Here is a 144,179-nt window from a genome sequence, read left to right on the forward strand (position 1 = left end):
ACGCGGTTCACCCCGAATCTGGTCAATTCCAGGGAGTGGTGGGGTGATTAATGAGACCGCCAAAGACCTCCACCTCAGTTGGCTTCAGTGGGAAGCAGGGATTGAGGAAGGCATAAAGGCAGAAGATGGCTGGGCAGAGCGAGCCTGCTTCCACCACCACCACTGTCTTCGTCTGTACAGTTGTTCAAGCTGCCAGAGGCTTCCGGTTGCCATGGTAACTGTTGGGCTCTGCTGCAAACTCAAAACAGAGCCTCTGAAGTTAGGTACCAAACACTGGAGCTCCACAAACGCTAAGCCAACTGGGGAGGGAGCAGAGAGCAAGGACTACCCATATAATAGGTCTCCAACTCCTATGGCTAAGAGGACCTTTTTAAGATAGAATTTTTGCTTATGTTTTTGTAAAATGAGATTGTTCTTGCCGGGGATTATTCATGAGCATCATTTCTGGTGCCCTGGGAGAGGCGACTGCCAATCCTCTCACTCATAAGGGCAGCGGAAGGGGGGGGGGGGTTGGAAACGTGATTACCAGGAATGCACCAAGCCCGCTCATTCATTCATTCAATTATATATTCAGTATCTCCCGAGAGCTCATCTGTGCCGGGCATTGTGCCAGCTGCTGGGTCTGCAAAGAGAAACGAGACACCGGCCGACACTCCAAATTACCAACGATGATTAACAAAAAATAGCAGAACCTTCGTGAGCCTGGGGAAACGGATTAGGTACTGCCTTCCCTTGGAAGGCAGATTCAGAATCCAAACGCGGGAGAGAAAAAGGCAGCAGCCCCCGAAATAGAGTCAGGCAGGAGGGAAGGTCAGGGGGAAGAGGGAGACTTCTTTTCCCAGGGAGGGAATCTGTCAAGGCCACTCAAACGTTTCTCCAAGACTGCGTGAGAGAAGAGGTTTGTTTTTCTTTTGGAAAGACGGAGCCCTTTTCCCTACTGGGCTCTGATTTCTAGTAGGAGAAGCCCCGCCTCTCAGGGCCGGAGATTGGCCCAACTCGTTCTCAGATAATTTATGCCAGCATCCTCTCGGTCTTATTGGCTCCCCTGCTCCATTCCGCTGGGAGTCGCATCCTACCTGGTTGGGAGGTGTACTGCCTTCCCACACTCTCCCTTCTCGTACTCACTCACCCGGCTGCTGCTGAGGTGGGAGAAAAAGTCCTGGCTGGGAGAGCTGAGAGGAAAAAGCAATCCTGATGGGTTCTTGGAAAGCTGCTCTCTTCTCCCCTTTTCTTTTGTGGAGCCAAAGTAGAGTGGTGAGGCTGATGTTCTTGTTACTGACCCTGCATTTGGGAAACTGGTGAGTACATTCAAGGACTTGAAACTATTCTGTGGTATCCACCCCCTCCCCCCTCATTTCTCTTTCTTAAAAAAAAAAAAAAAAATCATTCTAAGTTAAGTAATTTGCATTCCCCTGGGCACAAGTGCGATATTTTACCGTCATTTTATTTTCCGATTAGATCTACTTGTTTTCAGATAGAATGAAAGGAACCTATGTGTGAAAGCGCAGAGGGGAGTTGAGTTTGGGTTTGTTTTGTTTTGTTTTGTGTGACTTGACACAGTGGAAACTAGTAAAGGTTCAGTTACTGGGAGCAGGGAGGGGGAGTAGAAATGATTTTGCTACTAAATTTAGTGAATGGGTGTCACTGATGAACTTTCTGGATAATTCTGCATTTTAAAGAGAAAGTTATTTTAGAAACTTGTTACACAACATGGTATGTATGATGCTTTTCTATAAAGTAACGTTGATTTTTCCCTTTTTTTTTTTTTTTTTTTTTTGGTATTCTGGAAAAACCAAAGTTTTATATCAAGAGAGATTATAAATATGGCTTAAAAATCTTTTGGGTTTGAGGGTGTGCTATATTTAATTTGGAGATAACCATGTATATTTTATTGAGGTATGTAAATAATTTTTATTTTAATTGGTTGTCTACAAGTAAGAAAAAAATGTATGGATGTGAATGTGTGGGGTGTGTGTGTGTGTGTGTGTGTGTGTGTGTGTGTGTGTGACAGAGAAGAGAGACAGAGAGGCAAAGAGAGAGACAGTAGCATCCCCAAGCCTCCAATTTAACAGGAACAAGACTTGAGCTTCTTGGATTGTAATATCTTCCGATAAAACTTTGAAATAATTCTGGTAGAAAAATAAAATGGTCAGGTATAGAGGAGTAGTGGCTGAATGGAATTAAAATATATTAACAGACACTATTTAGGTCTTGGATATACTATACATAACATGTAAATGTATTTTGTATAAATGCATATTTAAAATTATATTATTATATTATGTTATCCTGTTTAGAACTCCAGAATAAAATCACTATGCAGATGGAAACATGCCTCTATAACTACTTGTATCATTACTGAAATAAATTATTATGACGATTAATTGTAGTATATAGCTAGAGTGAATATTGTTGTCATTACCAGCAGATAGAACAACTGTATTTTCTCTCCAAAAACAGGAAATGGATTAAGCTATACTAAGCAATATTAGGCTTGTCAGAAAATGTTTGACATGCAATGTTTTTTTTAAGTATTACAGTTTTAGTTTATTTACCTTTTTCCCTTAGAAACTTAAATGTTCTGCATGGGCACAAACATACTACCGACTAATTATTTGTGGTATATAAGTTGTACCATGATGGCTTATTTCTTTGAATATATTATAAAATTATAGAATATATTTTGATAGATCATGTATCAGTGCTTTCATGAAGCTTCATAATACTACAAATGAATCTGTGTTCTCATAAGTAAAAACAGATTTACCCAGTGGCTTTCTGAAATAACAACCTGTATCCTCCTTTACCTTTGTAAGTAGGAGTTTCCCTTGCAACCTAATAGGCTGATCCTTAAAGGACATACCGTCTATCTACAAAGATGTTTTATTTAAGTAATATCTTTTGTTTTTGAGGATATTTACATTGCAGTCCTCATAATTGGCTCCAGAAGTCTCTTCAAGCTGCTCAGAATTAAAGAGTTGTGCAGTGTAGTTGACAGGGATGGGTTCTAGAAGTCTGGAGACATGATCACCTGTGTCAAGAGTCCCTAACCTCCTTGAACAGGTTCTTCATCTAGGAAATGAAGGGTGGTTGGAGATCATTAATGATTTCTACACATTTTCGTAGTCATTTTGTTTACTATTTGAACTGAAACATAAAATACCTCAGTGGTTGCTCTACTGGGTTTTCTTTGCAGTTTTCAAGAGTGAAATTCTAATTGAAATTCCATGTACTTTGTTTTACCTTATGTATGAGTCAGAGAGGAGGCTTATGCAGTTAAAATTATATATAGATAAATAATTATATATAGATATATATAGATAGATAGATATAGATATATAGAGATAAATAATATGTGTATATAAATAATTCGTTTTATCACAAGACTACAGATAATTTGGATTATTCTGGCCAATAAATAAAAGAATATTAAAAAATAAAGCTATATATTGCTGTTATAATTAGCTCTCAGGGCCTCCATCATGAGAGTTTGTGTCTTCACTTTAAAGTAGCTACAGTTGTGGTGAAGTTTTCATCCTTTTAATATTTAGTTGGAGATAATTGGTTTCAGCATGTATAAACCATTTACATTCATATTTCCTTCTCCCTTTCTCCTTCTTTTGAGGGGCCTTTCTAAAACTAATCACAGTTCTGTTTTTAAGAATTTTGATATGCTGGTTTCTAAAATAAATCTTTAGAGTCATCTATTTGGGGATTTACTAAATTGGGGGTTATTATTTCTTATATCTAATCAGAGACAATAGCTTCCTTCCTCATTAGTTTCCATCAAGTGCACAGAGAGGAGACACTATATTGATTTTTATATTGCTGAACTCTGAAAGCCTATCCTCTTATTGTAACTAAAAGCTGTAGTCATGGTACCTGTGTTTCATTCTCTGTGAGGCTCTATGGCATCTTGATAAGTTGGTTAAAATCTCTTAAGCCTGATTTGACTTATTTGTAATGTTGAGAAAAGCTAATTATAATCAGATTTTTAACAAGAGTTGAAAAAGTAGTCGGAGGTTTTAGTTGTTTTAAAAAGTAATTTATGATAAGCTTTGACTAAGAATTTATATTCCGAAAGAGCCCAGGGAAAATAACTTGTTTTGTTTGTTTTTTTTTTTTCAAACAATTTCATGAGTCAGTAATCATACAGTTTAGCGTTCGGTTGCCCAAATTAAAATATTCAAATACATTTGCTTTATAAAATATATTATTTTCAAGTAATTTCAGTAATATATTTTATGGAGGTACTAGAGAATGATTTTTCTTTAGGCATTTAGATTTTTGACTTAATTTTCTAATACAATACAATGCAAACTTGAAGACAAAATTACTGAGTAATGATATTCCAGGATCATAAAATATTCAAAGAAAGACTAAGAGACAAATGCGTTTGAAGCTAAAATGCAAATATCATTATTGATAAATCTCTTGCGTTTAGACTCTTTTAGTTATGCCCTTCTTCCATTTTATTCCATAATATATTATGAGACACGCTTTTGCCTAAGCAACAAAAGGACATGTTTGACTTTTTATTCAATCATTAAATAGGCTAACCTAATATTTTATAGTTATATAAAGGTGATTAAAATTTGTCTAAGAAAATATTAATGAAGGCAGGGTCCCAAAGGAGAGGAGACAAGGTAGGGTGGAAAACCAAAAAAAAAAAAAAAAAAAAAAGGGCTCTTGAGATTTATTTATTTAATTATTTATATCAAAATATAATAAGTGACTGCCATGAGAGAAAGAGGAAAGGTGGGCATAAATTAAATGTATGGACCTCAAGAGAATAATTCACAGGTACACATGGTACCAGTTGAGAATCCTGGACTTGGCCATTAGAATGTAAATTCTAGTTTTAGCTCCACCATTTCCCACTAGGGTGATTTCAGGAAAATCTTTGAGACAGAGTCCTCATTTGTGAAAATAGAAATGACACTCTCCTTTCCAGCTTGTATCAAGACCAAGAGAGAAAATTTGTGCAAAGTACATAGCATTTAAAATTTTAACTGAAAAGATATAACGATGGATATTCTGGGAATTACAGTGATTCTAGTATAATTTATACTGGTTAAAGTTGTCTCAAGTACGGTAAAGTCCTTCAACCCTTATGCATTATTAGGTATCTTTGGGATTCCAGTGAGATCATTCATAATTTCATTCAACAAATACTTCTTGAATGCCTGTTACATGCCATACAAAGTGCAACGTTCTGCGTTTGCAGTGGCAAATAGACTAGATATGCGTACAACCTATATGCAGCTTTTACTCATGGTAACGCCTGGATTTATGGTATTAATCAAAGCAAAACATCTTATAGTCACACTAAGGAAATACATATTCAGAACGCCAGTGATAAACAGAAGAGTCTGCTGTTGGAACAGATCTCAATCAAGGAAAGAGAATTAAAGAGCCAACAGATTTCTCACCAGCAATACCCGAAGGGGGAAATGTCTCCAGAATTCTAAAGCCACATGTTCAGCATAGAACATTATACTTAGCCAAATTACCAATCAAGTATGAAGGGAGAATAATATTTGCTTCTATTATTCTCCCCGTTTTACAGATGGGAAAACTGGGGCACAGCAATTTTTAAACTCGCTAAACATCTTGCTGATAAGTGCTGAATCCAACACTCAAAGCCATGTATTCTATGCCCAGAGCCTGCATTCTTAACCACCACACTTCTCAGATTACAAATGCAATTTAAATCAAAGCAATTAGCATGACTGTAGATGGAGGGGGGAAAAAAGGAAGAGAGGGATGAAAAGAATGATGAAAAGAAAGGACAGACCATGCAGTTGATGGAAGCATAGTAAGTATAAAAATTTGCGTCGCTATCACATAATCTGGAATACTATGTATAGTGCCAGATTAATTATTTTTAGAAAACCTTTAACAAAGTGGAACACTTGATCTAGAAAAAAACACCATAGGATAAAGAGTTAATAGCAAGAATTTGGAATCCAGAAAAGGTTTTTTGAGGACTCGGAATGGCAACTTATTTTTAAGGATGCTAAATAAAATCATGGTTGAATTTATTACACATAGGTATAATAGACATACCATCACTGACTAGTGGAAGCTACGTGAAGTCACATTTTCTTTCAACACAAAAGGCCTCTAACAAAATTATGGATGCCTTATCACCAGACTTCTTCAAGCAGAAGCTTGTTAGAGTTCTTGTGCTCTGTGGGAGGCAGATGAAATTTATGTCTCTTTCTATTTTTAAATATCTCAGAATCTAATTCTATCTACACTAAAATAGTGTAACCAATTGAAGCCTCATGTTTCAGGAAATAGTCTTAGCTATTAATTCACTCAGTAAACATCTATGGAGCATTAGCACTCATTCAACAAATATTTACTCAGGGCCCATGGTGTGTTAAGCAGAGTTCTGACAGCTGGAGATGCACTGGTAAGTAAGACAGAATCCTTGCCCTAATAACATTTGTGTCCTGTGTATGGGGCATATATGGAACAGAATATATGCTCAATGTACAGAACAAAGAAGGCAGAGTCCCTGTCCTCAGTGAACCTGCATTCTGGTAGTTTATGTTGATGATAAAATGCTATGTAATTGGTATTCCGAATTCTAGATGAACTAACTATAGTGTGGGCATCATAGAGGCTGGCATCAACTGCAACTCTGCGAATGGACTCAATGTCATGGGCATAAGTTTGGGTCAGTATTAGTGAAGAAGAAAGACAGAGTGGGAGAGACAGAGAGAGAGAGAGAACATTTCCTTAGTAACAGTTCTTTTTGAAAAACCTTCAAATTGTCAGAACCGGAATGACTAGAAAGATACTTTTCTTGTTTCAGTTCTACCCATTTGTATTCTCTTCTTTTTTAAGTGAATGGTCTGAGAGGATCCTTATGTCAATGAATATATTTTAATCTCTCATTTTGTGATTCTAAGAGTTAGGGAAAAAAGGTATATTTTTCTGCATTCAGAGGAACTCATTGCCATATCTTTACTCCACTCGATTTTAAGATCTTTTAATATGTTTTATAATTTAATAAGCCTCAATATTATGCCTCCACTTTGTAAAATTTTTAGCAGAATTATAGATTTTATCTGATGCATAAGAACATCAAAGGCGTAGAGAATGTGAGTGTCATGAAGAATTTTACTGTTTCTATTGTATGTTCTCTCAGGGTCTATGTATATAAATTCGAACAATAGAGAATTTGGTGTTAATTTTAATATACTTTTAGCCCAATGGTCACTTTTTTAATAGATTATAATGAAAATTATGGTTTATTTTCCTTCCTGTAAGAATATGTTTTGTTTTTATTCTGGCAGGGCAAACTTCATCTAATAATTCTTTTTTTGATAATTTCCTATAAACTGCCATACTGATTCTTCTATTTAGTTATGAGGATTTTAACCTCATACATGTGAACTATGGGATTCTGATTAAAACTTCATTAAATTTACAAGCTAATTTGGGGGTTATATATTAACGGTAGTGTCTTGTAGCCAAAATATATACGTTGCCTTTATGTTTTGTTTCTGTTCCGATAGTCTTCTGTTTTTTTTTCACATAAGACTTGTACCTTCCTTGTTACATTTCCTCTTACTAATTTTATAAGTCAATTTTATAAGTCTGACAGTAGTACTAGTATCAGAAAGTTACTTTGTTCTTTGAAATTAATTTGATATTAGGTTAGCTACATTAGTAAGTTCTCCTATTGAGGCCAATGATTTTTGTTTTATTTGTTTGTTTTCTTGATTCACTTTAATTTTACTTGCAAACAGCAAGATGGGCTCGATTATTCTTTCCATTCATTCAGTGGATTTTTTTATGGGACACCTACTGGGTGTCAGGCACTGGTCTGGGTGCCAATGATATAACATTGAAAACCTTAACCGCTGCCTTCAAGGAGTTTGGAGAAGTCCATAAATAAATGAGGTAGTTAAGAGGCCCCTGGGTGGCCCAGTCGATTGAGCGTCTGATTTGGGCTCATGTCACGGTGTTGTGGTTCATGAGTTCCAGCCCCGCGTCAGGCTCTGTGCTGACAGCTCAGAGCCTGGAGCCTGCTTCGGATTCTGTGTCTCCCTGTCTCTCTGCCCCTTCCCTGCTCGCACTCTGTCTCTCTCTCTCTCTCCAAAATAAACATAAATAAATAAATAAATAAATAAATAAATAAATAAATAAAGCAGTTAATTAAGATGCAGTGTGGTCAATTTTATGGGAGAATTAGATACTGGACACTTTGGAAACAAAGTGCAACACACTTAACGTTCCAGGTTAGGGTCCCTTCTCCTTCCTCAAATTTCCTAAGCATTCTTCTTTGTGTGTGTTAAGTGATGAGTCTTACATTCTCTCGTGCTAAAAGAAAAATCATAGAATTGAGTGGGCTATCATTTCACCTCTCTAAACCTCCGAAAGTTCAGATCTGTAACCCTGTTATTTACCAGGCTTTTACTTCTGCTTCCCTAGTAACTTGTACAAACAATAAAAATGATTCAGAGCTGCAATTGTAGAAGGGAGCTTTGTATAAAAAAAATTAGCGGCTAGAATATAGAGGAAAAAAGAAAGCAAGAAAATTCGCTTTTTTATTTTACTTTCATTTTCTTTGAATTTCAGATCTAAAATCAATATCTAGTCTCTAAAAACTAGCTCCTGTAGGCTTTGGCATTAGGATATCTCCTACTCAGAAACATGAGAACAGGTATGTTTCTTTCCTGGAACTTATCACTTGTCTTATGCTTATAAAAACATATTTGAAATTTATAAACAAAGGCTAATCTGTCATGAACAACAGATCACAGATGAGGCTTGGCTTTGAAGTATCATCTTGACCCTCTAAACAGATTAATGGAAGAGTTTTCCCCAGGTGTCAGAACCAGGGCATTTGAAGTCACCTTTATATGCACTATATACAGGGTGACTATATAATTTATCATCCAAATTAGGTCATTTTGTGAGTAAAAGAGGGTGCAATTATTATTCTAGGACAACAGATAGAAACCACGGCCATCCTGGGCAAACTCTGATGAATGTTTAGCCTATGTGTGAAAGACAGTTTATATTACTTGATTGACTTGCTATAGACCTATATTATTTTTCTCTGGCTATAAAGACGGTATAGCATATATAACGTTACAATATTCTGTTTGTAATTCTCCTTATAATTATAGGGTATAGCATACTTTGGTTTACTTAGTCTGTTTTAATTATTATTAGTTCAAAGTTTTTGCTTGTTTTATTAAGAATAGTAATAACTCATTAGAGTAGTTTTTCACAAACAGTAAGTATATAAACTGATCGATTTGTATAATGTATTAAAATAGCTTAGTAAAACAAAAGCAAAAACAAGAAAACCCAACACTGATGTATGTGACTCAAAATTTTTCTTTAGTAAATAGTTAGCAGTGTCAGTTAAAAAATATGTGGGAGGCAGAAGCTTTGGAGAAGCAGATACCAAGCTGAGATTAGACACGTAAGAGAGTTTTCAATTTTTTTTTCTTACATTTATTTATTTTTGCGAGACAGAGAGAGATAGAGCATGAGCAGGGGAGGGGCAGAGAGAGAGAGGGAGATACAGAATCAGAAGCAGGGCTCCAGGCTCTGAGCTGTCATCACAGAGCGGACGCCAGGCTCAAACTCATGAACCACGAGACCATGACCTGCGCTGAAATCAGATGCTCATCCGACTGAGCCCAGGGGCCCCAAGAGATTTTTGAGAGAAATGCCTATGTAAGGTAAGCAGGAGGAAGTGGACATAAGGAAAGAGAGGCTTCAGATAATAATGGCAGTCTGACACCTGTGAGCACGGGGGAGAAAGAAAGTTTGTGTCAAAAGAGTCTCAGGCTTCTAATCAAGTTTTGCGCAGGCTAGTGAGAGTTGTCTAACATAAGCTGCCCTTTAGAGGAGTCCCTGGTCCTGTAGGAATGGAGCTGTACGACTAGGATTTCTACTACGTTCAGTTATTGCTGCGAGCAGCCCAAGGGAACCTTGGGTCTCCTGTAGATGCAGGTCTGGTCCAGAGGGCCGGCAGCTGGGCCATCAGTCAACCACGTTACCATGGAGGGAAAACTGAGGAGCGAATTTTCAGGGCTGCCCCTGCTGTTTTCTTGGCAGAGTATAAAGCCCCGCTTCTCTCTATAAAATGCTCTGTTGAATTACTTAGGTTTATGATTAGAAATTTATTTCCGAACACTATCTGATGTATAGGAAAAGGCAGTTCATTTTTTAGGTAGGCATTAATGACAAATTAACTCCTTTTCATGTATTTGTATTATATAATTCCTCAGAAAGGTCATAGCATACTATTAATATACAAACAAAATTTAATTTTCTATAGCTCCACAAGTGTAGAATACTTAGTATACTCATTATGCAGCTTTCCCACCAAATCTTCAGCCATTTTATACATAGGCTTTGATAAAAGCAAATTGTTGTATGTTATATGTAACATTAAATCATGAAAATAATGTTCTATTTTTTACAGACTGTTCAATCTGTATGGTACATCAGTCAAATGGGTACAATCAATCAAATCAATCAAGTGGGTACATTCATTACATCATAGGGCTCTATAATTATTTACTTAAATGTCCTCTTAGTATTTAAAATTTGTGCTATTATAAATAATACTGTAATAAATATCTTTATATGTTATGGCTTTCTGTGTCATTTGTTTAAATAGGTTTCTCCTTTATTAAAAAATAAGATAATCTAGATCAGTAAAGCAACTTTGTCTTATTTTCAGGACTTAGCACATTTGTAGTACATGATATTTACTCTATAAATGAGTTAAAGCATTGGATTCGAAGTTGAGCACACATGTTAGAAAGTCTTTGTCATCAGAGCATGTGTTTGTGATTCCTTGAAATTATTATTCTAACCCTTTGGAATTCAAGGATGGAGATTAAGCATCCTATTCATGCACAATCCAAATATACTAATTACTTACCGTAAGAGTTGCTGTGTTCTTATGAATTAGAAAACTCACAGTCCAACCACCCTGAAATTTTTAATGAAGATAAAATGTGATGATATTATGGAAACTTCCAAAAAAAAAAAAAAAACAAAAAAGAAAAAAAGTGAGAGAGACAAAACAAGTCTTCAAATTAATATTCCTGGTTCTATTTTTTAAAAGGGTGTATCCTGGAAATTCTAGAAATTTATTTTTTCTTATCTGAAAAATAGAAACATTAATGTTTATTTCATGGGATTACTCTGGATTAAATGACATAAAATGTGGAAAGAACCTAGCACACAATTACTAAAACATGGTAAGAACTTAATGATGCACTATAGGTATTCAGTAGTTGATAGTAACAATAAAAATGTCAATCATTAAGATAGCAATTATTAAAATTTTATACTCAGTGGTCTAAATGTATTTCCACTAATTATAAAATTATACTTAGTTAAATTATTTAAAAGAAGTGCTTGAGCATGAGTCAAGAAATTCTCAGTGTTACCTAAGAAAATCATACGTCTTTCCCCTATGTGAATAGTCACTCAACATATGTAAACATTACAAATATCCCCCAGCCTGTGAAAGATATCGAGACATCAGATCAACTATGTGAATTATTTTTAAAATTATGACAAGTACTTATTAATCACCAAAATAATACCAATAAGGTCTTCACATACTTAATGAATATTCCGAAGGTAATTTAGAAAGCTTGGAGGGAAGATACAGAAAAATTAACCAGAATGAAATTTCCTTTCTATTATTGCCAAAAATGAGGACAGTTAGCTTTGTGATAGCACTGAGAGTCTCATATTACCTTCAAGCCAGCTGGGAAAAGAGGACTATAAATCACTATGAACTTGTACTTTGGGATTATCAGGACATTGCTACTGTTAAAAAATAGAAAAGGCTTTTATTTTTTTTTCATGGAAACTTCCATTTGACTACAATCATATTTCAAAGAAAGATCGACTGCTTCTATGTTCAGTGGCCTGCTTCAAACCACCAGATGTTTCACTCCATAAACTGGGAGTTTAAGCTAAATGGATGCTCTAGAATTTGGGTTGTTGCCAATATCTTAACAATTCTAATTGGATAAGATAATGTTCCTGGAGGACACACCAGCAGGGACTCTTAATACTTCACTATTTTTAGTGATTTCGTTTATGAATGAATGTAGGTGTGTGTATATTTCATTGAGAGAAAATAAATTATTTTAAAGATGATCATATAGCTAGATTTCAGTAGTGTGTACTTTTTGAAGTTAAATACAGCAATACAAATAATATAAATGGGTGCTTCCTTGAAAACCTGTTAACTAAATGTACCATTGGAGTTTACGTAGGAATTTAAGTTGTATACAGTGGTAATAAAGTACCCCCAAATCTCAGTGGCTTACAACACTCAATGTTTCTCACTGAGGATGCGTGTCCCTTGTAGATCAGCTGTGGCTCTGTCCGTGTTGCCTTCGCTCTGGGAGTGAAATAATGGAGTAGCTTCTACATGTTTCTGGTCTTTTGGCAGAAAGACAAGAGAGATATGATGAACTGTGCTCTGACATCAAATCTGCTCGGTAGTGATGCAGGCCACATATATTCCATTAGCTAAAGCAGACCACAGGGCCACCCCTGAATTCAGTAGAACAGGGAAGTACAATCCTCCAGCAAGGAAGGAGCATTTCAAGTCACATGACCAAATTAGAAGTCAGTGGAGTGAGAAGTATAATTTTCTGACAGGAAGGAGAGAAGAAATACTGAGAATAATAGTCCTCTCCATTATCTGTTGATAATAACCATCAATAGAATTACAATCGAGAAGAAATGACTAGTCGATACTTTAAAGATGAAGTTTTCATTTATAATGTTAATTTGTACTCATTAAGAATAAAAAGGGTGGATGTTAATTAAGCTTATTGTGGTAATTATCTTTAAATATACATATAATTATGTTGTACACCTTAAATTTGTACTATAATATACATTGGCTATATCTCAATAAAACTGGAAAAAGTTTTTAAAAGATAAAGAGGGGGAAGGCTGCATTAGCGAAGATGTTTTAGGTCCAAAGCAAAAGAAATCTAAATGGATAGTGTGGAAAAATAAACTAAAGATACTGAGATAAATTTGCATGTTTACTGCTAGAAGGAAGCCTATCTCTGAAATATTTGGAAATAACTGATATATTTTGGATTTACCTAATTTCACCAATGTAGGTGTTTATCCTTTTGACCCTTTTTCACTGGAGTGCTGAGATTTGCTGGAGTAGGTGTTAAGTCTAGGATGATCATACTCATTTGAGGATGGCATTCTTTATGAATAATGAAGAGTAGTTTGTTACTTCTGATGAATTGTGGATGAATATCTATATTGCTGCATTTTCTACCACAACGCAGGATTAAGCTGCATCCTTATGCTTGTTAAACACAGGGGTGTAGTAGGAAGCATTAACTGAAGAGTTAGTTAGGACTTGTTTTTCAGTTTTCCTAATAGAAGTGAGTTTGTGCATTGGCTAGTTCCCTACTGTCTTCAGTTTTCTCATTTACAAAATGGAAGCAATGGTGTTATTTGGTTTCTAAAGTTTCATTTCTGTTCATAAAACTTGATAGTCGTGTCCCCCTTCATATATGTCAGGTGAGTCACCCATTCAAGCTTTGATGACAAGACAATCTCTGAAAAAGTTCTTAGAATGTGATATCTAGGTTCTTCTGAATTGAAAGAAGAGGCATAGATGTATTGAATACTTTTTCCTTTATTCTTCTTTTCTACACATGCATTTTTAAATATCTCACTACAGCAATTATTACAACTTTTCCTGTAATTATTTACCTTTTAATTTTTGGGGGGGATGTGTTGTGGTTGAGTCACCATAAACAGTTGTGCAGATTCTATACTGCGCAAATCTAAGACCATCATTCACATTTCCAGTGCATAATCTCTATGACCTTAAATGACAACTGTGGATGTGGTCAAGATTTAACTTATTATTTAAAAATTATATGCTACACTTCTTGTACTGAATTCTTAATTTTTGAGTATTATTATATCAGCATGATTCATATGAAGAAAGTATCAGTCTTACTGAATGTAAAATATTTTTAATGCTTTTTTCTCCTCTTACTACTTCCTAACAAAGAAATAAGAATTATGATTATCTTAAACTGTGTTTTTAAGTACACAATTTGTTGAAATTTCTATCATTTTTGAATTATTTAGTGTTGATAAAGTGGATGACGAAGATGATGAGGATTTAACAGTGAACAAAACTTGGGTCTTGGCACCAAAGATTCATGAAGGAGATATAACACAAATTCTCAACTCATTGCTTCAAGGCTATGACAATAAACTTCGCCCAGATATAGGAGGTAAGTTTGAATTATCTGTTTGGGATTTTGGTGACTATGAAAATCTTATTTACTGATGTCATTTTAATCATATAACTCATATTCCTTGAGTGTCTGATGTATGTCAGAGACTGTTAAGTTTGATAATTTATTAGTTAAATTGGCAGTGTTAAGAATTCACAATCTGATGTGGGAAGAAAGACATAAATATTTTTGATGTAATTATTTTACAACTGCTACAATAAAGAGTACAACAGCAAAGTTTTGATAAAACTGCCTGAAAAGCTGAGAGATATTTCCTAAAAGAGATTATTTGAAAGGTAGGTAGGGATCTAGTTTTGTGCCCGTGCAGCACTGTTTTAATTAATGAATTCTAAGCCAGTAATAGTGCAGGTAATCTTACTTTGTTCTTCTCAGTCATTTGTATTCAAGTGTAAGTTTTATAATAATTAAATTCTAAGTGCCCCCCGTGACTTTTTTTAAAACAAACAAAAAATATAGATCAGCTAACATTTTCATTGGGATTGCATTAAATCTATGGTCAATATAGAGAAATTGAAATCTTTACCATATTGAATTTTTACCATACCAAGTTCATAAGCATCATCCCTCTCTCTTTCTATATATATATACGTATATATACATATATATACGTATATATACACATATGCGTATGTATATATGTATATATATATATACATACGCATATGTGTATATATGTATATATATGTATATATGTATATATATGTATATAGAGTTTCCTGTGAAGAAATGTTGAATATATTTTACTAGATTTAATTCTATATATTTGGATTTTGTGTTGTAAGTGTAAATACATTTTTAAAAATTTATTTTCTAATTTTACATTAGCAATATATATAAAAATGGCTAAATTGCATATTTTTTGTCTTCAGAAGCCTTGTGAAATTTCTGTATCAATTTTAATCATTTATTGTTATATTCTTCTAGATTTTCTATAAAGATAGTTGACCATTACAAATAATTACTGCATTGCAAATAGTGTCTACTTTGCAAACAAAGAATATTTTACTTTATTTCCAAAATTATGCTTTTTTTCATGCCATGTTGAATTGGGTAGGACTAGAGTACATTTTGAATAGTCTTGGATTGTTCCTGGTATCAGGGAGAGCAATTCATACTTCACTATTAGGTATGATTGCTGTAGGATTCTTTTTTAAGATGCTTGTTAGTTTCTCTTATTTGCTAGAATTCTTTTTTTCCTCAATGTTTTGAATAATTTCTGTGCAACCACTGAAACAATCATATTGATTGTGTTTTGCCCTTTTTTCTACTTACTGTTTGTTCTATAAGTAGCTTTGTCTGATTTTTAAAACTTTGCAGTTCTGTAACAAATACCAGTTGGTTGTGATATGGTAACTACAAAATATCACTAGATTCAATTTGATAATATTTTGTGTTGGAATTTTGTATCTATGTTCATGAAAGACATGAGCCATTTATTTTACTTTCTTTAATGTCTCTTTTAGTTGCAGAACTGAGATCATGATAGCATCTACAAATGAGTTATGGTTTACCTCCCTTTTCATCTCTGAGTTTATCTAAAATGGATGATATTTTTTCCTTAAATATTCAGGAAAATTATTTGAGGAAGTCATGCTGGTCTAGAGTTTGATTTGGGAAAAAAATTTTAACAGTTCAATTGCTGTATTTTATTTTTTTAATGTTTATTTATCATTTTGTTTTGAGAGAGAGAGTGCGTGCAAGCACAAGCGGGGGTGGGGCAGAGAGAGAGGGAGAAAGAGAGAGAGAATCCAAAGCAATCTCCACGCTATCAGCCCATAGCCCAACTCAGAGCTTGATCCCACAGATCATGAACTGAGCCCATATCAAGAGTCAGACACGAAACCAGCTCAACGGAGTGTGAGCCATCCAGGTGTGCCGGTTCAATGAATTTATTTTTTATTTTTTTTAAATTTTTTTTTCAACGTTTTATTTATTTTTGGGACAGAGAGAGACAGAGCATGAACGGGAGAGGGGCAGAGAGAGAGGGAGACACAGAATCGGAAACAGGCTCCAGGCTCTGAGCCATCAGCCCAGAGCCTGACGCGGGGCTCGAACTCACGGACCGCGAGATCGTGACCTGGCTGAAGTCGGACGCTTAACCGACTGCGCCACCCAGGCGCCCCAGCCGGTTCAATGAATTTAATAATCAGGTTTAGTAGGCTGAACCTCTTAAGGAATATAAATTTTCAAATTTACTAGTGTTAAGTTGTTTCATAATAACATTTGCGATATTTTTTGTATTTAAGATCTGAGGTTTTTTTCCCTTTTTTGTCATTTCTTTTTTTAAAACTTTTAAAAGTGTTTATTTATTTTGAGAGAGAGAGAGAGAACGAGAACGCACAAGTGAGAGCCAGTGTGTGAACAGGGGAGGGGCAGAGAAAGAGGGAGAGACAGAATCTCAAGCAGGCTCCATGCTGTCAGTGAAAAACCAATGCAGGGCTGTATCTCATGAACCACGAGATCATGACCTGAGCCGAAATAAAGAGTCAGACATTTAACTGACTGAGTCACCCAAGTGCCCCAAATACCCATGTATTTTTATTTTATATTTTGAAATACCAAAATTCACTCTTATTATCAAAGTGTTTAAAAGCAATTAGTTTTTACCATGAAATTATCCCATTTGTTATTCTCTACTTTCTTCAGTACTGTGTCCCCATTTAGAAAAAATATTCCTTACAGTGTTTCTTTTGGTGTAAATTTCAGGGCAAAAAATTATTTCTGTTTTTACATGAAAAATATTTTTATGTTGCCTTCATTTGAATGATATTTTCAGTTAACATTTAAACCCAGGATAGTTGCTGTTTCCTTTCCAAATTTTATAAACCTCACTCCATTTTATTCTATATTATTTCTGTTGAAAATCACTTTTCAACAACAATATTGCTGTTCTAGAAATAAACTATCTTTTATCTCTGCAGGGTTTTTTTTTTTTTGTCTTTGGGTTTCTGCAGTTTTATGTAAGGTCCCCAGACTTTTTGTTTTGTTTTTGGTATTTGGGAGAGTTCATAGGGCTTCTTGAATCTATTTGTTGGAATCTTTGATTGCTTTTGGAAAATTCTTGGTGAATATTTCTTCAAATATTTTTTCTATGTCAATTTCTTTGTGACTCCATTGCACATATGTTTGACATTTTCCCTAAGTCTTTTTTTTTAAATTAATGTTTATTTTATTTTTGAGAGAGAGTGGGGGAGAGACTGTGAATGGTGGAGGAGCAGAGAGAGAGGGAGAGAGAGAATCCCAAGAAGGCTCTGTGCTGTGGTGCAGAGCTCACTGTGGTGCTCGACTCCATGAACCATGAGATCATGACCTGAACCAAAAATCAAGAGTCAGATGCTTAAGTGACTGAGCCACCTAGGTGCCCCTCATTCTCTTTTATTATTGGCCTCTTTTCTGGATCAATAATTCTTACTTGCAGTATTTGCAAATGATTTTTAAAGTATTTCAAGTATTTATCAAATTTGCCATCTTTTTATCTATTTTCTTATACATATTAGCTGTAATTATTTTAGTCTTTGATAATCACAGTATCTTGATCACTTGTGTAACTTTTTAAAAAAATTTCTTTTTCATTTTATGTCTTGGTTTAAGTTGATTTGCTTGTTTCATTTATGGTATGTTAATTTTTTATTGAATGCCAGTAGAGTATATTAAAAATAATGGAGACTTAGATGATGTTATTTCCTTCCAGAGAGGATTCTAATTTTGTTTTAGTAGTCAAGTTAAGGAAATCGCCTTTATTTGGCCCAAACTGGTGTGTTTCTTTTTGTAAAACTTTGCTTTTCCTCAGGGCATAACCATTTGAAGTGTTTCCACTGACAGCCTGAGGTTTGTACTAGGAACCTCTCTCCTTGATGGCCCCACATATGCCAGAAATAGCTGAAATCTCTACATATTAATTTAGATTCTGATTTATATTTGGTTTCTTAGCATCACACTGTGCATATGCACAATTTAGGAATTAGTAAATACCTTGAGGAGAAATTGCAGGTAGAATGTTTGATTAAATTCTTCTCTGTTGGTTCCTTTTTTTTTAATATGAAATTTATTGTCAAATTGGTTTCCATACAATACCCAGTGCTCATCCCAACAGATGCCCTTCTCAATGCCCATCACCCACTTTCCCCTCCCTCCCACCCACATCAACCCTCAGTTTATTCTCAGTTTTTAGGAGTCTCTTATGGTTTGCCTCCCTCCCTCTCTAACTTTTTTTTCCCCTTCCCCTCCTCCATGGTCTTCTGTTAAGTTTCTCAGGATCCACATAAGAGTGAAAACATATGGTATCTGTCTTTCTCTGTATGACTTATTTCACTTAGCATAACACTCTCCAGTTCCATCCATGTTGCTACAAAAGGCCATATGTCATTCTTTCTCATTGCCAAGTAGCATTCCATTGTGTATATAAACCACATTTTCTTTATCCATTCATCAGTTGATGGACATTTAGGCTCTTTCCATAATTTGGCTATTGTTGAAAGTGCTGCTATAAACATTGGGGTACTAGCGCCCCTATGCATCAGCACTCCTGTATCCCTTGGGTTAATTCTTAGCAGTGCTATTGCTGGGTCATAGGGTAGATCTATTTTTAATTTTTTGAGGAACCTCCACACTGTTTTCCAGAGTGGCTGGACCAGTTGGCATTCCCACCAACAGTCCAAGAGTGTTCCCGTTTCTCCACATCCTCTCCAGCATCTATAGTCTCCTGATTTGTTCATTGTAGCCACTCTGACTGGCAGAGAAGTCATAGCTGTTTGGACAGACGTTAACTTCAATTTTTGTTTCTCCAGCCCAATGCGGCAGATGCAAATTCTAAGCCATTTCTGCGCAGTAAAACAGCAAATGCACCAATGGGGAAAAGTGGCCAGCATAATGTAGAGCTTACATCACTGCATTTCCAATCCTTCAAGGAAATTGTTGCATCAAATCCTGATTTTGTTAGCTGCTGTGTGATTCTTTCAATAATTTTAAAATTTTTAAATAAATTTTATAGTTATGTTCTTTGGGAAGATTAATTTGATACCAAATATTTATCACAAGAAGCAGAAAACTGTAGTTCCATTTTACTTATCATACTTCACTACTATTAGTTGATAGTCTGTTTTCTTCCAATAAATAAATTCCCTGAAAGTAGAAATCACTATATCCCTAGTTGTTAAAGCAATGCCTGAAGCATAAGGTTCACTTAATATTTGCTGAATGTATATTTTCTGAATAGAAGCCAGTACATATAGTCTTTTTTATTCCATATATAGGTATTTTGATAGCTCTATTTCATCAATTTACATTTTAAGTATATTATTTCAGATCAAGTTATGGGATTTCAAATTCTGTACATCTGTGACATCATCACTTTGCTTAATAGTGTAGATTAAACATGTCCCAAGAACCTTGGTAATCGTACCATGCATAGTAGCACTTTATCTGTGTACCTCAGAGTATACATAATGAATAGCTGACTTGTTTAGATGACCTTTGCAGGCATTCCTCTCTGTCCAGAGTTTCATTGCAATCTTTACTCTTCATTGATGCTATGAAAATTTATACAGTCAACTTATTGAGGACTTCTAAGCTTAATGGCAAATTAACATTAAAAGGTTGTCTAATTCTAGTGAATTTTCAACTACTCTATGTTGAATCTTCTTTTTTTTTAATTTCTTAACAACTATTAGGGTAGGGTCTATGGCTTTCCAAGGAGTTTTAGTGATTCAAATAGTTTGAGCTAATCTAAAAATTAATATCTGAACAGAATCAATGCCATCACTCTCCTAGGTCATGGGGTAGGCAAGTGCTACTAGAGAGGGACTTGATGGGGTGAGGTGGTGAGGAGGTGTGATCTGCTCTTTTATTCCATCTGCTTAAGTCTTTGAGGTTCCTAGTGATGGGAACATGCAGGAACTACCAAGGGGGATGGTCTTCTTGTTCATTTCATTGGATGCAGTTGAAACCTTTGTCTTGTTAGTTTCCACTTCATTTCAGGCAAATCCTAATTAACCCTTGATATCCTTTGAGAGGCATTTGTATAAATAACAACGTTTATGAGTAGGAGGGTAGGATTGTTTTCTGTTGTTTGTTCATAGGCGTTTTATACTGTTTACTTCCTTGACCTGGGAAACCTAGATGGTTCTACCTTCCATCAGCATTAGCCCTTCCATCAGTAGGTATGAGATGTGTGCTGCTGGTGCACAACTTTCTTGGGTCAAAAACCTAGTGAGAGCCTTATAGCCCAGTCAACTTCTTTTGATGTGAATTATGCCCACAAGAAATTAAAATATCCTAGACACACAAAAGAGTGGGTGTGAAGATACTCCACTGCTTTTCTCTCTAGAACCCATGGCTCCTCTGTTTCTTTTACCCTGATCAGGTGTAGGAGCAGGAGCAGGTTGCTAAGTCTGCTGCCTACAGAGATGTTTAACTACAGAACAAGAGGCCCATCTTATATTTTCCTAAGAAGACAATTTCAGTAAATAAATAAATAAATAAATAAATATGCTTAATTAAATATATATAAATTAGGTTATATTAAAAAAAATAATGTTTATTTATTTTTGGGAGAGAGACAGAGCATGGGGGGAGGGCAGAGAGAGACAGAGACACAGAATCTGAAGCAGGCTCCAGGCTCTGAGCTGTCAGCACGGAACTCGACATGGGACTCGAACCTGCCAATTGCGAGATCATGACCTGAGCTGAAGTCAGATGCTTAACCAACTGAGCCACCTTAATTTATAGGTGCCCCCATAAATTAAGTTATATTAAAATAGATAGTTAAATATATATTAAAATTGTCATACATGTGCATTGGATACTTAAATTGGTTATTGGCTATTGAGTATTGAAATGTTGTTTGGGTAAGAGAATACAGTTTTACTTTAATTTGATTAATTTCTATTTAAGTAAGCGTATGTACCATGCATAGTAGCCTTTTACCTGTATCCATAATAAATGACTTGACTGTTGAAGTGCTCTTTGTAGGCATTTTTTTCTATCCAAAATTTGTGTTAGTATCTTTTCTGGATTTTTGTGTTAGTATTGTGGCTACAGTATTAGACTCACTTAAGTACTTATTTACCCATGTGTACCTTTTCATCCACACATAGCCAAATACCTATGTGCCCATATGTAACCTGCAGAGGGAAATGGTGAGTGTTAGTTGACATTCCCCTGTTAGCAAGTCTTGGAAAGAACTATCTGGACCCAAACCCAAAAAAGTATCTGGGTTGAGGACCCCTGCTGTCTTTTCTATGGCAAGAAAAACATTAATTATGGTTCTTTCAGAGTCAGTGTGTTATAATGGTATCATATGAATCAATGGGTTTCTTTCTTTTTTTAATGGAAAAGACTGTTAAAACTTATGTTCTAGGATTAGAGTTTTTAATTGACCAGACTTAATTTTTAATTAACCTTAATTAATTAATTGGAATTAATATAAAAAAGTGACCCAGAAGCTACATGATCTGCTAAAGATATCTTTATTTGAATATGTCATCCAAGAAAGCATGGTTAAAAATGATTATGAAGAGAATATTTTTTAAATCCATTTTATTTTATGTCTGGAAAAGAGGTATCTGGTTTTAGCTATCTGGAAGCTGAACATGGAAATTTCATTGACCTCACTGCTTTCTTTTTTTTTTTTTTAATTCTTTTTCCTTCTTCATACTATTCTCTGCACTTCCTTTAAGGTGCCCAAAATGTCCATTCTTTCCATATATTCACTCCCACCAAGAGTTTATATTCTGGCGAGATACTTAAAGCAAAGTACTTAGAATCACAATGCGGAGAGGGGCTTTGCAAAAATAATCCAGTGTCGTCTACCTGCCTTCCATCTATGAAAAATGTAATTTGCTATGGAAGTACATGTTTTTTCAGCATTGTTATGTTGTCACAAAAAAGGAGATCTCTCATTTCCATGTGTGTTGAAGAATTAAACATAGTCTATGGCCACTTTCTAACGATCACTTATTGAGCCTGGAATGACAACGTCCTTTTAGTTTTCTTTTTTAAATACCACCCCTGCCATTAAACAACTTTGGACTGAGAAAATCATGGTGCTAAGAAAAAATATTTACTCTTCCAAGAAGCCTATATTTTCAGTGATTTCACCCACAAGTATTGTTTATAGTATGAAGCAATAAAAGTGGTAATGAGTCACTATTAAGGAACAATGCAGATTTCTGCTGTTTTCCTCATTACTGTATATTTTGAAGGATATCATCTCTAGCTGTAGTTTCAAAATTAATCTGAAATATTTTAGTCCACCTTCAGGCTTATTCTTCCTCATGTTTTGGGCCTGAAGTTTAAAGAATGAAATACAAAGAGCCCAAAGATATAAAATAGAAGACACAATAACTTTAAAAATACTCCTGGTATGCAAATATATATTTGTTAAGTTATTTATTGAATATCTTCATCAATAGCAATGTTCCGGGGCGCCTGGGTGGCTCAGTCGGTTAAGCGGCTGACTTCGGCTCAGGTCATGATCTCGCGGTCCGTGAGTTCGAGCCCCGTGTCGGGCTTTGTGGTGACAGCTTGGAGCCTGGAGCCTGTTTCAAATTCTGTCTCCCTCTCTCTCTGACCCTCGCCCGTTCATGCTCTGTCTCTCTTTGTCTCCAAAATAAATAAACGTTAAAAAAAATTAAAAAAAAAATAGCAATGTTCTACATGGGACTCACTAAATGTGATTCTTCATTCGTCCCATCCCAGATGGACTTGTTCTATGTTGCTCATGAAATATTTGTGTGTGGCTATGCCCTAATGCAAGAGTTAATACTTTTATAGTATACATATATTTGTCTTATAATTGGTTAAGGAAATATTGATATCAGGAAACCAGGATAGATCACTCAAATCTAAAATGTTCTACACTGTAAATGTGAAAAGTACATCCTCTATATAGAAATGTCTTCAGGAATCTTATTTCTTGGCCCTTATTACTATCATACACTAAAGAGATGTTTAGTGTTTGTTGATTTATCAGATGAGCTGAAAAATAATCTAATTAAATAAGTTTGAACGTTGCCCTTAATTGCTTTAACTGGCAATATATATACTTACATATGGAACAAATCAACCTATTTTTTATTAATTGGGTTTCATAAAATCCATTAGTATAAATCTGACCAAAATTATCTTAATTTTGTATGATATTTATTGGCTTCATTTCATAGTCAAAAATAAATGGCAAATCATCTCAGAAGTCATCAGGCTTTATAAAGCCTTCTATAAATCATGTGACCTTACGTTTATACAAAATATAATTATTGGCTAGCAGATTGAATAACACAGTTATGTATTGTACAGGTCTACAGACCTATAGTTTTGCATACTAAATCTACTTTTAGCAAATCTCATTTATCTTTCTAGTAAGGAAATATATATGCCACCTACTAAAATCTTTATTTGAGGAAAAACAAACTATGTAAATGTTATTATGTTTTTCTAAGTGTAGTTTAGTTTTAATTACAAATGGTAAAATTTAACATTGTTTCAAAATTCTCTAGGCACTGTTTTTGCCAAATGCCTCAAGTATTCCATTGAATCTTGCTGGCGTGGGAGACCCTCTAGCTTGGAAGTTTCCAATACAGGGGCCTTGGAGCTGGATAGAGACTCTGACAGGTGGACTCAGCTATGTGTTAGAGGTGGATGTGTGTCCTGAGAGGTTGAACATAGTGTCAGAATTGTAAGAATGATAAATATTAGGCCAGAAATGGGAAATCAGATAAAATTTAGCAAGGGGAGCCGAGTAAATATTACTAAACATGCCACTTTGGTATAGAAACTTTCAATCTACAAGGTGTTTTTTTTTTTTTTTTTTCTGTTTTCTTTTGTTTGCATCATCTCTCTATAAATCTCTGTGAGGTATCTAATAGGTTTTCTTCTTGAAATGGTTTTCTTCTTATCTACTTTGTGAACCCTTTACATTCACTCCTCAACAAGTATTGGCTAAATCAATAAATGAACCTTTTATATTTTATTTAGTAGGATAAGGAGAATAAAAGAAACTATGTGACAGTGTTTTTCACGGCAAACAAAAAAGCACAATTAAATATGGTGGCATTGCAGGTGTTTATTTAATCATGTCATTTGACAACATTTAAAAGGCTGACGACCTGCACTACACTACACAATGATACACAGTATATACCATTTAAGACCAACTGGAAAGACAGAAATGGTTATGTATGAAACACAATAGATGAACTCTATAGTGACATCTCTACAATATACTCTGTGAAAGTTAGATAAAAATACACCTAACTCTGGGGCACCTGGGTGGCTCAGTCGGTTGAGCGTCCCACTTCGGCTCAGGTCATGATCTCACAGTCTGTGAGTGCGAGCCCCGCATCGGGCTCTGTGCTGATGGCTCAGAGCCTGGAGCCTGCTTCCGATTCTGTGTCTCCCTCTCTCTCTGTCCCTTCCCTGCTCATGCTCTGTCTCTCTCTGTCTCAAAAATAAATAAAAACATAAAAAAAAATACACCTAACTCTGGAGCCAACTTAAACAACCTAAAGAAATGTTGTTAACACGGGAGAAAGAAGTAACAGCAAATATTTATGAAGCTCCCCATAAGAATCAGACCTGAACGTAGATGCTTGACAGACATTATCTCTTTAATCCTCAGAACCATGCTTCAAGTCCATTGTGTGCTAGAACATGCTTATATTCGCTCACAATAGCTACTTGATATTGTCCCAAGTCTGCTTTCAGCAACTTCCCATTGGTATCCTTAAAAGAGTCTCTGTGGGAATAGTCACCCATGGATATCTGTAAGAATGATAAATCAAGGCTTCCTCCCCACCCACTACTCGAGCAAGGCTGTTGTTAAACATTTACCAGCACGCCATTGATATGCATTAAGTAGGATTATTTTATATTTAGCTTCTAATACCCATTCCAATTCTAAAATCCTATAATATTGCAGAAAGCAAATTATCTAGCAATTTTTATTGAATTAACTTTGTTAATTTTAATGAATGATTTAAATATTTATAACACTTTTAGGTTGTACATTAAAATATTTTAGTTAAAAGTGTTAATTTTTACATACATAATTGATTAGTAAACTGAAAAAGTGTTTGTGTTTTTGTAATGGGCTATGTTTCCTCATTTTCTAATGAGGGATATTTTATTATTTAAATGGTAAATGTTATTATTTATGAAGACTTATTAAAGCTAAGATTTCTTTACCACAACTTCTGATCTTACCTTTGACCACTCCTTGTGTTGGTATTTTTCAGTGAGGCCCACAGTAATTGAAACTGATGTTTACGTAAACAGCATTGGACCAGTTGACCCCATAAATATGGTGAGTAATGAATATTAAATAATTGTCTGCCATAGAGTTCTTGAGTATATACCTTCACAATAAAATGGTTATGTGACTAATTCTGATAGCTAATTCTGAATGAGCTCAGGGCAACTTGTGAAATTACTGTGTGCCAGGTTCAGGGACTAGAGCTAGAATATTCCATATCTATGACTGTGTAGTCTGTTATTCAGAAGTGCTGTGTTTGGTAGGAGCGATGCCAAGGCATAAAAAATTATCTGTAGAAATCTGGAAAGAGAACCAGAAGGACTGAAGGGAAAACAGAGAAGAAAAGGACTTACTGGGAGAGTGGAGAGCACACACAGAGCCATGGAGAAATGAAACAACCTAACAGGATCAGGGGAACTTCCAGCAGTTTGATAACACTGGAACATAAGGTGATATGTGAGGAAGTGAGGCTGAAAGATGCTTAAGGTCTTTATTAAAGATAGTCTTCCAAGCCATAACAGAAGGCTGTGTGTTGCATGAATTATATCCACTTGGATCAGAGAAATGACTGGAAGCTTTTCATCAGGAGGGTATCATAGGTGGATGTATATTTTAATAGATCACCATTATAACAGTGTAGAAGATGGGTAAGACCAGTTAAGAGAGTTAGAGAGACCACTTGAGAGGTTGCTTTAATCTGGGCAACAGATCTTCTATTCTGGGGCAATCTAAAATTCATATTCTGAGGGAGTAGGGCTTAGGGCTTTAACATATAAATTTTAGGGTGACACAATCAGCCCATAACACCACCTAAAGATAATTCTTAAGACTGCTGATTTACTCTTACTTCATTTATCCATTAGTACAACAGTCAAATCATGTCTTTATTATAGATCTTAACCACTTTTTTATCTGAATAACCGTCATGCCTAACAATTGCCTGTGTCTGCTGATTCCTACAGTATTACTGTGAGCCCCAGGTTTTCTCTCACTTAATATGATGTTCACGCAATTGTCATTAGCTTTCACAGCTGCCTGCCTTGACTACTGTACTGACAGTATTTTGGCCACACCATAACTGACATCCTTGTCTCCTTGTTGCAAATGAATATGAATTGGCTGTGGAAAGAAGTTGAATGTGAGAATCCGAAATGAGGAGCTAACTCTCAGGAAAAAGAGCTAGAACAAGTATTTGTCAGAAATTAGCTAAACCTCTGAGAGATGGGAAAAACAATCTTAAAGAGAAGGAAAGAAGGAATAAATATCAGACCATAAGGAACACATACATTGAAAGACCTGAAAAATGAAGTTGAGGTAGTAAATGAAACATCAAAGCTGGCAACAAAAAGAAGATAAAACAGTGGCAAAGAAACCAAGGAGAAAGGAAGCTCTAATAAGTTTTTGAGTATTAGCTCTGCCCAAATCGAATTCCTAAACAAATAGTTGATTTTTGTAAAGATGAAGCATTCTATATACTTGTGTGTATCAACATTATGTAAATTTGATTACCAAAATGCTCATTTTCTCCTTAGAAGAATCTTACACAATGTTTAATTCTAATTAACCAATGCTTAAAGAAAACAACCCTACTGCAGTTTATGGAAGGCTACGTTTTCTGAACTGTGTGTGTTTTGTCTTGGGGTTTTGTTTTCAATTTGTTGAATTCATTTTAAAAATGTGGTCATTGGGGCGCCTGGGTGGCTCAGTCGGTTAAGCGTCTGACTTCGGTTCAGGTCATGATCTCACGGTCCGTGGGTTCGAGCCCCGCGTCGGGCTCTGTGCTGACAGCTCAGAGCCTGGAGCCTGCTTCAGATTCTGTGTCTCCCTCTCTCTCTGACCCTCCCCCATTCATGCTCTGTCTCTCTCTGTCTCAAAAATAAATAAACATTAAAAAAAATTAAAAAAATAACTATTTAAAAATGTGGTCATTAAAATAAAGAGAAATAGGATTTAAGGCTTTGTTAGTATTCCAGAGGTGTTTTGACAAGAATGGCTACTGAGAGGCTTCTATAGTGTTTTTGTGTATAAAAGTTTCATAGGATTAAAGATTTAGTTTTCCCAGTAGGGCAAACTACACACTTGTAACCCTGGCCAGTGATAGTTTTTTAAAAAGCTAATTAAATGAAGTTGCTATTTAAACTGGTGATACTAAAAGCCCATACGAGGGGAAAAAAAAACACATGGAATAATTGATAATGTTTATTAAAAGGGAAACATTGTCATACTGGGGATTAATAAGAAGCAGTTTACCTGGAAGTCTGTTTTAACTAAACAATGCAGGAAAATTAGAATTCAGCTTTCATAAAATGAACAACATTGCTTTGAATGTGAGTGTCATTGAGCAAGTAGGAGGAGAGGGTGTTCTTTTTTTTCCCCCTGTTAACTACTCACAAATTTAAGTTACTGGTAAGGAACAAAATTAATGTAATAGTTTAATGGTTTTATTTGTTTTAATTAGCCAAAATTTGGTTTCATGTACAACGGTTATTTCTTTTTCAGCTTGGCTATATAAAATGGTATCTCTGTAAATTACTGAGAAGACCTAAAACATTATTCTACAGTAAGATAGATTTTTCCTTTTTTTTTTTCATGGTTAGATTAATGGTTTCAATTTTGGTTTCACTATCAAAACTTAGGATATTCAGTAATTGACCACTGAAGAAATTAGTCAATAAATAGATTATTTCTCTAGTTTACATTTAAATTCAAAATGAGTAACAGAGGCATTAATGAAGACTGAACAAAAATAAAGTAACTTGGATAAAGGCTGTTCAACTACTTGTGCTCTAATTAAAACTCTGAGTAATTTATGAGCACAACAGTGTATAAAATTGTTGAATCACTATATTATACACTTGAAACTAATATAACACCATATATTAACTATACTGGACTTAAAATTAAAAAAAAAAACCTGAAAAATAATAAACAATCTTAAAAAGAAAGAGAACAAAAATATACAATTGGAATTAAAGGAAAAATAATGTTAAAAGAGGTTATTAGCCTGGAATTAAAATGTGTTTTAACCTCTTCATTTTGGGGGCTTTGGGAAAATTATGAGTTGTTACTCTTCTGAATAAATATCTCAGGATAATGTAACAATACCAGCTTACCCTCTGATAGCTAAGACAGCATTCAACGCGTGCAGCAATTCTCTGACTCAAATGGAAATCACTAAGAGTCCTAGGCAATCCAGGATGACGTTATGGGTATCTAACAGGAGGGTAAGCACAAGGGGAATAAGTACAGAAACAGTCATAGGTGAAAATTCCAGGTATAGTTTGGAGGGAAAGACCAAGCAGGCACTGCACCAGGCGGTGGAGATGGGCTGGGGAATTGCGCAGGCAGGCACCATGATCTCCCTGGAAAACAAGCTCACCTTTTTCACTGAGGACCACTCCCACATCTTCACCTTTGGCGGATACAACCTCCAACCCCTGTGGTGACTCTATCGTTGGTCTGGCCCCCATGGCGAGCGACACGGACCAGAAGCCCTCCGCTGCCATCCTGTGTGGCAATGGGCCTGGCTACAAGGTGGTAGGGCGTGAGTAAGAGAATGTTTCCATAGTGGATTATACTCACAACAAATACCAGGCTCAATCTGCCGTGCCCCTGTGCCCTTAGACCCATGGCAGGGAAGATGTAGCGGTGTTCGCCAAGGGTCCCACCTGCTGCATGGCAATCATAAGCAGAACTTCTTTCCCCACACAATGGTTTATGTGGCCTGTGTCGGTAACAACCACGACCACTGTGCTTTGGCCAGCTGGAGAAGCAGATCCTCTCCAAGCCTCCTGCTCCTTCTGCTGGCCCTGCTCCCCTGGGCATTTTATTTTGAGGGCCCAGGGCCTGGGCCCCCACCAGCCTGTGACAGATGGCCGGTCTTCCTCTCTCAGTGCTGCCCACTGCCTGGGAGACCACACCTCAAGAACCGGGTAGGCGGGAGGCTTCACAGCCTCTACAGCTGTCTGGAAGAGGACCCAGGAAACCAAAGACTCCTGCCTGCCTCACTCTCCTCTGGAATTTTTCACTGGGGCCAGACCAGTTCCTGGCCTCCAGCCTTTGCTCCCCTCCCTCCCTGCTGCCCCTTTGACCAACAGAGTAGGTTTCTCTTGGGTAGTCAGAGAATACAGACTGCAGAAATTCTCAAAGCATCTTATATTCCTAGCAAACATATTTCTCCAGATGTGGAGGCCCTGGGGATTCCATGGAACATTTCGCATCTGACCTTTCCACTCCCCTCACCTCTAGAAACCCCAGGTCTCACCATGCTCATGTCCCAACCTGCAGGGGAGAGAAAATCCTTCTCTGCAGGATGGGCAGTTTGCTCCCTCACTTTCCAAGGCCCAGGAATGAGTGAACTCCTGGGACTGGCCATCCAACCCCAGAGTGGCAGGGCTGGGGAGAGCAGCCTGGAGAAGCAGGCACTGCCCAGCTCTTAACATCCATGCCCACTCCTCTCTGAAGTGACACTCGTGTTTGGAATGGCAGTAATTTATTTTCTCTTTTTGGTGTTGGTTAAAAGGGAACACAAACCATTTAAATAAAACTTTCCAAATATTTCTGAGGCAAAAAAAAAAAAAAAAAAAAAAAAAGGAAAGAAAATTACAGGTATAATTTGGATGTGACTTTACTTATAGAAACTGGTGCATCCTTATATAGTTCAATATTAAGAGATAACCGAGGTTAGTATTTTGATACCCTGGGCCAGAGAAACAGACTCAACATGGATGGACCTAGAGGGTAGGGCCTTAAGGCTAAGAAAAATAAGTCAGTCAGAGAAAGAGAAATATCACATGATTTCACTTGCATGTGGAATTCGAGAACAAAACAAATGAGCAAAGGAAAAAAAGAAGAGGAGGACAAAGCAAGAAACAGACTCTTAACTACAGAGAACAAACTGAACAGAATTTAAATAAAAACCTAAAAAAATATATAGGTAAAGAATGAGGTCCTAGTTTATGTGTGAAAAACTTACTTTATGTCATTCTAACTGCCAGAGTAGTACACCACACAGTCTTAGGATATAGAGCTGAAGCTGAATAGATTCTTCCTGCATTAAATGGCGATTGGTCTTGGTAATGGAGACAGAGCGGAGGAGTAAGGGCACCTGTCCTGAGGAGTGCGAGTTAGAAAGTAGCTAGAGCGCCAGCCAGACCGGATTGCAAAATAACTACCTGCTGGAGATGACTACAAGGGGGTGAGCAGTACACAAACAGAGTTGAGTGAACTTAGCAAGAATCAGGATGCTTTCTTTCTGATCAGTATAGACATATTTAAAAATAATGCTCCCTTACAGACTCCTTTTACCAGAAAAGGAAAATCCAAATGTTCCCCATAAAAGAAAAAAAAATACTCTTAAACAAAAGTATATGTGGAACCACAAAAGTAATAAACATGATTCATTATGGACCAGAAATAAGGGATTTTCCCAGCAATCAAATTTTGTTCTACTCATTTAAGTGGAACAGCCAAGTATCAAATGTGTGTATCGAGGGGGGACAGGAGGTTGAGGAGTTAGGGATTATAGTTAATAATCTATTTGAAAATGGTGAGAGCTAACTTTTAAGTCTTTCATTACTTTATCTTATCAGACTCATTTTTGATAATAAACTCCCCATGCATTTAACTTGTGTCTAAACATTCTAAATATATTGAGAAAGCTGGTGCTCAGATAGGGATTTTTCTTGAAGAATTTCTTCCACTGCAAGGAATATATTTCTTCAGTATGTTTCATGCAATTGGTGCTAATATTCAACTGATTTCTCTCCTTCTCTCTCTCTCATTCCCTCTCTTTTTGTCCCTGTTGCTTCTAGATTCCAGGAGATAATGCTTTAGGCATATCTTCAACATATCAAAGAAACCCTGTTTATTCCTTTTGCTATATTAACAGGAATTAGTCACTCCTTGCCAAGTACATTAAGTTGAGGAATTATGAAACTGAAACAACAAAAGCATAGAAACAAGATATATATATTTGTATTTGGATAATTGACCTGGATATGCTATTGGAGAGGAAGATAAAGGGTTTTTGTTTTTTTGGCCATGACAAACTAACGTACTTGAAGAAATGTATTTATATTTAACAATTTTAAGTTTATTTGTTTGGTTTGTACGATATTTTAAGGCTTGTGTCCATGGTTTTAATTTTTTAACTTCTGCATATTATGTTAATTTTTTGGCATTTGTTAGTCTAAAATCTATTTATTTTCATAAGCTTTGTCTTAAAAACAATACAAAATTTAGGAACTTTTTTATTGAACACTAGTAAATATAAAATTATAAACGAACAAATGTTATTCTCATTTTTATGCTTCTTTGATCCAGTGTGCTCATTTGCCCCATAAGTAAGAAGTTAAAGCTCTAAGATTAAGAAATTAAATTAATAGCTGAATATCTAAAAGTTATTAAAATAATATTATTATTATTTGATGTAAACAAATACATTTTCATTTTTATTTTGTGGTTTTGTTTATCATGCATTTATTTCCTGCCTGTATTATGACAGTTGGTTCATTGGCTACTAAGTTATAAAAGATAAGACCGTCTTCCTTCAGAGAAGCATAAATCCTAATGGAGAAGATGGTTAAAAAATGCAAATCAGATCAATACAGAAGGGGGAGTACCCAAAAGAATGCTGTGTATGAACCCATATGTATTTAAGTTACAAATGGTGACCTTATACTATTTATGTATGTATGTGTGTATGTATTTGTTTATTGTTATTTATTTATTTTTGAGAGAGAGAGAGAGAGAGGGCAGGGGAGGAGCACAGAGCAAGGGGGCTTTATGTACATAGTATTACCAAATGCTACAATATTATATATATTGTTTTATAGCTTTGCATATTTGCACTTATTACATCATGACTGTTATTCCATTAATTATTTTCTTTAAATACCATTAAATGTCGCATAATATTTGGGAATGTATTTGTGCCATAATATATTAATAATCCATTATTTAACATTTGGAATGTTCCCACTTTATTGTGATTAAGGAGGTGCATATTTTGAATTCTTTTCTAATGATATGCCTCATGGTAGAGACTCTGGGCTAGTTACAATTTGAGTCCTTTATGAATTAATAAATATAGAATGTTGTAGAATGTGCCTGTACTTCTTGGTAGTTCTGGCCTCAAGCTAGGCTTTAAGAGGGAAAGTTCTGGCAGAATGAGGGTCTAGATAGTATGTTTCAACTTGTGACTTTCACACATGTGATTAAAAGCTGGTTTTGGCCTTGCTTTCTTCTTCCCAGCTGCTCTAAGGCACTTTTTCATTTGTTACGGTAGATTCAAACATACCTCTGGATTCCTCCTTTTTTCACCCCTTTGTTTAAAACTGAATTATTTGGGTTATTTGGTACCTACCAAGGGCTTTCAATACCGAACCCAAAGTTAACAGGCAACCACTTGAAAAAAATTGTTTTGTATCTCAATATAAAATGTATTTATAGGAGAATAGTGATGTGTGTTAATGCTTTGCTAATAATATAAAAACATAACCAAACAATAAACGTCTAGGAAAAGGCAGTTTTGTACATGTAGTGGTACTTTAGCATGGCCTACGTTAACTTCAAGGGGTTACTATTTCTTCATTTTAGAAGATTACTTTCTAAAATTGTGTAGAGGTACATATTTTAGTTGAATGTTAAAAACCATACTTCTCTTAAATACACACACACACAAGTTCTGCTATGCTGTTTAATAAAGGGAGCTTGTATTTAGAAAGATGGCAGTCTACATGGTTCAGTTTGAGAGAAAACTACACAAATCTTCCCATTTGTAGATATCAACTCCAAAGTGTGTCCAAATGTCCTCAGCTTCTGCAATTAAAGATCTATTATTCTGTATAGCAAGGGTGTCTCTCTTTCTTTCATTTTCTTATTTTCTTCTACTTTTTTCTTCCCTATGCAAAAGCCTAGTCAATATAGTATAGAAATGCATTGAGGAAGGGCTAGAATCTTGTCAATATTTTCCAACCCTGTATTACCGAAACTGTATATAAATACATTTTTTAAAGAAAAATCCAAATTCTCAGCCATTGTTCCAAGAGACTTTGGTTAAGTAATTCATGACAGGGATCTGGAATCAGAAATTTGAAGTGTCCTTCAAAGACTTCTAGTCAATCAGGTTTGGCAGCCACAGCCTGAAGCCATATCCAACAATCAGAAATTAAATGGGATTAAATGAAAGTAACAAAAACACCTACAGAAGTATTTTTATGGGAGGAAGGGTCATTGAAAGACGACATGTCCATTTCAGTCTTTATCCTAGCTTATGTTTAAAAATTTTAAAGTTAATTTCTAACATTTTATAACATTCTCATGATCAACAATGTTCTCATGATCACTGGACTTTAGAGCTCAGAAAGATCATAATAATGATCTTGCCTTGTGCCCTCATTTTTCCAGTGAGACAGAATAAGTGACTTGGTCAGCATTATATTCTAGAAAGTCACAGCTTTGGGACTATAGTATGTTTCCTGATTCCATCCAACCAGTGTTCTTTACAGCGACTTCTCACTGCAATATACCCTTTCAGTATCAGTATCCATTCTGTTATCTAACATGTATTTAAAATTGTGCATATAATTAAAAGAAATGCCTTATCTCTTATTCAATGTGTTATTTGTTCATTTTTTAGTAGAAAGGATTTTAATAAAATACTAAAGCTTTAGGTCTTAAATTGGCAGTGAATATGAACTAACATCAATTGCTCTACAATTTAATTAAAATGTGAAAGGAGAAAAACTTGTATAAATGTCTTGACATTTGATGTTTTGCTAAAATGGAAATTATGGCAAATTTCTATAATGGGAATTCTGCAAATTATGTTTTAAGCCTTGGATTTTCTAATAACACTCAGCTTTGTGATATGCACAATTATACCGAAACTATTGAGGTAAACACTGGAAGTCAGTGCTTCTAAAACAGTACACACAATGCCATTCTAGCAGCATATGACAGTGTCAGAAAATTCATTTTCTGCATTAAGAATACGGACAATGGAGGGGCGCCTGGGTGGCGCAGTCGGTTAAGCGTCCGACTTCAGCCAGGTCACGATCTCGCGGTCCGTGAGTTCGAGCCCCGCGTCGGGCTCTGGGCTGATGGCTCAGAGCCTGGAGCCTGTTTCCGATTCTGTGTCTCCCTCTCTTTCTGCCCCTCCCCCGTTCATGCTCTGTCTCTCTCTGTCCCAAAAATAAATAAACGTTGAAAAAAAAATTAAAAAAAAAATACGGACAATGGAAATAATCTATAAAGTGGTAATTAATATAAATAATTTAAGACATTAGACATGTAGATTCTTTCTAAATACAGTATTCCATCTTGCTTAGATAGGAAGAATAATTCTTACAGCAAGAAATGCTTTTTTCAGCTTTATTGAGGTGTAATTGACAAAAATGTATATATTTAAGGTGCACCACTTGGTGTTTTGATATATATATACCTTGTGAAGTGATCAGCATAATCTAGCTAATTGACATATCCATCCCCTCAGAGTTACTTTTTTTCTTTTTCTTTTTTTCCTTTTCCTTTTCTTTTTTTTCTTTTTCTTTTCCTTTTCCTTTTCCTTTTCCTTTTCCTTTTTCTTCTCCTTCTCCTTCTTCTTTTTCTTTTTCTTTTTCCTTTACTCTTTCCTTTTCTCTATGTGTGTGTGTGTATGTGTGTGTGCACGTGTTGAGAGCATTTAAGATCTATCCTTTTGGGGCACCAGGGTGGCTCAGTCCATTAAGTGTCTAATTCTTGGTTTCAACTCAGGTCATGATCTCACAGTTTCATGAGTTCAACCCCTATGTGGGGCTCCTACACTGGCAGCAGAGGGCCTGCTTGCAATCCTGAGTCTCTCTCTCTGCCACTGCCCCACTTGCACTGTCTCTGTCTCTCTCAAAATAAATAAATAAACTAAAAAAAAGAGAGAGATCTATCCTCTTGGGTTGTCTGGGTGGCTCAGTCAGTTAAGTGCTCATCTCTTGATTTGGGCTTAGGTCATGATCTCAGAGTTCCTGAGATTGAGCCCCACGTCAGGCTCTGCATTGATCGCCTGTAGCCTGCTTGGGATTCTCTCTCCCCTTCTATCTCTGCCCCTTCCCATCTTATACTCACTCTCTCACTCTCTCAAAATAAATGAATAAACTCAAAACAAAATCTATCTTCTTAACAAATTTCAAGTATACTATTGTTAACGAATATATTTTTAATACAGTGTAGTTACAGATGCAGGAATACTTGTCACACTCAGACCACAGACAAAAAATCTAGCCATCTAGCACTGAACCAATCAATGGCATTTTGCACATGTAGATGGAAAACAGATGGTGCATTGGTGATAGGGCTTCTCTAGGAAGCAGAGCCCTCATTTGAATACCAATCCTCTGTTGCAGGGAATTCCTTACCATGCTTTTAAATGTTTATTTTTGAGAGAGAAAGAGAGAGAGGGAGAGAGAAAGTGTGTGTGTGTGTGGGGGGGGGGGGGGTGAGGGGCAGAGAGAGAGTGAGACACAAGATTCAAAGCAGGCCAAGCACTGACAGCAAAGAACAGAGAGCCTGATGCAGGGCTCAAACTCATGAGCTGTGAGATCATGACTTGAGCCAAAATTGGACACTTAACCTACTGAGCCATCCAGGTGCCCCTACCATGCTTTTAAGAGTACCCATGATGATTATTTCTTTCCAGATGTCATGATATGTATTTATAGGTTTCCCATTTAGAATGTAACCTTCTCTCACATGTTGACCTATATTTGTATGACTTTAGTTGAGATCATAGACCTGTAACTATGAACTTAGCCATGAATTTATGAGATTTTGGCCTAATTCTTGAAGATTAATTCAAATGCATTGTAGACACCAGGGAGGATATATATATATATTTCATTTATTCCATAAACAACTATTTATTGTCTTTTATATGCCAGATGCTATTTTTCAGCTTTGAGTTTACAGGTCTGATTCTGCTTTTTATTGTTTGTTGATTCATTTGTTTTGTTTTTTAGAGTCCACATCTAAATGAAATCATATGGTATTTGTATTTTGTCTTTCTCTGTCTGGCTTATTTCACTTAGTATACCTTTTAGTCCCACCCATATTGTCACAAATAGCAAGATTTCATCCTTTATATATGGCTAGGTAGCATTCCATAGTGTGTGTGTGTGTGTGTGTGTGTGTGTGTGTGTGTTTGTATGTGTGTGTATACATATATATACATATGACATCTTTATTCATTCATCATTCAATGACACAAGCTGCTTGTATATCTTGGCTATTGTAAATAATGCTGCAATAAGCATAGAGGTGCATATGTCTTTTCAAATTAGTGTTTTCATTTTCTTTGGGTAAATACCTAGGGGTGGAATTATGAGATCATATGGTATATCTATTTTTAATTTTTTGAAGAAGCTCCATATTATTTCTACAGTGGCTATACCAATTTAGATTCTTGCCAACAATGCACAAGGGTGGGAGGTATATAGAGGTTGGACAAAATGAGTAAAGCGGAGTGGGAGATATAGTCTTCCAGTTTTGGAATGAATATGACATGGGAATAAAAGGTACTACATAGGGAATATAGTCAATGGTATTGTAATAGCGTTGCATGGTGACAGAAGGTAGCTACACTTGTGTTGAGCATAGCAAATCATATACAGGCGTTAAATCACTATGTGGTATGCTTGCAATTAGTGTACTATTGTGTGTCAATTGTACTTCAATTAAAAAATAAAAAAAATAAAAGACGAATGCATGCTAAACAAGAGTTTAGGTTATAGTATTGGATAATCAAACACCCTTTGTCCTCATGGAGCTTATATTCTAGTTGGGGCAACACTATAAAATAAGTAAATATATAACATATTAAGTGATAATTAATAAAATATAGAGAAGTGAAGCAAAGCACTTGGTAGAGAGGGTCAGGATGGTGGGAAGGTTTTAGTGTATGCAGTATACAAGGGAAACATCACTCATTAGGTGACATTTGAATAGAAATCAACAGTGTTCAAGGAGAAAGTCATGAAGATATCTGGAGAGTGCTTTGTCAGAGGCAATAGCAGGAGTAAAGGCTCTGAGATGTGCATGGAACAGCAAGGAGAACAGTAGTGTTTGTAGTAAAATTAAGAAGGGTTAAAAGAGGTAGGAGAAGTTGTTGTAAATTAGGGTTCAGATCATCTGGAATTCTAAATACATTTAAAGGTTGTAGCGTATTTTTTTTTGTCTGAATGAGTGTGAGAATGTGATAGAAAAGTGTTGATCCACAGGAGTGATAATGATATGACTTAATGTTTTCAGTGAGACCACTATCCTTCTGAATGAAGAACTAAGTATAAGAGAACAATTGTGGAAGCAGGGAAACTAGTTACAAGTAATTGCAATAATTAAGGAAAAAGTTGATGATGGTGAAGCAAATCAGAAGTTACCAGATCCTGGAAGTAATTTGAAAATGGTGATTCCAGGGTATTTTGATAGACCAGATGTGGAGTTTTAGAGAAAAAGAGGAGTCAAGTATAACTCCAAGATTTTTTTACTTTAACTCAGAAGGATAAAGTTGTCACTTGATGAGATGGAGAAAAGATACAAGATTTTTTGTTTTGTTTTGTAGGATAATGGAGATCAAGAGTTCTGTTTTGAAACTTTAAACATGAGGTGTCTGTTAACCAATCCAGATGAAAATGTTAAGGAGGCAGTTACACATACACGTTGGGATTTCAGGGGAAGCAGCTGTATATGGAATGTAGCTTTTGCAATTTTCAGGCGATATACATGATACTTATAGTCACGAGATTGGATGAGATTACCTTGGGAGTAAAGAGAAGGGAACAGAGTGGTGCTAAACTAGGGCACGGCATTGCTCAGGCAGATTAAATATGTAGAGGGACTAGCAAAGGAGACTGAGAAAGAGTGGCCACTGAAATAGGAAAAAAAACAATTCAACTGGTGCCCCAAGTTTTGAGTGGGCCAGATGTTTCATGAAACAGAAACTGATAAACTGATTCAAATTCTGCAGATGAGCTAATAATATGAATATTTAGAATAAATTAGCTTTCCAGAAGCTAGAGACTTTTTCCGACTTGGAATATTGGTATTAGAACTGGCAGTCTCTATACATGAAGAAATTTCTTCAAAAATAAAACTATGTCTATAAAATGTTCACATCTTCCAGAGGAGGCATTGCATGGCTGTGTCTTATAATCCCTGTAAATTGGAATGTTTGCAAAAGCCCTGTTGCCCCCTTTTAAAAATGCTGAGAAGAGGGTGCCTGGGTGGCTCAGTTGGTTAAGCATCCAAATCTCAGTTTCCGCTCAGGTCATGAGCTCACAGTTCTGTGAGTTCGAGCCCTGCATCAGGCTCTGCACTGATGGTGTGGAGCCTACTTGGGATTCTCTCTCTCCCTCTCTGTGCCTCTTTCTCTCTCAAAATAAATAAATAAATAAACCTTTAAAAAATAAAAATGCTACGAAGTCTTTCCTTTATTATTATGACCATAATATTATAGTATGCTTACCGTGTGTGAAATCATTGTTTTAAGTAATTTACATTAAATATTAGCAAGAACCTTATGTACTAACCTCTGTATTATCCCGATTCAAAAGGAGGAAAGAGAGCCATAAAGAGCTGAGAAATTTGGAGTACCTGGATGGCTCAGTCAATTAAATTCATCTAACTCCTGATTTTGGCTGGAGTCATGATCTCATGAATGTGAGAGTGAGCCCTGCGTTAGGCTGGGCCCTGGGTGTGGAGGTTGATTGAGATTCTCTCTCTCTCCTTCTGCCCCCCGCCCCAGCTCACACGCGTGCACACACACACACACACACACACACACACACACCTCCTCTCTCTCAAACAAACAAGCAAAAAAGAAAAAAGAAAGAAAAGAAAAAAGAAAAGAAAAAGCTGAGAAATTTACTAAAGGTCAACTAAAAATTATTGTATTCAGAATTCAAGCCCTAGAAGTCTTCCTCAAAGTGCCATTCACCCCACAATCACTACACCAAATTGCCCCTTTTTAAATGCAGTCTCACCTCATGGGTTCAGAATAGTCCACTTATGCATACTGAAAATAATTTGGGTTTCTTTGGACTATATATCAGATTCCTCGCTTGACTGCTTTGTCTCCAGCCATTTATGTTTCTGTTTTGGTGCTCGATGCAGTGCTATAGTGAATCTGGAGAGTCTTTCTTTTGCCTTCCAGATTGTCTTTGTATCTCACTTCAGCTCCCTGTGTGGCAGACATGTCTGTTCCTCTTTTATATCCATCTCAGAAAAACATGGTGATGTTAAACATCATTTTGATGCCTATGCATTGGGGAAGTTCGTAGAATTTTCTCAAGAAATTGTCCTTCCATGTGATATTTGGTATCAGTTGCTCATAATTTTGATAAAATTTCACAAGACATGCATAACTATGGAAGGTTGAATTCACAAATTTATAAATGTTTAGGGGACCTTATTGTTTAAAGATCTGAAGTAATGGATTGCTCATGGTGTTCTGATAGAAGGAGATATTGACATGTCCAGAACTTTTCTTGTCCTACCAGTAGATGCCCTGGAAGAGGACAGTCCATACTTCTTATCCTCCTATGAATGTTGCAGGGAATAGGCAATATTGTATGTTTGATCCCATGCAGTAACCTTAATGTAGGTAACATTTTGGAATTACTCTGCAAATAATCATGTATCTTATTTTGGGAGACTTCCAGTTGAACACTAGAATTTCAAATTTCATTATCTTTATGCAATACCAAAATTGAATCTGAAAACTTAACAAATGAATATCTGTATGGAAAAAAATGGTAATCTGTATTTTCTGGAGCATATTTTGTGTTTGAAAGGACCAATAAATAATTCTCCCATTTTTATCCCTCTGCATGGATTCTGAATCTAGTGACAAATATTCATAGAAGACAGGCAGATGGAGGTAAAATAAACAAAAAAAAACCCAAATTTCTCCTACTAGTAATTAAAATGGGGCTGTAGAATAGGGTTGGGAAGGTGAGACTCAAATCGCTTTGATGGCACTCCTGTGCACCTACCTGACTCCCACCTTCCGGTAAGATTTTGAGACATTTCATTCAGATCAAGTTCAGGGTGCAGCACATGAAAAAGAGACTAGAACTTATTAATAAATGATTTTTAATGTACCCGATTTAGTCAGTTAAGAAATATGGAACAAACTTCTCTGAGAGGTAGAGTGAGTACGAGATGGGACAAAAAGGAGAGTGTAGATTTATATAGAAAACATGAGTTGAGGAAATGTGATTCTTCCTACCACAAAAACTAGTTATTGTAATTTATCTAGCAAATAAACACATGCATAATTTTTGTTAAGGCCTCCTGAATCCATGAACATCCCACTCCTACTCCTACTGCTATAACTGTATAACAATGGTCTATTTTATGTGTCACGTTGGCTATTGTATAGTACCCAGATATTTGTCTAGATGTTGCTGTGAAGGTACCTTTTAGATGTGACTGACACTGAGATTAGTAGACTTTGGGTAAATCAGCTCATGCTTTGTAATGTGGATGGGCTTCATTCAATCAGATAAGGCTTTAGGAGAAAGGACTGAGGTCCCTCAAGGAAGAAGAGATTCTGCCACCAGGCTGACTCTGATTCAAGACTGAAACATCAACTCTTCTCTGTTTCTTCAGCCTGCTGGCCTGCTTTGCCAGTTTTTGCCTTGAAAGACCCCAGAATTTCATCAGTTACTACCTTTAAGTAAATCTATCGATCCTTTCTGGCTATCTCTCTGTCTGTCCAACCATCCATTGACCCATCCATCCATCTTAAGGGGTCTGTTTCTCTGGAGAACCCTGACTGAAACAGGTTCATAAGGGTTGTAAGGATCTTTCCCATGCCAGATTATTGGTTATTTATTATATACATCTAGAATCTAACTCTTTCTTTACTAGTATATATTATACATTTTTTAAGGAGTGGGGATTTTGTTTTATTTGTATCCTTTGTAGGGTTTAGCTGTCTGTGATCATATTAAGATTGATGTCTTACTCTTTGAAATTGTACATCGAATATTATAGAATAAATATTTAGCAGGAAATGTATGATTAAGCATGATGCATAAAATTAACACACGGAGTATTAGGGCTTTCAGTTCATAACACTCAGTTGAGTAGTACATGGGGATGGAGTGGTGTCTAGGTTCCAAGTCAATTACTGGTAATTGTTGTCAAAAACTCTTACAGATGTAGAATTTTTTGTGTGTCTGAGGTATGCACATGTCCTGATGGACACAAAATACACTACTTTTTTCATTGTATATGACTTAAATTTTTTTTTCCCCATTATGCCCTACACTTTACTACTTCTTTACTTCCTCCCCACTTCTATTATTTGACCCCAGCATGTATCTGAATGTTCATATATCCTTCAGTGTTTGGGTAAAATACTACTTCTGTCATGAAGTCTTCCTCAAATTTCCCTAGCTGAAAATCACCTCTACTGTCTCCATTTCTCTTTATCTGTACGTTTCCTAAGTTTTATTAATTTCTAGTTTTTTATTTTTTGTATATAGTATATTCATAACAGGAAGGCTCTATTTTCATCTTTGTAAACCCAGAACAATATAGAAGTAACTTAATCACTGAAAAATATTTTTAAAAAGTTAATCGGTGAATGCACATGATGTTATGTTCTTTTGAAAATCTACATTTAGAGTCATAAAAATAAGAGCCCAAAGGGTTGGTAACAGAACCCAGGATTCATGTCTACTTTTTGATTCTCTCTCAGTATATTTCTGGATGATTTCAATGATTTATCATGACATATCCTCTTTGTTCCTTATCTCTTTTTCTAGTTGAAAAATAGAATAGCACCAAGCTTTATACTTAACCATATTGTGATAGTATTAAGAATTGGTGTTTTTATAATAACTGAGCAAAGTGGAGCAGCTACCTATGAACTTTTACCACTAAAGCTATTTGTACTGTGGATTAGCTATGCCTGTACCTTTTGTCTACATGTCTGTAGCCTTCACATCTAATATATTGATAACCATTATTTGGCCCAGTATACTACTATTTTGACCACGGGAATAGATGGTTTAGGGAGAGATTAATGCCAAGGTGTGAAGACCAGATCAGGATCAAACAAACTTCATGATGAAATTATACACCTACATTAGTTATGTAGGTCTGCATTTTGTGTGAAGTTTCTTCCATTACTAGGACAATAGTATTGAAAACTAGTACTTTTAATTGTGAGACACAGTGCATAACTGCAAGTCTGACCATGTGGTAAGAAGACTACAAGACATATACTTTCATCAATTATGCTTTGATTTGATTGAGTTAAAAATAAAATGACTCACTTCTTCGCCTTTATTCTTGAATGCTGTTTTCTCAGCTAACTTGCAAGGAAAAAAGTAAGTCTCATAATGTACATTGGATCTCAAATGTTAAATGTACTGTGCCTTATTTCAAATTGTTTATCCTAGAAGCTATTGTACTTGTCCTGAGTGAATGGACATTCCTTTTCATGTTTTTTTTTTAACTTATTTATTATCCAGTTAATTATAGCTTCTAAATAAGAACATGAAGAACAATAACACAGTTTGATCACTTTCTGGAAGTTATACTAATACAAATGAGTAAACGAAATTGGATTTTTCGATTACATATAAAGTAGCAGAAACTTTAATGACCTTCTTATCTCAGTGAGGCACTTATTAAGGATTAGCAGTTTAAAAGAGCTTGAAAGTATTAGCATCTGCAACGGGTTTAGGAAGGTTGGATTATCAAGACATATGCTCTGTATCTTTCTCTTCTTGGTCCTCGCTTGAGGGAATAATTATGAGTAGAAAAATTTTCCCATTTCCCCCAAGACTCTCTGCTGGGAGAGTTTACTCTTTAGAAATCATAACTCTTTCAATGGCAATTAGCAGTTTTATCAACAGGTATTCTAAAGAAGATCCTGTCAGCTGCTAAGCAGGATTTTCAGCTGCTTGCTAAATCCCACCCCTAGACATGTTAGTTCTCAAGTGCAGCCTTTAATGCCCTGTTAGTTAGGAATACTGCAGCCAAGTATATATCAGGTAGCACGATGTCCCCTTTACCAACCAATGTTGGAGCTTTGCGAAGCCATAGTCCTGGCAGGAATGTAAGCCTTATCCGTTATCTTAAGCAGTTTATACTGTTTGATTCCATCCAAAAATACAAAATAATTCTGGCACATAATGTTATTAAATACTCTTTTTCGGATCCACCAGAGAAGAGACATGAGCATTCTTCTATTTGCATTTGCTATTAAAACCAGAAACCGTGTCATTAACACAAGTTACACTGTTAGACTCTGAGTGGTTAATTATTTGTGTCAGTCGAAGAGGCTGCTTCGATAAATCATAATTTATTCTAAAGAAAAGACATCTGGCCTGAGAAGCAGGAGGTCAGAATAGGGGTTAAAGATAACTGTAGTAAAGCTGGCCAAGGATTTTCCACAAGATTTAGGGAGAAAGTACCACTGATATTGTCTGGAAGGACCCATTTTCGCCGCCTACCCTCAATAATGCATGCCTAATCCATTCATATTCCTTAGTGAGATGATTAAGCATCTACAGAGTAAATATACTTCAGTATTATGTATTATGAGATATGTCTTGCATTACAACTCAGCTTGAGTTGTGAACATCAGCAAGTTTGTGGCTATGGAAGGTACTTGGTTGCAAAAGAAACTTCAGCCTATATTCCACAGTATAATTTGATCCCATGCCATTCCATACTCAGTTGGAAAAAACTAAATCTCAGTCATCCCTCCCTCTCTAAATTTCTCTGGCAACCTCATGGCAATCAAAACTATCTGAAGGGGAGATCATGATGTGAGTGTTTTTGTGCCTAAGGACTTCAAATCTTCACATCCATGCAAAACAATTGACTGGCTAGATGCTAGATGATACTAGACGCTAAATATATGGGTAGAGTATTGAATGATCACATATTACATCATTATATGGACAAATTATCCTGAGTAATTTATCTATATTTCTTAACCCCTTTATAAAGGACATTTCAACTGTGTAATGTTTAGGCCTCTGTTGGCCTAAATTTTAAATACAATAAGACCTTGCATTGCAAGTAACTTGTTCTGTGAGTGTTCTGCAAGACAAGAAAACATTTCTAACAAAGTTTAACTTGACAAACGAGCGATGTCCTGCAATACGAGTGGTACGTGATGTCAAACATCACAGGATCACAACTGATCCAATGGCTCTTGAAATTTGCTTTGATATACAGGTGCTTTGGATTATCAGCATGCTTCCAGAATGAATATGCTCACAAACCAAGGTTTTATTTTAACTATTAATATGTACGTGCCTTCCCCAAAATGCAACACTGTTCATCTAAAATAGATAAGATGATGGTGGTTAAGGTGGTTAAGGGTACAAACTTGTAGTAAGTAGTAAATAAGCCGTAGACGTCAAATGTACAATATAATTAATATAGACAATAATATACCATAATTATGTAATATGATAAATATTGCTACATTGGCAATCTTTGACAGTACAGAAATATATCAAAGTAACTTTAAGTATGCTGTATGCTGTATGCCTTCAAATCATACAATGATGGGGGCACCTGGGTGGCTCAGTCAGTTGAGCGTCTGACTTTGGCTTGGTTCATGATCTCGCAGTTTGTGAGCTTGAGCCTCGGGTAGGCCTCTGTGCTGGCAGCTCAGAGCCTGGAGCCTGCTTGGGATTCTGTGTCTCCCTCCTTCTCTCTCTGCCCCTCCCCCGCTCATGCTCTGTCTCTCTCTCTCTCTCTCTCTCTCTCTCTCTCTCTCTCTGTCAAAAATAAATAAACATTAAAAAAATTTTAAATTATACAATGTTACATGTCAAATTTATTCAATAAATAAAAATAAAATGCCAAAATACTTAAAATAAGGTTTTCCTTTCTATTCTATATTCCTTATCTATTCTATTTCCTCTATATTCTAGTCAAGTAAATTATACTTATAAATATTCTGCTGGGAATTAGGATTTGATACAACTTTCCTAATAACAAGTTAACTCCTAGTCTGTGTACTTATTATTCTCTCTACCTTTTTAAAAAATCTTCATCCAATTGGTCAAACTCCTAATTACACTTCTCTTTCTTACACTAAACATGTCCGTCCATGTAAATTGGCCAATTGCTAGCCTTACATCTAGAGTGAGCAACCAATCTCTCCCACAACAAGTAATTCATATACTATTTCATATTTTTCAATTTACTCTTTTCTGTCCCTCTTAATATCAAAGTTGTACACATACATAATCACTTTCCTCCACAGCATCGATAATTACCGCATTCTTATTCATTAATTTTATCAAATCAATTTTCGTGCTTATAATATGGCAGACATTTTGTCAGGATACAAAGGTAGGTAATACCTAATCACTTCCTCCAGGGTTCTCTCATAACCCTGTAATTTCTTATCTACAGTCGCTGATAATGGGCACAGCCTGTGCTCTAATATCAGCACCCATCAGGCTCCACTATGACCGCCATTATGTATGGTTGTCGTGGATGTGGATTTTGGATTCAGCCTGTGGTGATTCAGTCTCCCTATCATTTACTTATTACCTCTGTGATGTGGGGAGAATTATTTTACTTCTATATTGCTCAGTAAATGCGACTTAAAAATAAAGGTTATAGCAGTACCTATTTCACAGGGTTGCAGTAAGGATTTAATGACATGATACATACAAAACTCAACATACAGTGCTTGGCATGTTAAAAGCGCTTAATAAGGGTGTGTGTGTGTGCTTTGAAAATTTTGAGAACAGCAGATCTAAATAATTGTAATTAATTTTTTGGACAAAAGAAAATGTAAGGGATTTTAGGTAATTTGGTATTTGCATCTTGATTTTGTATTTATTTGTGATTTTTTTAACCGATGCTCCATGTGAATGTCACAAAAATTGATACAATTGTTGACATTAAGGTAATTTGCTTTTATATTAAATGACTATATACTACATATTATAAAATCTTGAATAAAATTTACAAAACAATTATGAAGCCGCACTAGGAAGCAGTTATTACTAGAAATCTTGGACTTTATCTTATATGACTCAGGCAAATAATTAAAAATGAAAATTAAGGTAATGGCATATTTTTTATTTGAAAACACTGAGTTTCAGTGCTATTCACTTACAGAAATTTTATAATGTAAAAATGAAAACATCTAAAAAAAAGTCTAAGTAGTGACTTTACTATATTATAAGTTGTTACCTTTCTTTTTATCTTTCAGGAATACACAATAGATATAATTTTTGCCCAAACCTGGTTTGATAGTCGTTTAAAATTCAATAGTACCATGAAAGTGCTTATGCTTAACAGTAATATGGTAGGAAAAATTTGGATTCCTGACACTTTCTTCAGAAACTCAAGAAAATCTGATGCACATTGGATAACGACTCCTAATCGTCTGCTTCGAATTTGGAATGATGGACGAGTTTTATATACTTTAAGGTAATACTGTTTTAAAAAATATAGCTGCTTTAATTTATTTTCCATACTAATATTTGGTCAAGTCATAAATTTTCCTTTTTCAGTATTACAAAGAAAGAAATATGGAGTTCCTTTCATACACTAAAATCTAAAATAGCGGTATACTTCGGAAACTTTTTTTAAAGCTCAGAGTAACTAGCATATGAAAGGAATGAAAAGCAAACAAGAAAAATCTCTTGATACCTCCCTCCTTCCCTCCCCAACTCTGCAACACAAGAGGGTGTGGTGTGAGCATTATGTGTTTTAACCTATGGTGCAAATAGTTGAGATTTTCTCTAGGAGCCCAATCTACTATAAAATTTTCAATAATGTAATAAAACATCCTTAAGAAAGGATTAAATGAAGGTTGATGTGTATAAGATTCTAGTTTATTTAATTCGTTGTCTTGAACATATCTTAACATATCTTATCAAGGATCACCCTAATCTTAAGAATCATCCTTAGTGAAAAGATGTTCATGAAAACTTAAGAGAAAACAATCACCTTACATAACCATGTATACTCAGTTAATTGTGTGTGTGAGTGTGTGTGTGTGTGTGTGTGTGCAATGTGTTTTTGTGATCCTGAAGTATAAAGTTTTAACTGTAAGCAGATTTACTGAAATGTATATAGTGGTAGCTTAATTGGCTGGAAAGGAAAATGTTAGAATTTTCATACTCACTTATGAATGTTACAATATTAACATTTAAAACTTTGAAGTATTATAATTATTATTATTTTCTAATATATCACAGACTGCTATTACAGGCCAAAATCATTCTTGAATATTAGACAAAGGATTTTTAATGCTGGAAATTATTATTTAATATTTATTTTTTCATTTAAATAGATTGACAATTAATGCAGAATGTTATCTTCAGCTTCATAACTTTCCTATGGATGAACATTCCTGTCCGCTGGAATTTTCAAGCTGTAAGTGACAAAATGCATGATAAGTTCATAGAATTTTAGCCTCAGACCTGTTTATTTAAAAATGTAAAATAAAGTGAGATAAATGCAATTTATATAATTTTCTGAGGTGGGGATTATATTCTTCTCTCAGATAAAATAATTACAAATGACATATTTGTTTCTGGCTTTTAAATTAAAAAGTGACAATGAATGCATAGTAAATGTATATTTTATTATTTCATTCCTTACAAATTTTGGTTTTATCCCAGTGCCTTTTCCTATTTTGATTAAATAAAGTAGTCCTGAAGATAGTGTTCAAATGTTTTAATACTCCCATGAATAAAATGTTGATTCAAATTTTATTCGTCTCCCTGAGGCAAGATTTAACTTTATTACATTGGATTTTAAAATATGTTTCAAAGATTGGTTTGGTGAATAATATTTACTACATGAATACTAAATCTTTGAGACTTTGAGTTGGAAAAGCCAAGGTAGAAATAAGTTTATTTTATTTGAAAGAAATATTGAAATACAGAGAAATGATTAGAACCAAGTAATTTTGATATAAAATATTTTATTTCAAGAAAATAATTGTTACCTTTCTATATGAATATCAATTCTATTTCATAATTACTGACATATTTACATATATATCTTATAAAAGGTTTTTCTAGACAATATATAAATGAGTAAGTCTTAAAAACATGTAAAATGATTTTAAGAAATATAATTGCCTATATCCACAAATTGTCTAGTGCTATTTTCCTTCTATTGAAATTTGACTTCTTTGTATATTACATACTAAAATCTATTCACACTACATTTTATGTATTCACAAGTATTATCCTGCTTCTTCACTCACAAAAATCCCCAAATATCTCTTGTTGCTTTTATTGAATTTTCTTGACTTTTCTTAATGATTTGTGTCATATTAAAATATCCTTTTAAAGTTATAATCTATCTCACTGTTTTGATTTTCTAACATTAACTTCTTAATGAATAAAATGGCCAAATCAATACCATAGACTTGATGAATACAACATTCAAAGAATAGTTGATATGAAAATATTTGAAAATGTAGCAATTATTGTACTTGCCTCTGGATACCATGACTACATCTTTGGTGTGATATCTCTTTGACTATGATTTGGAAATTAATTGTTGGAAATTAATACTCTATCCTTGTGAATTCAATTGGTTGTCACCTACATAAACATAATGATCACAGCTAACTTTTTTCAGGTATTCCATATCGATCCAGTAGAGAATTAAGTTTTCTATTCCTAATGTTTTACAACAAATATATTCAAAATATTTCAATATATCCCCATTTCAATAGTCAATATCATGAAATTTAGAGTAATTAAGTAATGAGCTCACTGTTTTTATTTCTACCCACACTCCTATATACTATATTGGATCAACAATGATAATTAAAAAAATAGAGATTATGGAAAAGCAAGATGGTTAGAGCCTATCGAACAAGACAGAACGTGAAAAAAGAAAAGAGAAAACAGATTTTTAAAACAAGTTAGTAGAGAGATGACAGCTATTTTATCATGGCTGATGAAGAGATCCTGGTACAAAATGATATAATGTTCTGGAAATTTTTAAGGTTGATAGTGGATTCTGTTCTTATAATATGGTAGACCAACTCTTCTGTTGAAAACAATTTAAAACTTACATTATTAAAAACATTTTCAAAAACATGTGAGTAATCACCAGGAAAGAATTGAAGCAATAAAAATGAAACCAAAAAGTTGAGCTTTGAATTTGACAGATTTGTGGATTAGAGATCTATTAGAACATAATTTGTACATACAGCTGGGTTACAAAGGCTGGGAGCTTAGGGTAACATGAATAACCTCCCCTTCCCCCACATACACTCTCTCTCTCTCTCTCTTTCTCTCTCTCTCTCTCTCTCTCTCACACACACACACACACACACACAACCACTAAAGGCTAAAAGAACAGTTGCCTCTGCAATCAGCATACTAGGGGTGAAATAACTCCTTGAGAGGATGTAATTGCAGACCCACCCTCACATGAATTTTCAGCCTGAATTTCCTTCACTCGATTACTTTAAAAAGCCCTTGTGGATTTTCCTGACCTGTGTCAGACACAAAAATTTTTTGAAAGAATGCACATCCATGTTAGGCAACTACATTTCAACACAAGTAACTAACAAAAATCTAGTGTTCAGAGTATGTAGATAACAGACTAAAAAAAGGGGGGGGGGAGAAAATCCAATAAAAGAACAGGTAATAGAACAAGCAGTTCTCCAAAGTAGAAACCCAAGAATCTAATATGAAAAAATTACTAAGTTTCATTCATAATAAGGAAAATGTGAAATAAAATATACTTAGAGACCAGTAAAAATAGGCTGTCCACATCAAGTTAAATGAGACTGTGGATCCACGTGTATTTTCACACACTGGCTGGTGAGAGAATATATGGTATGCTCTCTATGAATAGAAGATTGTCACTGTTTCATAAAGTGGAAATTCTATGCCATCCATGACCTAGCTCTTCCATACATAGATATATGTCCCAGAGAAATTTTGTGTATATGTATTTTGTGAGGCATGCATGGTAATGGTACAAACAACACTGTTAGTAATAGTCAACAAGAAACATTATAAGCATCTACAAGAGCAAAATGGATAAGTAAATTTCAGTACATCTTTACAATGGAAGAAATTTACTAAAGCTACGTACATTGGCCTGGATGACTATTATAAATATCATATCAAAACAAGTAAAATATAAAGTAATGCATCTAGTATGGCACCAATCAAGTAGAGTTGAAAAAGAACCTAAAATAAGCTATATGTTTCAGAAATGCATATCAGAACATCTATTTTCTGATTTCAGAAATTAGGTTAGTGGTTACATTTAGTTGGGTGAGGGACTACTACATTGGGATGGGGACATGAATTTCCCTAAGAAACTAGCATGATTCTGTTTTTTGATTTAAGTGGAGTGGCATGGATTATCATTATTGGATCATTATATGGTTATTTTTAAACTATACACATATATTTTATGCTGTATTTTCTATATTTGACATATCCTATCATACAAAAATGAGTTTCAAAGAACTTGTCTTTGAATAATGGTATTGCAACAGTAACAGATTTGGATCTTGCTAAACTCTATATGTTTATTTTAATTTTTTTATCTAGATGGGTACCCTAAAAATGAAATTGAGTATAAGTGGAAAAAACCTTCTGTAGAGGTGGCTGATCCTAAATACTGGAGATTATATCAGTTTGCATTTGTAGGGTTACGGAACTCAACTGAAATTTCTCACACCATCTCTGGTAAGGAAACACCAATCAGTGAATGATGCTAGCATCAAACGGCTTTGTATTTAAATCTATTAGTTCAAACCTATGCTTTTATGTATTTTAATAGCAAAAATAAAACTTTTTTTTTCTTCTAGGGGATTATATTATTATGACAATTTTTTTTGACCTGAGCAGACGAATGGGATATTTCACTATTCAGACCTACATTCCGTGTATTCTGACAGTTGTTCTTTCTTGGGTATCTTTTTGGATCAATAAAGATGCAGTACCTGCAAGAACATCACTTGGTATGATATGTAATATTATGCTATCGTATCATAGGACTGTTGAAATATTTCAATGTGAAAAAGTTTGTAGTTGAATATATTCGAATATCCCTCTACATTACAATCAAGCAAAAATTTAAAAAATACTCCAGTGCAATACAATGTTGAAAGGAATATATGAAAAACAAGTAGTAAATTGGATCACAAAGAATTTAATTTCAGAAAATTTTATATTTTTCCTGCTCATGGAGTTCAAGGGAAGCATAAATACTCAGCAAGAATTAATAAGCGAAAACCACGCATAATTCCTGAATCTTCATTTGGTCAATATTTTCAATCACTTTTCATCAAGATTTTTATTCTTTTGCTGAATCATTGATAGCCAGCATTTATTGACTGATGTGTGTTTAGAAGGCTTCGGAATCTCCTGCTCTTACAATGGTGCTAATCAACAGCCAACTTTTCTAAAGGGCAAGTCGCTGAAAGGGACAAAAACTCCCAGGCTTCTGTAATCTATAAAATGTGTAATTAGTCTATGAATATTTTGAGAGTTGCCTGTACAATAACACTGATTAAAAGGGCAATTTGTGATTCATACTTGATAAAATAGACCTTTGGTTTCTTTCTTTAGCAGTCAATTGCAATAATCAAAATCATATAAGAAAATATGCCTAATTACTATACATTTGTTTAAAAGAAAATAACATCCATTTATGTATTGATATACAAAGATATCTTATTGATCAATTTCATTCCCAAGATCAGTGCAAAACATGATCATACTACTGAAAATTGTGTCTTAAAAAATATAAAGTTGGGATAGTCTATTTTCAACAAAGGAGGTTTTCATGTGGTTTCTATGATAGCTGGTGAATAACTACATTTAATAAATACAGTAAAATGCAAATCACACAAAACTGGCAAGATAAAGCCCGAGGCACCCAGCTCTGTATTTGAAAATTCAGTGCCTTTGAGAGTCTAAAGAGAGGTGTAGATATAGCCAGTGAATAAAATTTACTCATACCTGAGTTTCGTTTCCCTATTTAAACTAGTATTATAATTTCAAATTATTTTATGTCCTAAAGTAAGTAAAGTATTTCAGATTCTTTGTATGCTACCATGAGTTGTTTTAAGAAAATTGGAATGGGTTGTTTCTATTCTACTATTATATTTGTATAAAGCCAAAAAACATGCCATAGTTTCAGAAAGGGTATAGCCAATTGTGGAATTGTGTTGTTATGTGAATTCATAGTTTTAAGTTTTAACGTATCAACTATGAAGCCATAGCCAGATCTATCTTGAAGAATATCTCTTATAATTGTGGGCCCTATGTGTTTGGAGGACCAAGATTTTTCTTAAAACGAGTGTAGGTACATACATACATACATACGCACATAATTGAAGGACAATTTCCTGAGTTTATTTATGTCACATTTATCAAATGTTTTTTTTTTTTTTTTTTTTTTTTTTTTATGAAACAGGCAGTGTTTGGGGGGCTTTAGTGTTAACAGTGAACAGTAGTTATAAAATCCTCATGTTTATGGCATTTATGTTTTAGTGGGGTATGCAGGTAATGTACAAATATAAAAAGCATATAAGATCAGTGAGTAATAAAGGTTATGAAGAGAAAGCAAAATAAATATAAGAGTATGTCAGGGGATGTGCATAAATATGCCGTTTGCTATTTTGTGTTATGGAGTCAGGCCAGACTTGTTTGAGGAGGGAGCAGAGACCCAGTCAAGTGTGGGAGCTAACCTGGTGGATATCTGGTAGAACGATAATCCAGGCAGGGAGAACCACCAGGTCCTAAAGTGGGATCTTCTTTGCCATGCCATGCTTGAAGGCCCGAAAAAAAAAAAAAAAAAAAAGCAACAATGGCTACACTGACGGAGAGGTGGTAGAAAATGAGATTGGAGACATGCCAGTAGTTAGATCATATTTTTAACAGGTCATTTTACAGACTTTGGATTTTATTCGCAATGTGATGTGGAAGACTTGTAGGATTTTGAGCAAGGGAAACCAAGGAGGCAATATCAACGAATCTGCTTAATAACCCAAATATTTTTTTATTATTATGGATTCAAAGATATTTTATAGGAAATCCACTATCTTATTTTTATGTGAAAGACTGTGGTATTAATTACTAAATTAAAGACATACATATCTGAAAGCTAAGTCCTGTAGCTTTCATTGATTTATGAATACAAATGTAATAGTACTTTAGTCAAGTGAAATTTAATGCAGTCACTGATATTGAAATCAAAGTACACATTGTCTTTAAATTTTTTTTGAGTCAATTGGGACAAAAGTATGGAAGCCAGGAATACATTTGGAAATCTATCGTTTTCTGAGTGTGGCAATGTTGTGATTTGATAAGTTACCAGAAAAAAAGGTGTAAGGTGAGGAAGAGGAAAGACTTGTTTATTCGTGGTAATTGTTGAGCACTTCCTGTATGCCTAGCCTTAATAAATAGTTTTGGTTTAAAAATCATTGCAGCAAAATTGTCAGGAATAATAGGGTAAAAAAGAAATCTGTTATCATATTTGGATATTTTAACATTCTTTCTCACTCATGGTAGAACAATTACGTGGGAGAAAGATCAATGAAGATGTAAAAAATCTGAATGAAATTATCAACTACTTGACCTGATTAATATTCATAGAAGACTATCCCTAACTACAAAACATACCATACTTTCAAGTGCATATGGAAGTAAATTAAGAATTAATATACATAATATAGATAATAGTGGCCTTATCTATTTGGAAATTTTAAAATGACCTTTTAGATAACCCTTGGGTCAAAATGGAAATTAGAAAATATTTCAAACTAAATTTTAATAAGAATTTAACACATAAATATCTGTAGATGCAACTAAAGCATTGCTCAGAAAGGAAGTTATAGTTTTACAATGCTTATGTTAGAAAGGAAGATATAAAATCAATATTCTAAGTATTTACTTTAAGAACTAATAAATAAAATAAATACCTCATGTGTAAATTCATTATAAGTAGTAAGATATTACTGTGCCAGTTTTTTAGATGAAAGGCATAGAGACGTTAAGAAACTTCCTTAAGGTCACAGAACTAAAGGAAGAGTCAGAATTTGGGGCCATGTCTGGTGGACATAGAATGAGAATTGTAGCGGTTTAGGTAAGAAGAGATATGGTATGTGCAGCTGTGAGTTAAGGGTGCCAAGATAAGCTGTGGTAAGAACCACAAGAAAGCCATAACTAAAAACAAACAGATACTCCCAGAGATACATACACAGGGCTGGGGCCCAGGGTGACATCCCAATTTTATATGCTGAATTCTTCAAAATATGAAGATTTTCTCTGTGCTTTTTAGGTATTCCATTGACATAATCTTGCTCCTATTCTTTACTTAAACTTGAGATTAAAAAATAACTTTAATTCAAGTTATTGTATAAGAAAACACTGTACTAGTTTGGATTAATTTTAATTGTTTGTGACAGAAAACCGCAAATCTCTATAGCTTAAATTAGGTGTAAGAGGATTTGTTTCTCATGTGAGAAGCCCAGAGGTAGGTAGTGGAAGGGCGATTGCAGTGTGAGGGGCTCAGGCTCCTTCTAGTTTTTTGCTGTGTTGTGGATGATTTTAATTCTCATGATTATCTAATATTCTAAGATGGCTGCTGGTGCTCTAGCCATTGTATTCCTGCAGAAAGCTCTGAGGAAGAGGGAAAGATGGGCATTTCCTATCTCTTTAATGCCATCTTTTATTTTTATTGAAATACAATTGACAGTATATTCGTTCTAGAAGTCCAACATAATGATTCAATATTTGTGTATATTGCAGATCGATTACCACTGTAGGTCTGGTTAACATCCATCATTACACAGTTACAAAATGTATTTTCTTGTGATGAAAAATTTTTTTAAGTTTATTTATTTTGAGAGAGAGAGAGAGAGAGAGAGAGCAGAGGAGGAGCAGAGAGGAGGGAAAGAATCCTCTAAGTAGGCTCCAAGGTGTCAGCATGGCCAGACCTCACAAATCGTGAGCTGAAATCGAACGTGAGTTGCTTAACTGACTGAGCCATCCAGGTGCCCCTGTGATGAGAACTTTTAAGATCTACTCTCAGCAACTTTTAGATATACAACACAGTATTATTAACTATAATCACCATGCTTTATATTACATCTCCATGACTTACTTTATACCTGGAAATTTGACATTTTTGACTCCCTTTTTGCATTTTTAATGCCATCCATTGGCCATTGTTTACACCCTTGACTTCTCCTCAGCTGTGTCCACACATAACTGAGAGAAGGGGGCAAAGAAGTTCTTCCAGGCAGCCACATGCCAGCTAAAACTTGGAGAATTTATTGCTGTGGAGGAATGGAAGAATGAGTACAGGGAGTCAGATATCTGCAGTCCACAAATTTAGATGAGGAAAACTCATACAGACACATGGGTCTCCTGGGTGGCTCAGTCAGCTAAGCATCTGACTCTTGATTTCTGCTCATCGTAAAATCATGGTTCCTGAGATCGAGTCCCACGTGGCGTTCTGCACTGACAGCACAAAGCCCACTTGGGATTCTCTCTCTTTTTCTCTCTCTCTGTCCCTCTCTCACTCACTGTCTCACTACAAAATAAATAAATAAGCTTAAAAAGAAAAATAAAATTCATACAGACACAAAGAGCACATTGAACATAATGTAGCTATGGTTACCAGTAATTTTTTGTGTAAATCAGGAGTAATCATATCCTTTTATTTCCATTGTTTGTGACTGCTTACAGCATTGCCAAATCAGATGGAAGAACTAAAATAGTCTGTTACTTTTTATCTCCTATTTTCCCCTCCCTCTGCAGGTATCACCACAGTCCTGACTATGACAACTCTGAGCACAATCGCCAGGAAGTCATTACCTAAGGTTTCTTATGTGACTGCGATGGACCTCTTTGTTTCTGTTTGTTTCATTTTTGTTTTTGCAGCCTTAATGGAATATGGCACTTTGCATTATTTTACCAGCAACAAAAAAGGAAAGACTACTAGAGACAGAAAGCAAAAAAATAAGAGCTCGGTATGTTATGAATATCTGTATTTTATAAACATCAACTTATTATAGTAGAGATGGTGTTCTGAATACTCATGTTATACTTGCTTAGACAAATATGGATTCTTGAAGTACCCAACAAAAGATAAATAACATTAAGATGACACCGGAGTACCTAACATGGACTACCAGGAAAGGTATATTAATAGTGCCCCTTAGAAAAGACTCTAAATCCCCTTGTAAAGGGTGGTTTCTTACATTGTGGATTTTCCCCATCTGGTAGATTTTTTGTACCTCCAAAATTATTTAAGATCTCTCTTTGATGTTATTTTGTGTTAGGATTTTCACTTCTAACAAAAGGTGGCCCACAAAATTACTTGATTTTTAGAGATAAAGAACCCTCTTTAATATTAGTATTCAGCTGTGTTTAAAAGTCAGGCTATGAAGTGTTTTTGATTCGCCTATATTTGTGCTCTCTTACTCCCCCTTCCCTATCATGTATCTACCCCAACATACATCACATCAAATTGATGTATTAGAAGTGGCTCTATTAATTTCAATATACTTAAGTATTGGATGACCAACTATAATCTATTATAATGGCAATTGTAACAACCTTCAAGTAATATCCAGCACTTACTGAGTATGCCAGGTATTTTATGTGCATGATTTCATTTATGTTCCTATGAGGACAAGTTCAGTGATTTGCAGAAGGACAGACAGACAGCCTTAGGAACTGAAGAATCCAAGACTCAAACCTAGGTCTTTTTTGGTGCCAGAGCTGAAGCTTGTAATCACTCCTTGGTGTTTCCTGTTCTTATAGGACTCAGAAAAGTCAACATCTGTTCCTCCAGTATTGACCAAAAAAAAAAAAAAAAAAAAGGCCACTTTTTTGCTGATTCCAGGAAATGTTTTTTTTTTTTTTTTTCAAAGCAGATTTGTTCCCAAATACCTAAATTAATGAGAACAGCTATCCTGAGTGGCAAGCTTGTAAGCCTACCATAGAGCATATATAATAAGTCAGGGAGTTTTCTGTATTATCTCCTAACTTAGCAAGTTCTAGGATTCAATGCTTTTCTCCCCTCCTCCCATTTTTCATTAATTTCTTTATCAAACTTTGACATCATTTTCAATTGTATTTTACTTTTCATATTACACTCCAAGGACCAAACCCTATGTGTATTTGCTTTCAGTTTCCCGCAATATTCCAAGAAAGTGGAGCACATTGATGGCAGTACACATTTGATAACCTACATTGCAGAATTAGTCTGTGACTTTCTCAATTTGACTTATTTTAGCTTACCCATAGGACATAATATAACCCCTGAATGGATAAACCATCAGGGAGCCATAATGTCAATGTTAATATCCATTTGCTAAATTTTTAGGTAAAGAAAAATGCAGGTTTTCTACCATTTTCCTTTAATCAAAGCCAGGCATCCTCTCTGGATTTTCCATTTCATCATTTACTCATCCATAGCTATGTTCAATGACCATTTTGAAAATTTTGCTTCTGGAAACTGAATAAAAGACAGGAAATCTATCTCACATAGATTCTCTAATTTCATTATAAAAATATACAATGTAGCGACTATTATTATATTATCAAAGACACTCAACCAAAAAGTGGCTACTCTACGACTATAGCAAATCAGTTTGGCTATCACATTCACTCAGTAAACTTAACCATTGGAGTGCAAATTTTAAAGTTATGATTTTTTAAAATAATTCATTCACCAAATATTTGTTAGGGATACCCATATCCTAGGCAATGTTCTAGAATTTAAGGGAAAAAAAATCTATACATTGGGTATTTAAAATTTAGCGTCAGGCCCAGGAGGCAAAATAATAAACATGAAAAAATAAGGAATAAAAATTAAATAAGAGATTTGAAGCACTAAATTTCAAACATTAAAAGTTAAATTGATATATATTGTTGACTACCTAGGTACAAAAAATATTTTTATTAGAGCTATCCAGAATAAAGTTCTGTAGTCTCTCCTTTCTGTTCAGTTATGTGATTTATGAGCTCTTTTAATAGTAAATGACATTTTGATTGAAAAACCAGGATCAGTAATCAAATCTGACTCCCTGCTTGGTTTTGTGTTCAACCATATGGTCTTGCTAATTGAGTAAATCAGATTGCACTTTCATGAAGAATAAACAGCTTTGCTTGTTGTCTTGAGTGCTCTACTTAATGGTTTTGTGGAGTCTGTTCTTTCTTCTGCCAGCCAGGACAAAAAATTGCATAACCTAGACCCAGAAGTCTTGAAGCATCTTGGCTTTACACCTTTTCAAATGTTTCTGTTGTTGTTGTTGTTGTTGTTGTTGTTATTGTTCTCATCTTCCTGTTTTTCTTTTCCTTCCTCTTGTTCTTCCTCCTCCTCTTCTTCCTCCCCCTCCCTCCTCCTCCTTCTCCCACTTCTCCTCCTTCTCCTTCCCCTTCTCTCTCTCTCTCTTCCTTCCATACCCCACTTTCTTTCATAAACTCAAAATTCTGAGTAGTTTAAAACATAGCATTTTCCCCTTTTGTTCTCTGAATGACTTACAGGAACAGTCAAGTCAGAACCAAAGACCTCGACTAGAGTCACTGAAAGGTCAACATGTCTATTATTAAGCGAAACCAAAATCCCCTTCTTGAGGTCTCTTTGCTTAACTGAGAATCTCAGATTATTTCAATTTATTTTAAAAAGCGATAATATTTGAATACAATAGATTTTTAGCTCCAATGACTCTCTTAAAAAAACAAATTAATAAAAATACTTTTTACCTTACTCTCCATGTGATATATTAGGCCTTTTCTCTATTTCCCTTCCTTTTTCTGTTCTCTCTCTCTCCCCCTCTCTCTCTCACTCTCTGTGTCTCCCCCTTTACCTCCCATCTTCCTTCCTTTCTTCTGCCCCCTGCTTCCGTCTTTCCATATCTATTTCTTTCCTCTTTATTTTTTTGTATTGTGAATATCATTGACATTTTAATTTGACCCATATTTCCATCCCATATAATACATATTATTGTGTTTTTACTCATACTCATTAAGAACATGCTTCAGGTGTGTTTATGTCAACATCTGTTTTTTTTTTAATCTAAGTTAAGAGTGTTGTAGCATGGAATCCAGACTCTACGAAACAGGTAAAGGTCATAGAAATACAATTGTAGTAAGTCATTCATTATTAACTAAAGAGTAGTTCGTGTTGAAACTAGAATATTCATCCCATAGATGATTAGAAATCTCAGAAAACCATGTTATACTTATATCAGGGGCCTGGTATACCCATCTGAGGAGAGACTTACTTATTTGTAATCTCTTAATTTGGTTAAAGTATGCAATCATGGAAATGTATTTCACCGATCATGGACAAGGCACTTTGGAGAGAAAAAACAATAGAATGTGTTCTTTGCTTTCATAGATCTTAAATGTAGTTATGGAAAAATATAATATACATGTAAACATAAGATAAAGTATAATACAAATTAAAAAAAATACGAAGATAATAAGAGAATTAGCTCAGAAGACGGGGTTCAAATACTTTTTCAGAAGCAGTGTTTTCTATAGTAAATATATATTAGCATATTTTAAAGGAAATGTTCATATTGAAATAGAGACAAGTACCATGAAGCCTGACCTATGTGGTTTATCCCTCGCATTGAGGAAATCCAGAAACACCAGGTGATGTGGTCTGTGAAACACTGACTTCAGCACACAGTGCTGAGAGGAGGTTATGTTAATGTGAGTCACGATGGAGTGGGTGGTTTCCTTTCATTTCAGGTGTAAATAACTCACTCAGAAAGTTGTAAAGTAATGCTTTCAAAGGGGATTTGACAGAGAAAAATTCATAGGAAGTGTGATGTCATCGAATTCGTTCTTTCAAGAGTAAGTTACAAAGTTCAGGAGAACAAATTAGGAAGAATATTTAAGATAGAGAAAGAACCACGTGAGCCAAGCTGAGTCTTACGTGAGAATAAGATATAGATAGACTTATGAGACTTGTGAGAATAAGATATATATAGACTTATGAGACTTATGAGAATAAGATATAGATAGACTGATATATGTTCCAAGCTGTATTGTCCAGTGCAGTAGCCATTGGCCATATATCGCTAGGTTGATTTAAATTGATTAAAATTAACCCAAATAAAATTCAGTATCTTAGTATCATTAGTCATATTTCAAGTGCTCAATAGCTGCATCTGACTAGTGAGTACCATGTTGAACAATGCAGACACAGGACATATTTGTCATCATAGAAAATTGTACTGGACAGTGCTGGTCTAGAAAATAGGAATCTTAGGAAAGAAAATAACCTAGGTTGAGGATAGAAAAGCAGTATATGGCCAAGTTGTGGGAAGTCTCCAGAACCAAGCTAAAGAATTTATGTTTTGTACTGTCAGGACTGTTAAGCCATGAATGTTTTTAGGCAAGATGACATATTTGTATCTATGTTTCTGAAAGACGATTAGAGGTAGCCTGGAATATACACTTGAATGACAAACAAGGCAGGGAGATAAATTTGGAAACTATTGCAATAGTTCAAGAAGTAATATATGACAGAGAGCAGGACCCAGGATATTAGAGTGAAGATAATGTGTGGGAAAGTTTTTGTTTGTTTTGCCCATAATCCCCACCCCTCAGCTCCTTTTTTTCAAATAAATGATCTTATTTTCAGTTAGTACATACCTATATAAATAAACATTCATCTACCTTTAAGAATACTGAAATAAAAGCTATATAAATACGCAGTTTCACAAATTATAAATCTTTCCCCTGATGGCATTTGGCAAAGCCTCTAGGAGAGATCATTTGATATTGATGAGATGTGAAATACAAGGTTATTTAAAATAACTGTAAGGTGTCAGTAGGTGTGGGATGTTGTCAACAGACGGCATAGCCATTTAATATCAGCTGTGACAATGGTCATATAAAGATCCTCGGGAGGTATATAAATACCAACAACAGTAGCTCTTTGTTTTTTTAACCTTGATTTCCAAATAACACTCATATTTCTCTACCTACTTAAACCATCATAGATTATTATAGCTGAAAGGGACCAGATTAGTCACAAGTAAAAAACAATCTCATTGAAAAAATTAATTTTAGGAGTGCCTGGGTGGCTCAGTCAATTAAACATGGAACTCTTGACTTCGGCTCAGGTCATGATCTCACTGTCCATGGGATGGAGCGCCATGCTGTCAGCACAGAGCCTGCTTGGGATTTTCTCTCTCCCTTTCTCTCTGCCCCTTACCCACTCGTGCGTGCACATGCTCTTTCTCTCTCTCTTTCAAAAAATAAGCTTAAAAAATTAAGTTTAATAATAAGTGCACAGTTGAATAAATCAAAACGTATAAAATGTACAAGTGAAGAATAAAATTCTGTACCGTGAACACTTGCTCCTAGTCTTTAGAATTAACCACATTTTATCACTTTACTCTTACTTTCCTCTGATGATTATTTCCATTATATATCTGATTCTTAAGGTACCACACTTATTAAAGTTGTGACTCTTTGGTATAAAAGAAAAATATAGCTTTCCCACCATCTCCATCTTATGCTTTCCTTTAATATTTTATCTTCCCTTTAATAACTATTGTTGACTACTTCTCAAATTTCAAATAATACACTTAAATATCTACCCTTTAATTCATTATCACTAATTATAATGCCAATCTGATTATTATTTTTGATAGTAAATCTTTCTCTTTCTGACCTGAAAATTTTCATCTCATCTCTTTTTCCATGGTGTTAAAATTTCCAAGGGCCAGTACACTCTCTGTTTTTTTTACCTCATTTATTTCATTACTTAATATTCCTATCTTCTATTTCTGAGAATTTCCTTGATTCTTTATTTCAATTATTTTCTGTTTTCTCCTAAATTCCTCATAGAATTCTTATTAGATACATGTAGGCCTCCTAGGTTAATTATCCATGTGTTACAGATACTCTTTTTTTTATCCTATTTTTTACTATCCTATTTGTTATTGATACATTCTTTGTATATTGTGGGCAACTTCCTTCCTTAAGATTTTATTTCACAATGTTTTAGATTTTTTTTCCCTGAATTTACAATGTTTTCCTTAATTTCTGAGAGCTTTTATTTTCTAACTGTTCTCTATCCTGTTTTCCTTAAATGGATACAACTTATCTCTTTAAGTATTTCTGAGTGAACTAATTCAAAAGGTTAATATTCTCTTATGTTTCCTGAATTATTAGAATCAGTAATTCTAGCTGTTCATCTCCATGTTTTTCTTTTGTAGCGTTAGTACCTTGAAAGTTCACCTTGGAAGTTCTTGGAGATTTTTCACCAATAGGCCCTGCAAGCTTGGCATGTCACTCTTGAATTTCCAAGCGTCAGATTTCACTTCCGTGGTGGGGGTGGGGATGGGGACAACGACATCTTAGTGCTTCCAAACATGCACACATACACTCTAAATGATGATGAGGGTTTTACTAGGACATTCTAATACCAACTTCAGGAGCCCTAATCCTCCCTGGAGTGGCATGAGATGATCTGATGGTTGAAGTTTCAAGGTTCTAAACGTGAGCAGACATCAACCTGTCAGCATCTCTACTTTCTACATGCGTGGATGAGTGATGATTCAGGCCGCGGTTGCTATTCCGGAGATGGACATTTCACAAAGGTCATGTTTTCCATCCTGTTTTATCATTCCCATTCTTCCTGCTTTAGAGTCTCTGAAGCTTTGATGGGAAGAACAGCTCTTCCCTCATGCTTCCATTTCCTGAACCTCTTCCAAAATGTGACTTCCTTTGGTCCACTTCGCTTGTTGGCTTGTTTTCACCTGTTCTTTGTCTTTCAGGAACAGCACAAACTCTGACATGCTGATTGGCCACTCAGCATCACTAAGATCCATCTCACGTCTGTTGTTAACACTGATGTGGATTTTTGTAGGTTTTGAAATGGATTTTATAAAAGTACAGTGTCTTGAGAAAACCTGTGCTCAAGCTGGCATTCTAGCATGTAAAGTTTTAAATGGGAGATTAAGGACAGTAATATTAGTCAGTGTTTCATAATATTGATTACATGACCTAATAATATTTCATATTCACATTATTGACATTTAATAACATTAATGATGTTAGTGTATGATACAAATAATAATATATAAACATACATAAATATAATTTGTACATAAATGTTTTATTTGCTACTTAATAATATTTATTTGACATTAATGTGTCTTGGTGCTTGAAATATATTTTGTATACCTATCTCCTTTATTAATATCTACATAGTGTAGTCCTTAATATATAACCAGACATACATATCTTTAATAATGAGACCGTGATCAATTTATTGTAATGTTAAGTTCAGCTATATTCTTAGTGACGTTTTCAAATAACAATATAATGGTATATTCTCAAAACTATATTATTTAAAGTAAAAAATAACTTTGATTATGTAATTTATTTTTCTATCACTTACCTGATTTTTTTTTTTTTTTTATTTTTTCAATGCTTGCTATTTTGGGGGGGAACAGGACCTTTACTTGAGAAATTATAAGATGGGTAATAGAGTTGCACTTCAGATAAATGAGGTTTGGAATGTGCATATTCTACTGATTAATTTTTTAGTGGTTTCCAGGTCACAATCTGTGTGTCAAAATATTTTATTTTATTGCTACTGTGTCAGCTCTTGGGATATTTTTCTCAGCACATATAAAATATATTTCTGTTCACATACATCATTCATTAAAGTGTAGCTTCTTTCAGTTTATGGACTTGTGGTGTTTTGAGGGACAGCAGGAAACTGGAAAATTGTCCATTTAAAGTGTCACTGCAATAGAAGCTCTCCATGATTTTGAACACTACAGATCAGTCCATTTTTAAAATTAACCTCTTGGAGGGGCGCCTGGGTGGCGCAGTCGGTTAAGCGTCCCACTTCAGCCAGGTCACGATCTCGCGGTCCGTGAGTTCGAGCCCCGCGTCGGGCTCTGGGCTGATGGCTCAGAGCCTGGAGCCTGTTTCCAATTCTGTGTCTCCCTCTCTCTCTGCCCCTCCCCTGTTCATACTCTGTCTCTCTCTGTCCCAAAAATAAATAAACGTTGGAAAAAAAAAATTAAAAAAAAAAACCGCTTGGAGTTTTTCTCCACCTTTGTGCACGTTAATGTTTAATCATCCCCTCATACACAACTGATATCTTCTAACAAACACACCGTCTTCCTATTTATGGCAGTGCTGAGGGATATTTGGAATGTATTTTGCGCCATATAACCTTGAAATTTCCTATTAACAAAGTTGCATTTAATTTTTTTGACGTATTTATTTATTTTGAGAGACAGAGCGTGGGCAGGGGAAGGGCAGAGAGAGAGGGAGACACAGAAACCAAAGCAGGCTCCAGACTCCAGGCTGTCAGAACAGAGCCTGACGCAGGGCTCGAACTCCCGAACTGCCCCGGTGCCCCAAACAAACTTGTATTTTAATCAGTTTCCACTCTGGTTAGCACTTGAACATATGTTATTTAAGTACTAAGTGACAAAGAAATGAATACCACCTTGCCTCATTTTGTACATAATTTTAGTGCTCCATTAAAGTTTCAGAGTCTTAGTCAAGTATCCCCAAGTGTCAACCTGAAAAGATATGTCATTAACATTTAATAATATACTGCTTCTGCTTTTTATGATACATCCAGGCAAGTGGAGTCATGAATTGATTTGTGTTTAGGGCATTGCTCCTTATCTTTAGGCTGCACATTTTGTTTCTAATATTATGACTTGTGTGATGCATTTATCTTTTTAAAATATCATTCTATGTAATTATTTGCTACTTTTTACATCTACCGAATTTTAACATTTAGTAGTTTGGTTTCTATGTTTCTGTTGAAGTAAAATGGATTTTAGTGTAGGTCCAAATTTTTTTAAATTCTCTTTTGTTTAAGTTTTAAAATCTTTTCCATACAATATTTAATATTCAAGGCTTTGAGATTTGTCTCTTTCAAAATGCGGGATGAAAAAATGTAAACATTTTCATTAGGAAGAATTTAGGATCAGGTTAAAATAATTTTTGTGATCTCAGCATTATATTTAGTGTTTAGGTAATAAAATCAATGATTCTTACAAGTTGTAGGATTCACATTTTAAGATAGTCCCTAAATATGGAGAAGTTCTGAAGGAAGAGTAATGAAAACTGGAATCTTCATTAATATTTTAATTGCTGTTTTATTCAAGGGTTCATTAATTTTTTTTCCAGTAACATTAAAAAATTTTTTTTGACATTTATTTATTATTGAGAGACAGAGAGAGAAAGAGCATGAGCAGGGGAGGGGCAGAGGGAGGGGGAGACGCAGAATCCAAAGCAGGGTCTAGGCTCTGAGCTGTCAGCACAGAGCCTTTTGGGGGCTTAAACTCACAAACCAGGAGATCATGACCTGAGCCGAAGTCAGAAGCTCAACTGACTGAGCCATCCAGGTGTCCCTCCAGTAACATTTTTTATAAGGTCCATGTTGTTGTTGTTACTGTTATTGTTGCTTAGCACGTCTTTTATACCAAATTGTGATATGTCTCCCACAGACATCAACCCTAGCAATGGCAATAAGATTACCTATTGGCAGCTGAATACTTGTATGTTTCATATTTTGCTTTGTGCTTTATGCACATCATCTCATTTAATCACCAAATGGATCTGTGTATTACTGTGACTTTTGTACAGCAGAAGACACGGAGACAGAAGGAAGAGCACTAACAATTCCTGTTCGAGGTGACATAACTCTGCTGGGCAGAAATGGAATTGTTGACCAAACCTGTCTGACTCCAACGTGATTGCTTTAATGTCTCACAGTATCCTGGACTTGCTTGATTTTTTTTTTTAAATTTTTTTTTCAACGTTTTATTTATTTTTTTTGGGACAGAGAGAGACAGAGCATGAACAAGGGAGGGGCAGAGAGAGAGGGAGACACAGAATCGGAAACAGGCTCCAGGCTCTGAGCCATCAGCCCAGAGCCCAACGCGGGGCTCGAACTCACGGACCGCGAGATCGTGACCTGGCTGAAGTCGGACGCTTAACCGACTGCGCCACCCAGGCGCCCAGGACTTGCTTGATTTTAAAATATTAAAATTTTTTTAATTATATAAGTATTATTCAGAACCTGGTATCATAAAAAATTAATTTGATATGGGTCCCACATGATCCTGATAAAAGTAGCTGCTATAAGTGGGCACGATGGAGCACTTATCATTTAAATAAGTCATGTAATATACTCATCACAGCCATCACAAAAATCAGGTGCTGATATAATTCCAACTATGAGGCTAGCTATATTGGTAGGATGTACCAAATTTTGGACACAGTTGTTCTCAAACAAAAACCTGAGTTTTTAACTCCTGCATGTTGTCTCTTCCAAATATGATGCCTTGCACTTATCCTCTACTACAAACCCTGTCCATGTCTTTTTTTATTCATTCACAGTTCTTCAAAGCTTTCCTGCATTATCAAAATTCCATCTTTGCGATTTGCTCTCATTATCACCAAAATAAATAAATTATGTAATATAATAGTAGCAAACAGACACTTAGAGAATTATAAATGTTTTAGTGTAAAATATATATTTTTGTTTTAGAATTAGAGTCATGGTTAACAACATTTCGGTGGGCCAGTTTTCTAAAGGTATACAATATATTGCACATTTGAGCGTTTTTTTCCCTGAAAGCTCTTTGGAATGTATAATAATATTAAGTTATGTGTTACAGAGTAAATTATAATCTAAAAACGCATCAGGATTGAACACCTCTCCGATTTCTAAAAACTAAAATTATTTTTATTACAGAGTTTGCCTTGAGGAGCCAAACTGATCTTTCTTTATGAAATTTTTTTTTTTCTGAAAAACTCATTTATTATTTTACTCAGATGTCCCCTGGACTCCATCCTGGATCCACTCTGATTCCAATGAATAGCATTTCTCTGCCACATGGAGAAGAGGATTATGGGTACCAGTGTTTGGAGGGCAAAGATTGTGCCAGTTTCTTCTGCTGCTTTGAAGACTGCAGAACAGGAGCATGGAGGGAAGGAAGGATACACATACGCATTGCCAAAATTGACTCCTATTCTCGAATATTTTTCCCAACAGCTTTTGCCCTATTCAATTTGGTTTATTGGGTTGGCTACCTTTATTTATAAATTCTGTTCACTAGGCAAAAATCATAAGAAGTTTAACTAAATCCGATAAAATCTACTGCACTTCAGTAACAGGAAGTTTTAAATTTAAAATGCAGAAAACCAATGTAAAATTAAAGCTATTAAAATGTAAAACTATTGAACCATTCTATGGCTTCAAAGGTAAATAAAGTAGCAGCTTTCATATTAATTTACTTAAATGTATGTAAAATAGATTAGTTGCAAAATTCAGTATATAAAATACTATTATGTATTTTTACTTTAATCTTATTTATTTTACTTATATCCCATTAGGATTTTGAATTTGTTAAGTTCTGTGATTCATATTTTAAAGAGGGATTACTTTATTTTAATAATATTATATTTAAATATAATCTGTCCCTTTTTGTAATGGGAGCATAATCTCATGCCTAATGTTTATATAGTAATTTTTTGCTTGGAAAATATTGTTATTTTGATTTTTCTCTTACTTTTTATTTGTATGCCCTGTTTGCAATAGAGCTAGTGAAAACCATGATTTCCTGGCATTTCTATCCAGATGTTTTACTCTCAAGAACAAATTAAATTAGAAGAAAAGGCCAGTTTTTACCTTATTATAAGACCAGTTTTTAATCTGTATTTTAGTCAAGTCCATTTCCTGACACAATATTAAATAGAACTCTAGTTACATTTAGTTTTGGTGATTTACCAACTAGGATGGAAACCACCAAGGTCATTTCTTTTAAATACAAGGGGAAAATAGAATGTTACACTTATCATTCTATTCTCTGCCTCACAGCATTTATGAAGTATGAAGAAGTTAACACTGAAATGTTTGGATCTACCAAGACTGAAATTAAATACAGAAAGAATTGATTTTTTTCTTTATGCTCTACAAAAGCATTGCATTCTCTAAATTAACAAAACGTTGAAGAATAGTGCTTGTATATACTTATTGTGGAGAAAGAATTATTATGTAACAACGTGAGTAACAGTCATATTGAGGATATGGGCTTAAATATGTATCATTAATAATTGCCGGACTAAAAACATTCTAGTAATATAGTTTTAGGTGCGTGTTATATATTGTCTTTTCCAGCTCCTACGTTTGGCTCCTGTCAGTTTTACATCTTTGTTATAAATTGTTATGATGTTCTCTTTTTTAAAAAATGAAAGCAGGCTCAAAAATCATGTTAAAAGTAAAATTCTATTATAGGCATCTCTAAGGAACATGAGTGCGGGAGCCCTCTAACTTCTTAGAGATAAAAGCAGAGAAGGCCTCACTGTAGTGTAAAGCCAGTTTCCCAAATGCCTCTTTCATGAAGAGGAGAGTTAAATTTAGGCTTTAATCATTACATTCTTGTAAATATTTTGGCATATTGGTTGTTTATTAAGAACCCCATACTCATTCATCTAATTTTGGGGGAATTCACAAAAGTGATCTTGGTACTAACCTTTAAAAATAGCTTCCATTGCCAGGAGCAAGTATGAGGATAAAGAGTGCTGTGATCAAAGCCTAGCCTACGGAATGTGGAGGAAGCTCACACCTGTGCATTTGACACTAGTTTTTAGTACAGAAATTCCCCCAACTGGTTAGTGAATACATGAGTGAGGCTTTGACATGGTTATATTTATCTTTTTAGAATATATAGTTTTTTTTAAATCTAAATACATTTCATTGTGTGTTCCTTAGCTAAATCAGATTTTTTTTTTTACTTTGATTATAAACCTCTGAAAAAAAAGTAAGCGTGAATTGACTGATAATGCCCAAAATATCCACCGACACTACCTTTTTTGAATGGAGAGCCAAATTAAACTTTGGCCATGTATATATTCATGTACAAATTATTCACGCGTTCATTTTTATAACGTTGAGTATTGATGGATATTCTTAATGTGAACATTCATTTATGGATAAATGAAAAATGAAGTATCCATGGAGAATAAAACACTTCACTAAAATGTACTATGGCTATTTCTGTGTATTAAGCTATAACCTGTTCATTTTCATGAAGGCAATTTTAATTCTGGGATTCCTCAACTCTATCTGAGCATGACTGTATTTTTAAATACTTTAAAATGCTTACTATAAATAGCTTGGATGTTCTCATTGGTGTTCCATGAACTTGGCTTCAAATGTTGGCAATATTAAGAAGCGGAAATAAAATTGATGAAAATATGAAAGATGCTTTACTATATACATTCATTGTATATATCATGGAAACAAGCACTTTGCTTTCAAAGCAAGTGGTATTTTGAGCAGTTTGATTTAAACATGTAGATCAGAAAGAGAGGTGTACAAATCTTGGTATTTCTAAAAATGAGAATAAAAAGGGGAAGATTCAGCTAGTCTCTTTTTACAAGAATTCGGCACGAACTTATTTTCAAAGGGAATGCAGTCTAATTCCTGACGGTCTCTTCCTCCAGGAAGTTTGACCATCTTGAAAAACAATTTTCGGGGGCTCCTGGGTGGCTCAGTCAGTTAAGCGTCAGACTTCAGCTCAGGTCATGATCTCACAATTCCTGACTTTTGAGACCCGCATTGGGCTCTGATCTGACAGTCTAGAGCCTGCTTCGGATTTTGTGTCTTCCTCTCTCTCTGCCCCTTCCTGCTTGCACTCTGCCTCTCTCTCAAAAATAAATAAACATTAAAAAAGAAGAAGAAGAAGAAGAAGAAGAAGAAGAAGAAGAAGAAGAATGATTGATAGTACTCTCACATCAAGGGGCCCATAATTGTAAAATGTGAAATTGTATTCCAAGTCAATATTGTTGACTGTTATGGAGCCCTTGACAAGCCACTGTAAAGTCACAGAAACCATTACCAAATCACCGTCAAAAGCATTCCACATGGAGTTTTCAGACACAATTGACATGGTTCTAGTAAATACAAGGTCAGTTGTGCCTCTTTTGTGTTTGCATTTTAGAAGTGACGTAACCTAATTCAAAATGTTTATGCAGCACTTTCTATTGACAAGGTCCTGATTTAGATACAATGGGGAAGGTATAAAGATGAACTACCAAGAAACATATATGAGAGGATTAGTTATATAATTTAAGGGAGGGAGGGTAACTGGGAAACTTTCTAGAGATGGGAGCTTGCGAATTCACTATGTCAGTAGGTATGGGTAACTAGAGATCACACTCTTCAGTTGAGTAACCAACTCAATTAAAACTTCCATTTTCATTGAAAGTTAAGATGCATACGTAGACAATTAAAGATGAGGCTACAAAGCTAGGTCGGGCCCTATGGTAAAGGGGCAAGAATACAAATCTCAGGAGGCTGCATGACATTCTAAATTCATGGAGAGTTCACAAAGATACCTAAGTACAAGAGACAGTATTAATACTGCAGAAGTTTCATCTTACCAGGGTCTGATGTTTGGAGGAGGAAAAGCCAAAGCCAGTTCTAAAGCAACTATAAAACATGAGGTGAGGGAAGATGAAGGTTAGTACTGCAGGGATAGACATTCAGGGGAGGAGGGGGAAGATAGCCCCTAAGTAAGAAAGGACAAATGGAGACATGAAGCTGTAATTAACAGGCAACATTAACAGAGTGACACTGTGTGTGTGTGAGGGGAGCAGGGGTCCTGTATTGAAGAGTACGGAATTGTATGTAAATAGATACTAAATCACTACAAGGATGCATTACAATCTTGTTTGCTGTTACTTTAAACATTTTAATCAAATGTCATTTTTTTTCTATTGATCTATGTTTTTACCATATTAGGGATGAAGAACAAGAATAATCTCCTGAAGTACATATCACAAAGAAGGTCTACTAAGATTTATTATTATTGTTATTATTTAAATCTGTTTCTCATTAAAAGGGATTTCTCTTCAGATAATTTTCTCTTCTTTCTGAGGAAAAAAAAAATGTATTCGGGCAAAGAATGGAGGAAAACGGGGAATAGAACTAGGCTCCTGTGGGACCAGACAAATCCAGGAAGTTGATTTGTATTCTCAATTTCTGAAATATTTGTCTCAAAATGAATAAATACATTTTTATTGTTGGACAATGACATGTACCTGGACCATGAATAGTTTGAATGTGAATGGTTAAGATAAGCCTGTGATAATTATAATGCAATTAAGCAGAAAGGACTAATGAACAGATTTACAGACATGGCTGACCTAAATGGAAATAGTTTGGATTTCAGTAAGTTCCTGTAATAACAGTTATTTGAATCCATTAAGTGTATGCAGTCACTCCATATAATAAAAGTTTTATGGCTTGTGGTTGTAATGGCTCCTGTTGTCTGTCTCTGCTTTATCATTTTGGGGAGCATTTTGTGAGTGTAAGGCAAAGTTATCTCAACTTTTCAAAGTATTGTGTGCTTTCATGATCCTAAGCGCAAAAAAAAAAGTCAGTAACTTGTAATAAAAAAAAGTTACTTTCTCTTAAAATGTGTTTTATAAAAATAGTTTTCATATAGATACATCCCTTTATTGTTTTATAGTATATAATCATGACTTTAGCAATGAAATTAATTTCTGATCAATGTTTCATATTTTTCCAATTAAGAAATTAAATGTAAGGGTTTCCCTTTGATAGACAGTTCTGAAAATGAACTGAACTTTAAAAAAGTAGATAAGGAGAGCTCGTATTTATGCATGCTTTTCACTGCAAAGGTTATGAATTTCTGGATTCTTCTAAACAACTTGTGACTTCACCCTAATATGAACTGCCTGATATGCTTCCCCAGGTGAGTCAGTGAGAGCAATATATATTGCATGGATTGATACCCAGGCCTTTCCAAATACCCCATGTTATGAAAATGTCTTATGTTATTTGAGGAAATAGTGCAGGAAAATTAAAAGCCAGAAAATCAGCAAAGCAGGTATTTCCTGCTGCATCTTGCAGTCCTCTGTTCTCTGCCACCATGGTCCAGTACTTTTTTTTTTTTTTTTTGAAGGGTTTTTTTATGCGTCTTCCTTCAGGGCCAATGTTGTTTCCATAAAATGCTGAAGAAGATGGAGGAGGATTTTTTTTAAAGCTTCTTTTCTGTTATTTAAATTTTATTTTATTTTATTTTATTTTTTATTTTATTTTATTTTAAATATTAAATTTATTGTCAAATTGGTTTCCATACAACACCCAGTGCTCATCCCAACAGGTGCCCAAAGATGGAGGACGATTTAATGTTACCTGAGCACCTGCCATTGTCTGGAACTTCAAGCATTATATATTAATAATATAGTATTCACAGCGAAGAGCTCTATTTCATAGATGGGAAAAACAAGCTAAGAATATTAGATTCATACTGTAACCTGAAGTTAAATGCAGGGACCTTTATCTTTCAATTAAATGGAACTACTCTGATGACAAAATGGTTGTTCATATTCCAACACTATAGCGGGATTCCTTCTCCAAAGAGGAGTTTAGATCTAAAGCACAGCCACTCACCTCTTCAAAGCACAGAAATACCCTATAATTTAGTAGGAGCATGATCTTCATCAGCTTACTTGTTATTTCTAATGTGAACTTCATTTTGGCTGAAATGTTTGAAATATGTACTGAAAGTGTTCTGAAAAAGTCTCCGGCCATCCAGTCAAATATAATACAGAGTACTGACTTTTTAGAAAAGGAGTTGGCAGACGATGGTCACAGCACTGGTGATTTGAACACAGCCTTTCCCATCCGTGTACATATCGTCTACAGTTAACATTTGCACTGTAATAGCAGAGGTAGGTAGCTGTAACAGAAACCAAGTGGCCCATATAGTGTAAATATTTTTCTCTGGCACTTTACAGAGAAGGTTGGCCAACTTGTATTTTTGAATAACTTTACTTGTGGCATTTAAAAAGGGACCACAGGGCGCCTGGGTGGCGCAGTCGGTTAAGCGTCCGACTTCAGCCAGGTCACGATCTCGCGGTCCGTGAGTTCGAGCCCCGCGTCAGGCTATGGGCTGATGGCTCAGAGCCTGGAGCCTGTTTCCGATTCTGTGTCTCCCTCTCTCTCTGCCCCTCCCCTGTTCATGCTCTGTCTCTCTCTGTCCCAAAAATAGAATAAACGTTGAAAAAAAATTAAAAAAAAAAATAAAAATAAACAAAAAGGGACCACATTTTAAAAAAGGCCTTTTCTTAATTTTCTTTTTGATTTTAATTTTAAAGGAAAATAGTCTTGGCTGAAAAGAGTTTTATGGGAAATAAATGCAATTAATCGCCCTCCAGTGTACTTTAAAGTTTCAGCTCCTCTCAAAGAGACACTAATCGAAGCTATGTTCTCTTATTTAGAATTTGTAAAAAAAACATGCTGTAAATCTGTTTTATTAATGGAAATACATGCTTCCTCATAATTGTGTCAATGTTATTTGAAACAGATAAAGTAGATTAATCTAGAAAGAAGATTGCTGTTTCTGCTAAAATTGACACAAGATGCTTTAAGTAAAAGAAAAGTGATAAATGCAAATCTTAAAGTAATTTTAATATTTTCCCTCTTGAGAAAACATGAAGTATGTCTCCTCATTAAAATTGTTTGTGCCAATATAAAATCTTGCTTTTACCATTTTTCACAGTATTAAAAATCTAAGCAACCCTTTCTGAATAATTTCACTGGAATAAATATTTAATTTACTTTGCACATTACTCATGTACTTTCCCTCCACATTTCAGGATGTGCACTTCAATTATTAAAATTTACATTTCAAATAGTCACAAGAAGTAGTTTGTTAAAAAGTGCACATTCTGAATAAAATAGGAAAGCTTCTTTAAGATAATACTATAAGAAACTTTAAGATAATAAGAAACTTTAGTAACCTACTACATGTTGACATACTCAACATTTACCATAAACCAAATTCTTAATATTGTTTCAAGTATACCACTAAAGTTTTCTTATATTCATACTAAGATTGAGATTTTTAATTATTTTTTAGCTTCTAACCTTCAGATTATTGTGCCAACATTTCTTCATTCTGATTTGTCTTTTTAAATGATTACTCATAGTAAACATTTTGACAACCTCACTTTACACTAATATGAATAATTAATATTAGCCTACTGCTTTACTGCACAAGCTTCTTTATATTAATGATCTCAGCTGACCATTAGCAAAGTCTATGGGATATGAGAGACCAATAGTAAGCACTCCATTTGGCAAACAAAACAATAGTGAACCAGACACTGTGGGAGATCTAGTCAATAACACGCATCAAGCTCAAGCCTTTTTCTTATAAATTCTGTGTTACAATGTAAACTCCAAATTTTAAGAAATTTAAGAATATTTATTTTAAGAATAAATACAATATTTAAGAAATACTGTAAAAGAAATTGAACCATTTGTACAGCATGCATAATCCCACCCATCTTCCCTCACTCTGTCTCTCTTTTTGTAAGAAAATGTATTTCCACCTCAGTGTTTTTGATGTGTTTTTCATTATGGTCCAAAAAGAGAATAATGAGATATTGGAGTTGTGTCATATGAGAAGGATTTAATAAAAGGATAATTTATGAAAGTATGGACAAGTATTAGAAAAGTTCCCAAGCATCTTCCAGAATCCTGAAACTAATTATAGAAGGAGGAGCTGGTGCTAAAGGACCAATGGTAGGGGAAAAGGCGGGAAGCTAGAAAGAAATATCTGTGGGCCAAAAGACATTTGACAGGCATTGTGACCTTCAGCTGAAGGACACTGACAACTCATGACATCTTTGCTGGAGGGAACTTGTAGAATAAAAATCTCATGGCATCTCTTCCCTCTGATTTTCTGCTAGTGTTCATCATTGGCAAACCCTACTGGAAACCAGGGGTCAAGGGCGATTTTGATATCATCCTTACAGGTCAGTTTTCTGGGATACAGAGCAGACAGCAGAAGGCTAGAGAGATTTAAAGGGAATATGGAAAATACCAAGAATAACGTTTGAGGACACAACTGGGAGATTCAAAATTGATTACAATTAATAGACCTTATGGTCATATATTTATTTTCTCTCTACCTGGAAAATAAGAGGTAGAGGCACCCCAGGCAATTCTGAGGTCTGTGCTTCCCACTGCAGGGTCAGCAGCCATGACTGGGCCAGGATGCCTTGGCAAGCTAGACTTATTCATCCAGGAAGCTTCTCTGTCTCTCTGGCTCCATTTTCTATGATATTGCCATGTAAAATTTTTGGCACATTGTTGCAGTAAATTTCTAAGTATATATTTGCTCTAAGAACTAAGGACTATTTTGCTAGATTTTTTAAATTTTCATTTGTTGCCCAAGTTCCAATAATAATGTCTTTTTTTTTTTATTTTTTGTCTCCATTGTACATTTTTTTTTTCTTGACAGTTTGAATAAAGAGAAGCTGGACTAAGAACAACTAGATCTGGATATTCCTACTTCCTCCTTTCTTGCTAGGATTACAATGAAGTGACATACTTTCTGACTTTGATAGTTGTTATAAAGCAGAAGAAAATAATATATGCTGAGTTTTTACTCTGTGCCTAGAATTGTTTACAAAAATTCAATCATGCATGAGTGTGCAAGTTTAAAATGTATTGACAGTATTGGCTGCTCTCACAATTGAATATTTGTGATTCTACATGAGCACACCATATAGTTCAATTCTAATGTAACCACTTTTGACAAATAATCAATATAGGAAATTGCAGGTGGCCCGTTGAATAACTATGGCGGGACTAAGAGCCATGTTTTTTTATCATGACTTATGAGACAGAATGGCTTCTGAGAATAAAAAATGAGTGTGCAATAACAAATATCATGACAGTAAGAAAAGTAATTATAGTTAGCACATAATATTTACTTGGTATTATCTGAAGAACTTTCTTCATAATAACTAGCCTAATCCTTAAAACATCCTAAGAAGTAGCTAGTATCATTATCCCCAATTTACACAAAGGGAAGCTGAGGCACAGGGTGGTTGAGATACTTGCCCAAAGACACAGAGAAAACGAGTAGTACAAACAGGATTAAACCCAGGCGTCCCAGCCTGTTCTCTGTATCACACTACAAAACTGTCTCTCTAGGCAGCCAGGCTCCATATACCCCCTGCCAAGCCCTAAAGTATTACTGTAAATGCATTTCTTCTGTAGTCACTGACATTGAAGGATAGAATCAGCAGGACATGCGTCCAGAATGGGATTAACAGCCGAAGATTTCATTAAGAGCCCGACAATCTTGAGAAACAAGATTATATATATGGATCCATATAACTGGAGAGTCAAAGGCCACAGGTTAATTCTTGTACCATAAAACTACAAGGATGCAGGGGAAAGATTTCCAAATGAAATATATATATATATATATATATATATATATATATATATATATATATATATATTTTTTTTTTTTTATTATTTTATTGATTAAAATTACTTCCAGAATGATCCAGCAATACTGTCTATGTCCAAAAGAATTGAAAGCAGGATCCCAAATGGATTATTTGCACACCCATGTTCATTGCAGCATTATTCACAATAACAGGTGGAAACAACACGGTGACCATCAATAGAAAAATGGATAAAGAAAATGTAGTATATGCATGCAATGGAATATTATTAAGCTTTTAAAAAAGGAGTAAATTATATGGCATGCTACATACACCATGGGGGAAACTTGAGGACAATATGCCGAGTAAAATAAACCAGTGACAAAAACACAAATACTGTAGATTCTATTACTATGAGGTATGTATGTATGGTGGTCAAATTCATAGAAACAGAAAATTGAGTGGTAGTTGTCATGAATGGGGGAAATTCAAAGTTGTTCAATAGGTATAAAATTTCAGTTTTTCAAACTGAAAAGTTCTTAGAGATCTGTTGCAAAATAATGAAAATATAATTAACACAATTATACATTTAAAAATGGTTAAACTGATAAATTTTATATTCTGTGCTTTTACCACAATTAAATATATATCTGTTAGTAGATTGGTAGATGATAGATAGATGATAGATAAATTAGATAGAGATGATAAATTAGTTTTAAAATCTTTTACAGAATGGATATAGATGGGTGGCATCTGGAATAGTCATTATATTTAAGAAAATTGAAACCCTTTTTGTATAGTATAAAAAGAAACAGCTTTTGAAATTATGTAGAATTGGAATAAAATTCTAGCCCTCTCTTATTTTGTGTGGCCATGGACAGATTCCTTACACTTATAAGCCTTGCCATTTTGTTTTAACTGATTTAAGAAAGATTACTTTTATAGAAACTTTTGGCATCTTTCAGATGCTCCAAAACTATTAATATCTTCCCTGATGATTATGTGAGGAGAAAGACTTATGAAAAGGAGGTTTCTTGAAATAATGACTTTCTGATCCAGGATGATAATAAGAAACATCATTGTACCCCTGCTGAAAATGTGATGCCGATTCAGATGCCCAGTTTGTAGCCCAGCTCTATTAGCTACTGACCATAGGGCACTGGGAAAACTGCTTAACACTTCCAAGCCACCCTCATCTCAACTATAAAACATGGACAATAAATGCGGTGACTTTATAGGCTATGTGTAGACAAGGTGAAGTGAGTGCTAAAAAAGAATATTAACAGGTCCTTTCTTCCCCCAGCCTTGCTATTCTACAAAGTCAAAAGAAGAAAATAAATATTTGTCTCCTTATACTTTTTTATAATTTAAAGATGACCACGTGAGCCAATTCCCGGATTAGTTCCATTAATTTAAAGAGTATCTGAGTATTCTTTCTGGGAAACTCCTTTTTCTGTTAAAAATTATACTAGACTGGAGTGTGCATCCAGTCCTTAGATCTGTTAGCTTTTGGCCTTTCTTTCCTTCCTCCCTTGAATTCAGACACAAGACCTGGAGGTGTAAAAGTTGGTGTTTGGGAAGAACAGGGATCATTGTACAACTTCTGTGTTGCCAAATAAGCCTTGGACTACTTATTCCAGATTTCTTGTCTTTATGAGTTAAAAAAAAAATAAACCTCTATTTTTTAAGACACTGTACAGGCATATTGCAAGCAGTGAAAGAAGCAAAGGAAATAAAGCACTTATCACAGTGACTTGCCTACAGCAAATTATTATTGAGAGACATATATGTCAAGTGGAATATACATCTCATGATGCTTCTATTTCATATTCTATGATGCAAAACACATGTTAGAAGAAGAGTGCATTAGTATCAATTTCCTTGTAAGTGATAATTCAATATTTTTTTATCACTTTATTAACTTTTGCCAATAAATACATGATCATAAGACGCCAATTGTATTATGGGTTTCCTCAGTTTTTTACAGGGCTGGTGTCCAATATATTTTGACCGATTAGTTGAACAGTAAGAAAGGTAGACATTCAAGAATGTACGTGAACATATGGTAAGAACTTTCAAAGGGTTTGCAAAAATAATCATTTTTGGTAAGGACTTCATTTTGCATTAAAAATTTGCATGTGAATCTATCTGGTTTGGACCATTTTAATGAGTTTAAAATATCTCGGGGGGAGTAGAGTATCTATACCATATGCTGAAGCCTTAGTTCATTGATTAGTTTATTGAGCCGTGCTGACTTCTAGTATAAAGCTGATTCATTTTGTGATTCATCATAGGAAAGTTAATAAGTTGAAATGCTTCTTTGACTGTTCAGAAAAATGTGTTTCCTAATGGTCTTTAAATGGTGTGGTTTTCAACCATGACCCACTCTCCTTAAACTATCAAGCTGAAAATTAAAATAACATTTAAAGTTAAGATGATACATTCAATGAAGTAATGATGTGACTGACTCTTTGCAAGTAGCAAATCATACTTGCAGAGTTCCATTATTTACTGAATCAATTGCACGGTGGATTGTGTTTTCCAGAAAGAGGTGTAACAACATTTACAATGCACATGCTCTTTTTACAATGTGATTTTGACCTTCCTCCAATTAAGAGGTAAGACTTATGTTATTTCTTTATAATCTAGAAAGGCTTGTAACTCTAGTGGAAGTAGTGATGTGAGCATTCCAATGTTGGATTGTGAAAAGAATATAACTTTTACCTAGTTCTTTTGAGGTACTTGGTCCTACAACCTAGCTAGTCTGCTGTGAAGAAGCCCAAAATAGCCTACACAGAGAAATCACATGGGGAGATAATATGCGGGTGGTCTAGCCCTTAGTCCAGCTAAGGTCCCAGCTGACAGCATCAAATTACTGAACATGTGACTGAGATGTCAACAGATTAATTCCTGTCCTCAAGCATTGAATCGCTTCTATCCAATCTTCTTCCCTGAGGTTCCAGACATATTGGAATCAAGACAAATCATCTCCATTGTGCCATATCTGAATTCTTACTCTACAAAAACTGAGAGCATATTAACATGAATGTTTCATGCAGTAAGTTTTGAGGTATTTTAAGCAGTAATAGCAACTACTGAAACTTTTCTTCTTTAGAAATCATGTAGCTATGAGTGATAGAACCTAGGATTCTCACTATATCCTCTCTCCAATTATTCTGAATAATGTGAACCTCACAAATTCAGGGACATATATTTATCTTTTAATTTAAATACCTTCTAGGCCAGGTGGATTATTTACATATACAATTTCCGAAACAACCTACCCAATACTGGTATTGGTAGATAGTGTAGCCACCCTAAAGCATATAGTCTAAGTAAGGCATTTAAATTAATATTTGCTTCAATATTCTGGAAAACCTATATATACTATACACACTACATACCTATTGTTTCTACCTTCAGATTTCTTTCTTTTTTAAAAAAATTTTTTTTTACATTTATTTATTTTTGAGAGACAGAGAGAGAGCATGAGCAGGGGAGGGGCAGAGAGAGAGACACACACAGAATCTGAAGCAGGCTCCAGGCTCCAAGCTGTCAGCACAGAGCCCAACGCGGGGCTGGAACCCACGAACCGGGAGATCATGACCTGAGCCTAAGTTGGACACTTAACCGACTGAGCCACCCAGGCACCCCAAGATTTATTTCTTTATAGCTCTACTCATAAACACTATCTTCATTACGTCTCTTGAACTCCTAAATTGGCTCAAGACTCTGTTGTTACCCTTTCCACCCTTATTCATTACAATCTATTCTCCACACAGCAATTTGAGGATTGTTTGTTAATATAAATTCATTAGTTACTTATTTACTAGAAAGTCCTTTAATATATGGCCTTGCCAACAAGGCCAAACTAAACTATACAAGATTATTTAGTGCCATTTCAAAGATGCCGGGATATTCACAACTAAGAACTTTAAGTATAATTTATTATTTCTGTTTAGATCATTCTTTCCCTTACAGTTTGCTTTGTTGGCCCTTTGTTTTATTTTAGATCTAAGCTTAATTGTAATCTAAAGGAAGCATTCTCTGACTTTTCTATAAATGTGGAATCCCACCATTATTTTCTGTTCTCTACATCTGACTGATCTGAGTCCATTTATTCACTTTATAGCACTTATTATAACAAGTAACTTTTATAAATTTATACACAAATATTGATTGATTAATTAATTGATTGTTTTCTGTGTTGTAAATTTCAGAAAGTCGGGGCCAAAATAGCTACCACATAAGAGGAACTCAGTAACTATTATTGAAAAAATTATTGAAATAATGATTTAAACAGAGAAAAGCTGGAGTGTCTAGGTGGATCAGTCAGTTAAGGTCTGACTCTTGATTTCAGTTCAGGTAATAATCCTACAATTGTGAGATTGAGGCCCATGTTAGGCTCCACACTGAGCATGGTATCTGCTTAAGATTCTCTCTCTCCCTCTCTCTCTCTCTCTCTTAAAATAAATAAATAAACAAACAAAAACAAAGAGAGAAAAACTATAATCATACTCCAAGTTGAATACAACAAATTTGTGAAAAATTAAGTATGGAATGCAAGATAGAGTCAGTCAAGTAAATAGACAATATTTAATGTTATCATCATCAACTAGAATAAAAGAAAACAGATTGAATAAAAATTCAGACAAATAATATAGCATGTGCAAGAAAACTGGAAAAGAAAATAATAAAGACAGAAAATTATAAATTGATAAACATGACATGAATTTAATGGATTAACACAAGCAAGCAACTAAAAAGTAAAGATGAAAAATCATGGTTAAATAAGTGAGAATAAAGAAGATAATTCATGTAATCAATATTGGAAATGTAAGGAAGATGAAACATCAGATAAAGACTTGAGACATCTTAGAATACTTTGTACAATTACACAATAGTAACAAGGCAACAAGAACTACCCAAGATTGACATGGAAATATTTACTATTGAAATAACAATGGGAATCAAGAATGAAAGGCACTAGAGCCAGAGAAATGTAACAAGGAACTATTTTACATTTAAAGGAAAAGATTAGAAATATTTTTTTTAATTTCTCAATGAAACTTTCCCAGAAAATTTATTTAAAATCTGAGAAAAGAAAAAGAAGAACTGGTAAAACTATAGCCCTGTTGCCTAAGTGTTAGTAATACATTTTATATAAAATTCTAGCCAATAAAATTCAGCAATCATAATTCCACGACTGACAGAAAATGCTGGCTACATATCACTAAGATCTTCTGAAATGATAATCCAAGAGGGTTGGGATCACCAATATCTCACAGAAATCATGAAGACATAGCTAAAATATAGTATGATACATTCCTTATGTATTTCTTTTTTTTTTAATTTTTTTTAACGTTTATTTATTTTTGAGACAGCGAGAGACAAAGCATGAATGGGGGAGGGTCAGAGAGAGGAAGACACAGAATCTGAAACAGGCTCCAGGCTCTGAGCCATCAGCACAGAGCCCGACGCGGGGCTTGAACTCACAGACCGTGAGATCGTGACCTGAGCCGAAGTCGGCCGCTTAACCGACTGAGCCACCCAGGCGCCCCTCCTTATGCATTTCTATTATAGATGCGTATGTGTGTGTGTGTATATATATATATACATATATAATATGTACATATATAATATGTGTGTGTATATATATATATATATATATATATACATATATATACATTATTTCACTTAATTTCTGCAGTTTCCCTATGAAGGGAAATGAAGTAGTGCAGGTTTTGGTGCTAGAATTTTCTGTTCATATCATGTTGTTGGTAAATGGCAGAGTACGACTTGAAGTTCGATTAGCCTGACTAATTACAGTGTGTGTGTGTGCATGTGTGTGTTTCCTTCCTTCACAGTTTGATATAGAGAAAAATGAAAGAAATGTGGTTACCTCTATAAAAAGCAAAATAAATTAACAATCAAATCACAGAAACATTAGGAATAGTGGCTCTCAATGTGAAATATTATAAACATCATGGATTTTTTTCCCCAGATGGTATTGTTTTAGAATAATATTTCCAGCTTGCTGAAGTACCACAAACACAAACATGTTCTCATCTCAAAAGTACATTAATAAGTAATAAAAGTGAAGTGAAAGTAATAAAGTAAAGCCAAATTGCCCTCAGGATTGATGAGAGCACCTATTAATGAAATAAGACTTTTAAATGCCATAAAAATAACAAGTAACAAACTTAAACTTTTCTAGTAAATTGTAAAAAATGGAAATAATCAGGCTGTTTGTGATAATCATTAAGTGCTTGAGGAATATTGCTATTGTTTTAATGCCTATTTAAATTGATTGGAATCTCAATGTGATTTCTTTGGCAATGGATTTCAGTGTTCACAAACCATCCATAACAAAGAAAAAAACCATGGACTCAGCTTTCCTCTTCTGCCTCTATCAACTTTCCCATGGATCACTTAAAATTTTCGGTTCTACTAAATATAGAAATCCTTCACTAAATATTCAACATTGAATTTCAGTGGACATTTACTCAAGGGTATATTAACAAATTTCAAATTTGAAAATGTTTTCTGTTATATTTGTTTTGTGAAATTCTGACTATAATTCTAAAGGTAACCATTTGATATATATTACACCTAGTCATTTCATATACCCCAGGAAAAAAGGTGCAATTAGAGTCAAACAGACCACTATCCATCTACTCTATCCAATCCCATTAAATAAATTACTTGAGTTTTCCATTTACCAGTCTGGAACAATTAGATATAGTCCAAGTGTTTTGAATCTCATCTTTAATATCTGAATCAAAAGTCCTTCCAATGTATGAAAAACCATCTGTTACTCACTTCTGTTTCAGAAACTTCTTCCAGACACACTGCATGACATCTATTCGTCTTGAGAATTAGCATGGAAATATTTGGAGACATAAGATCTAACATCAGAAATTAAAAACCATCAAGCAATTTCAAATACAGTTGATGGTATTAAGAGTAACAAGACAGCCTCATCTCACCAAAGAATCAATGTTTTTTCTCCCTGGTACTGGTTTCAAACTACAGGTGTATTTTATTCATTTTTTAATATGACCTTTTGAAGTAATGTATGTGTGCAGGGTAGGGTAGTACATGAAAATGTATGGTGGGATGGTTGGTAGTTCTCTAAGAAAAAGAAAGCCATGATGGGATAAGTTATGTAAAATATTTATTAGGAGGGATGCTAGAGGAATTACCATTACCATTTCTACCTTGTATGGTTTTTTTTTAAAATAAAAATTAGATATAATGTAGTTAAATGGTATATTTCTGCACCTAGGTTATCAGTTTTTTAAATGGTATCAGTTTATTAATATGGAAATGATATCTATATCTATACTTATCTCTTGACTAAATTTACCTCATTCCTAGGCAGTATTCCATGCCAGTCCCATCATTTCAACAATAGAGGAGAGATCTCATCTCTGGAAACTTCTGATAAATATTCAAACACCTCTTCATAATGGCAGAAGGCTTCCAGGGAATTGTCACTGCCTTCCTGCCACTGGCATGGATATGTTTATCTGAATTGTAATACCTACTTGCTTTTTATGTGTTTTACTGTTGACAAGGCACCTTAGGGAACCTTATTTCATTTAATCTTCAAACATTAAAAATACAGCTACAGAGAATTACTTAGCCCCACCACACAGTTAAGAAAACAAGAGCTAGTTGTTTTCTGAAAGTTAGGGAAGTAGTCAGTGAAGGCCAAAGATTTGAGACCTTTCAGGGCTAATTCCAGAGTTTTTTCTGCCACGACACCATTCCTTTCTGATTAGTGACTTTCGCTTTGTCCAGCCCAGAAAATCTGGCCTTGTGGGATGTGAGAAAGAAGACAGAGGATTCTGGCTGAGATAAGGGACTGGGCCCACAAGAACAAACATCCTTTGTTAAAAGACTGAAGTCATTTGGCCTGGTGGGCAACAAGGAAGGAGAGTGGCGAAAAGCTGAAGGCATTGAGAAGTATAAAAGGAAGACTACAAACTTCCCTAGGTGTGGTCTACCTATTGCCACATAGGAGATCCAGTACATTTCCCCAAGAAATTCTACAAATCTAATATTGTAATAAAAATATTACAGTGTTGAATAGTCAAAATATATGTCATAATTAAACTATACCAACTAACTTGATTCATGAAATAATGTTTTGATATTTAATTTTAGAGCTAAGAAGATTGGAATTTACAGAGGTTTGGTGACTTTGATAGAACTCATCAGCCAGCAGTTTCCAGATTTGAAAACAAAACCAGCTATTGACAATCTATTCGTGCTTAATTTTCTCTACATAAATCTCAGTGAACCATGCTTGTAATGTGTAAGACATTTTGGTCCTTTGAGTCCTAATGACAACATTAAGAATAGAATTAAGAGGGGCGCCTGGGTGGCGCAGTCGGTTAAGCGTCCGACTTCAGCCAGGTCACAATCTCGCAGTCCGGGAGTTCGAGCCCCGCGTCAGGCTCTGGGCTGATGGCTCAGAGCCTGGAGCCTGTTTCGGATTCTGTGTCTCCCTCTCTCTCTGCCCCTCCCCCGTTCATGCTCTGTCTCTCTCTGTCCCAAAAATAAATAAACGTTGAAAAAAAAATTAAAAAAAAAAAAGAATAGAATTAAGAATAATATTTAAATAATATTATAATTCCTATGAAACATGAAGTACTAGGGAAAAGGTAAATCATCTGAATAGACAGATTTCACTTTTCATGATGATGCATGAGTAATCTTTATTTCTACGTATCTAGAATCAAAATAGAATTGGCTTTGACTGAATTTTAGTATTTTGTCTTTTCAAGAAAATCTTAAAACATGTTACATATTCGGGTGTCTGGGTGGCTCAGTCAGTTAAGCGTCCAACTCTATTTCGGCTCTAGTCATTGATCTCATGGTTCATGAGTTCAAGCCCCACCTTGGGCTCTGTGCTGATAGCATGGAGCCTGCTTGGGATTCTCTCTCCCTCTCTCTCTCCCCTCCCCAGCTCCTGTGCTCTCTCTCTCTCCTCTCTCTAAATAAATAAATAAACTTTAACAACAACAATAACAAAACCATGTTACATGTTCAATGATGAGAGATTTTCATACAGATTATTTCTTGTTTATCAATTATTGTACTGAGCAAGCAATAAAAATAAGTTTGGGAAGATTAATTAATTATAGTTATATTCCAGTAATTCATATAAAACCAAATTTGTGGTTTGCCATTAATTCATTGGGGGTATAATTATTTAACAGTGTTGCTAGAAGAGTTAGCAGGAGAAAGAGCCTAGTGAGTAAAATATGATTTATTGATTTTAGTATCATTTTTTTGTGAAGGAATTCATGGGAACATGAAAGCATTAACATAAGGCCAGAGCAGTATTTGCCTACAAAAATAGTGCTTATAGGATTTTTGGAATAACTACCTGAACATCAAGAAATGTTACTTATAAAAGTCACTGCTTATAATATATTTCACTGCAGAAAAACACCTCACTATAAATTTAATCTACACAATGTTAGTAAAATGTACTGACTTTTTTCTGATAACATTTACAAAAAGATGATTTACACTGTTACGAGCTGAGTTAAACTAAGAAAGAGAACTGAGCCATCAGTGATGGAGTAACTTATTCAGGCAACAAACCAAAATGAAAGTGTTAAATCTGTAATTACTGCTATAATTTATTTTATTTTATTTTTATTTTTGACAGAGAGAGAAAGTAAAGAGACAGTGAGTACAGGGTAGGGACAGAGGGAGGGAGAGAGAAAATTCCAAGTAGCCTCCACACTGTGGAGCTGAGCCTGAAATGGGGCCCAAACACATGAACCATGAGATCATGACTTGTGCTGAAATCAAGAGTTGGGCACTTAACCAACTAAGCCACCCAAGAGCCCCTACTTACTGCTACAATTTAAGCAAAAGTTTGAAACTGGAAAAAGTTTCCATCCCCCCATTCCATTTCCCCACCTGAAACAGCACACCTGTCCAGGGTCAGGAGAATAGACAAAGACATTGGGGTTGGGTTGGTTCACTGTTGAGGAAGCCCTGAACAAGAGGTGCTGGCAGACTTATGGACTTGGGATTGGGGGAGAGACCAAAGAGGAAGGGCTAGGAGTGGAAAACTACTGGGTCAGCCTGAGTAAATGTGCCATCAGGTTTTCTTCCCCCTTCCCGCATAAGAAGGCCTCAACAGAGGCACTCAAAGACCTCTGCCCCAGGCCTCAAGATAGAGACGTAAGGAAAGAACGTCCTATAGATAGGAATGTACATATGAGAAGAGAATGTACATATGAGAAGAGAATGAGAAGTGGGTCCTGAGCTCTTGACTTCCCTTCCCCCCAGTGGCTGCAAAATAGTGGCTGTGCCTCAAATCTGCTATGGAGTCTGGTGTCCCCATAAGGTCTGCCATGTAAAGCCTTTGTAATTACCTGCGGTTGGGTCTGAAAAAATCACACAGGTTTGTAAACAGAAGCCATATTCCTCATACATATTTCTCTTTCTCCTTTGGAGGCAATATATACTCCATTTCTTTTTAATTCTAAAAAATAAATTATAATTCATGATGAGTACAAATAATTATTCTTTATTTTCAAGACGTATCTTCATCTGTCAATTGTTGCAACTATGGTACTTGATAGGTCTGATTAAGGAACTTTAATTCTCTGTTCTGTTTTTAGGGGATAGGAGTTGGTACTTAGGTCTTAACCATTAGACCATTTTCTTTACTAATTCACTCACATCTTAACTGATTTCATCCAGTAAACATTACTTAATGCTAATGAGTCCCCAATTCATATCTCTTCCTTGAACTCTATACCCAGCTACCAAATTATCATATTTTGTTGGTTCTCCAGTAGACATCATCCTCTTGCCACAAGCTCTTGAGTTCCATCTCCTTAAACATGCCCCTCCTTTAGTCCTCTCCCTGTTAATAAAAGATATCTGCATCCTTCCGGTTAGTTGCTCAGGCTCAGTTTGGGCCTGACCAAACATTTAGCTTAGGCACAAATCATGCTGGTTCTTCCTAAAAACATGTCCAATTTATGGTCACTTTCTGGTTCTTCCAAAGCTCTTTCCATGGTGACAAGTTACTATCATATCTTGCCTGGATTGAATAGACCCTTCATTTGCCTCCTCTGTTCTCCACACACCACAGAGTGATCCCTTTGAAATGTATGTAAATCAGATCATGCAAGTCCTCTGCTTGAAATGTTTTCATGGCTTCCCATCTCTATCAAGTAAAAATCCAAATTTTCAAGCCATAAGGTTACATGAACTGAGCTGGTATTACCCTCCAGACTTTATCTACTTTCACCCTCTTCCTCTTTTTTCCCCACCTCAGCTGCACTGGTTTCCTTGCAGTTTGCTCAAATACAACGTGCACACTCCAGGCCACACTTTGTACTTGCTGTTTCTTCTGCTTAAAAATGTCCTCCTTTGGATATCTTCATGATTAGCTCACATATCACTGCTCACATATCACCTTATCAAAGAGGCCTTCCTTAACCTACACAAAATAGCAACAACTCCTTTCCCCTGTCTCCACTGCAGTTGATAACCCCTCACTTTGCTTGACTTTTCTCCCTGAATTTTGGTGGCCATGGTGAATAAGTCAAATGATTATTCCCTGCTGTTTTTTCTAAATATTCTATTAAAGTGTTACTAAGGTTAAGTATTTCTTACTTAGGATTTTTAATGGATAAAACTATTGTGTTACAACCCAGAACTGGCGCTCAACAAATCCTTTTGAAATTACGTTCTTTCAGTATTCATTTTAACTAAGCTGAAGCCCTTTTTAATTTTCTTAACAAGTCAATATGTGGGGCTAGAGTTTACTATTATGTAAAAAAAATATTACAGGGGATAATAAGTAATTTGTGAGATACTTTGTTCTGTTGAAACAAACTCCTCAAGCATTGTCATTCATTTTTCTTTTCATTTAACCATTTATATGTACAGAAAACTTTTACTTGGTTCCTTCTACATATATCAGGCTCTAAGTTAGCCATCCTATTTGCAAATCAAAAAAAAAAAAAAAGCATGGCCCCCACCTTTATCTTTTTCAGAAATGAAATGTCCGATTTAATCATAATTGTGATCTAATCAATAAAGCAGGTCCAGTTAAACTATCCTTACGTGTCAACACCATTGAAAACGACTTCATATTTTATTATCTTTGTAAAAGCTGATCATCTTTAACTAACTTCCCAAAGATTCTGGTTTTTCAGCAATTCGGGTAGTATTTCCTAATTCTACATCAGTGAAGTTTGATATTATCATTTATTTCTTCCTTGTCAGAAACTGTTTTGGGGCCATTTAAAAGAAGACTAATTTGTTCCTGCAATATCTTGCTGAGTTAATTGACATAATTTTCATCCGCCTACACCCTTTGCAAGATGGATATACTCATATTTCAAGAAACTAAACTTATACAGTATCTGCTGTAATTCTTAAATCATGAAGAATAGGACTACTTACACTGTTTTATTCAAGGAGGGCTAAATTCACATCTAGATGACTTTGGATATACACAGACTAGTGGAAAATGTTTGCATTTTCTTCATTAATCAGAGTTTTCATTCTTGCTCCATAAAAGATTTCTTTAAAGCAGTGAGGTGTCCTAACAACAATTATCACATGGTATTACTTATTATAATAGATCCACATGCATATGAAGTTAGATGTTAGAACATCTAGGTTAGATGATTTTTATAATACATGTTCTAGCTCTAGAGAATCTATTTTTGAATGCCATGATATCTGACTTTCCAACTTTAGAGAAGACAAGGAAATTTGATAAATCGAAGAATGATCTAGCAATTTTAATAAACCATCCATACTGTAATAATTGTTTTATACTTGTCAGTTTGTGACAGTAGCTTCAAGAGATATTTCAAATTAGATTTTTAAGTAGTGATCAAACAGATGTCCATTATGACCGGATACCTGCCTACATCAAGGTTTGAATTACATCAAAAAATTACCAAATGACTTTCTGTTTCTATAACTAACTATTAGCTTTTAATCTTAAGTCAAAATGATCTCCTAGGCTCATGGTGCATACCTGCACCTTCCCAGAAACTAAGAAGGAAAGAAGAGATATAAAAAAGGATAAAATAATGCCCCTTAATTGTAAAAACTTACAATTTTGTTAGTTGTTATGACAAAGTCAGCTGACATTTCAATTACTTTAGGATATGAAAATTATGATATTTTTAGTCAGCATTATAAAAATATGTTCAACTTGGGAAAAGTGATAAATACAGAAAGCTGCTAAATTTTTTTCTTATAAGGTCAATATTGTTTCTGATAAGTTTCTTTATTGCTTCCTTATTGTTTCCTTAATTTTCACCAACTTAGAAAATGTAACCAATGGAAAAAAAATTGAGGTAGAGAGAAAGTACTATGGATCAGGTGGTCAGCAAGGAAATATCTAAACAAACAATTATAAAAAATAAAGAAAAGAAACGGAATGTGTAGGTAAAATACTTTGATCTTATACTTTGATGTTAGCTGCAGTTTGCTGGAATGATACAAAAATTATTGAGAAAGAACATATGGCACATCAGAATTCATCAAGAAAAGAGTTAATGATTCTGAAGATTAGGGCCAGAAGTGGAGAATAAGCTACTCAATTTAGATAATTGGTCAAAATATTGCTAAGAATTCTAAGTCACACCATTGAATTCAGAATCATTTTGGGGAAAAAATAAAACCATCAGCACTGCATCCAGACTTTTAACATAACTTTTCTATAAAACCTCATTCTTTTATGTTTGTCAATCAGTGCTCATAGTTTCAGTTACAAAGAATTAAGCCAAAGGTAGTGTAGAAAAAAACACTGTATGTAAAATCATCCTGGCCTGATTTTAATCTTACTATACTAGTTACAGAATAGTGATTTTTCTAAGTCCATCAATCTTTTGGCAATTATTAGTTGGCATTCTACTGTAAGAAAGAGCTTTCTCCTCTCCCTGAGTTTATTTGTTTGCTTGGTCTTTAGAGTAAATATGTGATTCATGAATTCTTTTGTGCTTGCTGTGGCTTTTTTGTTCATTGACAAAATTTCTTCTCACCTATTTTCACAGCATCCTTGGGTAGTAGGAAACTAATCCTTTAGAAAACTATAAATGAGTGAGTCACTTATTCAAAATATTTAGCATACTGTATATAAATAAACAATGTTTAGTTCTTCTCAAGATTTTTAATTTTACAAGATAATAGTCCCTGTGTAGCTTGATAGTTATATCTGAACCCTTGACAACATAAGGATTTGGGGCACCAACCCCTTGTGAAGTCAAAAATCCGCATAAAACTTTTGACTCCCTCAAAACTTACCTACTAATAGCCTACTGCTGACCTGAAGTTTTGCTGATAACCAAGTTAATTAACTCATATTTTGTATGTTATATGCATTATTACAATAAAGTAACCTAGAGTGAAGAAAATGTTATTAAGAAAATCATAAAAAGAGAAACTATATACAAATTACAAAAATTTCCACTTTGTGCTGATGATACCAACTAAATACAGTAAGGTTTTACTTTCCCCATGCTGCATTTATTCGTCTTTTCTTCCATAGTAAGAACCTGGCTCCCACAATATCAATGTATTTGCTCATTTGCTGAGTCTTACAATACACATGACATAATTCCTGTTCCTATATTCTTCTTTTTTAAAGTAGGACCCACGCCCAATATTCAGCTTGAACTCATAACCCTGGAATCAAGAGTCACATTCTCTATGGCTGAGCCAGCCAAGCACCCCTCCTGTTTCTACATTCTGAAAGGATATAGAAGTAATGGAATACTAGTCTCAGTGAGCACACCTCACTGCTTATTTTCTAAATAAGTACTATACTTTATTTATATTTGTTTTAATTTTTTTTTTCAACGTTTATTTATTTTTGGGACAGAGAGAGACAGAGCATGAACGGGGGAAGGGCAGAGAGAGAGGGAGACACAGAATCGGAAACAGGCTCCAGGCTCTGAGCCATCAGCCCAGAGCCTGACGCGGGGCTCGAACTCCCAGACCGCGAGATCGTGACCTGGCTGAAGTCGGACGCTTAACCGACTGCGCCACCCAGGCGCCCCAATATATTTTTAAAAATCTGTGTGTAAGTGACCTGCTAAGTTCACCAGTCCAAACCCCTGTTATTTAAGGTCAACTGTATGTATGTGTGTGTGTATTACATATATATATATATATATATATATACATATATATATATATATATATACATTCCTGCTGCACATCTCAGCTTTCTGCAATACTTTTTAAAAATACTCCATTGTGTTCTGTGTGTTTTGATTCATGACAGTCATTCTTTATTTTGAAGATTTACTTTCCCAGATTTGGTCAGTGGCCCATTTGTCAAATTGGTTCTTGTATCATTTGTATGTGATCCCTCATTTTTGAGTGATTGCATCCTTTCTGGCTCAATAAGATATTCCAGAATCATCTTGTGATCAGCCGTAACTCTAAGTACTCCTGCGCTTAATGAGACAGTATTTAGAAGACAAGTTGTGAGGTGTGCTCACTATGACAATAGTTCCATTACTACCATATCCTTTTAGAATATAGAAATAGGAATTAAATCATGTTGTATTATAGAACTGAGCAAATGAGCAAACACAGTCGTACTGTTGGGAGCCAGGGTTCTTACTATGGAAGAAAAGACAAAGACGGAATGGAGAAAGAAAAAAATCTTACTGTATTTAGTTGGTGTTATCGCATAAAGTGATACTTTTTGTTTTTGTCATTTGAACTTATTTTCAGTTTTCTCAACTAATGGACTGTTGTTCTTTAACTTCCATTCCCATTGACATAAATACAAGTTTTGTAAGTGTTTTTAACGGAACACTATTCCCACAAGATGCTTGAGAGTTGAATAAAGATTCTGTAGTCATTAAGTTTGAAAAACACTGTGTTCTCCACCTCCTTTCTCGAGACAGATAACGTGTAACTGCATTTTAAACTCTTAAGAAATCCATCAGTAAAGGAACCTGTCTAATCAGTTTCCCTAAACTATTTGATCACAGAAGCCTTTTCCCCTTTTGAAAGGCAAACCTAGTCAAACTTGTATTACACAGAATATATTTTAAGAATGCTTTTCTATATCCTTTCTACAGAAATATATCCACTAGTTTGTCAATGGGGCCCCTAAGCAGCAAGGGCAAAGTTAGAGGGAACATATTATTTTCACAGGTGCAAACTGTGAGGGATTCTTTGCTGCCTTGTAAAAGGAAGACATCCAAGGATCACTTTTTCTGGCAAGATCCAAAGGCAAATTTAACCAGAGTCTGCTGATGAGGCTCTTCACTGCCTCCTGTTTACGGCTTGTAAGTGATGGTGCAATATTTATCAGGCAGCTCTAGTCAGTGGCTTAATGATCATTTGTCCAAAGCCTCTTTTTAACACCAAATCCAGGAAACAAATAAATTGCTGCCTCCTCAGTCCCGAAGAGATTGTCTTTCCTTATGTAACAGCAATGATTTAAGTGTAAAAAGACTTGGAATTACCATATGAGAAATGTTACTATATGTCTAAGATCCAATTACTACACATCTACCTCTGCTGTGGAAATATTTAGGTCAGCCTGAAATGAACAAAGACTAGTTGAAAGTGTAAAAAGTGAAGTTAGCATATGTAATACAATTTTACTAGTCTTTAGCAAAATTATATTACATATGCTAACTTCATTTTTTATACAAATTATACATTTTTATACAAATTATACAAAAATTATACATTTTTATACAAATATGCTAATGTCATTACCTTATACAAATTAAAACTCAAAGAAACTCTTTGCAAACCCTAGATAGACATATAATTTTCTTTGTTTGAAATGATGGACCAGTTCAAGTCACTATTTCTTAAACTGCATAGCCCTTTAATAAATGAGAGAATACACAATTTAAATGATCTAGCTTCTTTTACTATTTCTTTCCTGGTTGCATATAAGGAATTGGAATCATGTTAGAAGTTTCAAAAATTATTTTCTTCAGATTTGTATCATGCCTCCATAAGCATCAAAGCTCTAAAGATAAGATATCTTAAATAAAATTCATTGACATATATTTTTGCATGATTTTTATACTGCCTTTATTTCATATAGGTGACACTGTCTCTTCCGTTCAAAACTAAAGTTTTTTATTTTTTTATTTTTATTTTTGGGACAGAGAGAGACAGAGCATGAACGGGGGAGGGGCAGAGAGAGAGGGAGACACAGAATCGGAAACAGGCTCCAGGCTCTGAGCCATCAGCCCAGAGCCCCACGCGGGGCTCGAACTCCCGGACCGCGAGATCGTGACCTGGCTGAAGTCGGACGCTTAACCGACTGCGCCACCCAGGCGCCCCAAAACTAAAGTTTTATTTACTCTGCAAATATTCACTCAGCCCTTTCTATTTGCTGGATACAATTTTAGAGGTGTAGAATACAAAAATAAAGAATACATGGGTCCTGCCATCAAGATGCTTACAGTATAAAAAGAAGACAGGCATGCAATGAGACACATGAGTGAACAGTGGCAGAGGAGCCCTAATATAATGAATGAAGCATTATGGGACGTCAAGAATAAATAGACCAATACTGCCTCTAGTGTCTATAAACACTGATGCTTTTCTGAATTAATTTTCATCAACAACTTCACCTGAACTATCAGGCTAAAATTCTGTAAAGGCAGGAACAGAATGAATTCTAGCATTCAGGAAAAACACTGATATGTGAATTAGAAAATTTCAGAAACAGAAATGCCATTTTATTGCCTGTTATTGAGTTCAGAATGATGGCAAAGAGATTGCCGGCGTGGTAATAGAAGGAAGGAGTCTTCTTCAGTATTGTGGCTTGACATGAAGCATCCTTTTCCTATTTATTTGGTCCTGACTCAGAACAGGATTGAGAAGACACAGGATGCCAGAGACTTCCAACTCAGTTGTTAGAGCAGTCTGATGAACCTGTTGGATTATATGATTCTTAAAGGGCATTTGAAGTTTAAGATTTTATATGTCTGGTCATAACACCATTAAGTACGAATAGCGTAGAATGTAAAAGAGGCACATCGGAGCAGGAGGTGGGCCAAGTAGATCACTGGACTGAAAAAATTCTGACAATCAGGGGGATCCAAAAGTGTGTGGGCCCCTCGTGGGGAAAGGCTATAAATGATGGAGAAGGTAGCAACAGAGTCGGGGCGTGGGGAGTGATGTGTACGAAAGAGAAGGCCAGGTGAGGACTCTTGTCCAGTTCTTTCTCCATTACCACTACCAATGGCAGGAACATGTTTTTTTGTTTTTTGTTTTTGTTTTTGTTTTTTTTTTTTTTTTTTCAGGTATTATTAAAAAAAAATGCTTGCTTTGATTTTCCATATGGTAACTCGGAAAAGCCAAACACCTATATATTCGTCTCCACTCTTTGCTAGACTGCAAGCACACAGATCAGGGAGCTGGACAGCCAACCTGGAGAGAGCATCTTCTCTGGACAAGGTAACAGGTCTCTCTTTTTGCTCAGATGAAAGGTTCCTGGGCTAAGGGGAAAACATTCCCCAAATCTGAATGAAATCCCTTTGGTGTAACATTTATGCATAAACTGGAAGGAGGCAGTTTTCATGTGGTTTGGGGTTTTCTGATAAAAATTTCACACTGTTCTAGTTTGTTGGTTTCCCCTAGGAATCTTCACAAATGAGCCTGTGTGAAGCAGTTCCCAGCAGACATTTCACTTTATTAGCTTTCCTCTTTCTCTTGTGGCTGCTTTTTATCTTTCTCTTTCAAACTCTCACAGCCTAGTCCCTCACAGCTATGTGGTAAGTCAAATTTTCATGGCACTGCTCTCTGAAGGCCCCTGGTGGGGGTGAAATGCTCCTTTCAGTGTAACATGAGCTGAACACTCTGGGGTGTATTTTTCCAATGGAAAGCGAATGGGAGTCCATCCAACCCAACATCTTTATTTCCTAGAAGATGAACTTGAGGCTCAAGGAGGTTAAGTGAAATTGACTTCTCTACGTCTATGACCCTACTGACTTGAAACTGCCGCTATGTCTTCCCTTGTTCGCTGCTATACCTTAAGTGGTATCATTGTCTTTAGATTTGCCTTTTTCAATCTGCTCTCCACACCGATAAATGAGTGATCATTCAAAAATATTCTCTTCACGGTGATGTCATAAAATTTCTAAGGTTTACCATTGCCTTAAAATAACCCCTAACTCCATTACAAGTCTGTGACTCATCTGGCCACTTCTGATTTTCTGCTTGAACTCTTCTCATCTCTCCTTCTCAAGGGCTATCCTCCAGCCGTACTGACCTCAGCATGCTTTGGCATGCCTCTGCAATTTGTAAATGCTGCTCCCTTCTCTACATGGACTTCTACCTTCCCCTTAAATTTGACTCCTACAGATTACAGGTCAGAACTTGAATGTCAGTAATATCTCCTACATACTGCCTTAGTTCCCTGTACACATGCCCTCCCCACCCCCCCCAGATACCACTTAGCAACTATAAGATATATTATAAATATTTTTTTAAAAAACGTATGTTTATCTGCTAGACTATGAGCTCCACTGGGACAGGGTTTTTATTTGTCTTTGCTAATTGCCATAAGCTCCAAAAGTAGTACGGTGTCTAGCACATAAAAGACTCATGATAATTGCTAATAACAAAGGCAAAACTGGAAACAAACAGTTCTCCTTTTCAGTCTAATGTTCTTTTCACTACTCCATATATTTTAATCACACTCGAATCACCTATAATTCCGCAGTAAGCTTGTTCATGTCCTAGCTCTATGCACTATTTTTTTCACACTGTGGTTGCAGCTTAGAGGATTACTTACTGTTCCTCTAAAGCGCCACCTGACTTGTGACTTTGTTTCTCTACTTCCTCTTCAATCTGGTGAAATCTAGTTCATAGATCACCATTTCTATGAAGCCTTTTCTGACTTCCCAGGTTGACATTCTTATGCCTCCACTATATTTTCATTGCAATAAGGACACGCTTCCAAGATGATTTTTACTATGTGTATTTGGCACATACTTCCAAGATGACATTTTGTGTATTTGTTTCTTTGCTTGTCACCATAAAAGCCTCAAGATCCATGTGTTTAGGATTATGATTTACTTTTTTAAAGTTTTTTGATGTTTATTTATATTTGAGAGACAGAGAGAGACAGAGCGTAAGTGGGGGAGAGGCAGAGAGAGAGGGAGACACAGAATCTGAAGCAGGCTCCAGGCTCTGAGCTGTCAGCACAGAACCCAATGTGGGGCTTGAACTCATGAACATGGAGATCACGACCTGAACGGAAGTCTGACACTTAACTGACTGAACCACCTAGGCACCCCTGATTTACTTTTTAATGTCAGTATTTATCACATGGTCTGATGCCAATTATACCCAATGAATACTTGTTGAATAAATAACAAAACTGGTATAGTATTTTACCTGTTTCTTGTCCCTTTAATTCTTACAAATAAGAGAGAAGCACCCACATAGTTTAAAGAAAACATACATTTAATATCAGAATACCCCAGGGTTCCACTTTTACCATTTATGAGCTCAGTTACGTGGGCTGTTCATCTCACTATTCTGAACTTCAACTTCCTGACTAATAAAATGGGTTGAGAATAAATAATTGAATAAATAAATAAAGATTAAAATTAAGATATTTAGAGGGAATCCTTAGGAATCATTATGACAATGAATAAAGTTTTTTAAATCAGTGGATTGATATTCTGATGTTGTTATTATTAGAAATATACAGATTGAAATTGAGATCTGGAGGGGGAGGTAAGACCGTGGTGTAGTAAGAGGACACTAAGCTTGACTTGTCCACCAAACACAGCTGGATAACTATCAAATCATTCCAAATATCCAAGACATTGACCTGAGGACTGGTTGAACAGACTGCACAACTAGAGAGAGGGAACAGGCCACATGGAGAAAGGTAGGAAGTGTAAAGACGTGGTTTGGGGAGAAACTGGTCCTGGGTGCTGTGGACCAGGGAGCCCTGGTCATGGAGAAAGGCATGAGAGGGTAGGAGTGCACAAGGGGAACACTTCCCCAAAGCCACTGGCCGGGAAATGAGAGCATCTGAATTTCGTTTTTGTTACTAGTGGGGCGCAACGACTGAAGTTTTAGACGTCTGTGGGCTTGGCTAGGATAGAGACCTGAGGACACTGCCCTACTTGGGGAAAGAAAGCAGCCAAGCAACCCCAGGGTAGATGGGCACAATCTGAGGATCACCTAAGGTGTACGGGGAGAGACTGTTCCTACTTCTTAATGTACATCTGTGAGAGGTGTCATTGCCACTCCTGGAATAAAATAGCCAGCAGGTGCCATTTCTTTCCCTACCCCTCAGCATAGGTACAGAGACACCTGCTGAGGGTGGCCAAACCAGACATTGGCTGTTCAGCTTGCTTTGCTCCCAAATCCATGCCCTATACTCTGGTGGGACTGCCCTTCTGGGTCAAACATGTATTCATCTGAGCACGGTGAAACCCTCCCCCAGAAGACCAGTGCAGGCCCCTGCCACACCAGGTTCCTAACGTTTGGAGTTTAAAAAGTCAGCAGACTTGGGGCGCCTGGGTGGCTCAGTCAGTTAAGCATCTGACTTCGGCTCAGGTCATGCTCTAGAGGTTCGTGGGTTTGGGCCCCATGTTAGTTTCTGTGCTGACAGCTCAGAGCCTGGAGCCTGTTTCAGATTCTGTGACTCCCTCTCTCTCTCTGCCCCTCCCCCACTCATGCTCTGTCTCTCTGTCTCTCTCTTAAAAATTAATAAACGTTAAAAAGATTTTTTTTAAAAAGTCAGCAGACTTGGCTGGTATATAGCCCAAAGTGCCCTGCACTGCTCTAGCAGGCAAGCAACCCAGACACAGACAGTGTGAAAACAGTGATCTGTAAAATGCCTAAGATGCGTGAGGGGAAATTATTCACTCTTCTGAAAGTGCTTCTCTGAGATCAGCAAGCACAGACTCCCCTCAGAGGGCACAAATGGCTGGAGCCATTTTGCTCCCCTACCCCTCATCATAAACCAACTTCGGTAAACAGCACAGTGCCAACACTAGCTCCCTAACCTACTTACAACAAGTTCTGTCACCCTGCAGTCTGCTGGTACTCCTTTCCTTGGGCAAGCATGTCTAAAAATCAGTGCAGCAGGCCCCTTCCCTAGAAGACCAAGACAAACACCCACGCACACCACACCTACTAAGCATAGAGTTCTGCAAAGCTTCACTTCTAGTGGAAAGAGCATCAGATCTCACTTAACAAACAGACCAGAGCACACCTAATTAAAAGTTGCCACACTCTGGACAAGGTCCAAACACTCCCCATTGCAGGCAAAGAAAAACTCAGCAGACAACTGACCTGAGGAAAAGAGCGGCCAAACACGGGTGCAGAAGGCACGCAGCACATACCAGAGACAATTCCTGAAGCACCAGGCAATAGACATTACATGACCTCTTCTTCATAAAGCCATTACTCTCAGGAGCATGAAACATAAGATATTCTAACACACGTTGGAAAACAGAGACTTAGACAAAATGCCAAGATGGAGGAATTCATCGCAAAAGAGAGAACAAGAAAAGGTCACAGCAAGAGATCTAATCCAAACAGATATAGTAATATGCTTGATGTTGAATTTAAAGCAACAATCATACAGATTTTTGGGTAGGGGACTATCCGACAAGAATATCTAACAATTTTAACTGTTAATGCCCCCAACTTGAGAGACCTAAATATACGAAACAATTATTAACAAACATAAAGGAATTCATTAATAATAATAACAATAATAGTAGGGGACTTTAACATCCTACTTACATCAATAGACAGATCATCTAGGCAGAAAATCAACAAGAAAACAATGGCTTTGAATGACACACTGGACCAGGTGACTTAACATATATATTCATCCTAAAGCAGCTGAATAGAATAGACAGTCTTTTCAAGTGGACATGGACATTCTCCAGAATAGATCACATACTAGGTCACAAATCAAGCCTCGACAAGTACAAAAAGATTGAGATTATATCATGCATCTTTTCTGACCACAATGCTGTGAAACTTGAAGTCAACCACAAGAAAAAATTTGGCAAGACCACAAATACATGGAGGCTAAAGAAGATGCTACTAAATTGGGGTGCCTGGGTGGCTCAGACATTTGAGTGTCCTATTCTTGGTTTTAGCTCAGGTCATGGTCTCAGGGTCATGGGATAGTGCCCCAGTTTGGCTCTGTGCTGTGCGTGGAACCTGATTACGATTCTCTTTTTCTTTTGGGGTTCCCGGGCGGCTCAGTCAGTTAAGTGTCCAACTTCAGCTCTGGTCATGATCTCACGCTTGGTGGGTTCGAACTCCACCTCCATGTCGGGCTCTGTGCTGACAGCTCAGAGCCTGAAGCTTGCTTTGGACTCTGTCTCCTTCTCTCTCTGCCCTTCCCTGCTCATGTTCTCTCTCTCTCTCTCTCTCTCAAATAAATTACAAACTCAAAAAATTTTTTTGAAATAAGAAAAAACAGGGTCACCTGGGTGGCTCAGTCGGTTAGGCATCCGACTTTGGCTCAGGTCTTGATCTCACAGTTTGTGGGTTCAAACCCCACATCGGGCTCTGTGCTGACAGCTCAGAGCCTGAAGCCTGCTTTGGATTCTGTGTCTCCCCCTCTCTCTGTCCCTCCCCCACTCATGCTCTGTCTCTCTCTCTCAAAAATAAATTTAAAAAATATTTAAAAAAAATTCTCTCTCTCTGTCTCTCTGTCTGCTCCTCTCCCCTGGTTGCACTTTCTCTTCCTCTCTCTAAAAAAAAAAAAAAAAAGAAAAAGAAAGAAAGAAAGAATATATATTCTACTGAATAATAAATAGATCAAACAGGAAATTAATAAAGAAATTTAAAAAAAATACATGGAAACAAATGAAAATTTAAACACAAGGGAACAAAACCTTTGGGATTCAGCAACAGCAATCATAAGAGGGGAGGATATAGCAATAGAGACCTACCTCAAGAAGCTAGAAAAATATCAAATACACAACCTAACCTTATACCTAAAGGAGTTAGAAAAAGTACAACACACAATGCCTAAAGCTGGCAGAAGAGAAATAAATATTGGAGCAGAAATAAATGATAAGCAAACTAAAAAATGGTAGAACAGATCAATGAAATCAGGAGCTGGTTCTTTGAAAGAATGAATAAAATTGATAAGCTCTTAGCCAGACTTATCAGAAAGCAATGAGAAAGAGGCAAAATAAATAAATCACAGATGAGACAGGAGAAATAACAACCAACACCACAGAAATACAAATAATTATAAAAGAATATTATGAAAAATTTTATGCCAACAAATTGGATAATCTGACTTCACAGGGGAAGTCTCCCAAACATTTAAAGAAGAGTTAATATAATTTCTTCTCAAATTATTCCACAAAGTAGAAATGGAAGGAAAATTTCCAAACCCATTCTATGGGGCCAGTGTTAACCCTGATTCTAAAACAAGACAAAGACTCCGCTATAAAAGAGAACAAGCCAATGTTCCTGATAAACATGGATGCAAAAATTCCCTACAAAATACTAGCATTTGAACCCAACATTATATTAAAAGAATCATTCACCATGATCAGATGGGATTTATTCCTGGGCTGCAAGTTTGCTTCAATATTCATAAATCAATCAACCTGGTACACCACATTAATAAAAGAAAGAGTAAGAACCATATGGTCCTCTCAATAGATGCAGAAAGCATTTGACAAAGGACAACATCTATTCATGATAAAAAGTAGATTTAGAGGGAACCTAACTCAACATAGTAAAAGCCATGTATGAAAAACCTATAGTTAGTATCATCCTCAATGGGGAAAAACTGAAAGCTTTTCCTCTACAGTGAGGAATAATACAGAAATGTCCACTCTCAACACTGTTATTTAAATAGTACTGGAAGTACTAGCCTCAGCAATGAGACAACAAAAAAGACATAAAAGCCATCAGAATAGGCAAGGAAGAAGTCAAACTTTCACCATTTGCAGATGACATTATATAGAAAATCCAAAAGAATCCACCAAAAAATTGCTAGAACCGATACACGAATTTAGTAAAGTAGTAAGATACATAATCAATGTAATCAATGTATAGACATATTTTGCATTTCTATACACCAATAATGAAGGAGCAGAAAGAGAAATCAAGTAATTGATCCCATGTACAATGACACCAAAAATAATAAAACACCTAGGAATAAACCTAACCAAAAAGGTGAAAGGCCGGTATTCTGAAAACTATAAAACATTGATGAAAGAAGTTAAAAACACAAAAAAATGATAAAACATTCCATGCTTGTGTATTGGAAGAACAATTATTGTTAAAATGTCTACACTGCCCAAAGCAATCTGCACATCTAATGCAATCCCTATCAAAATACCAACAGCATTTTTCACAGAACTAGAACAATCCTAAAATCTGTATGGAACCACAAAATACCCCGAATAGCCTTAGCAATCTTGAAAATCTTTAAAAAGAAAAGCAAAGTTGGAGGCATCATAATATTGGACTTCAAGTTATATTACAAAGCTGTAGTGCTGAAGACAGTATGGTACTCGCACAAAAATGAACATATAGATCAATTGGAACAGAACAGAAAACCCAGAAATGAACCCACAACTATATGGCCAACCACTATTTGACAAAGTAGGAATCATTTGTAAATAATTATAATTATTTATAAATAATTTAAAATTCTACTTTGATGTATTTCTCTCAGCCTTGCCTCTGAGTACCCAATGGAAAAAAAGTCTCTTCAACAAATGGTGTTGGAAAAACTGGACAGCACATTCAAAATGGATGAAAGACCTTAATGCGAGACTTGAAACCATCAAAATCCTAGGGGAGAACACAGGCAGCAATCTCTTTGACATCAACGTTAGCAACTTCTTACTAAATATGTCTCCTGAGGCAAGGGAAACAAGAGCAAAAATGAACTATTGGGATTTCATCAGATAAAAAGTTTCTCACAATGAAGGAAACAACAAAACTAAAAGGCAGCCTATGGAATGGGAGAGGATATTTGCAATGACATATCTGATAAAGGGTTAGTATCCAAAAAATATGAAGAACTTATAAAACTCAACACCCCCCAAAAAACCCAAATAATCCAGTTAAAAAATAGGAGAAGATATGAATATACAGTTTTTTTTTCCAAATAAGACATACAGGTGGCTAACAGACATAAGAAAAGATACTCAACATCACTAATCATCAGGGAAATATAAATCAAAACTACAATGAAATATCACTTCACACCTGTCAGAATGGCTAAAATCAACAACACAAGAAACAACAGATGTTGGTGAGGATGTGGAAAAAGGGGAACCCTCTTGCCCTGGTGGTGGAAATGCAAACTGGTGCAGCCACTCTGGAAAACAGTATGAAGGTTGCTCAAAAAGTTAAAAATAGAACTACCCTACCATCAAGCAATTGCACTACTAGGTATTTACCCAAAGGATACAAAAATACTGATTCAGTGCTATTGCTGGGTCATAGGGTAGGTCTATTTTTAATTTTCTGAGGAACCTCCACACTGCTTTCCAGAGCGGCTGCACCAATTTGCATTCCCACCAACAGTGCAAGAGGGTTCCCGTTTCTCCACATCCTCTCCAGCATCTAGAGTCTCCTGATTTGTTCATTTTGGCCACTCTGACTGGCGTGAGGTGATACCTGAGTGTGGTTTTGATTTGTATTTCCCTGATAAGGAGCGACGCTGAACATCTTTTCATGTGCCTGTTGGCCATCCGGATGTCTTCTTTAGACAAGTGTCTATTCATGTTTTCTGCCCATTTCTTCACTGGGTTATTTGTTTTTCGGGGGTGGAGTTTGGTGAGCTCTTTATAGATTTTGGATACTAGCCCTTTGTCCGATATGTCGTTTGCAAATATCTTTTCCCATTCCATTGGTTGCCTTTTAGTTTTGTTGGTTGTTTCCTTTGCTGTGCAGAAGCTTTTTATCTTCATAAGGTCCCAGTAATTCACTTTTGCTTTTAATTCCCTTGCCTTTGGGGATGTGTCGAGTAAGAGATTGCTACGGCTGAGGTCAGAGAGGTCTTTTCCTGCTTTCTCCTCTAAGGTTTTGATGGTTTCCTGTCTCACATTCAGGTCCTTTATCCATTTTGAGTTTATTTTTGTGAATGGTGTGAGAAAGTGGTCTAGTTTCAACCTTCTGCATGTTGCTGTCCAGTTCTCCCAGCACCATTTGTTAAAGAGGCTGTCTTTTTTCCAGTGGATGTTCTTTCCTGCTTTGTCAAAGATGAGGGAGGGGGAGGAAAAAAGAAAAAAAAAAAAAGAGGTTACAGTGGGAGAGAGCCAAAGCATAAGAGACTGTTAAAAACTGAGAACAAACTGAGGGTTGATAGGGGGTGGGAGGGAAGAGAGGGTGGGTGATGGGTATTGAGGAGGGCACCTTTTGGGATGAGCACTGGGTGTTGTATGGAAACCAATTTGACAATAAATTTCATATAATAAAAAAAAAATAAATAAAATAAAAAAAAAAAAACAAAAACAAAAATGCTGATTCAAAGGGATACATGCTTCCTAGTGTTTATAGCAGCATTATCAGCAATAGTCAAATTATGGAACGAGCCCAAATGTCCATTGACTGATGAGTGGATAAAGAAGTGGTATATATACACAGAAGACTATTACTCAGCCATAACAAAGAATGAAATCTTGCTATTTGTAATGGCATGAATGGAGCTACCACACGTTTTAAGTTTTACGTGGAATTTAAGAAACAAAACCTATGAACATAGGAGGAAAAAGAGACAGAAGCAAATCAGAAAATAGACTTTTAACTATAGCGAATAAACTGAGGGTTACTGGAGGGGAGATGGGCAGGGGGAATGGGTTAAAGGATTATGAGGGATTAAGGAGGGCACTTGTGATGAGCCTTAGGTGTGTAGTTTGTTAGTAATGAAACACTGAATTCTACACCTGAAACTAATACTGCATGGTATGTTAACTGTTAACTGTGTTTATAATAAAAACTTGTTCTTTCTGTTAAAAATAAAATAAAGCAACATGAAGTAAATATAAAAATAAGATCTGAATTTTTCCTATAGCAATGAATTAATTTTATTTCAAATGCTCTTTTTAGTGATTTAAAATAATGCTTTCTTTTTTTTTTTAATTTTTTTTTAACGTTTATTTATTTTTGAGACAGAGAGAGACAGAGCATGAACGGGGGAGGGGCAGAGAGAGAGGGAGACACAGAATTGGAAGCAGGCTCCAGGCTCTGAGCCATCAGCCCAGAGCCCGACGCAGGGCTCGAACCCATGGACTGCGAGATCGTGACCTGAGCTGAAGTGAGACGCTTAACCGACTGAGCCATCCAGGCACCCCTAGTGATTTAAATGTCTATGAATTATTTTCTTCCTAAAGCAAAGTTTGCTTTGTTATTTTATAATATATCCTAATTATATAAATATGAAACATTTAGAAAGGTATAAATAACAAATCATATTTTGGTTTTTTATCTGTAAATAATTTAAAATCATATTTTGATGTATTTCTCTCAGCCTTGCTTCTGAGTACTTTTTATTTCCTTGTTTTACATAGCTGTGATCATAGCACATAGTGTATCTTTTATTCTTCTTTTTTAAATTAACAGTTCACCATAATCATAGCTCATGTTATGTTCCAAAATGCATCTTAATAATTGAAATTAACATAATTAATAGTTACTTTTATAATTTTACATTGTTTAAAAAATTCACAGTTATGAAATATGTTATACTAAATTTTTGCCTACAGCTATTTTAACCTAACAGCAAAATTGCAAAATATCATTTTTAGGTCAAATAATAAAAACATTTTAACTCTCATGGTAAATATTGCCAGATTGATTTCCAAAATGGTTATATGAATTCACATTCCCATTAGCAATATGCAAGAATGTTTTTAAGGGTAAACTTCCCGAATAATGTTTTCTTACATTTTCCCATATCTATGCTACTTTTTTTATTTTTTTAAAGTTTATTTTTATTTATTTTGAGAGAGAGAGAGCAAGTCGGGGAGGGACAGAGAGAGAGGGAGACAGAATCCAAGCAGTCTCCATGCCATCAGCACAGAGTCCGACGTGGGTCTCAAGCTCACAAACGTGAGATCATGACCTGAGCTGAAGTCAAGAGTCAAACGCTCAACCAACTGAGCCACCCGGGGGCCCCTATACTACTTTAAAAGACAAAAAATATTTTATTTTTTTTCAATATATATTTCTTTGCTTACCAGTGAAGTTTGCATTTCTCATAAACAATCTATATTCTTTTTTTGAGTTATGTATTTATGTCTTTTCTCCATTGATCTGTTTTAAATATTTCTTTTTTTTTTGTTTTTTTAAATTTTTTTTTTCAGCGTTTATTTATTTTTGGGACAGAGAGAGACAGAGCATAAACGGGGGAGGGGCAGAGAGAGAGGGAGACACAGAATCGGAAACAGGCTCCAGGCTCTGAGCCATCAGCCCAGAGCCTGACGCGGGGCTCGAACTCACGGACCTCGAGATCGTGACCTGGCTGAAGTCGGACGCTTAACCAACTGCGCCACCCAGGCGCCCCTATTTTAAATATTTCTAATAGATTTATGAGAAAAATTAGTATAGCCAAATATCATCACATTTATTGAAAACATTCATTCTCCTTGTTCTTCATGATGACTTTTGATATTAAAAATTATTTGAGTGCTTATTTTATATCATGTGCTTTATCAAAACAACCCATGCAGTTGGGCACTGTGACTATCCTTACTTTTGATAATATATGAGTTTAATGCACAGAGAAGTTAAATAATTTGCAGTGGGAAGTTCGAATTCTTACCAGATGGTGTGCTTCAAAACCTATAGTGCTTGGCAGAGTGTTGTGCTGTGTCAAGATCCAAATTAATTTAAAGAATGTGATTATTTGAAAAAAAAAAATTCTTTCATCTTACAGTTTTCTACCATTCTTGATGTTATTCAAAACCTATTAGTTCTTTTTTGCTGAGTAGTAAACTATGTGGTTCCACCAATTTGGATTGTTATAATGTTGACATATAACATAAATATATATTTAAATTCCAGATTCGGAACTCTACTAGTCCCAGAAGTCCATATGAAATTGCCAAGAATTCACATGCCTGCAATCACTTAACTGACTGTAGAAAAGCAAGAATCTTTCATCAGACACTGGGATATGAAAAAACGAAATCTCTTCTAAATTTACCATGCACTCCAATTTGATATACAGATCTGGCTTTGGTAAAGTGAAACTTTACCTGCTCAAAATGACCTGCTGAAATCTCATTTGACTTTTATTCTCCCTGGAGTGGAATTCAAAAATATCAACTATGGGGTTTTTTTTGAAATGTCATTATTCATAAATATTGCATTTACTATTTCATAGAGATTCTCTGACTTCCCATGAGTTGCCTGAGAAATTATTTGCAATCTTGAGATAGCAGGTCCTATGTAAACATCAAACAATTTGATCTATTAGATAATATAGTGGCAGGGTAATTTACAATGTACATTAAATAAGCAAGAGAGCGCATAAAACAAACTTTCCAGCTTGAATTTTTGTACATGAGACAAAGGCTATATAACTAACATCAATATAAAAGATGGTACTTACAGCATTCTCACTGAAAAAGAAATAAAAGCACAAAATCCGTCCTGATTTTTGAAAAAGCTGACCTTGGTTTTGAATAAAAGGACAAACTGCATTAAACAATACAACATGGAAACGAATCTTGTCATGTTAGTTTTCTATGTAGCATGAGGTGATAGGCATTGTGTTTTACGACCAGTGGTAATATCTAGCATCGGAGATGTCAGGAAGACATTTTATTCTGAAATTTCAACTCTAAAGTCCTGCTTAGTGTCTTTCAGAATGAATTGTTTAAGAAAAACCCATAGGAAGATGCAATTATTCTTCTCTACTATTATCAGCAACGTAATTTCTGGATGAATACAATTACCACACATCACACTTGTTTTGCTGTTATGTATTAATATAAAGCTATGCTGAATATTTTCTCTTATATGTTATATGGCACCATAGTATATATTGATATCATATATAACATGTATTGAACACTTAATATGTACCAAATTTACTTCTTATACCAATCCTTAGTGGTAGGTGTTGCTAGTATCTACTTTGAGAAAAATTAAGACATGCTCATAACACTTTCTGTTGATCCTAAAACATAATATTGGCTATATTTGTTGTCATCATTGCTATCATTCTATAATTAGTAACTAATACATATTGAAGGCACATGTGATTAATTTAATCACTAAGATTTATGCAGTGAGAAAATTTCAAAACCATGTTTTAAATTCTTAATAAATAGGAAGAAAAAGAGGAGATAAAGAGGCTGTTAATGAAGACATATTGTATACAGTACAAAGCATCATTTTATTAATATGTATTATTGAAGTGACTTAAAAAGAAGACTCTGAAGTTTTATGTCATTCAAATACCAAAGACAATGATCCTTCTCATTAGGGGGAAAATGCTGCTTACTGTAGTTACAAATCAAGACATAAACATATTCTTTGTCATATGTTCTGTTTTAATGAACAGAGTTCTGTTGGGGTTGCTAATCTTGGATAACTGAAAAGAAAATAGCAAACACATTTACACAGACAATGTATTATGTTAACATGTGGAAGCCCAATCACAGATCAGTATGGGAATCAGGCAGGCAGGAAGAGGGAAGTGGCTTGGGAATTGATCTGGCCAAGATTTGAGGAACACAAGAGAAGGACCCAGAGCACTACACCCAGAGATGTGGAATAAGTAAGCCTTGGTCTGATTCACATCCACTAAATATCTAGGGGCACTAGTCAGGCGGGTGGCACGCATCCATCATAGGAGTCTCTAAGCACAAATGAGGGGATGATGAGCCTAAGTCTCACCGAGATCATAGTGAGTAGAATCTTCTCAACCACGGAGGACATACTGATGAGGATTTTAACCACTTGCTATAGCTTCTGACAAGTTCAAGATGAAACGAAGGCATAATCAAAATGCTGTGGCAGAAATGTCCTCACACTGATTTTCTACACTTGGCAGAGAGAAGGGAATGGGGAGCAGTTCAGTTCAGGCCTGGGGGCCTCGCTTTAACCATTTTAGATAATGGGCTGGAAACAGAAAACAAAATGCTGACTCTGGCTTTTGCATCCAAAGACTTCTAATATGCTATCAGGTTCGTTGTTAGTTGCCTGGGGACAGAAAGCAACAGCGGCGGCATCTGTCAGGCTTCATTAATTGGGCAGCTCAGCACAGGCACGAAGGGACAGAGATCATAAAGCATTAGGATTACATTTGTTATTTGTGAAGTAGTGACCACTGAATCTCTGGGAAAGAATAAGCTCTTAAATACACAAGCAAAATCCACCAGTGAGAGAGGAGTGGACATCTCTGATTATAATATCTATTCATTACCTCAACAAATCATAACTGAGAATCTAAGTGTCAGACATGTTTACAGGTGCTAGGGTTAAAACTATTAAAAATAGTAGATGCTTATACTCTAGCAGGGCAAACTCGATTTCCCTTTCCCTTTATGCAAACCAAAAAATCATTTATTTTACAATCAGAAGTTCTGTATGTATATTATTGTTATGGTAAGACTGAGCAACACTGAATTTTGATTGTATGTCTTTATATGATTTCCTAGAAGGTTTTTAGGGTATTATTCTCTAGATACATGATCAAATGTAAATTTCGTTAAGGATTTGTGCAAGAATGGTATTTTAACTAACTGTGACAAGTTGTCCTGAAAAAGCCTGAATACAGATGAAGTTGTTAAAATAGCAAGGTAGTTTTATTTAGATTTCAACTGAGAATAGGTTAGATCATGCTTCACTTCCACTCACGGGACTCTATCATCATCAATCTTTACAAGCCCTCTCTTGTACTTTATGTTTTATTTTATTTCTTTCCTGCATTTTATTTTATTTTATGCCTGTCCTTCCCTTAAATAGATTCTCACATTCATATACCATCAGGGAAGTGCATAGAACTTTAAAAAATATACAGCATTGTTGAGTGTATGTACATGTTTTAAATACATTTTACAATAAATTATAAAGTTTTAAGAATTATTCGGCTCTTGGGGCGCCTGGGTGGCGCAGTCGGTTAAGCGTCCGACTTCAGCCAGGTCACGATCTCGCGGTCTGTGAGTTCGAGCCCCGCGTCGGGCTCTGGGCTGATGGCTCAGAGCCTGGAGCCTGTTTCCGATTCTGTGTCTCCTTCTCTCTCTGCCCCTCCCCCATTCATGCTCTGTCTCTCTCTGTCCCAAAAATAAATAAACGTTGAAAAAAAAAATTAAAAAAAAAAAAGAATTATTTGGCTCTTATTAAGTGCCAGGCACTCTTGAAAGTGGTTTTGAGGGGCACCTGGGTGGCTCAGTCAGTTAAGCATCCGACTCTTGGTTTCACTGAGGTCATGATCTCGTGGTTTGTGAGACTGAGCCCTGCATCGGGCTCTGTGCTGTCAGCTTGGGATACTCTGCTTGGGATTCTCTCCCTCTCTGGTTGCTCCTCCCCTGCTCATACTCTCTCTCTCTCTGTCTCAAAAATAAATAAATAAACTTAAAAAAAAGGAGAAAAGAAAGTGGTTTTCATATATACTGACTCGTTTAATTATTACAACAATTTTATTGTGGTATAAGTGCTACCACAATAGAAATAGTACTATTTTTTTTCTATTATTTATGGATGAGGAAACTGAGACACAGAGTTAGTGAGAGTTCCTCAAGTTTACGCAGCTAACAAGAAGTCATATGCAGGTAGTATGGCTATGGGATCTGGAATTTTTAACTTGCCTCTGTGCATGCTGCCTTTATATGTGTCGCATTGTGATGTAGCTCTATTTTCCATATCTTGATTTTCCACTTGACACTGTATTTTTAAGATCTGTCCACCTCAGTGTAAAAATGTTATTCATTGCTTCCAACTAGTACAGCTGTGTACCATTCTATAGTATATATTAAGTGCATTTTTCTTTAACTTCTTGTTAGAGACACCTAGATTATTCCAACTCTGTTTCTACAAACAATACTGTGGTAGACATTCTACAGGATTCTCTTTTGAGGCCAGCTTGTATGTTTGGATGTGGAATGGAGTTGTTGGGTCATGCTACATATGCATGTTAAATTGTACTACATCTTATTAAAGCGCTCTCCAAAATGGCTATACCAGTTTTCATTCCAAGAGGTAGACGTGCACATCGCTGCTTTGTTACCTAATACACAATCCTTGATGTTTATCACAGCATTTGTCAGTTTGCCAGTCTGATTGAAGGTATATCACGTTATTTGCTGTTTCTCCTTTTAGAGGAGTTGTCTTTTCATACGGGTTTAGCCATTGGAGTTTTTTGTTCGGTAAACGGATCCTGTTCTTCATCCATTTTTATAATGTGTTTACCTGTATTTTCTTGTTGGACATTTTTTAGGCTAATGTAGAAATCTTTAAAAATTTTTAAATTTAAACCCTTTTGATTTTTTTTTTAACTGGCAGTTCTGGTATTAACAATCACAAATTGCAAGCAGATGTCTGTAGTGGAACCAAGAAATTCAGTGATAATCACAGATTATCATGACTGAAACAAAGAGAATAATGACAAGGACAGCAAATCCACAGCACAATGTTAGAGAAAACAGACTAGTGTACTGCATAAGAAGGTTTACTAAGCATAACAACCTGGGGAAGCGGGTGTTGTTATCCCAATTTTAATGATAATTATTTCTTTTTTTCTTTTCAACGTTTATTTATTTTTGGGACAGAGAGAGACAGAACATGAACGGGGGAGGGGCAGAGAGAGAGGGAGACACAGAATCGGAAACAGGCTCCAGGCTCTGAGCCATCAGCCCAGAGCCTGACGCGGGGCTCGAACTCACGGACCGCGAGATCGTGACCTGGCTGAAGTCGGACGCTTAACCGACTGCGCCACCCAGGCACCCCTTTAATGATAATTAAACTGAAACTTTGGACAGTTAAGTTACTTAACCATAGGACTGGTAACTGAAGGTCAATAGTACTTGGGCAAAGTAAGATACAATGGGTCCTGTATATTCATTTCTTATCAATAGAAAGAGTGATTCTGATGGATTCATTCTTTGCTAACGCTTATGAAAGTCTGTCTGTCTAGGGGAGCCTGGGTGGCTCAGTTGGTGAAGCATCTGAGTCTAGATTTCAGATCAGGTCATGATCTCATGGTTCATGAGTTTAAGATCCACATCGGGCTCTACACTGACAGTGTGGAGCTTGCTTGAGAATCTCTCTCACCCTCTCTCTCTGCCCCTCCCCTGCTTGTGCTCTCTCTCAAAATAAATAAATAAACATTAAAAAAAAAGAAAGAAAGACTGTCTATCTAAATTCTATTTGTGTGAGATTTGGTGACTACTGCTTTACATACAGAGGAGAAAAAAATTATCAAAGCATAAGTAAGGGGGAAATGCCAGCTGTCCTCTTTCTTCTCTCTAAAGCTATAAATGCCAGAGTATCTCTTGGTGTACATAGAAGGGAAAGGTAAGTTTTGGTAAAATATGATTGAAAACAAAATCTTCTGTCAATCCAGGAAACCTGTCCATAAATAGAGTAGAGAAAGAGAACAGTTTATTACTGAGGAAGCATTAAGTCAGAAGGTGATGTCCTTCACAGGCAGTTGGCTAGGAGGTTGCAAAGACAAAAAGAAATGTTATCCTTTCATATAGTCAAGAAGACACAACCTGTTGTGTATATGTTTTGAAGATAAACAATAACTAGTCTTCCAGCAAAGGGCTTGACAGCCTCCTGATCACCCATAGGGTAATCACCTATGATCACCTGGCAATTGGGGTGACTCAAAGGAATGATAAACTTTTCATATCTCTGTGACAGAAGACAATTTTGCAGCTGGAAGCCAGCTGAAGTTAGTCTCCTAGACAGGGATCCTACCTTCCTTGGATGTTTATATTCCCAGGTCCTCGAGAAAGCCATTTCTGAGTATTCACACAGCTAACAAAACACTTCTTTAGTTTTAAAAATGATTCCCTACATTTAAAAGAGAATTTACGATGATGAATATTCTAAAGCAAATTGTCGAAAGAAAAAAGGAGCAGAGGCAGAGGGAAATCTTTTTCCTTATTTCCAACAAGGAGAATTACATCTTTTATTTTTATTTATTATTTATTTATTTTTAAAAGTTTATTTATTTTGAGATAGTGTGCACGTGTGCACGAGCGAGCACAAGTGGGGGAGGGGGCAGAGAGGAAGTGGGGCAGAGAAAGAGGGAGAGAGACAGAAAGCTAAGCTGGCTCCATGTTGTCAGGGCAGAGCCCAACGCAGGTCTCAAACTCACGAACCCTCACATCATGACCTGAGCCAAAATCAAGAGTCCCAAGCTTAACCAACTGAGCCACCCAGGCACCCCTGTCTCTTATTTTTAATTTGTACTTGCCTTTACAGCTGCTAATGTATTCTGCAGTTAATACTCATGGGTACTCTACAATGTCTGAGTGTCTTTTACCCGCTGGTAATTTTAGGCTAACAACGAATATATTAGGGTAGAACAAGGCATATGCTTTGATAAAGTGTTTTGTGTGTATTAAAGAGATTTGTTCTCACCACAACCTAGGAGAACAATACTATTACTATCTCCTTTTCTGGATAAGAAAGTAGAGCACAGAACTGAAATAATAAATCCAGGTAGCCTGGTTCTGAAGTCTAGATAATTAGCCACTCTAATATTCTAGAATCTCTTTCAGCGCTGATTTTATCTCTCTCCTCACCCCCTTATATCTTACACCTTTCCTTAAGACAATTTTGGTGACATTTTAATTCTGAAAAGCACTAGTAGTTTCCTTCCACACACATACAAGCTTAATTTTCTGAAGGAACCAGACTACTGTTCTGACAGCAAATGACTGCTAATAATTTTAAATGTTTGGAAATTATGTGTTAATTTCTGCTCAACAAAACAAAAATGTAGAAAGATTTAAGACATGGGATACAAAATCAAAAAGTGCTTGCCTCATAGTCTTTGTTTCTTCACATCATAAAGTATATAAGATGTCTTCAAAAAATCTGGAATAGTTTATTATATTTCTATTAAAGTGATTTTTTTTTTGTATAAGACAGTCATGCCTATGAGTATATAGGTACCAAACCAAAAATCTTGCCTTCCAAATATATGTTTCTTATTGAATCTCCAAGGTAAATTCACTGTGAGTATTGGGCTAAACACTGAGAATAGTTGAGGAGGATTAGGTCCTGGCCTTCAGACATTTACACACTAATGGGCAAGGTGGATCCATTAATGTTCCAAACAGTGTAGCAGTTCCAAACCTCTTGTACATTCATTAGCTCATATGATCTCCATTGTAACTAGCAATAGAGGTCTTATTTTTTTTTTTTTAATTTTTTTTTCAACGTTTATTTATTTTTGGGACAGAGAGAGACAGAGCATGAACGGGGGAGGGGCAGAGAGAGAGGGAGACACAGAATCGGAAACAGGCTCCAGGCTCTGAGCCATCAGCCCAGAGTCTGACGCGGGGCTCGAACTCACGGACCGCGAGATCGTGACCTGGCTGAAGTCGGACGCTTAACCGACTGCGCCACCCAGGTGCCCCTAGAGGTCTTATTTTTATTCTCGCTTTGCAGGTAAGGGAATTGAGGCTCAGAAAGGTTAATTAATTTGTTCAAATTTATACTCTAAATGAGAGCTGAAACCAGAACTTTCCCCTAAATTTTATGCTCAATAAAACTGCACCATAGCTGTTTCATTTTCTAATCCTGCCCTTTAAAATATAAAACCAAGATTTCTAGTATTAACCAATTAGCCAATATTTTACTAAAAGGTATTTTAGTTTGTTTCTAGAATTTGATTTGGAAAATGTTGTGGAGCTCTCTTGTTTTGTACTACACAGAACTCATTTTACCCATATTCTGGTAGCTGCAGCCTGGTTTTCAACAGGACGGAATCCCTAGCTACTCCTTGACCTTAGGGTTTGGAGTAAACACTGCTGCTCCAATCTTTTCCAGGTTCTTCATGTCCCTGCTCAGCACCCATGTGCATTTGCTTCCAGTGCCCTGAGTTTAAGACTTCTTTTCCAAAGAGTGCCCTCAGGACTATGGACCGCTCTGCCCTCACACACAGGAGGCCTAGAGTTTATATTTACTTATGTCCAATAACTGAAAAGAGTAGGAGTAAAATGGAGGAAAGGTTAAAGACATCTCCTGGACAGTATCTGAAACACACTCTTATTCTAGACTCTGTCTTAAATTGTACCCTTGTTTGGTTTCCTTCCCATCTCTAGCCTCCTTTGTGGTTTCTCCCAGGAGTACTATCTTAATCAACTACAGAGGGATCATTGCCTTTGGGATCAGATTCTGGAGAATCATGTGAGTGACCTGGCCCTCAGACAATTGAGGACTCATATTCTTCTGACATACGTTTGTGTTAAGGCTTGGTATCCAATTTAAACCAAAGAGATGCACTAAAATTGTCCCGATAACTCTATTGGAAAGAACATTGCCTCTTCCTAAGAGAACTGAAGTTGAAAGAATATAAAACCTTGACCTCCTACAGCTAGTATTTCTAAGCTTGTTAGAGAGCAGAGCCAAAGCATGAAGAGTCAAGGTAAGCCAAGTGATGAGGAGAAAACAGATGCTTAAGGATGTCATTTATGCCAGTACATCAAGCTGTGCTCAAAGGCAGCCCTACCTCTGGACTTCTCAGTTACATGAGCCAAAAAATTTCCCTTTTTGTTTCTGCCAGATTGGCAATTGGCACAAATTCTCTGAGAAATAAAGAACTACTCCTTCTTTTTTTTTAAAGTGTCAGGGGTGGGAGGGAGACTCTAAATACTCTTTATTTATTTTTTTAAGTTTCTGTTTAAATTCCAGCTCTTTTCTTTTCTTTTCTTCTTTTCTCTTTTCTTTTCTTTTCTTTTCTTTTCTTTTCTTTTTTTTCTTTTCTTTCTTTTCTCTTTCCTTTTCTTTTCTTTTGCATTTTTGTGCATTTTTGAGAGAGAAACAGAGATAGAGACAGAGTGTGAGTGGGGGAGGGTCAGAGAGAGAGGGAGAGACAGAATCCAAAGGAAGCTCCAGGCTCTGAGCTGTCAGCACAGAGCCCGACGTGGGGCTTGAACTCATGAGCTGTGACATCATGACCTGAGCCGAAGTTGGATGCCCAACTGACTGAGCCACGCAGGCACTCTTCCAGCTCTTTCTTAATAGAGAAAACTGAAATACACTTTTCAATTGGGATAAAGGAGAGTTGAATCCTCTTTTTCACAGCAGTTAAAAAAAAATCTTGATACCATTCAGTATACCCAAATTTAGGTCTATATAATAAAGACAAAGATCAGGTCACTGCCTTTTTAAGCTATTGGTACAAATGTTTTCCAGCAAAATAAAAAGCTTTATCTGAAATAAAGTTTCTGTGCTGAGAAAAATTCCATCTTTGGCAATAAAACCAGGTTGTAAAGTTAGTGCAATACAAATGATTTTAGTAATTTTTCACTAAATTAACCCAAAGCTTTATATATTTTATGTAAATATACATAAATTTATATATTTTATACTATCAATTACTATTTATAAATGTTGAGAGACAAGGGGTGGTATGAGGTAGTACATCCTTACCAAAAAGAGATAATGTTGTTATTATTATTACTATTATTATTAATTTTTATTGGGGGTTCCTGACTGGCTCGGTTGGTAGATGTGTGACTCTTGATCATGGGGTCGTGAGTTCAAGCCCCATGTTGGATGTAGAGCTTACATTAAAAAGAAGTTATTATTATTATTTCTACTCTTATTAATTAGAAGCAATACATCACTGAGAGTATGGTTCTGAAATAGTATGAAAATTCTGACAGATTCTAGCTGTCTACTTGTATAGCTTTTGGGAAGCATAACTTTTCTGAGACTGAATAACCTTAACTGTAAAATGAGAATTATGATGGTATTTATATATTTAAGTTATCTGATGAATAAGTGAGATAATGTACATTTAAATTCTTAGCACAATGTTGACCATGTAATAAAAATTTTAAATTAGCAATTGTCATTGTTTCCATGGGGGAAATAATTTAGTCACATTTGTTATATACACAATTTTTACAAAAACTACTCTTTTTTTTCCATGAAAAATATCTTAGTATGTAAAAAGCTCACATAGCTAAAAGTAAAATATTTTACTTTATATCATATCTCTGGAGAAGTTCTCTCTGTCGTATGTACAGTGATTAAAATTAGAAAATGTGTGATATGTTTTGAAAAGCTGCATTAGGAGTGTTTATTGAATTAATGAATGCCTCTTCACTGTGAGGTTGTGCTTATGTGACATCAAGAAGGTGTGAAAATTCAATTTTAACTGGTTGCTTGCTTTTTTATATGACATGTTTGAACAAAAAGTGTTATTAACTTTTAATGAATGTTTCTATTTATTTTACTCTATTAATAAACATGTGCAATTAGTATTAATACAAATGGGCAAAAATCACAACTAACCAGTGTAGTGTTACAAAGCTTTTACAATTACGAAATAGTTTTAAATATATTAGCACATTTAACTCAAAATCTCTATGGTTAAGAGGTAGTAATACTACCTCCATATCACAAATTAATAAATTGATACTTATAGAAATACAATACATTGAATGAAGTTATGGAGTTGAGATACTGAATCTGCCACTTGACCCTAAATCTCATTTTGCTCCGAACAATTCTGCCATTTTGAATTACTCACTCATGGGGTCTATGAGAAAAGCTAATGAAGGAAAATTTGGTGATTAAATTTGTGACAAGCAAAGGCAGGGGATCTCTGCATAATCTAAATCCAATCAAACCTGATACATAGCATATCTAGACTAGAGCCAAAGACAATGCCTTTATTCTGTGACAGGATGGTAAACAGGGTTCTGACCTTCACAGTGTTCTCTTGGTAGGCATTCACCAAACTGGTAGAACCCTGCCTGTTATTTTAGCTGAGAAAACTTAATAGAAGAAATGCTAAGTGAGAATTGATTTTTTTAAAATTATAAAATTGTAAAAAAGCAGAAATGGAACACTAAAGCAGTGGTTATTAAAGTATGGTCCTGGGGATCACTAGGACTCTTTTGGGAGGTCTGTGAGATATAAAAATATATATGTGATAATACTATGGCAAGATTTCCTTTTTTTCACTCTCACTTTTGTCCCCTACCACTGGAATTTTTATAGAGAATATATAGTGTGATGACATCATCAGTAATGATTAACAAAATATGTGGTGTGTATTATGTTTTCCAGAATTTCCAGTTAATAAGTTTGGAAATAAATATGTACATACTTAAAGAGTACCTCAGTTTTTTATTCTATTATGATCTTTCTAGGGTATCTGTGGTCATACCTGTTATAATGTCTATAACATCCTTATTGTCTAAAAAATAATTATCTTGAAATCCAAAATAATTTCCTTATGCATATATATAAGTAATAATGAAGAAAGTGCACTTTGTTATATTTTTTGCAATAATATTTTTATTTTTTCTAAACACTTTTATGAATTTACAAATTTCATGTATATCTGTTATTATTTTAGAATTTATAATATTTTACTTAAAGTAAGATAAAAATTTTAAGGTTTTTCAGTTGTAGGAGTTGTAAACTCCTAAAAAAGGTGTTTAAGTGCGCCTAGGTGACTCCGTCGGTTAAGCATCAACTCTTGATCTCGGCTCAGTTCATGATCTCACGGGTTCTTGAGTTTGAGCCCTGCATCGGTCTATGGACTGTCAGTGCAGAGGCTTCTTGGGATTCTCTCTCTCCTTCTCTCTTTGCCCCTCCCCTGCTCTGTCTCTCTCTTTCTTTCCGAATAAACTTTTAAAAGGGGGTAGTTTAGAAGAGTTGCTTTCTCAAAACACAGCATATCTTACTCTTAACTATAGAGAACAAATGGTTACCAGAGGGGAGGTAGGTAGGGGGATGGCTTAAATAAGTGATGGGGATTCTGGAGTGCGCTTGTGATGAGCACTGGGTGTTGTATGGAAGGTATATTATACACATGAAATAATATTACACTGAGGTAACTACCTAAAATTGAAATAAAAACCTAAATAAAAGTAAAAGAGCTAAAAAAGATGAAACTGATGCAAAGAACTTTTGGACTCAAAAAAAAAAATCTAACAAAAACACTGGCACAAACTTAAACATAATGAAAACTGTTTTCCTCATGTTTATAGGTGTTAATAATTTCCCTCATTTTGTCTTATGAACCAACATTTTCTAAGAGTATTACTGAAATATTTAAGTTGTGTTGTTATCAGAGATAATGAATTTCTTCAATGGACATTTGAGAAGACTGGACACAGCAGAAGGAGAAAAATAAGTGAGCTTGAAAAGAGGCTCATTAAAATTATTCAAATCTAAAGGCAAAGAGAAAAATGAGTGAAAAAAAAAGCAAAACAAACCATTCAAGAAGTATGGGACATTATTAAATGTTCAGACATATGAATATGGTAATGGAGTCTTTAAAGGAAAAGAGTGAAAACTGGTCATAATAAATATTTGAAAAGACAATGGCCATTTTTTTTCTTAATTAACGAGAAGCAGTGAAACATTGTCTTAAATCTTAGAGAAATCCAATGAGAGACACAAAGAAAGAAACCCTTAGTTATATCATAATCAAAGTGCTAAAAACCAAGGATTGAAAAAGTAAATAAGTCCAGAAAAAAGAAAAAAAAATATTAGAGAGGAAAAAAGAAATATAGGAGCTTTCAGAAACAATGCAAGCCAGAAAATGGTGGTGAGACTTATTTAAAATATTGAATAAAAAAATACATTCTCAAAACAGAAATCAATAACCATGGCAAATAACTTTAAAAAATCAAGATAAAATAATAGCAAGAGAATCTATTGCCAGCACATCTGCCCTCAAGAAAATATTAAAGGAGGTATTCAGGCAGTAGGAAATGATACTTGATCATTGATAATTTGGATGTATACAAAAAATGAAGATCAGTGAAGATAGTAAAAATAAGTGTAAATGTAAAGAATTTTTATTTTTATTTTTATTTTTTTAACATTTATTTATTTTTGAGACAGAGAGAGACAGAGCATGAACAGGGGAGGGGCAGAGAGAGAGGGAGACACAGAATCGGAAGCAGGCTCCAGGCTCTGAGCCATCAGCACAGAGCCTGATGCGGGGCTCGAACTCATGGATGGAGAGATCTGACCTGAGCCGAAGTGGGCTGCCTAACCGACTGAGCCACCCAGGCGCCCCAAGAATTTTTATTTTTAATCTCTTTAAAATACAATTTATTACTTAAGGGAAAATATTAACACAGTATTGTGATGTTTATAGCACATGTACAAATTAAATTTATAAAAATAATAGCACAATTGTAGGTAAGAAATAAAAATAAACTGTTTTGAGTTTTTCATTCTATACAGAAAATAATATTATTTTGAGGTAGACTATGGTAAGTTATATATATTTTGTTAACACAAAAGTATGCTGTAAAGTAATAAAAATATTTTATAAAATAAAAATACCAATGTTTTAGATTTCAAAATTGGAAAATGATATTAGTTTCCCATTTAAAAGATATAAAGAGAAAAGTCCTGGGATTTTACTTTAAACTATATTCTAAAATTAATATGCACGGGCGCCTGGGTGGCTCAGTTGGTTAAGCGTCCGACTTCAGCTCAGGTCACGATCTCGCGATCCGTCAGTTCGAGCCCCGCGTCGGCTCTGGGCTGATGGCTCCGAGCCTGGAGCCTGCTTCCGATTTTGTGTCTCCCGCTCTCTCTGCCCCTCCCCGTTCATGCTCTGTCTCTCTCTGTCTCAAACAAACAAACCCAAAAAACCCACAATTTCACAGGTATAGTTGGAGTTTTCAACATACATCTTCTTGTCATTAAATTTTTTTAAATACAAAAAAAGCAACTTTATCAATAATCACAAAAAAACTCTTCATCAAATGTTAAGTGGATAAGTAAGGCCTGGGATGTCCATACAGAGCAGTACTATGTAACACAAAGGAATTGAAGTACTGACAAATGCAACGAGAGGGATGATGTCGATTGCATTATGCTAAGAAACACAAGTAAAGAAACCAAACACTACATACAGTATAATTCTATTTATATGGCATCTGAAAATGCAAAACTATAGAGACAGCCTATCAGTTGTTGCCTGGAGCTGGATTCACCTTAAAGTGGGACAGGGGAACATTTGGGGATGATGGAAATGCTGTATGTATTGATGTGGTAGTGTTTGCATGACATACATTTGTAAAAAACTACTCAAACTATGACTCAAAAAGAAGTGGACTGTTGGGATATGTATACAAACATGAATAACTAAACCAGAGTTTAGACAAATTTTTTTTTTTAATTTTTTTTTTTCAACGTTTATTTATTTTTGGGACAGAGAGAGACAGAGCATGAACGGGGGAGGGGCAGAGAGAGAGGGAGACACAGAATCGGAAACAGGCTCCAGGCTCTGAGCCATCAGCCCAGAGCCTGACGCGGGGCTCGAACTCACGGACCGCGAGATCGTGACCTGGCTGAAGTCGGACGCTCAACCGACTGCGCCACCCAGGCGCTCCTTTTTTTTTTTTAAGTTTTTTTTTTTTTTTAGACAAATTTTTAAGGTAAAAAATTCATCTGAAACTTTGTAGTGGGTAGCAAGTTACTTCTACTCAAGAGTCTGCTCTTTTTGTGTAAAGCGATAATAAAAATATGTAGCTTTGATCAGTGTTATGGGGCTGGCACTCAGTAAGCATGAAATCAATATTAGCTACCTTTATTATTTTTTTTATGAATTATGATATATTACAAGCCTTATAAATATATAAATTCTCTGACTGGAACATCAAAAAAAAAGAAAATCAATTAAAAATTTGTTTTTTTTATCTCTAGACAATGGAAATAAATTAAATCTACTAGTTTAACAAGAATTTCCAAAGTCTAGTACTTAGTTCCTAATTTTAAAAATTATTTATATATAATTTTTCTTTTCTATTTTGAAGTAGTCTGTATAATGGAATATTTTTGAAACATTTAGTAAAATTTATGGAAGATTATTCAGATTTATAGATATGGACATTATATATTTTAAGTCAAAGAATCAGGATAAAATTGTATTTATAGTAAGATCTCATATTTGTAAAAATGAATAATATATGTGGATTGAAAAATGTCTGGAAAGATGTACTCCGAAATTTGAATATTGGCCAATTCTGAGTTATAAGATACTAGTGTTATTTCAGTCTTTTCTCTTAATCATATTGTCATTTTTCATATCTTTACTATGTTTTACTTTTCAAACAGAAAACAAAAGAAAAAGACATAAAGAAAAAAGTAAGCAATAAAAAACATGGCTACCGTTGCACATGCTCATCATAGCTAGAGAACACACTGAAGCAAGCAGAAATTTGTTGTTTCCCTAATTGCTAAGACTCATTATCTACACATGGCAAATTTCCTAAAAACCATCTATCTGTCAGAGTATAAGTAGGGGTTATAAAGAACACTTTCCCAAGTATTCCAGAGCCACCTAGGTCAGAAAATCTCAAGTACTGCCAATAGCCTTGTTTTCTATGGTTTAAGCCATGCCTTCTGGAAAGACATGCATTTAAATAATTTAGAATCCACACAGTTGAAAAACAGAGTTTATGGGCCATTTCTCTACAGGGAGAAATAAATAAAAGCTGTCTCTTTAGCAAGATTTTCAAAGTCTACCATTCAGTTTCTTAGATATTTTATTGTTTAAATTTTTAATTTCCTTCCTCTGGTTCTAGTTTCGAAAATTCCGAGTGGAGAGAACATTAAAGCGGAAGCATACAGCAAAATAAGTACAAATGACTTAAGAGCTTTGGTCTTTGATTCAGAAGAAAGACCTGGGTCTTAGCTGACTCTGAACTAGGGGAGACATGGGTCTTCAAGAGTCATATTAAGTGGGTGTTGGGTGGCTCAGTTGGTTAAGGATCTGACTCTTGGTTTCAGCTCAGCTCATGATCTCAAAGTCCTGCTAAGTATCTCTGAGACTTAATTGCCTTATGTAATAATTAAAGTTAGGATTAGGTGAATAAGAAGTTCTTTTCAGTCCCTAAAATTACATTTATGCATTTATACATTTATAGCTAAAGGCCTGTGGTCAAAAATAAACACAAAAAATCTCAATACAGATTAATGTGTTAACTATTTGCACTATAAATTCTCATGTCTGCCAAGATCACATAAACAAAGTTTTCTTATGAGCAATACCTCAAAGCTTGACAATTAACTCTCCTAAGTGATATTCTGCTGCTTTCTCTATTGAGAGCAATAATATATATTTATCTGGAGGTTGGTTATGATATTAGCTCCATTTAGGGGCACCTGTGTGGCCCCATCGGTTAAGCATCCAATGTCTTTTTTTTTTAATTTTTTTTTCAACGTTTATTTATTTTTGGGACAGAGAGAGACAGAGCATGAACGGGGGAGGGGCAGAGAGAGAGGGAGACACAGAATCGGAAACAGGCTCCAGGCTCTGAGCCATCAGCCCAGAGCCCGACGCGGGGCTCGAACTCACGGACCGCGAGATCCTGACCTGGCTGAAGTCGGACACTTAACCGACTGCGCCACCCAGGCGCCCCAAGCATCCAATGTCTTGATTTTGGCTCAGGTCATGATCCCAGGGTCATGGGATCGAGCCCTGCTTTGGGTTCTGCTCTGAGCGTGGAACCTGCTTAAGATTCTCTCTCTCTCTCTCTCTCTCTCTCTCTCTCTCTCTCTCTCCCTCCCTCCACCCCTCTCCCCTGTTTGTGCTCTCTCTCACTCTAAAATAATAATAATAATAAAAAATATCAGCTCCATTTAAAGGAAAAAGCAGCATAATTTGTATTTCCTCCAAAAATTTATAAAATTGCTTTGGCTCTTTCTAAATTCATAGACTAGCTTAAACATTAGCTACAAAATTTAAATAAGAGACAAAAATTAGAGATGAAAGAAGGAAAGAATATAGGAAAAAAAGAAGTAGGGATGTATGGAAATGGAAGAGAGAGAAGTACAATTGTTCTTGATTCCATTAAGAATATTTAAGTTATGGATGTCTCAGCTCAGGCTCTCTTAAAAAACACAGCCTGAAGTGAAACCTTAAATGCTAACATTTTGTGGGTAAGTGAAATCTCAGGAAAACTGGAGTGAGGTAAAATGAGCTATGGATGGAGGAACACCCCATACAAAGGGGTGCATTTCTGAGCTGGCTATATAGCCAGAAACAAGCACAGCCAGTTCAGTGTGAGGGACATCTGAGACAACCACTGGGTGCAGAGTTACTTGGTTTCCTCCCTCCTACTGGCCAAGTTCACCCCATAGAGTTTTTTATACTCAGAGTTCTAGGCTTTCCCATTCAGTATTACTGGGAAACTTCTGGGGAAGCTGAGCTCAAAGCCAATTTCCTGTGGGACTCATAGGAGAACTCATGGTAGAAGGCAATTGGTGTAGCTAAAGGTGTGTGTGGTGAAATGCTGTCCATTTATGTCAATGAACAACATGGCAAACCAAGAACCACGGCTTCAGGGTGGCTTGAGGGTCTGGCCACCCAGCAGGTAGAGTACATGAGTCGCATCACAAGGTGGCATTGAAGCTCAGAGGGACTTCCTCTCAAGATTAAACCCATCATAATGAAGATAATTTCAGGCAATATTCTTGGAGGTGAATCACAAGCAAAGAACAGAAAGTGATGGCTGAGCAAACCTGGAGAGATACATAAACTGAGTCCCACATATGGGGTGAAAATTCTCCATTTCTGTACTTTGACTTAGAATTACAACTTTTGTGTTAACTCGTACACGTTATGCATATTCTGAAGATAGGGGGCATTCTGAAGGAGGCTAATTCATGGCAAATCAGTCTGCAAGGAAGTTATTGATAACAGAAAAGAACAGATCTCCGTGATAGCCAGGTGTATTCACTGTCTGAAATATTCTGTCAGATTGTAAGGGGAGGTATAGTAATATAATTTCCACCAATTAGCTTTTATGTAATCCTTAGGCGACCAATGAAAGGATTTTTCTTTACAATGATTATCTAAGGATGAATTTCAACTAAACAAAAGATTTTTGGTAATGGTTGTCTTGTCTTCTTTAAAAATATCAAAAAAAGAAAACAACCAGCAACTGTCTCCCTTAAGTTGATTTTGATATAATTAGAGGACTGGAACATTAGCTCTTGGTCCTGTCAAACTTGTGTCTTTTAAAGAATTGAGCCTTCCTTGAGAGAGAAAAGAAGCCATCAACACTCTGCTGAGCAGTGTTAATGGATGACTGGTTTTTCCTTGTGTAACTGCAGAGAAAGATAAACCACGAACCATAAATCTGTTTCATTTTTCCTTAATCTGTATTCAATTTCAGTTCACTGACATCCGAAAGATTCCTTGTCATTAAAAGCCTGCACGTTACTGAGTTAATTCAGAAGAAATTACTTGTGAATAGGAAAAAAGATGGTATTTAAATAGATCAGTAGACTGCTTATTGATTTTAAAATAATTATTTTGGTGACACATATGAAGTACCTTAAGATGGCTTTGAATTCTGAATTTTTATTTATAACAGAATCCAGACCTTCAGATATTTCCTAAAAATGAACTGAACATATATAATTTTGTCCACAAATTTTGTACCTGAGACTGAAATTTGTTTTTACTCTTTTGAAAGTTTATTTATTAATTTTAGAGAGAGAGAGAGTTCAGAGGTGGGCAGACAGATAGGAGGGAGAATCCCAGTCAGGCTCTGCACTGCTAGTGCAGAATCTGATGCAGGGCTTGAACCTACCAACCGTGAGATCATGACCTGAGTCAAAATCAAGAGTCAGATGCTTAACCTACTGAGCCACCCAGGTATCCTAAGACTGCAATTCTTATTTCAATATACATTCTCACTGCTTTTTAGTAATAGAATCCTTAAATATTAGCAAGATATGTGGTTGTCAGAATAAAGATCGTATTGCATGGTGTTCCTTGCAGGTAGGTATAGCCACCTAACTGAGTTTGGCTCATGACTTGTGAATGAAAGTATATGTACACCTTCTAGATCTTGTTCTTGAAGAAAAGGAGAACACCCTCCACTTCTATTTTTATTTCTTGCCTCTGGCTGAAAGAGACTACAGTGGCAAGCCCTTTTAGAAAGTGTAGGCTGCAGCAGAGATAGTAATGCTCACAAAACATTCTATGCATTCTCAACATAGCTTAAGCCCATATAGTCCAATAAGACCAAATGACAACTTCTGTTCAATACAATATGAGTGGAAGCCATCTATATCACTAACTGGCTTAGTCAGAGAAAAACTCTGGTAACAATCTTCACGCTCTTCCTCTCCAGGGTGACCAGTAAGCCTCATATTCCATCTGATGGTGCTCTAAAATGGTAGAGTGGCCATTCGCCCATGTCCCTGAGTGACTTTTAGGAGCAGAACCCTTTGCTGATGATATGTTACAGAGTGAGTAGACAATAACCTTATTTACATTAAGCCTCTGGGACTTAATCTGTTACGTAAGGTAACAAATTAATCTGTTACATAAGGTAACATCCTCACTAACAAATGGATAGAGACAACATCCCATGAAAAGCAGAACACAAAGTTGAAGGAACGTGGGTCTCCAGCATTGCAGATCTTCTGCATAAGTTTTGGTTCTCTTATATAGTTAGGCAAGAGGTAAATTAACATCTTCTTTGTTTAAGTTCCTGCTGATGACCTTATATATGAAGTTCCACACTATCCCAAGGGTCATTTACCAAACATGAATTTAAATTCCTTTTGTTCACATTTTCTAACATAAGAATTATAATTGTACATAATAAAATAATAATTGTTAGGACTTTCCAAGCCACCATTTCGATATCTCCTTTGAATAATAGTCTGTGAAAATGTTCTCATCCAAGATTGCTGTATTTTAAAATATATATAACTTTGAACCTTTATTGCCTCTTTCATATAGAAATGAACTTTTATTGAACTATGACTACATTCTGGGAGTTACACTAAGTAATTTATGCCCGTGAATTTGTTTACTCTTTACAAAACTATGCAGTAGATACTATAATTATAATCTCTATTTTAGGTGGATATGTGTGTGTGTGTGTGTGTGTGTGTGTGTGTGTGTGTATGAAACTGAAATATACAGAGGAAAGTAACTTGCCGAAAATCACAGACAATAAATGACCAAGACAAGATGCAAACCAAGTTCTTAATTATTCCAGAACCTAATCTATATTCATATTCACGATACTGTATTCATGTTCATGGTGAGATACATGCATACATGTTAAAAAAATCCTTTCTCTGTTGCTAATTTTATATTTATTTCTTCTCTCTTCTTTCCTCCCTCCCTCTCTTCCTTCCTTCCTCCCTTCCTCTCTTCCTTCCTTCCTTCCTTCCTTCCTTCCTTCCTTCCCTCCCTTTCATCCCTCCCTCTCCTACCTTTCCTTTCTTTCTTTCCTAATTCTTGTGTCTTTTTTATCTTTCTTTGATTTTTTTCTTCTTTTAAGAATGGAATGCACCCTATATTCAAGATTAGAAGTCTGTAGGATTGCTGTGTTTGTCTTTCACTGTATGACAATAAATCTGTTTGAGAAATCATGAGTTCTCTCTGCTTGCATCAAATCTCCCATGACTCCTGTAGCCATAATTTTATATCCAGGAAATTACTTTTTGAAGACAGCAAATTCATTCTGGAGGATTGTTGTGCCGACAGTTCCAAGGGTGGGATCAATCTCCTTTTTATTGTCCCTTTCTCTCCATTTAGTAAAGGTGCCTGTGTTGCTCTTTGCATCCCAAGTGGCTGGATAGGCAGTCCCTCAGTGTACAGATAGCAGCCTGCAAGTGGGGCTAGGGGCTTGCTTCTAGGTAGGCTCACAGGGTGAGTGTGAAACTTATGGCAATGTGAGAAGAAAAATTATTGCTACTGTCACTTCTAATATAATTTTTATATGTCAACATGTGAAATATATGGCAAGTGCTAAAGCTACAGGATTAAAAAGCATAATCTTACAAAAGGTATTTCAAGACTGAGAAATAAACAAAGAACACACATGATTAAAGTTTGATAGAGATCTCTTCCCTGTACTGTGGTAACAAAATGAGATGTGGAACTGAATTTAGTCAGAAAGCAGAGGGTAAAGGGTTGGGGAGGCTCTGGGAGGAAGTGGTCATTGCTCTGAATCTTAAATAATGAGTGGTAGTTAGCGAGAGAGATAATAATAGTAATATTAAGTTGGGATGTATGGAACTGCTGACATGCAACCTTTTTTTTTTTAATTATAAAAATGACAGTTTCACGTGGTTTAACTTATCTAACCTATGCTTTTCACTGATCTAAGGTTCAATAATCATTCATTCCTGTGGTTCTCAGAACAATCAAAGAAGCTGTTTGATATGTAAAACATATGCTGTTTTGATATGTTACATATGTTTGATATGTTTGATATGTTTGATATGTAAAACATATGCTGTTTTACATATGAAGAAATGGCCATAGGAAGGTTAAGTACATTCTTCAATATCAGAAAACTATTAAAAGAAAAATCACAATTCAAATTCATGCCTTTTTGCTCCAGAAGGCATCTTCTTAACAGCACTGATTTGTAGCAAGGACAGTAAGGGACATTCCATTCCCCTTTAAAAGTGGATGATTCTGTTTACACACATCCACATCCAACTCATAAACTTCCAGCATTCATGCTAGTCTAGAGCCCTCTTAAATAATAGGAAAGGGGAATGCTTATCTAAAATATCGATTCACAGAGACGTGTCTACCTCTTGATGTCTTTTGGATTATGACATCAGCAAAGTGACATTATTAAGATGTTAAAATTTCTAAGATATAAAGCAAAAGTTTACTAAATTCTTTTTTTAATGTTTATTCACTTTTTGAGAGAGAGAGTGCAAGCAGGGGAGGGGCAGAGAGACAGGCACACACAGAATCTGAAGCAAGGCTCCAGGTCCTTAGCTATCAGCCCAGAGCCCGATGTAGGACTTGAACTCACAACCTGTGAGATCATGACCTGAGCAAAGTTGAACACTCAACTGACCAAGCCACCCAGGGGCCCCTTACTAAATTCTTAACAGTTAAAAAAAATTGAAAATTGAAATATAATTGACATAGACATGGTATTAGTTTCAGGTATATAACATTATCATGCTGTAAATGCATACATTGAGAAACGATCACTACGGCAAGTCTTCTTAACATTTGTCACAACAACATATAATCACAGATTTTTTTTATTGCAATGAAAACTTTCAAAATCTACCCTCCCGGCAACTCTCAATTATACAATGCAGTAATATCAACCATAGTCACAAGGGCTGTGCACTATACCCCCAGGGCTCATTTATTTTGTAACTGGAAATTTGTACCTCCGGTGTTTTTTCCCCCAAATTAATTGTATCTGTTTTAAAGACTTAAGAGTGTATAAGTTTCGGGGCGTCTGGGTGGCTCATTCAGTTAGGCATCCAACTTCGGCTCACGTCATGATCTCGTGGGTTCGTGAGTTACAGCCCCTTGTCAGGCTCTGTGCTGACAGCTCAGAGCCTGGAGTCTGCTTCAGATTCTGTGTCTCCCCCTCTCTCTGCCCCTCCCCTGCTGGCGCTCTGTCTCTTTCCGTCTCTCAAAAAATGAATAAATGTTAAAAAAAATTTAAAAAAAGAGTGTGTAAGTTTCTGTTTGATTTCTTCAGTGTGCCTCAGAAATAACCATTCCAATGTGAAACTCTCTTTAGGCAAATGATGCCAAATTTTACTTTTTGTTTCAGACTTTTAAATATTAAATGTCTTTATAGCTTAAAAATTCACCCAAAGTGACAGCTAATATTTCATAAACAAGGTGGAAGCCAACTTCCAAAAATATTTTATTCATTTACTTTTACTGCAAGTCTAAACAATTTTAAATGAAGAAGGAAAATTCAATAAATGTACACATTTTATGCTCAGCCACTGAACTCAAATTGTGTGTAATCAGGGTAAAATCACAATGTCGCACTGTGAGGGCTTATAGTATTGATATGACACAGTTATTCATAGGTAATTGCAATTCTCATATTCACATCTAGAAATGAAGGAAAAATATTAATAGAAAAGATTAACAGTAAGGGAATTTTAATTTGTTTCTGGTGTCACCACCTCCACCACCACCATCATCATCAGTTAGCTAAGGAGATTGGCTAGTTTGCTACATTTGGAGTAAAATTAATAGATATTTCCTGTGTCCCTGAAACCTCTTTTCAATATCAATAATTTACCAGCCCTACTAAAGGCCTCCTCAGGACTTCATCAACTTGTGTAACTTTTACGTAGTGTCTGTGTGTTTGCTTATCTTTATATCCATCCAGGATAGGCTTTCCACGTATCCAAACTTTGTTGAGGCTTCTTGCTCTCAATGTTCCTTCCTGAGAAGGGGAAGCTAGGTCCTTTTTCAGCCAGTATTAAGTGGTGAAAGACCTTGAACCATTTGCCTCCACACAACTGAATATCCTTATTCTAGTAAACACTTCTAGTAAAAAATGAGTGTGTTCCCCCAGTCAGGAGTATCTTCCCTTACCATTTCTCTTCTAATTCCGGGATTAGGTTTCCCAAAACTTCCTCCCAGGGTTAAAGAAAATCATGGGCTGGGGTGAAGGGGTCAGTGTCCCCTGCTCAGTAAACCCTGATGGGTAAATAGCACCCCTTGATGATGAGCGCGAGCGTGAAGCTTGTGTGCCTAGCCATCTCACAATGGATTGAACTCGCTCAGGTTTACTCTATATCCTGGACAGCACTGTTACCACTTTTACTGTCTGTCTCAGTCAAGCTCCTACTTTGTCTCAGGAACTTTGAGGAACCAGGTATGTTCTGGGGATCAAAAAATCTTGGGTGCTTATTGAATGCTGCGGTTGCTGTCCTCACCTACTCAAAGACCTTTTTTGTTTAGATGAAGGCAACTAAGTCACCTCCTTCATTGCTGTGCCTGTTTCCTACAAAGAAGATAAGTCCCACTAGAGGTTCCTGAGGCCAACGAAAAAGCTGCTCTTTAGAGATGTTTCCTAGGTAGGGTTTTACCTTTTATAACTCCTTTTAAATGCCCCCTTATTTTTAGTGTATCTTAAGAGCTTAACATATGCTTGGAATAATGAAGAGGCCTATCTTACCGGCATAAGAGAAAGGAGAGAAATCTGTGGCATTCTTACCTACAAAAGTGTCAATGATTTAGGCCTTTGGTAATGTTTGAATTGCAGGTGTTTGAGAAAACTTGGATCATGAATCAAAAAATTGGATTATAATTTGGAGAAAAGCAGAGTAGAAGACGTTCAGATAGGGAGCATGGATGTTAAAAGTTATTTTTTTCCCTCTCATTTCCATGTAGTTGAGTTTATTCCTCTCCTTTGAATTTGTTCAAAGAGCATGGAAGTCCAAGTCTCCTGGCTCAAAATTTGGAACGCTGCCTCAGGGACCTGCATTTTGACTGAGGAAGTTCTCTTCTCTAACCAAAGAGAACACATGTGACGCAAAGTCAAAACAGCAAACAGACAAATAAAAAAGTGAAAACATGAAAGTTTGAGCCAAAAGACCAGGGTTTATCTAGCTGCTACTATTTAGTAAGTTGTATAGATAGATAGATAGATAGATAGATAGATAGATATGATAGATATCATACCAAAATATATTTATTTTTTTTATCCTGAAGTTTCTCATCTATGTAAAATGGGAGTAAAATACTTGCCCTTCCAACATCACCTAATTTTCATGGCAATTCTATAAGATGGTGAACATTATAGGTATTTGCAAAAACAAATTGCATTTCGAGTGCAGTATGGCTGTAACAAAGTGTGTGTAGGAAAATTAGTAGTTAAGTGCATGTACTTGGAAATCAGACAGATTCTGCTACTTATTATCTGTGCTATTCAGCAATTTCTTTAACCTTTCAAAACACACTTTCCTCATTAGAAAAATGATGATAATCACTCCTCATAGGGTTTTATGATATTTCCGTGACATAGTGTATATTAATAGTCTCAACAAAAAGCCTGGCATATATGAGCACTTAGAAAATGGCAGCTGGCATTTTTCTTCTTCTAGAGAAATGCATATATATTGCACCTTGATGTAAATGATTTTTGATTCGACTAAAGCCCCATATATTTTAAATATTATGTCAAAGTTAAACCAGAAAGCCTCTGTATGTTGGAGAGGTACAACATCCTTGGGACTCAGGATCCTAAATCAAACCAATGATGCATAAAATTATTTCTATCCTGTGATATTATTTATCATGCTACTGCATTCTCAGTCAGGTAGAGGCGATGAAACATGGCAGACTATGGTCTTATGATCTATGTCATCATTGCATGTTTGCTCCATTTGCGTAGTGTTAGACAAAGGACAGCTTGGAGCACAAGAGCTTGTTTGTTCCGGATGGTGAGAGATTAGTTGGCTCTTGCATTTCTCAGCTTCTTTTTGTCTTTAGAGAACACTTTTGTCATGCAACCAGATTTTTTTTTGTCTAAACATCAAAAATTATACAGTTTATGGGCTATCAGTCTGTAAATCAGATTTCCTTAATGGGCATAGGCTAATTATCGCCACTCTAAATGACTGTTAATAAAATGCAAATATAGACATTCACCACAAGAAACTTTTTCGATCCATTTTAACGTGTTTCTTGTTCAATTCATGGGAGTCATTCCTTAAATATGTTCATGTCCTTTGTTTATATTTAGCTAAATTAAAAAATTATATTTCATTTTAAAGTTCTCTTCAGGTAATGAAATATTTTTCATTAATAGAAAAGCTTGCTAGTTTGGGAAGGAAATGTGTACTTGTTATCATTTTTATCATTTACTTTGCTAATAAAATAAGTAATTTAAGATTTCTACATTTCAAAGAATCCTAAAAGATATGTTCAATTATTTCAAAACTAATTCACATTCAAACTTATTTTTCAGGTACGTCTACCTGAATATTTTTAAAAAGTTACTTAGCAGAATAAAACTTGAACTTTCTCCTATATGGTGTTCTATAGAACTCTGTGCTTGTTGTGATCCTTATCACAATTTTAATTACTTGTTCTATGATTGCCTTACCCATCAGGCCAGAGACTATTTCCATTTTGTTCCCTGTTATATCATCCAATTTTCTAAGATAGTGCCGGAATATAGTAGGAGCTCAATACTTATTTGTCACTGACTGAATGAAAGAATAAACTGAAGATACAATTTCAATTGTAAGTATTTATCTTATTCAATAAACAGAATGGCATCTTAAAAAACATAACAGGCTTTTCCTCTTCTATTTTTCCATGTAAGGATCTTGCTTCTACTTCACCAGAAGTATCCAATGCCTGAGGGGTAACTAGAATTGTCATAGAATGCACGGAGGGGGGGAACAGTGATCAGCTGTTAACTTGGAAGAAATATAGTGTGTGTGTGTGTGTGTACATGCTTGTAAAGCAAGATAATAACCTCAAATAACAGGCTTTGGGTAGACAAACAAAGGATTTTTCAAATTTCATTTTTATGTCAAAAATGTCAGGCCACTAAAGACTATATAAGTCTCAACGAAGACAGGGCTCAAAATGAGACAGAAGGGAATTCTCACCCACTGGAAGAAAAGAATGAGCACTTTTAAGACCTCAAGAAAAAGAAGATGAGACAGAGAAAGGAGAAAATAAGAAGTTAGATGACAGACAGTTCTTGATTCTTCCTCTACTTCTCATTTGGGGTTGAGCTTTATGGGGAATAACAGAAAGTACACAGCTAAGTTGGGGGTGAAAGAAAGTCCAAAGCAGAAATATTTTTTAGCCTGTTTGAGTTCACCTACCTTCAGTGTAGACCACCACTGAAGGTGTACTTACTCCCTCATGGACATTATGGAGGAGGAAGGGAAGCATGTTCCAGTTGCAAAGGTCAACACTAGTATTCCACCATCGCTTGGTTCCATTATTTCATCTTGGCTCCTTACGGAATGCAAGGTAGACTTTTCTCTCTTGTTCTTTTAAGAAGAACCAGAAAAATAGGCTGGTTCTATCCTGCCTGCTGTTGTGACGAAGGGAAAGGAACATCATGAAGATGACAGCCCAGCCAGGAAGGGTAGGAGTGCCAGTGATCGCTGTGCTGGGACTACCGTCAATGCTGTGAGGGCAGATGCAGGGTCCCTGATAATTCACAAATTGTTCTTTGAAGTTGCATCAAGAAGAAACTCTCTACAAATGTCTGCAGTAATGTATTAGCTCAGCAACTGCATAGGAGAAGATACATTTCCTGGGGAATCCAGATTTGAGGACGGCAGACCAGGTAGACCCATCCCCGCTGCCACAAGATCACCTATGTGCTCTCTGACACCCAGGAGTCTTTCTAGGCAAATGGAAAGAAGAAAAGTTACCAGTTGAGATGAGAGAATTATCCCTACTAGACGGTTAACTTTGAATTGACTGAATATTTGCCCCCCAAGAGATCATTTTATATTGAGAGAGATTGTTTATATTCAGAGGGGACTAAACTTAGTTTTCTTGGCAAGTGAACCACATCCTCCTCTCACCTCTAAAAGGGATATGGACTTGAAAATAAGAAGACAGATGGACTCTTGTATCCCATGACTAATGTTTGACATAAATTTCTTCTTTAAATCTTTAGAATAATTTTATATAAAATACATTATTCTCATTTTGTAGATGAGGCAAATGACAGAGTAAAAGGCAAATCTTTGAGATTTCAAACACAGGTGTGCTTTTCTTTAAAAGCAGCCCTTGTAAATGTCATGACCCACTAGTTCACTCCTAAAGCAATAAACTTGTCAAGACCTCTCATATAGTTTATTATTCAAAGAGCCATTAATAAGAGCATTTGGTAGCACCTTCTTGCTTCACATAATAATAATTGTTATTATTGCTATGATAATTGTTATTATTCTGTAGCACTATCTAAATATCTTACTAAGCAAAATTTGCATCCTCATATTGTTACTAAATGTGATGCTTTTCTTCTTCCACCAGTGAATTTTTGCAACCGTGTGCACTGCTTACTTTAAGAATGCCCACAGGCATGTGGAGAACTCACTTACCTTATCAAGGTTTACTGTGACTCATCTAAACATCAGTATTCAACTAAAGATCTTTCATGGTTAGTGCTCTTGGTTAAAAACTACAGAAACCAAATCACATTAACTTACACAGAAAAGAGGATGTATTCAAAGTGTGTCCAGAGGTTTGTAGAAGTGATAGAATGTTTCAAACCAGAATGACCGCAGACAAGGCAGAGCAAAGGTGCAGGTTGATACTAGTCAGGCACAAGACAATAGCCAATACTGGATACTTTGGGCAAGGGCACCCATCTAATCAGCTGTGGGAAGACTCTGGCTCTTAATTGTTATTTCATGTCTGTATTAGTCACGTAGGGTTGCTATAATATAATGCCATAGATTGGGTCAACTGAAAAAATCAGAAATTTGTTTTCTCACAGTTCCAAAGGCTGGAAGTCCAAGATCAGGGCACTGGCAGGGTTGATTTCTTTTGAGACTTCTTCTTGGCCTGCGGTTGGCTGCCTTCTCACTGTGGCCTCACATGCCTTTCCTCTGTGCATGTGAGGAAAGATGCATGGGCATTGCTACTGTCTCTCAGTTGTCCACATCTCTTCTTCATCTGATTTGATAAGGACCCTCCTTAAAGGCCTCATTTTAACTTAATCACCTCTTTAAAGGTCCTCATGTTCTGAGGTACTGAGGATTAGGACATCAACATATGAGATTGGGGTGATATATTTCAGTGCAAACACTGTCATAAGGTCCAAAGTCCTGGGTAGAATCTTTAACCTACGTGCCAGGGCGCCTGGGTGGCTCAGTCGGTTAAGCAGCCGACTTTGGCTCAGGTTATGATCTTGCTATCCGTGAGTTCGAGCCCCGCACCGGGCTCTCTGCTGACAGCTCAGAGCCTGGAGCCTGTTTCAGATTCTGTGTCTCCCTCTCTCTGACCCTCCCCCGTTCATGCTCTGTCTCTCTCTGTCTCAAAAATAAATAAACATTAAAAAAATAAAAAAAAAGAATCTTTAACCTATGTGTAGATTTATTTATTTATTTATTTATTTATTTATTTATTTATTTATTTATTTTAGCTTGTGTTAAGTTTGGTTATATTCTTAAATGTTTTTGGAGAAATCAGTCTAAAGTATCTATAATTTACAATTACATTTTGTAACCAACAAAAGGTATTTTTTTCCATTTCTTTCAAATTAAGTATAAAAAAATGTTTTCTATTGTATTGCTGTATAACAGATCACCTTAAAAAACTGGCTTAAAGGGGCGCCTGGATGGCTAAATCAGTTAAGCGTCCGACTTCGGCTCAGGTTCATGACCTTGAGGTCATGATCTCAAGGTTTGGTGCGTGAATTCAAGCCTCACATCAGGCTCTGTGCTGACAGCTCGGAGCCTGGAGCCTGCTTCAGATTCTGTGTCTCCTTCTCTCTCTGCCCTTCCCCCGCTCATGGTCTGTCTCTCTCTCAAAAAAAAAAAAAAAAAAAATCTGGCTTAAAAACATGCTACTATCTTTTATGGTTCTATAGGTTAATTGGATTTATCTGAATGGTTTTCATTCAGAGTTCAAATGTTGTTTTAGTACTTGAGTCATGGGCTTGCACTAGAGTCATCTGAAAGTATACCCGGGCTGGATGTCCAGATGGTTTCTTCACTTACATATCTGGCACCTAAGCAGGAATGGCTGGAATAGCTGGAGACTGGCTGGCATATCTTTCTTTCCATATTGCCTCTCCACATGAGTAGCCTTGGTTTGCCTACAGGATGGCAGTTCAGGATAGCAGAACTTCATAAAAGGTCACCAGCTTTATTCATTATGCTTTCCAAGATGCCCAGATAGATGCTGCAAGCTTTCTTATGAGCTTGCCTTTGAAATCACTATCACCACATTCTATTTGTTCCATGGGATCAGCCCAAATTCAACTCCAGAGGGGACTAAACCAGAGCATGAATATCAGAAGCATGGTTCAGTGGGAGAACACTTGGTATATGAACTACAACAATTATTTTATAATGGGATTAACAACAATGACTGCAATTAGATAGAGATAAGGAGAAATTTTCAACTATTCCCTAAAAACTGTATCGGTAAGTACAGAATCCACAGTGCCATAAATAAATTTTACCTAGTTGTTCAAGTAAAACTGAGTCGAAAAGTCTCTTAAATATTCTTTGTTGATAATGGCAATATCCTATATAATCATTTGCACACTGAATGCATAACTAAAGTACTCCCTTATAGGCACTTAACATAAGAGGAAGTCAGTAACCACTAGGAAGTTGTCCTGCAAGCCCTTTCTACCCAATAGGAAATGACAATGAACAATAGATAACCATTAGCAGAAAAAAATGAAATGTACCAGTAATTGTATAAGACTTTTTAAAACAAATTGCCTCATCATGTCCTCACTGCAGCCTTTTTGAAAGAGCTATTATTATTCTCCCTTTACTGGTGAAGAAAAGATAAGAGGAGAAATAGAGTAACTCTTCCTAGTTAGCGTATCTAGTCAAGGCCAGAGCTGGGATTTAACTGGGATTGATTGACACTATGTTTTCAACGAGGTACCAGATCTAGGAATCTTTAAGGTAAATCTACGACACGCTTTCTAATCAATCTACCATTTTGGAATTAGTTGAATGGCCAGTGTAATAAAAAGTCCATGGTGGTAAGAGGAACGGGCAGCTGTACTAAGAGATTTTCACCTGCTTTGCCAGTCATTGTCAAGGGAAGAAGAACCTTGTACTGAGGGTGACTTTACAGACACTCAGAGGCAAGAGGTGGCAAGCCTCTGAAGCAAGCTAAAGTTAAATGTTACCTCTTTTTTCTCTATAGACAATGCAGGCATATCATCCTTTGAATAGTAGACAGGTAGACAGTACAACAGTTACAATATTCCTGTAATTGTCTTTGTGGAGTCACAGCATCACATTCTCTCTTACCATTAGTGTTTTGACAAGCATTTAGTTGTTGTGATATTAGTGATCAATACAAGTATTTACAGGTTGATGTAGTGTTTGCTGATCACGGTGAAGACTTTTAAAGGCAAAAGTGATAAATAAAGAGTTAGCAAGCAAAACCGCTCAATACTACAGATACTTTACAAATTACATATCTAGCTGGCAACTTCAAACCTAATAGTAAAAAACAAATCAGAAATTACCTCAAATATAATTTGAAACGTAAATGTAATTTAAAATATTTTCTCATGTATTAAACACAAGATCCTAGGCTAAGTTTATATTGTCAATTTAATGTTTTACAAACTTCTGAAGGAGAGATATTTAATTACATTCTTATGGTTTTGAAAAACCCTACTTTGAATCCGTTCATATAGGTGATATCTGAAAGCGAAAAATAGACACCATTTTTAATGGGATGGCAAATCAGAGAGTGCCTGGATTACTTAGTAGAGTCTATTTGGGGAAATACAATTAAAAACAAAATTTCCTACCAACCCAGGAAACCTCTCCACAAAGGCAGAAGAGAAAGAAAACCGTTTTGCTATTGAATAAGCAGTAAGTTGCAGTATGATGTGCTTCATGGGCAATCTGCTGAAAGACTGCAGAGAGAGATACCAATCTTAGCTTTTTATAGAGCCAGACACAACCTGTTACACACACATTCCCCAAACCAACACTGACCAGCGTTCAAGTAAGAGGGCATGACAAAACCATTTGTCACACATGGTTCATCCTAAATCCCCCTGGTAATTGAGGTGACCGTGAGGGTTAGTTAATTGACTTTAACCAAAGGAAAATAAACTTTTCATGTCTTTCTGACAGGAGGTTGTTTGGGAGCAGGCACCTGCTGTAGTTAGGTTCCTATTCTCCACCGAAACTGGTAGATAAGGACAGAGTCTTTCTTGATGATTACATTTCAAAGAGATGGTTTCTGGGTCCTGGGGAAAGACATTCTGGTTCTTGAAGTTGGCAAGAGGCTTATTTAGCTTCTAAAAAATATCTTGGGGCACCTGGATGGCTTAGTCGGTTGGGCATCGGACATCAGCTCGGGTCATGATCTCAGGGTCCTTAATTACAGCCCCACATCTGGCTCTGTGCTGACAACTCAGAGCCTGGAGCCTGCTTCAGATTGTGTCTCCCTCTCTTCTGTCCCTTCCCCCACTTGTGTTCTGTCTGTCTCTGTGTCTGAAAAATAAATTAAAAACTTCAAAAAAATTTTAAAAAGAATACCTATATACATTTCAAAGAGACAGGAAAATAACTTACATTTGTGAGTTTTCTAAAATAAATGCTTTAAGAAAAAAAGGGCAGGGAAGGAAAAGGAGTCCCTTTCCTTATTTTTATCAGGGAGAATTAAATCTCTCATTTTTAATTTTTTATGGGTCCTGGAAGCAGCGAATCAACTTATGAAAGAAGACCAACATAAAGATTCTAGGAGAATCGGGAATACTAGAAACTATCCATGTTTTTAGAAGAACATATTTGGGGGGTGCCTGGGTGGCACAGGGGGTTAAGTGTACAACTCTTGATTTCAGATCAGGTCATGATCCCAGAGTCAGGCTCAGTGCTGAGCATGGAGCCTTCTTGAGATTCTTTCTCTCTCTCCCTCTCCCTCTGCTCCTCCTCCACTCACTCCCTCTCTCGCTCTCTTTCTCTCTCTCTCTCTCTCAAAAAAAAAAAAAAATACCAATGTTTTAGATTTCAAAATTGGAAAATGATATTAGTTTCACATTTAAAAGATATAAAGAGAAAAGTCCTGGGATTTTAATTTAAACTATATTCTAAAATTAATATGCAGGGGCGCCTGGGTGGCTCAGTCGGTTAAGCGTCCGACTTCAGCTCAGGTCACGATCTCGCCATCCGTGTCCATGAGTTCGAGCCCTGCGTCTGGCTCTGGGCTGACGGCTCAGAGCCTGGAGCCTGCTTCCTATTCTGTGTCTCCCTCTCTCTCTGCCCCTCCCCCGTTCATGCTCTGTCTCTGTCTCAAAAATAAAATAAGCGTTAAAAATTTTTTTTCTAAAAAATAATAAAATTAATATGCAAAATAATAAGGTATTTACGTGGTATTTTTTAAAATGCTTATCATTTTTAGTCTGTCTAACCTCTGACCTTTCAAGATAGAAATATTCATTTTATCCTGTGCCTAAATGAGTCACTGTGAAAATGAGTCTCCTTTGAGTTATGCTATTATTCATAACTTCCTTTTATAGGACCTCTATAACTGCAACTTTATTAAGATATAGTAAGTAGATCTCATTGCTTAATACAGAAAAAAGAACAATGCTCCATTTTTTGTTTTACCACTTTGCTTTTTCATGATTCCTTCAATTACCCCAGGAGGGTTTTCTTTTCTTTCTTTCTTTTTTTTTTAAGTAAATACTTTAATGACTTCATGAGACTTCTTTCAATAGCTAAATGAATAAAGAACAATAAAACTGTGTGAAGCTTGGATATTCGGAGTTTGTCCAGGCTCCCTTCATAGTGAAGGGAATTAATCATATATACATGTTTTTCATGCAAAAAATGTAATTTAAATCATTATTTCAGCAAAATCACAATTAGTACATCTGAAATTTTGAGATAACAGAGTGCCTGGGTAGTTACTTCATACTCAGTGGTCAGGCATGCCTCTGTGTGGAAGTAAAATTTAAGGTAAGGTTATTGTGGGATAAATCAGGGGGAAGAATGCTACCTTGACTTTCTTAGGTTGATGGTGGGGGAATGTTTGTTATATTCTCAAACCTAGAAGAAATTAAAAATGCTTATACTGATTGAATAGCGTTTCCCTCAAATTCATGTCCACCTGGAACCTCAGAATGTGACCTTATGTGGAAATAGTCTTTAGTTATTAGTTACAGGAAGCCATACTGGATTGGGGGAAAAGCGTCCTAATCCAATGACTGGTGTCTACCAGAAAACAGAGACCTCCAGACTGGAGAAGAATGCCCTGTAATGAGATTGGGGTGAAGCACCTAAAGCCAGGGAATACCAATGATTGCAGGCCAACCACCAACAGCTCAGAGAGATGCATGGAATGAATTCTTCTCAGAGCCTCTAGAAGGAAACAATCCTGTTGACATCTTGATTCAGACTTCTGAATTCCAGAACTGTGAGAGAATCAATTTCTGTTGTTTTCAACTGCCCAGTTTGCTGTCATTTGTTACAGCAGCCCCAGGAAACTAATACAATGTGTTATCCAGACGTTGACAAATTTTCCTGTGAAGTGCCAATCAAAAATATTCTAGGCTTTGTGGATCACATAAAATCATTGTTGCTTGTTCTTCTTTGTTTCATTTTTATTATCCTTTAAGTGTAAAACCCATTCTTAGCTCTGTGGGCCACACCCAAATCAGCCCCAGGCTGGGTTGCCTCCCCTGCCTTATTCTCTCAATCTATTGCTTGATGAGAAGAGATTACATGGTCAAAAATACAAGGATAAAACTGATGTGGTTTGAAGTGGGGTTTGGGAGCCAAAGGCCTGGAAAGAATTCTTGAGATTTTGGTGCAAAAATGGTGTTTTTATTATAGCGCTGGGGCAGGACCTGTGGGCAGAAAGAGCTGTACTGGGGTTGTAAGGACTGACTGATTTTCTATCCTGTGGCAGAGAGGGTGATGTTAGGGCCCTGGGAAAATTGAGTCTATAAGTTTCTGGAGGCCTGTCTATTGATAAGATTGCTTTTTTTCTTGTAAATCACTAAGACAGTTGCAAACTGATGGGGATTCCTGTTCTGCCTATTATCTCTATCAATTAACCATTTGTTTTTCCTCTTCCTTTGTTCTTGGGCAGGCAGGAATGCCTGAGGAATGTCATACATACTCACCTGGGGGTGGGGGTGTTGTGGGGTGCTAGCTTGTGCTTTGTTCTCAGCTTGCCTTTTGCTTCCTCATCAAAAAGGAGTCTGTTAGGAGGTGAAGTGTGTGTATGGGGGGGTATGGATATAAACAAAGATGGATTTGGAAAACTCCTTTACATAGTGAACGTTTTGTTGGATTTCTTTTTTCCCCTCCATTTATAGGACACTTCAGTGCAATGCCTGGTTCAGAATTAAAGTTTAAAGAATGGAAGCTGTTGCTAATTATGGTTGTCAACTTGAGGCATAAAGCATTATGAGCATTGGTTCAAAATGAAAGAAGTTTGACTCGTTGCAATGATCAGAGTAGAATCACATTTGGATCATTGTCATTATCTTCTCCTTGTTTTGCTGTTACACATTGCATACTTCTGTTCTGTGTTTGATTGGAAAATTCAGCTGCTCAGCTCAGTTACAGATGATATGGAATGGGTGATGGTATTGTTTCTGGGATGATATCTCAGCCTAATGAGATAAAATTAATTTAAGCACAGCATCAACCTGGCCCTACTTGACCTTGAGATTGACAGAGATTAACTGATTTCCTATCTTTACAGAAACTCAGTAAACCATCTCTCCTCTGGTCAGTTCTTGAAGGACAGAATCTAAGAATCAAATGAGCCATCTTTCCCCTGGGTGCTGCGTTATAAGAAGTAGGATAAATACATTGATTTGGAACTAACTCTTCCTTTTGGAAGGTTGACTGTACTAGGCTTTTGCCCTTTCTTAACTCTCCTTGCCTATCAAGGTTATACTGTTTGTAGACCAAAGGAAAAAGCCTGCCAAGAATAATTCCTCATGTAGTTTGCATGATACACCGTGATCAGATTATACATGAAACTGGCTTGGAATATGAAACAGTGTAATTTTTGTTCTGTGCATCCCTTCTGGATATCTCTGTCCAGTTCTTGTGGCTACTTTTTCTATTAATTGTTTGGCTAGCTTCTTACATTGGAATGATTAACAGAAAAGATTAGATCAGTTTTCATAAACTTTGAAAACAAACTTTTTTGAAGTTAAGAGATTTAAATTCAGAATTTTCTTCTTATCATTTCATCTTTGCCTCATTTTTTGCTTCAGTGGCTGCTTACTAGTTAAAGGATTACAATAATTGAATTGGTAAAACTAGATTTCTTATAGAAGTTATAGGAAAGGAAAGTTTTCTCAATAGTAGCGATAAATGTTTGAGCCAAACCATGTTCCCAAGATTCTTTTGAGATTGCCTTCTTTCCCATTAAATTAAAAGTATTCTGCAATGCCACTAAGCATGGAAAATACAACTACAGTTCAAAATACTTACAAATCAGTAACAGCAATGTATTTCAAAGTTTCCTTCAAAGTCTGATCTTCATTAGTTTCAGAACTCCCCATGTAGAAACATTTCTAACACCAATTACAATGAAACATATAGACCAAAGGAGGATTTTTCTCTGCTTTTTAATTGATGTATTTGTTTATATTCTACCTTGTTTCAAAACAGAGTTAAGAAGGCGCTGCAGATGACTTAATCCCTTCCCAGTGAGATGCATGAATATACAATATCGTTACCCAGCCTCGAGTACAAAGCTGATATATAAAATTGAATACAAAAATTGGAATGAGATTTAAAAATGGCTACTTAGAAATGCTGCATTTATTCAAATAATTATTAGAGGGAAGATTCTATGAGTCAAAAATGGAAAAAGGACCCTAAGCCAACATTTTGTCTCTTGGTAGATTTTTCTCAAATATATTCTGATAGAAATGTCTGGCTTTTAGATTTCTCAAGGGGAAATGGATTTCATAGCATCCCTAAATAACTTATTCTAAAGCTTAAAAAGCTACTGTCAGAAAATATTGGTTAAGCAAGTTTGAAATCCGTTCTGTTGCTTTCTCTGTTCAAACTCAAGTATAGAGAAGCAAAACAAAAGGACAGTACTGTTCATATAAAAATACTTGTAATGTGCAGGTATGCTCCTCCAGTGATATGATCCCATCCACTTGTGTGTCTCCAGATACACGATAGGACATTGTAATTAGCAAGGCCTCAGATAATCTCCATACATAAGGAGGAAAATTTGTCATAGCCAGGGACATAATTACAAAGTCAGTATGAATACATGCATTAAACATTGCTCCAAAAGAGAATAGGGGAAAATCAGGTGATCAGTATCATTTTAAAATTCCCTTGTCATATTCATATATCACAGCACACATTTTCACAATTCTATAATGCTGCCATATGTTTGATCCATACAATCATTTTCTAGCTTGAGTATGTGGTTATTTTCCTTATTATTACTTTGCAGTTATTTCTGCTGTTGTATTCTGTAGGCAATCACTGTGGATTTTCCAAACTGTGTTAGAAAATAAAACTTGCTCAAGGTTTGCACACACAGATAGAAGCAGACCTTTTAGCCACTAGTAAGTACTTGTGGAGACGTTTTCAAAAATCAGAGAACTCTTTAAGACAATATGCATTTAGAGGTTGGTTATTTAGCACACAATTTAAGGGACATGGGAGTTCAGACAAGATGAAGATAAATGAACA

At 35.8% G+C, this 144,179-nt stretch overlaps 1 protein-coding gene across 1 annotated transcript; it reads left to right on the plus strand.

Moving 5' to 3' along the window:
• The first annotated feature begins 563 nt into the window (after positions 1-563).
• GABRG1 (gamma-aminobutyric acid type A receptor subunit gamma1) lies at positions 564-69,839 on the plus strand. Its single transcript, XM_045474187.1, has 9 exons — positions 564-1,298; positions 14,155-14,303; positions 25,559-25,626; positions 46,814-47,034; positions 47,903-47,985; positions 51,150-51,287; positions 51,410-51,562; positions 56,373-56,584; positions 67,410-69,839. The coding sequence occupies exons 1-9, from the start codon at positions 1,195-1,197 to the stop codon at positions 67,677-67,679; spliced, it is 1,398 nt and encodes a 465-aa protein (XP_045330143.1). The 5' UTR covers positions 564-1,194; the 3' UTR covers positions 67,680-69,839.
• Positions 69,840-144,179: the final 74,340 nt, after the last annotated feature.

Source organism: Leopardus geoffroyi, chromosome B1, assembly GCF_018350155.1.
Source record: "Leopardus geoffroyi isolate Oge1 chromosome B1, O.geoffroyi_Oge1_pat1.0, whole genome shotgun sequence".
NCBI classification, from domain to species: Eukaryota; Metazoa; Chordata; class Mammalia; order Carnivora; family Felidae; genus Leopardus; species Leopardus geoffroyi.

Excerpts from the sequence above, each read along its gene's own strand:
- GABRG1 (XM_045474187.1), top strand. The coding sequence starts at position 1,195 with ATGGGTTCTTGGAAAGCTGCTCTCTTCTCCCCTTTTCTTTTGTGGAGC. Across the intron at positions 14,304-25,558 it reads ACTTCGCCCAGATATAGGAG|TGAGGCCCACAGTAATTGAA; the intron begins GTAAGTTTGAAT and ends GGTATTTTTCAG. Across the intron at positions 25,627-46,813 it reads CAGTTGACCCCATAAATATG|GAATACACAATAGATATAAT; the intron begins GTGAGTAATGAA and ends TTTATCTTTCAG.